The sequence below is a fragment of the Miscanthus floridulus genome, chromosome 5 (assembly GCF_019320115.1).
Source record: "Miscanthus floridulus cultivar M001 chromosome 5, ASM1932011v1, whole genome shotgun sequence".
In the NCBI taxonomy this organism is placed as follows: Eukaryota; Viridiplantae; Streptophyta; class Magnoliopsida; order Poales; family Poaceae; genus Miscanthus; species Miscanthus floridulus.
The window spans coordinates 47,647,579-47,791,757 of record NC_089584.1 but is presented as its reverse complement, the minus strand read 5'-3'; the positions used below and the strand labels follow the sequence as shown (position 1 = coordinate 47,791,757).

General features: G+C 45.1%; 3 protein-coding genes, 5 long non-coding RNA genes and 3 pseudogenes across 14 annotated transcripts; 2 read left to right on the top strand and 9 right to left on the bottom strand.

Moving 5' to 3' along the window:
* Positions 1 to 31,613: 31,613 nt before the first annotated feature.
* On the bottom strand, positions 31,614 to 35,806 carry LOC136449932 (uncharacterized). Of its 2 annotated transcripts, none has more exons than XR_010758190.1 (3): positions 35,316 to 35,806; positions 31,998 to 32,070; positions 31,614 to 31,884 (listed from the first exon to the last, which is right to left on the bottom strand). It is a non-coding gene; the product is annotated as an uncharacterized lncRNA (long non-coding RNA). The 2 variants fall into 2 exon arrangements; XR_010758189.1 differs by lacking the exon at positions 35,316 to 35,806 and adding an exon at positions 32,178 to 32,455.
* Positions 35,807 to 36,554: 748 nt separating this feature from the next.
* Positions 36,555 to 38,841, bottom strand: LOC136449930 (uncharacterized). Of its 2 annotated transcripts, XR_010758183.1 has the most exons (5): positions 38,597 to 38,841; positions 38,368 to 38,475; positions 38,229 to 38,278; positions 37,067 to 37,140; positions 36,555 to 36,971 (listed from the first exon to the last, which is right to left on the bottom strand). It is a non-coding gene; the product is annotated as an uncharacterized lncRNA (long non-coding RNA). The 2 variants fall into 2 exon arrangements; XR_010758184.1 differs by lacking the exon at positions 38,229 to 38,278 and having other exon boundaries at positions 36,556 to 36,971.
* Positions 38,842 to 42,323: 3,482 nt separating this feature from the next.
* Positions 42,324 to 55,025, top strand: LOC136449931 (uncharacterized). Of its 4 annotated transcripts, none has more exons than XR_010758187.1 (4): positions 42,324 to 42,860; positions 44,088 to 44,161; positions 44,257 to 45,708; positions 54,896 to 55,025. It is a non-coding gene; the product is annotated as an uncharacterized lncRNA (long non-coding RNA). The 4 variants fall into 4 exon arrangements; XR_010758186.1 differs by having other exon boundaries at positions 54,916 to 55,013; XR_010758188.1 differs by lacking the exon at positions 54,896 to 55,025 and having other exon boundaries at positions 42,324 to 42,631; positions 42,753 to 42,860; positions 44,257 to 47,002.
* LOC136449929 (GDSL esterase/lipase At1g09390-like) lies at positions 53,466 to 56,744 on the bottom strand. The gene is made up of 5 exons (XM_066450158.1): positions 56,412 to 56,744; positions 54,945 to 55,130; positions 54,610 to 54,767; positions 54,106 to 54,376; positions 53,466 to 53,990 (listed from the first exon to the last, which is right to left on the bottom strand). The coding sequence occupies exons 1-5, from the start codon at positions 56,719 to 56,721 to the stop codon at positions 53,758 to 53,760; spliced, it is 1,158 nt and encodes a 385-aa protein (XP_066306255.1). The 5' UTR covers positions 56,722 to 56,744; the 3' UTR covers positions 53,466 to 53,757.
* Positions 56,745 to 87,737: 30,993 nt separating this feature from the next.
* LOC136449928 (GDSL esterase/lipase At1g09390-like) lies at positions 87,738 to 90,389 on the bottom strand. Its single transcript, XM_066450157.1, has 5 exons — positions 89,819 to 90,389; positions 89,104 to 89,289; positions 88,800 to 88,954; positions 88,267 to 88,537; positions 87,738 to 88,134 (listed from the first exon to the last, which is right to left on the bottom strand). The coding sequence occupies exons 1-5, from the start codon at positions 90,240 to 90,242 to the stop codon at positions 87,884 to 87,886; spliced, it is 1,287 nt and encodes a 428-aa protein (XP_066306254.1). The 5' UTR covers positions 90,243 to 90,389; the 3' UTR covers positions 87,738 to 87,883.
* A 9,437-nt stretch (positions 90,390 to 99,826) lies between these two features.
* LOC136449927 (uncharacterized) lies at positions 99,827 to 104,676 on the top strand. The gene is made up of 6 exons (XM_066450156.1): positions 99,827 to 100,161; positions 101,358 to 101,739; positions 102,687 to 102,883; positions 102,980 to 103,121; positions 104,002 to 104,161; positions 104,252 to 104,676. Exons 1-6 carry the CDS (start codon positions 100,082 to 100,084, stop codon positions 104,275 to 104,277), a joined length of 987 nt encoding a protein of 328 aa, XP_066306253.1. The 5' UTR covers positions 99,827 to 100,081; the 3' UTR covers positions 104,278 to 104,676.
* A 236-nt stretch (positions 104,677 to 104,912) lies between these two features.
* On the bottom strand, positions 104,913 to 107,086 carry LOC136449926 (polygalacturonase At1g48100-like; annotated as a pseudogene).
* A 2,477-nt stretch (positions 107,087 to 109,563) lies between these two features.
* On the bottom strand, positions 109,564 to 134,391 carry LOC136454602 (polygalacturonase At1g48100-like; annotated as a pseudogene).
* On the bottom strand, positions 110,742 to 114,649 carry LOC136452128 (uncharacterized). Of its 2 annotated transcripts, XR_010758753.1 has the most exons (8): positions 114,557 to 114,649; positions 114,359 to 114,459; positions 113,454 to 114,221; positions 111,995 to 112,091; positions 111,627 to 111,903; positions 111,483 to 111,527; positions 111,168 to 111,234; positions 110,742 to 111,087 (listed from the first exon to the last, which is right to left on the bottom strand). It is a non-coding gene; the product is annotated as an uncharacterized lncRNA (long non-coding RNA). The 2 variants fall into 2 exon arrangements; XR_010758752.1 differs by lacking the exons at positions 110,742 to 111,087; positions 111,168 to 111,234; positions 111,483 to 111,527; positions 111,627 to 111,903; positions 111,995 to 112,091 and having other exon boundaries at positions 113,174 to 114,221.
* On the bottom strand, positions 115,321 to 116,331 carry LOC136452129 (uncharacterized). Its single transcript, XR_010758754.1, has 3 exons — positions 116,245 to 116,331; positions 115,759 to 115,948; positions 115,321 to 115,406 (listed from the first exon to the last, which is right to left on the bottom strand). It is a non-coding gene; the product is annotated as an uncharacterized lncRNA (long non-coding RNA).
* Positions 134,392 to 141,523: 7,132 nt separating the features above from the next.
* Positions 141,524 to 142,277, bottom strand: LOC136454601 (gibberellin-regulated protein 14-like; annotated as a pseudogene).
* Positions 142,278 to 144,179: the final 1,902 nt, after the last annotated feature.

Genomic DNA, 144,179 nt, shown 5'->3' with positions numbered 1-144,179 from the left:
ATAGCAGGTTGAGTCTAAGGAGTCCATAGGTTTGTTTATGTGACATAATTGATTGTTCACATGTTGTAGTCCTTTTCACTTGAATCGGCTATTTTAGCTAATTCATTCGAGCCTTCACGTATAGCATATCTTTCGGAAAGCCTGTCGAAGTACGGATGTTTTTGCGGATTCTTCCATTTTGGTTTGTAACTATCATCATAGCTGCCATCAATCCGGTTGAACCTCACTGTTGGTGGTAATAGATTAGATTCAGAGCGTTTGTAGATCCGTTCATATCAGACAATCGATTCGTTCATGTGCTATATCTTTTTTCTGATTAGATTCATCGTCTTAATGCTTTACACTAGTAATATCCACCTAGCTGATGTTCTCATTTACATATATGTGTATTGTACCTGTCAACTTAAAATCAATCGCTATTCATAAGCTTTACAGTCCGTAACAACCGATTTCTATGTGGATCGGCTATTTAGTCGCTCTTCCCGTATGGCTGCTCCCGAATTGGCACACTTGAAACTTTATGGGCACAGACCAGCATGTTTCACCTTAAATTACTGATAAACTTTCTCTCCTTGTTAATTGCCGAGTCAAATTAACTGGCATGTCTCGGGAGAAATACGTAGGATCGACCATCTCTGTGTTGAAGTCAAGCGGATCTCCAGCTCCATCGAGCAGACCCTTCCAGCTTGCTCATGTGTCTGGCATGAGATGAATTTTCATGCCGACACGCGTCCTGGCAGGCTCGGTGGGACCCCATAATCGTCATGGCTACTTACAACAACAATGGCATCCTTATGGTACCTCATGAAGACCTACCGGATGGAGATAAAGATGTCATCGGCAAAGCTATAGAAGAATTTCAGAACAAGTGTTTGTTGTCCTACACCAAGACACGTGACAATATAATTGTTCAGAAATATCCACTACCAAGAGTTCTGTTGCATGGGCAGACAGATGTAGATGAAGCTAAAGACAGGTGTTTCTTCACGAAAGCTGTAAACAAATCTATTCATGATGCCATATCGAACCATAATGAAGTTTTCTTGAACACATTCCACAACACCATGAAAGAGGTGTTTCATGGGTTTCTAGTTGATCAGGTTGGGCTGGCTTATTACAATATTCCACATCCATCGACTCAAGGGACTAATCAAACTGGTACTAGCCATCAAGAAGCAGCACCATCTAGTAATGATGATGTCTAGGTAGTTCAGAGTTTATCTGAGCCAGCTCAAGGTGCTACTATGAATAAGATACAGTATAATCCTGGATCATCAGTGCAGCATGTGCAATAGCTGGCGGGGCAAGGTCAAAACTAGATGATTATTTTTGACACATCAGGCCACATACCATCGTCGGCTCAAAACATAGCACCATCAATTCAAAGGATCCATAGAGATATAGATCCTAACATCTATAACCAGAGACTTCAAGCAACAAACCAGCAAAGGACCCAGCAGACAGAGATTCTATAGGGATATCATTATGGCACAGATTATAACACCCTTCATATGATTCCGAATCTAGGGTATCAAGGTACATGGGATTTCAATCCACATATGGGTCAACAGGTGCAGAGAAAACCAAATTCAAATGTTGATGATTTGTTGCTGAGAGTGACCGAGATGATGAAGAATCAGTTTGGTTTGAAGCTAAAAGGGCAGACCTTCTCGTACAAACACCCATATCTAGAATGGTATGATTTGGTCACTCTTCCTACAAATTATAGGCTCCCAGAGTTTGCTAAGTTCACTGGCCAAGACAGCACAAGCATAATAGAATATGTCAGTCGGTTCTTACACAATTGGGTGAAGCGTCCATTGAAGAAGCCCATCGAGTTCATTTCTTCTCCTTGTCACTGTCAGGGCCAGCCTTCACTTGGTTTTCATCACTACCAGTTAATTCCATTCCCAGTTGGGCTGACCTAGAGAAGAAGTTTTATACATATTTTTATACTGGGATAGGAGAAAAGAAGATTACTGATTTGATAACTATAAGGCAGAGAACTAATGAATCAGGCACCGAGTTTCTTTAGAGGTTCTGAGAGACTAGAAAATTATGCTTCTCATTGAACTTGGCTGCTGATCAACTGACTGCTTTGGCCACTCAAGGAATGCTGTCAACATGGAGAGAGAAGCTATTGGGACAAGAGTTTGATAACTTGGATCAATTCGCTCAACGAGTGACAGCGCTCAATAGCCAATTCAGAGCATGCGCAGAGATACCCAATTCCATAAAAGTACCACAATGGCTGAAGCCTATAATCCATATTCAGTCAAAGATGGCTATGAAGACAATGAAGAAGAGGTTGCCATGATTGAATAGAATTGGGGTAAAAAGACAGTAATGGTGTTGAATCCTTGGAGAAGAGGGGCCGAAGAGAGCTATGACTTTGACGTCACAAAATCGGACAAGCTCTTCAATTTTTTGCTTGAGAAAGGACATATCAAGTTGCCCGATAATCAAGTTATGTTGCCCCTTGATCAGTTGAAGAATAAGAAGTTTTATAAGTTTCATAACGCTACATCCCATTCTACTAATGAATGCAAAGTTTTCCGGTAGCATATACAGAGGGCTATTCAGCAAGGAAGGCTTAAATTCGATACACCTCGAAAAATAAAAGTTGATGATAATCCTTTCCTAGGAGATCAGAACATGGTCGATGCGAGGCTACTCAAAGGGAAGACTAAGGTCCTAACATCAACCAGATCAAGAGAAACTAGAACAGTTGATCCCAAGATGCAAATATCGGCTAATGAATACAGAGAAATTAGAAGATGTCGCGATAAGCAAAAGAGCCGATATGAGCAGAGGGAAACGTCAAAAGATGGGGCGACAAAGCCACGTGTTACATCTTGAATTTTGTTGAATAAATGGCAATGGCGGAGGGAAAAGGATTATCAGCATTGGTTAGAGGAGCAAGAATACCAGCGTCAATAGGAAAAAGAGATGTACGAAAGGAAGCAAGCTAAATCGCAATGGAATTGTCCTTTCTTTAGACATTGCTGGAATGAAGGTTTGAAGTTGCCTACTAGAAATAACTGTCCAGAATGCAGCGAACAATATTGGGAGTTTAGGCAACCTCAAGCCAACCACCGGTCTATCCATGCTCAAGATATGTATCATCATAATAATATGGATCGGCGTTTAAAAAATAAAAGTGTTCATGATCGGCTAGGAAAGCGAGTTGTTGATCAAAACTGGGCTGATTATGAAGAAGAGAGCAATGAGAGAGTATGTTTGGCAAGAAGGCCAATGGTGTCCAAGAGATCTAACAAGAAGCCAGAAATGAAGAGTGCAATGCCTAGGGAATAGAGAGCAAGAACAGGCTCAGGTGTCTGATAAACCTCAAGTATGGCATGCTAAACAAATAGCCGATAGAAGGCAACCATCAGCTAATATTCAAATGGTCTTTCTGTTGCCATCAGAATTTAGAGCTCCAACGGATCTAAAGGTTTACTCAGATTTTGATGAATCGAAGTATGAGGAGATAGTTGCCAAGTTGACAATTATACAACAAGCTATATTCGCTAAACAAGTCAAGCATCGACACTTAAAGGCTTTATATGTAATTGTTGATGGGAAGCCGATGAACAAAATGTTGGTGGATGGGGGTGCTTCTGTCAATCTTATGCCCTACACCACTTTTTGTAAACTTGGCAAGGGACCAGGAGATCTGATTGAGACCGACATGATGCTTAAGGACTTTGGGGTAATGCGTCTGAGACCCAGGGGGGCAATGAACGTTGAACTGACAATCGAGAGTAAGACTCTGCTCACCACGTTCTTCGTCATCGATGGAAAAGGGTCATACAGTTTACTCCTTGGTCATGATTGGATTCATGCAAACTATTGTGTGCCATCAACCATGCATCAGTGTTTAATTCAATGGCATGGAGATGATGTCGAGCTGCTTCACGCTGATGAGTTCATAAGTATCGCAACAATCGATCCAGTGTATTAGGAGCTAGAAGACTTTGAGTGTTTTTCTAGCAAGTTGTGGGAAGGAGGCTTTATTAAGATCATTAATGAAGGCCAACAATCGATCCAAGCAATCAGCTCTGAGAGTTTGTTTTAATGAATAATCATGGCTTCGCGTCGGCCGTTGATTAAGGGAAGTAAGCATTGGTCCTAAAGATAGGCTTAGGCCGACGTATGTGAGTGCTAAGTCAAATCCTGAGTGCAAGTCAGATTTGATAAATCTATTAAAGGAAGTTTTGTTTTACTTAACGAGATTCTTGGCCCGGATCGATCGATCGTTTAACCTTTTGGTCTAAAAAGTTCTGGTGCAACCTATCAATAGCGATCGGTGGAAAAATAATTGAAGGGATATTATCCTAGCATTTGGTCAACACTTGATAGCCAATTTGTTTAGTCATTGGCTCTAATAGCTAGTACCAGAAGGGTATCACCTCTAGTTCAAAAAATAAAAAATCTTTGAAGATGCAAAAGTCGATACGATATGTATCACCCCTAGAGCAAAAAGCAAAAACAAAAACAATCATGACATCTACAAGGACATTGCACTGAGACACAGTCATGGAAGAGCAAGAGATTTCATTCATTAGTTTGCCCTAGATACAAACTAATCGAAGACCTTGTTCACCACATCTTGAGCGGATGTGATGTCCACAATGACCTCCTGCTGCGATGACAAACTCTTCGAGCAGATCCTCATGCTCCTCGAGGCCATCGTCCATTAGGAAGCCAGCCTCCATGGCATGGAGCTCATACCCGGTCTGGACTTGCACCGTGATCAGCGCCACCGATGTGCCATGACGAATGTCATGGAGGGCGATCTCCTAGATGCAGGGCTAGAATGTCGGGGAGGCAAGCATTGATCAGGGGACCCTGAGCATTGACGGCATCCTCGACCGCATTCGCCGCTAGTTGGAGGGATTCCAACTACACCGTTGTAACACCCGGTTTCAAGGACAAAGCTGAATGCACACCATATGTGAGCCCTGGAAATCAAATCTCACATATAGCTACAAATGAAGGGGCAGTATCAATTCATAATGCTTAGTATATAGCGAACTTAGCAAAAGAGATAACCTTAGAAAGCAATCAACGGATAGACAACTCTGATCTCCGGGTGCAGACTTCACTCCACTAGGATCCAACTGACTGGTTGATCACAAGCCTAACTCCTTCAGACTCTAGTAAACTGATATCCAGCCTGAGGTGGGGGGGAAATTGCAAGGGTGAGTCCATGTCGAACTCAGCAAATATAACATGGGGTTATGAGGTTCAAATAGCTGACACTGGTTGAACTGCAAGTAGCTTTTAAGTGTATGATCAAGTTTTAGCATTTATTAGCAACAAGGTAGCACCATAGTTCCCATAACACATGATCATTATACAAGAACAATAAACAACTCAAAGATAGCTTAGTTAAGCATAATAATTACACAAGTGCTCATCTTTGGCATAAGAATCCCTTGGCCGCTCGTGACTGTGAGCACGGCTAATATATCAGTTTATTAGACTCTGCGCAGAGGTGTACACTTTCACTGTGAGTCATGATTCTCAAATGCCCGGGTTAGCCAGGCCCAAAACACAGAGAACCATATAAAGCCACTCAAAAGTTCGTCTAATCGGGAAGGGCCGCAGGGTCATCGGATATAGGAACTCCCCTTCCAAAAATAAAAGGTTGCTTCCATAGCTAGGCTCAATAGGACAGAGGCTATCCTATACCCAACTCGTGGTATCCTCTAAGCCGGCTAGAAAAGGTCTTCTAAGCAACTAGAGCTAGAGCCATGTAGCCCTCACAGATGTACTGTAAGTCCCGGATGATCACTTACAAATGAGTCCTCATGGAGAGGGAATTTAACCCTCCTGTTGTTGCTAACAAGTCATCTTTTATAGTTTATAGCTCAATTATTAATCAAGTATCAAGATCATGGTCAATGTTAAGCGCTAGCAAAAGTAATACCCAAATGCATAGATCCCGAGGTTTCAAGGTATTCAGTAAACAATTTCTAGGGAATCCTATAAAGGGTATCAAGGTGGACACATGCATATGAAATTTAGTGATTAAAGTGAATAGGACATCAAGCACGAACCCATGCTATACTTGCCTTAAACACCGATCCTTCGGTAAGCTTTAATCTTTAATGTTTTTCTTCTTCTTCTTGATCACCACGTATACCTCACCGACTGGACGTAATCATAAAGCACCACACAAGCATCTATACAAACATACATAGCAAACATAGTAAATTTAGAACAATACACCAATCAATAAAAAGGTTTGAAAACTAATCTACGCATTGCTACGAACACACAGGCGCGAAAAGCACTCTAATCGGAGCTACGGTTGAAAAGATACAACTACCGAAAGATCTACTCATAAAACTATTAGCTTCATGTGTCTTAATGGTATAAAAACATATATAAGATATTTTATAGAGATTATAATTTAATTCAAATTTAGATTTGATTTATAAAACTAAAGTGAAACAAATCATATTCTATTTATAAGATCCAGTTGCATAATTGTTATTTAAGATATGATTCAAACCATGAAATTCTAGTATTAGTGACATGATAAACACTGTTACAAACACGTATATCTTGACGCTATAAATCTAACGCAACTTGAATGGACAAAAATGGATCTAAGACGTAGAAGATATGATTTAAACAAGATTTCTTTTTAGTTGAATATTAGATTAAATCTAATCACGAATTTTAAAAGTTAAAAACATACTGAATAGTAGTATGAACACGTAGATTATGAAATTACGAACCTAACGCAAGTTGAACGGATCAAATAGGATTTAAAACGGAAAAGTTATGGCCAAAACAAAATCAGTGGTAAATCTATAAATAAGTAAAAACGTATTTTGGATCTAAACCGACGAAACTACGCTTTCCAAATAGGAAAATAGATTCTGAAAAAAGTGCTATGGGCTGCGGGTTTGAAAATAGAAAACTGGAGGGGCTCTTTTAAAACAAACCAGCGACGGCGGCGACGGCGACGGCGACGGCAACGGCGACGGCGACGACGACGGCAACGGCAACGACGACGGCGACGGCGACGGCAATGGCGAGAGAAAGAGGAGAAAAATATAATTTACTACATGAGAGATTTCTCAAACTAAGGGCTCCCCTTACGGTAGTTTTGGTGTACTTTGCCCAAGGGGTGGTTGATATATATAGGAAGAAAACTCCACACATCTACATCAACTAGCAATATGGTACTAATTGATGTTGCACCCTCCACCTTTACTAATAGGCCTAATTAATTATTAAAGCCTATTAGTAAATAAAGACATGGGCCTTTGGGCATGAGGAAATCTGAGATATTTTATTATTTTCGAAATTAATTAATTTCATAGATAAAATAATTCTAGAAAAGTCCAGAATTGAATTTTAAGCCATGAAAAATACTCCGAAGGCTTCGAAAATTCTAGGAGAATTCTCGAAGACACTTTTGAACATAATGAACCCAAATAAATTTTTTAGAGCTCACGAAAATATTGTTGCAAAGATCAAGGAAAAATATTAAGCCCAAGGAAAAAGGAATTTAATTCCAGAAAAGGTCAGAAAAGTTTCCGGAGAGAAAGAAACATCACTCTATCATATTTCAAAACCATTTGCACTCATAAACACCAAATGCAACCAGCATGAATGCACAATCCCGCATGTTGCTACTCCTATGATGAATTTTAATTTAAAAATATATTACTTTTCCTATATTTCATGAGCACAAAAACCGATAACCATTATTTTAACTCTATTTTCAAAAGTGCAAAATTTTAGGGTGTTACAATTCTACCCCCCTTAAGATGAATCTCAGTCCTCGAGATTCAGAAGATGATTGATCAAGACACTAGAATGCACACTGCCATTGGATCTTCTCCACTTTCTCGAGTAGTCCGACCATCTTGACAAAGATTCCTCTTGACTTTGCACACCTGTTAACTTTTACACCAAATAGCATACTCGTTGATCCCAAGATGTTGATAGGCCCTCTAATTATCTCTCGAGTATCCCCAAACCAACTCTCTGGTACTCTTCCAATTGTTAGGCCTCTTCTCTTTTCCTTTTTAGCAACCTCAATGAACTATCGCAGCTGGGTGCTAGCTTATTCTTCACACTGACACTCCATATGCTTCTCACAAAGACCACTTTGGAATCCATTGGGTGACAAACTCTTGTCCTCACTAATTCCAAAATGTAACATAATACTTCTCAACATGTCTTGCTAGATTTTTTTTAGTCCAAGATATCAAATCGACTACTTCATACATCCATATTCCAATTGATCCTCATGTATTACTCTCTCTTGGTCCAAAATAGATTCCAACTTCAAAACACTATTAACTATATATATACTCAGGTTGAGTTGTGACTCTTAAACACAAAACTTAATCCATGGTGTCGTCCAATCTTCTTAGCATAGCTCTTCCAATTTGCTAACGGCATTGGCAACGACTTTTATTTCTTCTAAAGATAACACATACTTCTAAACCAAAAACATTTGGTTAATTGAACCCACACTGATATCACAATCTCAAACCAACTTACTGAAAATGTCCCTTAGATTCTTATGATTCACGTTGATATCACTCTTCATGTCCAAGTAGATATTACCACTATGCTCCACAATGGATAACTCCAGATCTCATATGTCAAATAGTCCATCTCAAGCCTCCATAGTTATCTTGATGCACAATTCACTGCTTTTCTTACATAGAGCACATCCATATCCTTGCCAACCGCTTTATAAAAGAAACTCTTGTGTTCAACACTATAATACCTCTAATGAATGTGTGATAGAATCTTACCATTCCGAGGAACTCTGAATCACTCTTGCATACTTAAGCGGGTTCCAGCTCGACACATCTCTCTTGAGCGATTGTCCGTATGATTCTATCATTAGAGACATCCCACAACCGAAAAGAGAACTCCATCCAAACTAAACTCACTTAAGTTGCCAAAGAACCAACTATAGAGGAGTCCAATCATCATATTTTCGTATGCCATCAGTGCCAACTTGTCTTGAGTTGAAGATTGAACTCCCAAGTGATGATAGCATGAAGCAAAGACCAATCCTGACAAAATATTTGAGCTCCTTGTAGATGATCCAACCTGTTAACAATCTTGAACAAAGATCCTTGTGTCTGATAGTGATTCCTCAACCGTAGGAATAACCGATACTTCCAAGTGAAGCTCTAGATTGTATGAGACCTTCATCTTGCGATTCCTTTATGCCTTGGCTACCCCCCTTAAGAACACATCAACTAGGGGCACCAAAGAATAGCTTTCATCTTCTTCTAAATGAGATAGTTATCATGATGTCGTCCTATTATCCCAAAGTGACTCATGTGCATTGGCAAAAACCAGAACCTGCAGTTCCTCGCGAGCATAAAAACAGCAGCGTAGTAAAACTAGTATAACTTCTGTTATGTAAATCCAATGAAGTTGTAGCTTTATACCGTTGGAAAGCTTATGAAATCTTCTACAACTTTATTTTAGAACACTTTTCCAGATTCGGCAGTTCAGTTGGTCAACCACAGCACACAACAGAAACTGTCCCAGATTACAGACTGCACAGAAACTTCGGCTTGTGATGTTTATATCTCCCAAAATATATTAGCTATGATAGTTATTCCAGAGGCATATGAAAGATACAGAGGTCTAGTTGTATCCAGAAAAATTCCACAAACTTTGCACCAACCAAAATTGCATTATGACTAGAATACCACAGACTGCTCCAGATTTCTAACAGCACAGATACATCCTCTTATGATTTTCATAACTTCATAACCATAATAGCTATCAGGGTGATTCTTGAGGTCAGAGAGACATGTTGAAGTCTAGTATTCTCTAAAAGTTTACCATGATTTTTGATAGCCCGAAAACAGAGATATAAACCAAAGATGACAGGTTGCTCTAGAAAGATAGGATAGGAAAACAGGAGAAAACCAAAACCCAACTATCTATTCATTAATCCTTATGTCTTATGCCTATAAACTAAATGAATTTGTGGAAAATCTCACAAAATCATTGCACTCATTACAAAGATTCAAAACAAAACATAACCATAATGACAAGCCAACAAGCAATTAAGGTGCACAGTTCAATCATTGACTTACACTTGCGATACTATCGTCTTCTTCATATTATGGGTGAAGATCCTATAGCTTAACTTCAAATTGTGCGAGAAGGTGGTAAGACAAGATTCTAAAAGCATATCAAAGCAAGGAGTAGATGGGAACAAAAAGCTTTTAAAGAAGCATCAAGGAGGGGACGAATATCAAGGGTAAGAATGTAGTAGAGAAGAAAATATCAAGATTTATAGAACAAGGATTTTTTATGTAACTTGTAAACCTTAGAACGACCAGTTTCTACTAGGCTTGCGTCCTACAGTCAGCATTGCTCTGATACAACTTGTAACACCTGGTTTCAAGGACAAAGCCGAATGCACACCATATGTGAGCCCTGGAAATCAAATCTCACATATAGCTACAAATGAAGGGGCAATATCAATTCATAATGCTTAGTATATAGCGAACTTAGCAAAAGAGATAACCTTAGAAAGCAATCAACGGATAGACAACTCTGATCTCCGGGTGCAGACTTCACTCCACTGGATCCAACTGACTGGTTGATCACAAGCCTAACTCCTTCAGACTCTAGTAAACTGATATCCAGCCTGAGGTGGGGGGGAAATTGCAAGGGTGAGTCCATGTCGAACTCAGCAAATATAACATGGGGTTATGAGGTTCAAATAGCTGACACTGGTTGAACTGCAAGTAGCTTTTAAGTGTATGATCAAGTTTTAGCATTTATTAGCAACAAGGTAGCACCATAGTTCCCATAACACATGATCATTATACAAGAACAATAAACAGCTCAAAGACAACTTAGTTAAGCATAATAATTACACAAGTGCTCATCTTTGGCATAAGAATCCCTTGGCCGCTCGTGACCATGAGCACGGTTGATATATCAGTTTATTAGACTATGCGTAGAGGTGTACACTTTCACTATGAGTCATGATTCTCAAATGACCGGGTTAGCCAGGCCCAAAACACAAAGAACCATATAAAGCCACTCAAAAGTTCGTCTAACCAGGAAGGGCCGCAGGGTCATCGGATATAGGAACCCCCCTTCCAAAAATAAAAGGTTGCTTCCATAGCTAGGCTCAACAGGATAGAGGCTATCCTATACCCAACTCGCAGTATCCTCTAAGCCGGCTAGAAAAGGTCTTCTAAGCAACTAGAGCCAGAGCCATGTAGCCCTCACAGATGTACTGTAAGTCCCGGATGATCACTTACAAATGAGTCCTCATGGAGAGGGAATTTAACCCTCCTATTGTTGCTAACAAGTCATCTTTTATAGTTTATAGCTCAATTATTAATCAAGTATCAAGATCATGGTCAATGTTAAGCGCTAGCAAAAGTAATACCCAAATGCATAGATCTCGAGGTTTCAAGGTATTCAGTAAACAATTTCTAGGGAATCCTATAAAGGGTATCAAGGTGGACACATGCATATGAAATTTAGTGATTAAAGTGAATAGGACATCAAGGATGAACCCATGCTATACTTGCCTTAAACACCGATCCTTCGGTAAGCTTTAATCTTTAATGTTTTTCTTCTTCTTCTTGATCACCACGTATACCTCACCGACTGGACGTAATCATAAAGCACCATACAAGCATCTATACAAACATACATAGCAAACATAGTAAATTTATAACAATACACCAATCAATAAAAAGGTTTGAAAACTAATCTACGCATTGCTACGAACACACAGGCGCAAAAAGCACTCTAATCAGAGCTACGGTTGAAAAGATACAACTACCGAAAGATCTACTCATAAAACTATTAGCTTCATGTGTCTTAATGGTATAAAAACATATATAAGATATTTTATAGAGATTATAATTTAAGTCAAATTTAGATTTGATTTATAAAACTAAAGTGAAATAAATCATATTCTATTTATAAGATCCAGTTGCATAATTGTTATTTAAGATATGATTCAAACCATGAAATTCTAGTATTAGTGACATGATAAACACTGTTACAAATGCGTATATCTTGACGCTATGAATCTAACGCAACTTGAATGGACTAAAACGGATCTAAGACGTAGAAGATATGATTTAAACAAGATTTCTTTTTAGTTCAATATTAGATTAAATCTAATCATGAATTTTAAAAGTTAAAAACATACTTAATAGTAGTATGAACACGTAGATTATGAAATTACGAACCTAATGCAAGTTGAACGGATTAAATCGGAGTTAAAACGGAAAAGTTATGGCCAAAACAAAATCAGTGGTAAATCTGTAAATAAGTGAAAACGTATTTTGGATCTAAACCGATGAAACTACGCTTTCCAAATAGGAAAACAGATTCTGAAAAAGTGCTATGGGATGCGGGTTTGAAATTAGAAAACTGGAGGGGCTCTTTTAAAACAAACCAGCGACTGGCAGCGATGGCGACGGCGACGGCAACGGCGACGGAGACGGCGACGTCGAGAGAAAGAGGAGAAAAATATAATTTACTACACGAGGGATTTCCCAAACTAAGGGCTCCCTTTATGGTAGTTTTGGTGTGCTTTGCCCAAGGGGTTGGTTGATATATATAGGAAGAAAACTCCACGCATCTACATCAACTAGCAATATGGTACTAATTGATGTTGCACCCTCCACCTTTACTAATAGGCCTAATTAATTATTAAAGCCCATTAGTAAATAAAGACATGGGCCTTTGGGCATGAGGAAACCTGAGATATTTTATTATTTTCGAAATTAATTAATTTCATGGATAAAATAATTCTAGAAAAGTCCAGAATTGAATTTTAAGCCACGAAAAATACTCCGAAGGCTTCGAAAATTCTAGGAAAATTCTCGAAGACACTTTTGAACATAATGAACCCAAATAAAGTTTTTAGAGCTACATGAAAATATTGTTGCAAAGATCAAGGAAAAATATTAAGCCCAAGGAAAAAGTAATTTAATTCCAGAAAAAGTCGGAAAATTTTCTGAAGAGAAAGAAACATCACTCTATCATATTTCAAAACCATTTGCACTCATAAACACCAAATGCAACCAGCATGAATGCACAATCCCGCATGTTGCTACTCCTATGATGAATTTTAATTTTAAAAAAATATTACTTTTCCTATATTTCATGAGCACAAAAACCGATAACCATTATTTTAACTCTATTTTCAAAAGTGCAAAATTTTAGGGTGTTACAACCGTCAAGGCATGACGATTACAGAAATAGGAGAGCAATCAATATAGAGGCAATGGAAATTAGAATGGAGGCATTCCTATAATTCATCTTACCCGCCATCGTGGCATCAGATTCAGGTGAGCCGCGCACTGGCCTCTTCTTCGGCGGCATGAAGGGCAGCTTGAGAGACCCAAGACAGGATCTTAAGTTAGCCATTCTCCCGAGTCACCTTAGAATAATGGTTTTGGGCCGCCCTCCACTCTCGGAGGAAATGCCGAGCATCGTCGCTATCGTAAGGAGTCGGAAAATCTAACTGACGAGGCCGGCGCGGAGGATGCAGCATCAGAGGGCTCACCAGGCCCTGAGAAGAGGACAAAGACTAGTCATTCACAACGAACCTATAGACAAGTCACAATAGTCCATCATCATGAACAGAAGATGTTGATCTCACCTCATGCTGTCGAAGGCGCTGGTTCAACTGGCTTGTTCTTCTCCGGGATCTCCTCCACCGCATGCCTTGTCGTGGTTGTCCTCGTCCGGCCATGAAATTGATTGGATCTACAAGAGGAGAAGAAGGCCACTACAGAGGTTATGAGGGCAAAGAGGTGCAAAAGAACAGGAGTAGTTGCAAGTGTAGATGTGTTCGAGGCCTGAGCCCTCAGCTAGTATTTGAAGCCACGGAGCGAAGAGGTGGATGCCTCGGGACTGTGCAAAAGGCAACCACAAAATATAGTAGGCAAAGCACCACCTCACTAATACCAAAGAGAATACAGCACTGGATGACTAAGGACAGAAGATCGAGGGTTCTCTTAATAAAGGCCATATTTTCAGACTTAATTGGATTAAGATTGGAGGTCTAGAATCGGCTATTTTCGAATCGGCTCTTTAGCCAAAAACAAGAAGTACAATTAGGCTGACAGAAAGTATGGTTACCATTGATTCTACACAAGACATATGATACACAAATTATAAGTCTAAAACATCATGGATTGCTTTCAACACTTCTAGCCAGGATAGCATCAACTTCTATGATTTGTTGCTTATCTTCTTCGGTTGATCTAGGAATGTTCTCGAGGCTACTTCGGATGGCTCTAGCCTTCTCTGACTTTGGCCAGCAATTCCTATTTCTTCTATTTTATGGCATCAGGTATTTGAGCTAGGGTGGACTTATGACGATCAATGGCAGCCTTCATATTTTCTAGCTCCTTCTCAAGTTCTACACGCTTGACCTCCAGTTGAGACAACTCTGGGTTGATACTGAGGGAGGAGTTCTTCAAATGATCAATCAGCCATGTCAGCTCTTTGGCCTCTTGCCTAGTTGGAGTTCCCCTTAGCCAATAAAGTTTCACAGGTCAAATAGATTCCTCTAAGCCTTTTTCACCTTTAGGGCCTGATCCTCAAAAATAGATAAAGGTGACAAGACTCTGGAGAGAACTAGGGATGGATTACCCTTAATAGCCAAGAAGACTCTCTGCATTGAATCAGTGTCTTGGACCAAATCGACTATATCATTCTCAAACATTGGCAATATGTCTCATAGCTGATTTCTGGTCTCTTCTGACAAAGCTTCCTTAGAGGAGGTGACTGACGAGCTGATTTCATCTTCATTAAGATACTCCTCAAGATTGAAAGAGTAGCTCAGGGCTAGAAGATTGAGTGCTTGTATATAAGAAAATCTTGGTTAGGAGGTTTGAATCAGTTTATAACAAAATAGATGGTGAAGATGATATAGTACCTTTTCTGTAGTAGCCTCTATCTGAAGAGGAGGAACATCTAATGATGCACTAGTAATATCTGGTTGAATTAGCTCTGAGCTCTCAACATTGACATCTGCAAACATTAGGAAGAATTTTTAGTTCATGTTTGTTGTAGAAAAAATAAATTTAACATATAGCTTCCTTACCATCAGTTGTATGCCTGAACTAGGGAATCGACAGTCTGAGTGTCGACGGCAATAGGATCACCCTCAACGCCGACAGGATCATTAAGTGGACTGTCAGGCTCCAGCTCTTGCATAAGTGTGTCCTCAAGAAGTATCTAGCATGGTAAGAAGTCAAATGAAGGATGAAAACTAAGTAAATCGAGAAGTTAAAGAAAATACTCTGACAAGCATCAAGGATAAAACTCACATTTTCTATTGTTGTGGAAGCATCGGTTATTTCAACCAAAATCAGGCACCTTTTGAGGATCAGTCGATAGGGGTTCAGCTGGTGCTGAATCAAACGCTTGGGATAGTAGTTCAGCTCCAAGAGCAGATTGAGACGCAATATTCGATAACTATGAAGGAACAAGATTAGAAGTTGAATATCAGTTCAAGAAGAATATGGATTGTTTACCTGAGCAGCTAATGGTCTCGTCCTATGGAGTCTTTTTCTAGTAACAGTTTTCTGGGTTACCCCTTGAACCACCTTGCGCTTTGAAGATTGATAAGTCACAATCAGAGGGACAGCATGAGTTTTCATCAATTTCTTCAATGAAGGTGCGGTTGATCCTATTCTTGGAACTAGGCATGGTGGCTGGCAATCTATAGGATGCCCTTTCCTATCTAAGCTTGGAGGATTGAATTTAGTATCCTAAAAGGGTCGGTAAGAATAGTTGGTAGAGGAATCCATCAAGTAATTTCTCTAAAAAGGGGATGAAAAGTTACCTCATTGTCAGAAGCGAATTCCCCATCTAGAGCTATGCACAAAGGGTGGACTAACTCACAGAAGAGATGGGAGCGCCATTCTTGCCACTAGGAGTCAAAAATAGTGGAAGAGAAGCTGACCCAGATCCAGTCATGCAAGCAAAGGGAAGGAAGGTCTGATCCCAACTGAAAGACTCTAGAAGCTTCCATTACCTCACGGATATCTTCTCTTAGCTTCAATATGTTTTTGAAGAACAATTGAGGGGGAAGTTGACCAAAACCAAACTAATGAGCTATGAAGGACGGATGATAGACCTCATAAGTTGGAAGGTTGCATGGAAGGAAGGAGCTTGTAGCCATTTTGCCACGACCATGGCAAAATCCGGCTAGAAGAACGTAGGGCTTCATTATCGACAAAAGATACTCAGTGGTCCTCCGAGAGGTATCCCACAAAGGTAGATTGATCGGTGGAGGTGCGTGTAATCAAGAACCGGATGGTGACACACGGCGTAGAGACAGCAATTTAGATAGGTCTGGGCCATCTGATCGACGTAATACCCTACATCCTGTGTCTTTGGTGTATTGTATTGAATATAAGATGTATGTCCCTTGTCGACTAGGGGACCCCTGCCCCTCCTTATATACTCTAGAGGGGTAGGGTTACAAGGAAAGTATCCAATTAGGTTCTATACAATATCTTACGATGCATGTCGACCAGTGCCATGCACACCTTGATCTTGTGGGCTGGACCACCTCTGAGGGTGCGGCCCATGTCTTGTCTTGTGGATACCGGGGGCCATACCCCCATAGCTTGTCCCTGAGCCTAACAGTAAGTGACGTAGTCACAGTGGTGTCAGGGCCAGAAAGTAGAAGAAAGGCATAAGACTAGCCGAGCAGGCAACCAATCCACGGATGGAGCCCTAAATTGAAAAGCAGCACATTCACCACAAGGTGAAGTGTGCCCACTTAGTGCTCAAGCCTGCTAGAAGATGAAGAATGAATTTTGTAGCAGGGTCAACGAAAAAGAAGTCTGAAAGCTTGCCGACAGTCATCTGACATGCGCGTATCAAGACCCCAGACATGCTACCCAAGATCAGCACCCTGATCTGAACAGCATGGAGCAGCTTGATAGCACACCGATGAGACATAGCAAGATCCGACCATCAAGGGAGTCCCCGACGTAGCCGGTGACGTCCGAGCACCGAGGAGTCCTTGGCGTAGCTGGCGATGTCCGAGCACCGAGGAGTCCCCGACGTAGCTAGTGATGTCCAAGCACCGAGGAGTCCCTGGCGTAGCTGGCAACATCTGACCATCAAGGGAGTCCCCGATGTAGCTGGCGACGTCCGAGCACCGAGGAGTCCCCGGTGTAGCTGGCGATGTCCGAGCACCGAGGAGTCCCCGACGTAGCTGGCGATGTCCAAGCACCGAGGAGTCTCTGGCGTAGCTGGCGATGTCCAAGCACCAAGGAGCCCCTAATGTAGCTAGCGATGTCCGAGCACCAAGGAGTCTCCGGCGTAGCTGGTGATGTCCGAGCATCGAGGAGCCCCCGGCGTAGCTGGCGATGTTCGAGCACCGAGGAGTTCCCAGCGTAGCTAGTGATGTCCGAACACCGAGGAGCCCCTAGCATAGCTAGCAATGTCCATAAGGTTAAGTGTGCCTAGGTAGTCCTCGAGCACAAAGAATCCAAGTGTCGAGGAGTCCCCGACGTAGCTGGCGATGAAGCACGAGCAACGAACAGTCTGGTCAACTGGTCAGGTGGTGAAGTGAGCATTGAGTAGAAATGACTAGGCGAACAGTCTAATCAACTAGGTCGGTGATGAAATCCTTGAACCTTGTGGTCTGACCAGTTGATCGGTGGAGAAGTCCAAGCTCTAGGTGGTCCAATCACTTGGATGATGATCCTATAATACAAATATGTAGAACAGGGTAGTACATGATGTAAAAATATATGAACTCCAGAGAAAAAGGAGCAATGGCGATGAAATAGCATATGCAGGCGGCGATGAGTTGGTGTGAAGATGTATTTATATTTAATACCAACCGCTCGAACAATTAGTATGTAGCTGAGTCTCTAGCCCTAGCTAGCCCGTTAACCATAACGCGGAGCGTGGAGCCCATGTGCGTGTAGGAAGAACAAAGCATCGCTAAGGAGCCGCTACCGACCACCCATAACGTAGAGGGTAGATGCTCGTGCACGTGTAGGGAGGAGCCAGAGATAGGGCCATCTCTGGGGACATCCGAGCATCAACATGACTCTTTGAAGGTTCAGAAAATCGTTTGGAGAGCAAACATGGAGAAAACAGCTCAGAGAAACATTATGGCGATATACGAAGATTGGAGAATATTTAGAAAAATATTAAAGCATGACTTAGCTTTAGACAGAACGTCTGGTCAGCGGCGTACGGCGTTATCTAGTTGGCGTTGATGAAATTGCCCAGCCCTCGAGCTTTTCGAACTGTCATCATGGCGGCGGTCGCGGTTGTCACGGCGACGTTCTTCACGACGATCATCATTGCGACGCGACAGGTGGTTGGAGTAAGTAGTCTGGGCGATGACGTTCTTATACTAGTGGTTGGCAATGCGGGCAGCTCGCTTAGCGGCTTGGACGGTTTGTTTGATAGCTCGGACGGGTACGTGAAGTCACAGGTGAAAGAGCGTAGTCAATCACTGTGGCTGAGTAGTCGAAACTGCCTACCGGTAGATTCTCGATCAAGCTGAGCAGTTGTTGAGTAGTTCTTGGTTGTGTTCTAGGTTGCCGCCATGCATCTTGCTTGTATACGCGCATGCAAGCCTCAATAATTGATTAGCTTGAACGGAGTTAGCTTGCATTGCATGGCACTATAGACATGGCCTTTGCTTGCTCATGATCATCTCGCATAGATGTGCACATGTGGAGTTGATGTAAGGGCATGAAAATCACCTCCAATGGTGACGTGTCATGACTTGATGGCAGCGTCGCTTGCGTGTAGTCTTGTTGAGATCCATTAGACGAAGACTCTGAGATTGGCCCCTATGATGAGAAGCAAGTAACATGTGGATGTCCTAAATTCCATGGAGAGCCACAGCACCGGCTTCAGATTGGAAAACGCATCTGAATCTTGTGTAAGGCGTCGACGTAGCAAATTGCTGCCGATCTCGATCTGGCCGCGATAGGGCATGAAGTCATCCTATCCAACGAGGTGTTGTTTCTGACTCTGGACACCATCATGTGTCACCACCGTGTTGCCTCAGGGCTCATCACAGGTGTTCATGAAGGTCGTCGTGGAGTTGCCATGAACAACGTAGATCTTGAGGTACGTCATCTGGTTCGCCATGGGATCAGCACGCACAGCCCCTACCTGGCGCGCCAACTGTCGATAAAAGATGCTCGGCAAGGGGTATTCCACGAAGGTAGATTGATCGGTGGAGGTGCGCGTAATCAAGAATCGAATGGTGACATAAGACGCAGAGACAGCGATTTAGATAGGTTTGCCATCTGATCGATGTAATACCCTACATCCTGTGTCTTTGGTGTATTGTATTAAATATGAGATGTATGTCCCTATCGAATAGAGGACCCCTGCCTCTCCTTATATACTCTGGAGGGGTAGGGTTACAAGGAAAGCATCCTATTTGGTTCTATACAATATCTTGCGGTACACGTCGACCAGTGCCGTGCACGCCTTGATCTTGTGAGCTGGGCCACCTCTGATGGTGCAACCCATGTCTTATCTTGTGGATACCCTCACATTAATGAAGGAGTTAAAGATTGCAGTCGTTGTCTCGTCCGAACAGCCTGATTCAAATCAAAATTTGAATGGGAAGATCAGCTCATCGTTCTCATCCTCATTGTATGGTAGCCAAGTCAGGATGTCTACATCAAACCCTCTATAAAACTTTTTGAAGAGATGGTCAATATCGATATCAATTGTTATGGCCGATGCAGCCTCACCATAGCTCATTCATTGATGGGTTCTTCCTTCTTCGCCTCTATATTCCTCATCAAAGTTGGAAGAAGGGAAACTCAGGCTTCTAAGATTAGGCCTTACAATCTTGTGCATATATAGGTTGAGCCAGAGTTGTATCAACCACCGAGGGCCACTGATAGTATGCACTGGTTCATTCTTCAGTAATTGGGTAGCTACCTGGTGCATCAGACGGTAAGCAGCTCCTAACAGATACTTTCCAAGGGGGATATCCTTACCCACTACCAGATGTTCTACCATAAGTTTGTGATTGTAAGTTGGATCACAAGATGACCCACAAAAGATGAATCTTTCTAGCCACATATTCAGAAAGGCCACATATTCTCTCTCGCTAACAGCTGATTCGTCTCCGATGTGGTTCAGAATGTAGCTTGCCCATCCTATGTAGTCTGATATCTTGGTTAATTTCTTAGAACCAGCACTCAAGTACTCATAAGGCTGCATTGATTCAGTAATTCTAGGGCCGGTCAACATGAAAACATCGGATAGAGTGATGGTCATTGGACCATGACCAAAAACAAAGGCGTTCAGGGCATTGGACCAAAAATAAGATGCGGAAATCAAGAGTGAATCGTTCCTCTCCATCCTGGATAGCGAGAGTGTCAAACATTGATTCAAATCATAAACCTCCCAATCTCCGTCCTTTTTCTCGGATACCCTACGAAACCAATCTCTCCATCCCTTAGGCATTTTAGGCCAGTTTCTGAAGGGGATTTTGATATTCCAGGAGGACAAATCTACTATAGATTATTTGAAGGGGATTTGGTTGGTTTCTTGATGGATAAAATTAGATGGGTCAGGGTCACCCATGGGCCCAAGAAAATAGACATTGGAAGCAACAGCTGATGGAATCAGGATTTCATTCCTCATTTCCTAGAAATCGGATGAAATAAATTTGAGAAGGGAAGAAATATAGGATAGTGACCGATACTTAGAGAATGGAAACTTGGAAGCATACCTCAGGGACGTGGTCGTTGGTCACCATTGAAGTCACAGTAGATTTGAGTCTGACGAAGATCACTTGAATAACTGCTTGATAGAACAGAGGATTTGCTAGGGTTTGAGGCCTTGGCGATGACGGCGTCAGATGTTAAGATTGGCTCAAGGGAGGAAGGAAAAGCAAACAGGCCGAGTGAGTTGGAAGAGATACTATTGGGATATTATATAAAACTCAGGCCAGAAGTCAGGAGTCATGCGCATATCTCGGCATAGAATGGTTAGCGGCGTGGTAAATGGATAAATAGACATTTTGGAATAAAATCATTTTATCCCAAAATTGGGAGGCATGTGTTTACACCAAAATTTGGGAGAAGAACGCGGGAACTCAAAGGCTTCCTAAGATTGTGTCAATCAAGGAATCGATTGCATAAGGATCGATGTCAGCTAATTCAAACGCGACACTGGAATCGGCTCTCTTTGAATGACGTCGGCAAATAACGATGATGAGCTACGGTTGGCGTCGGGGAACTACATATCGGACTCTACAAAAAGAGAAAGATTAGGGTCCAAGTTATCTTAAGATAGGAACGTTTTCTTCTATACCAAAGATTGTAATGAGTCGTACTCGAATAGGATTCATGTTTAGGCTCTGGGTATAAATATTAGACCCTGGCTATTGTAAAACACACAATCAATCAAATACAAGTCATTTAGTTTTTTTCGGCTCCGGTCACCCCTTAGGAGTAGGAGTAGAGTAGATCTCGGCGAGTTCTTCAGCGAGCAGGGCAGCATCGGTCCGACCGACCTCCGGCTTGTCTGTAAGAACCGTCATGGCTTATACTTCTGTTCGTACGGCTGCATCGATCCGATTGGCCTCCACTGCGACTCTAGTATAAGCTAGTTATCGACTCTTGTCTAGTTCAAGTACGGCTGCATCGATCCGGTCGACCTCCACTGCTCGAACTAGATTAAGGTCAAGTTATCGGCTCTATCTGAGGATGGCGTCCTTTGGGTAGATTCATTAAGTTACCGATCTTGCTGATGTTTCTATCATTATTAGTTTACAGCAACATCAATTCGCCTAGTCGAGATCGAATTAGATCGGCCTTATATCCTTTCGGTCTGTCGTTCGCTTTACCACAACACGATGTTTCTTACTCTAAGCGACGGATTATGCTTCATCGGCTGTTTTTACTTCGATCTTGATCATGCATAGTACGCGGTTAAGACATGAATAGTCTTGAAGAGATTTGCTGTCTAGTTGAATCTGGTTTATGGTTCACCATTATGGCTGTAATGATCCGGTCGATCCCCACTAATGGCACTGTACATTGGAAGACACTAGTTAGTAGATTTATTCCTAGTTAGACGTGATCTTAGCTGTTTACTATGCCTGCATCGGCTAAATAGCTGATCGTCTGTGCGTTAACGCCTACGGTGTGTGTTCATGATTCTGTTAATCATGAATAAATCTGTGTACTTTAAGGGTTTGATTCATTGTCTTTTTCACGGCTGCATCGATCCGGTCGAACCCCGTTGTTTATGTGAAATAGTCGATTGTTCACACGCTATAGTCCTTTTTACCTAAATCGGTTATTTTAGCTGATTCGTTCGTGTCTTCACGTATAGCATGTCTTTCGAAAAGCCTGTCGAAGTATGGATGTTTTTGTGGATTCTTCGATTTTGGTTTGTTACTATCATCATAGCTGCCATCGATCCGGTCGAACCTCACTGTTGGTGGTAATAGATTAGATTCGGAGCGTTTATAGATCCGTTCGTATCAAAGAGTCGATTCGTTCGTGTGCTATATCTTTTTTTCTGATTAGATTCATCGACTTAATGTTTTACACTGGTAATATCCGCCTAGCTGATGTTCTCATTTACATATACGTGTATTGTACCTGTCAACTTAAAATCAATCGTTATTCATAAGCTTTACAGTCCGTAACAACCGATTTCTGTGCGGATTGGCTATTTAGTCGCTCTTCCCGTATGGCTGCTCCCGAAGCGGCACACTTTGAACTGTCTGGGCACAGACCGGCATGTTCCACCTTAAATTACTGATAAACTTTCTCTTCTTGTCAATTGCAGGGTCAAATTGACTGGCACGTCTCGGGAGGAGGACACTGGGATCGATCATCACTGTGTTGAAGCCAGACGGATCTCCAGCTCCATCGAGCATACCCTTCCGGCTTGCTCATGTGCCCGGCACGAGACAAATTTTCATGTCGACACAAGTTTCCAACTCTAAGTTCAAATATTCTTTATTCATATTCTCTTGATGAATGATATCTAGGCGACACAAATTCCCTTGGAATCATCAGCTATCAGTACTAGCTACTCGATGCTCATTTTGGTTGGAAAACTACATACGTTTTGTCTGGATATGATTCAAATGGAGCTCTATTCGTGCCACTCCACCCGCTGCCGTGCTCAAACTTGTTTAACTTCCTATTATCCTTAATTTCATGAATTAAATGTCCTAAAGAGCATGAGATTCCATTGTACCCTTTTGAAGTGTACAGAGTAGTATATGCATTTCTATTGCACGGAATGCAGCTGCCAGTTGCAACACCTGTGTACAATGCCAGTGTGCTACACTGTGACAATGATTGCCGTGTCGTGTCCTGGCACTATCTTCGTACACTCGCAGACGACTTGATCTGTAATTATAGATCTAGCAATAGAACATATTCAGTTTGACCTCTACTTACATGAAGCCCTTCTATCATCCTTTGCTTTACAATATCTTTAAGAAAGACAAAGTTAGCTATATAAGAGATCTATTAGGAGTGGCCCCCTATTAAAATTCACCAAGATTATTTCTGAAGGTTCACAGATCAAATGATGCTGGTACAAGGTCCATGCAAATTCGATCATTTATGACTTTTCTTTGCTTTTTAGTAGTCAATCTTGCAATTGCTAAAACTGTGCCAACTAAGTAGGAACTACATAAGTGAATATTCAGCGGCCAACATTATCGGCTCGCAACTGTTGTTACATATTTTAACACATCGCTATATCAGCATGCACATATTTAATTACTTGTTGTTCCTATATGTCAAAAACTTTAGAGCTCATGTCCTCAAGTCCGGATCGATTTACAAGCCACATCAAAGGAGGACTCAAAATATGTCTTGGCCGGCTGGCTGCTCTAGCATGGTCCTGGCAAAGTGATGCCTGGTTTTCTAGTAACATATTGCATTTTCATTAACAAAAAAAAATGCAGATAGTGTTGGTTAAACTTAAAAAGGTAAAATACATTGTCTCTTTACTGGCAGCACACCTTTATTTGATGCTCTGCTCAATTTGATGATTTGGGTTTCATCATTCACGAGGTTGGGGATCTGATACCTTACTTGAAGGAGTTGCTTTTATACTCTGATAGCTTGCAGGGAAGGGCGACCAAGCAGCTGCTCCAGACCAGAAACATTACTCTTTATTGATTGTTGTTGCCTGCTCCCATCCAATTTTGGGCATAGATTTCAGAAAATGCCAGTAGTCTGATTGAGCGGAGAACAGAAGCAACAAACAAGAATGGCACAGGCAGCCACGGGGGCTGCGGCGGCACCAGCAACAGATCCAAGGAGAACAATACTCGAAGTTGAAGTCTTCGTGGCAGGAGCAGCCACCCTGGTGGTATTGCAGCTTGTCTTTGGGCTGTCCAGGCGGCGGTCAAGCAGCATATGGATCCAAGGAGCTGTGTGGCTGGCTTACACACTCTCCTCCCCTCTCGTCACCTACACATTCGGCCTGATGCAGTCGTCTCCGGCAAAGAGCCAGCTGTACCCTGTGTGGGCAATGTCCTTGTTCCTAGTCGCTGGGTGCAGCAACTCCGTCACGGCCTATGATCTTGACGAGAACAAGCAGTGGAAGAAGCAACTCTTCGAGCTGGGCCAGCAGTACGTCTACTCTGGCCTCATCTTCCTGCTGCTGTATCCTAGCCACCTGTCTGTCCTCAGTGAGTTCATGTGGACTCCCCAAAAGCTGGATCCTATTCTAGAGTTCTGCTACTTCCTGCTCACCATCATCACCTTCACTAATCTGTTCAGAGTCATTGCCTGCTGGATGGCAACCTTCTCTGATCCCAGCAAAGTAGTCGCTGACTACATGAGGGATCTGGTCAGTTCGGGAGGCGCTCATCAGCCGCTGCAGAGGTCTGAGGGCAACTCCGAGTCTGACCCTATCAGGATGCAAGGCGGTAGGTACCTTGTTCGGTGGTATGGCTACTTCCTCAACACTCATAGTGCCAAAGCCCACAGTTACAGGACTAAGCTAGCCGATGAGGATATTGTTACCGTCAACATGATCTGGGAGAACTGCAGTGATAGGCTGTTCAACGATCCAAGCGGTGGCTTGCAGTCAAAAGATGTGTGCCTTTCATTTGTCTTGTTTCACCTGCTGAAGCGCCGCTACTTCGGGATCAACTGCTACGAGGCCGGTCGCCAGGAAACACGTGATTTTGTACTGAGAGGTCTCCTGGCGTCAGAGGAGTGAAATTTTCGTATTTTAGTCTCTTTTGAAAATAATTTTTAGAAAAATACCAACGCCAAAACAATTTCTAAAAATAGACCATTTTTAGGCGTCTTGCACATGACGCCGAGATATGAGGCTCGGCGTCGTGTCACTCCACGCCGAGGTACTGCCACGTCACGGGAGACCGGGGTCGTCGTCGACACGTTGGCGCGTGGGTCCGAGACGTCGGCGTCGTGTCAGCCGACGCCAAGTGCCCAACATCGGCGCGGTCGGACTGAGCGCCGAGCTCTGGCCCCATCCGGAGCGCGGCCCAGGCGGCCCAACAAAGAACGGTGGCCCAGAAGCTCGGCGTTGGGTCACTTAACGCCGAGACTTCAGACCTCGGCGCGGCCCGACTCAACGCCGAGGTCTGCACCCTTTAGGCCACGCCGAGGCCCCTTCTTCTTCTTCCCTCCCCACCTCCATTCCCCCATGGCTCCCAAATCCCCCACGGCCCCCACGAAACTCTAACCTCCAAAATCGACCCCCGGTGCCCAGATCTCGTCTCCCGAAGCTTCCTCGAGGTAATGGTCCCTCCCCTCCTCCATTCTATCCGCGTAGATGTGCTTACATTGTCCCTAATCATTTGGAATCATGGTTGTTTGGTGATTTGGTATATTTGTGTTTGCATTTGCAAAATGTATGGCTTAGGATGATTGAGTGCATTGTTGTTTAACTGTTATATGTGATGAACATGTTAGGTTAGTTTGGTTTCTAGTTATTTTGGTCATTAGGGTTATTTGTTTATTGTAGGTGTCATTAGGGTTAGTTATTTGTTGGTCATTAGGGTTACTATGTATTTTATTAATTTGTTGGTCATTACATTTCAATTTGTTATGACCAAGGCGTTTTCTTCGTAATGTTAGGATGCCAAGGCGTGGTAAAGCTCGTATTCCAAGGTAATCCCAATGTTTATTCATTATCTGTGCAACAAATAGAAAACCCTAGGTTTAGGTTTGGTTCTCCGTTAATATGACTAAATTCTTTCAATTGTAGCTATGGTCGCCAGAGGGCAAATCCGTACGACCTAAAGCCTCTCCCTGAAGGTGTTCCTCGACCAATGTGCTTTTGTGGTGATCCTTGCAAGGTAGACATCTCTGAAGATGAGGAAACATATAGGCAGAGGTACTGGATGTGTCCCAATTATGCATGGGAACCTACAAAGCAACAACGTCGTGCATCGTTTGTGAGGAATTTTTATTTTGTTAATTAATTTTCTTGTGATATTAAGTATTGCTTATTTATTTGTTTTGTAACAATTTGTTTTTCTTGCAGACCGTTCCACCACTGTGTGACTTTGAGCAGTGGATTGACACTGAGATCAAGGAGTCGGACAAGCAGCGTCTAGAAGGCCTGAAGGAGTGGGATGCGGAGGTTAAGGAGAGGTTTGAGCAGAGACGCAGACTGGAGGCTATAGAAAAGGAGCATAAGGAAGAGGAGGAAAGGAGGCGTGTTGCTACGTACCGGGCGGAGAGGGAGAAGAAGATTGAGCGTGTGCGCCGAGCAAAGGCAGCGATGGAGGAGAATCCCGATGCCGAGAGGAAGGGAAAGTGGCCTCGTTGCACTCAGTAGGTATTTGGTTCATTCACGAGCGATGTCGTGTAGCCCTGGACTTTTTTTACTATGTTGTAATGCACTCTGCTTTTATTTCAGATGAACTTATTCCCTGGACTTTTTTTATTATGTTGTAATGCACTATGATTTTATTTTAGATGGTCTTATGCCATGTACTTCGTTAACTATCCGAAGACTGTAGTGGTACTGTTTGTATCACTGAAAAGACTACTTGTGTTGTTGCAGTCACTGAAAGGGCTACAAGTACTGTTGCAGTCACTAAAAGGGCTACTAGTCTATTTGAAAACTCACTGAAAAGCCTAGATTCATTTACTGTTGTATCTGTATACGCAATGAATTAATATCAGAGTGATGTACTGCATTTAGATGAAGTGATAAAACACAGGTGTAGCCTTTTCAGATGAAATGACCAGTCATGGTTGTAGGCTTTTCAGATGAAGCATCTAGCCTTTTCAGATTCAATAAATGAGTATGCACACATGTTTTTTGTCACGTAGCATTCATGGTGAACCTACCTTCATCTCTATATATAGTGCTCCATGTCTTGCTCCACATCCACACAACTTGTTTTCTGGTTTAGTTTTAGCAAATGTCGAGCGGAGGTTCCTCGAGTGGAAAGGGTTTAGGTGGAGGGAGAGGAAAGGGGGTGAGGAAGGGACCTCCGATTGTGTGGGAGGGTTCTCTAGGTCCTGATTCTTTTGAAGAAGCAATAGAGGAATTTCCTTTGGAGAGGAAGAGTGACTTCACCCGTGAGAGACCTCTTAGATCATACGATAAGCGCATTGAAGATTGGCCAAAATGCCGCCACGGTTTGGATTGCGTTGTGCAGATGTACAACGACTGTGACGGTGGAGGCCGTCGTTTCTTCAGATGCCCGCGAGGATTTGTATTGCCTTTGAACTCTCTCCTTTTTTAGATTTGCATGTAGTTTCTAGTAGTACTTATTGGTAGATGGGTTTTCAGGATTCAAGCTGTCCAGATAACTGTGGCTTCACTAGATGGGTCGACCCTCCTCCTATCTATCCCCATCAACAGTACATCACATATCTACAGGGATTCATCTTTGACCTAGAGTATGGCCCTGGAAGTGGTAACAGGGACAAGTCGGACGACGACAACAGCAATGATGCAGAGGAGGCACTATACAATAATCCGTACTGCGAGTGCACGAACCATAAGAAGGACGGACCTCCTTCTCCACCGCCACCGCCACCGCCACCACCACCGCCTCCGTCAACTGGAGGATACTATGGGGAAGGCGCAACTCAGTTCAATATGTGGGAGCATTATTAGGACCAACATTTGTTAGTCAATCCGAATGTGGAATGCTTGTATGAGTTGTTCTTTTCAATCTTGTAAGGCATGCTAGGTTTAGTTTGCAACATGCCATTGTTAGTTTTTATGTGAGTGTGTTCCCTTTGTAATGTCTGTATCACTTGTTTCTTTCAATCCCCTAAGGCATGCTAGGTTTAGTTTGCGACATGCCATTGTTACTTTTGATGTGAGTGTAATCGTTGTGCCTCCGCTATTTCATAAATTGCAGTTTACCTACCTCTAAGTTTCATGTACTATGGTTGATTCCCAAACTGAAAAAAAGATTTGAGTCTCTCTAAAAATAGGGGATTGAAATCGAACCAACAATCGGTTTTTCCTGCAGGAACAAATATACAAACATAAATATAACTTGTCTACTCTTATTAGTATAACTCGTGTTAGTCGAAGAGGAATCGTTGAGAAAGATTTTTCATTTGAATCATGCAAATAGGATCGCAACATATACCAAATGGTTTGGGTCGGCGTTTACGTGTTGAGCTGAGGCTCGGCGTTGAGTCGGCCCACGCCGACCCTAGGGTTTGGGGTGTGTGAGGTGGGCTGAGGCTCGGCGTTGAGTCGGCCCACGCCGACCCTAGGGTTTGGCGGCCGTGTGTGAGGTGGGCTGAGGCTCGGCGTTGAGTCAGCCCACGCCGACCCTAGGGTTTGGCGGCCGTGTGGTGGGCTGAGGCTCGGCGTTGAGTCGTCCCACGCCGACCCTAGGGTTTGGCTCGGCCTTTTGCGAGTTGGGCTGAGGCTAGGCGTCGAGGCGGCCCACGCCAACCCTAGGGTTTGGCAATGGCCGTGGCCCGATTTGGGCCAAACCTCGGCGCTTAGTCGTAACACGCCGAGCTTGGGCACCTCGGCGCTTCGATGCAAGGGTTTCCAGTAAGTACCAGGGGTCGGCGTGAAATGACTAAACGCCGAGCTTGGGCACCTCGACGCTTCGATGAAATGCTTTCCAGTACGTACCAGGGGTCGGCGTCAAATGACTAAACGCCGAGCCCCTGGGTTCACCAATATATCATCTCTTCTTTGCGTGCTTCGTCCCCTTCGCTAGCTCCCCGACTCTCCTAACATGTCACCGTGGATCCAACAGAGGTTGATCGTAACATGGAGGATGGGGATGATGACACCCCTTCTTCCTTGTGAGTTGCGACGGAGGCCCTTAATAGCTGGAAACATGAAACATGGCGACGTTCCACACATTCACATAACACATGACCACACCGACAGACACATTCATTCAACATCCGTACATACAAAAGGTCCAACACATTAAGCATCCAACATAGTCCAACACATTCAACATCCAACATAGTCCATACATATGCTTCATCAATCAACAAACATAGTCCAAACATAGTACAAGGTCCAATGCATACATAGTCCATGCACAAAATAAAGCATATGAAGTCTTTGGATCTTTTATCGCTCCTTGTACCTTAACGTGGACGGCGAGCGTAACGCTTTCCCCTCCCAAACGGATAGGTACCTGGAGTGTACCTGTCCACTGGTCTGAGCGTCCTATGTGGACGTCCAGAACCGGAGGGGCCTTGAGTTCCTTGGGGTGCATCTCCAAGCTAGGACATGCCAATCTCATCATACTCATGATCATACTCTCCCTGTCCTTCATCAACTTCATCATCATAATGACCATGTCCTTGACCACCCTCTGCAGTAGTTGCTGCACCATGTGAAGAAGAAGTCCTGCCACCATGTGAAGATGAAGTCCCTCCAACATGTGCAGTAGAAGGTCCAGCACCAAGCTGTTGTGGGACTGCCACATCCGGGGAACGTCTACATCCAAGGCGTGCAGCTACCTTTCGTAGGCGATGCATGGCACGCTGCATTTTGAAAGCATTATTAGTAAGTGGGGTTGGTCGCAAAACTATATAAAGATGTAACATCAACTGAATGAGAGAAGACTACCTGAATGTGCTGTCGTAACATGGAGGCCTCATCAGGATCGCCCACAGGAATCATCAATGCCCTTCCTTGGTCGGCCACTGTCCTCATTATCTCCATGCTCTATGCAACAAAAACAATAATTTAAGTCTCTATCACAGTAAAGACCTCAGAGATTGAAATAGTTGTATCACTTACAGCTCTGGCTAACGCAGGGGCGATCTCAACTTGCCTACCTTCTCGGGTAGCTTGGTCATATGGGTTGTTGCCCTCATCCTCGCTCGCAATGTCAGCAATGTCTTGCTCCGTCCAAGCGGGCCTCAATTGAAGCCTTGTTCGTTGACCAAACCAAACAAGGTAATCATGGAATGCCTTGTCACGATGGATGGCGTGGATGCCCATGTTGTTCTGCTCCATCAACATCCACTCATCAATGTAGCGCTGGTGCTCCAGCTGCCAGTTGGTGATCTTCTTATTTTTTTGTCTGTTGAACCTACAAATTTTACACCAAATCGGCAATATGAAGGCCTACTCAATGATTCTTTCATGTGAAATGAACAAAATATTGTATGTTACGTACTTGTGGAGCTGCCAACCGGTGGAGAAATCATCGGGCGGAGAAGGCTGCAGCCTACCAAACTGCCGTGCTACACGGTGAGGGAGATGGTACTCAACTACATAGAAACAAATAAGGGGGGTCCTCATCGTCTAGACGTCCTCGTCTGCCATGCACAAGGCGCTCAAGTTGAGATCCGTTACTTGCCTCTGCCGATATGGGCTCCATTAAACCTGTACACAACGTCGTCATCAACTAGTCGACGCTCAATTTGTGCACATATCTTCGATTAGGGCAAAAGGGTGGGAAACTTACATGCTGTGGCAAAAGGGTGTCTAGCTCGTTGGTGAAGCTGATGTACGCGTGGCGTGACACGTGGTATGTTCCGTGGGCTCGCTCGTAGAGGTGTGCCACGGTAGGGGCGACAACTGCGTCTCCTTGAGGAAACCAAGGTTGTGGGGGATCAAGCTGATGCGGCCTCCCAACTGGAAGCCTCTCCCACATCCAAATCTGCAAAAAAAGAGTGGAAACATGAATGTTAATCACTTTTGTTAAGAAAAAAACATTGAATTGTAGTGGTAACTTATACAACTTTGCTTTATTACCTGCAACAGTGTGATGCAGCCTGACATTGTAGCGTGCGCGCCTCCAGGACGGCGGCAAGCCTCGCAAAGCTGACGGTACAGGAAGGCAAGTATAGCCGAGCCCCAACTCCTATTGTCGACATCCTCCCAGTTCAAAAGGCACAGGATGTACATCCAGGACGCCGTGTCTCCAGTGCCGTTAGGGAAGAGAACCGTACCTAACATGTGGAGGACGTAGGCCCGACAGTAGTATGTCACGGTCTCGGTGTCTACGTTGGGTGGGCACTCCCGAAACTGCTGACGAAGCCACCTCAGGGACACCCCACTGCTGCGCCGTTTCTTGCCAGCCTCAACTACCGCTTGGGGCCGTCCCAAGAAGTGCTCAACCCGCTGCTGCCATCCTTCAGACTCCATGTCTCCTGTCACTAGGAATCCTCGGATTTTGACTCCAAGGATCATGGCAACGTCCTCGAGAGTGACCGTCATCTCCCCGCATGGTAGGTGAAAGCTGTGTGTCTCCGGACGCCACCGATCTATCAACGCCGTCAGCGCCGCTGGGTTGAAAGGTGGCGTGCCTCGACGACAAACATGAGCAACGGTAGCAAGGTTCGCCAGCTTCAGGAGGGGCGTGTACCTCTCGTCGTAGACCATGGTCGTAGAGGCCTCATGTGTCATTGGCCTCAGCACATTCAAAACCTGCCAAAAAAACAAGCATGAAAAAGTATTAGTTCATGTCACTTTATAAAGAGCATGGACTATAGAGCAAAACATGAACAATGCAGTGTTTTCATACGAATTGTTGAATATACCTCTCCGTTCTTGATCCTCCGAGCCCGGTGGTGCTCATCGAACCTTGGATCAAGAAGGGGGAACCGATCCATCCTGCAACATAAGCAATGCCAAACCATTAGTAACATAAAAATAAAAAAACAAAAGTAAACCAATGTACCATTACACAAAGCAATTCTAGTAGCTAGCTTGATGGATACCTGTTGTCTAAGTAGTTCAGGACATTTTCTCTTATTGTGGCCCGGCTTATGGCAACCAGAGCAACGGCTCTTTTGGGTGTCCTCTACAAAATGTCTCCCAACCTTACTCGTGGTTGATCTACCTTTCGTGGCTCGGTCCATGTCCATCCTGAACCGCTTCCGCCGCCTAGGTCCTCTACTCTTCCAGAGTAAACCAAGATCAGCCACATACTTGGGGCCATCATAAGTAGGCCATTGACTCTCGTCAAGAAATGGCTCGAACTGAGGATTCCAGGTGCTCATTAGGTTCCTCAAAGAGAACTTCGCGGCCATACGGGGAGGGACCTTAGGGTCAACACGTCTAAGGCGACAGGCTGTAATCATGTGGGAGCAAGGCCTATGGTATATGATCGGTTTTCCACACGTACACTTGTTCTCATTGATCACTACTTTATGTTTTCAAGCACCCCGGTCTTCACCACCAATGTTAGTTCCGCCACCCTCTAGAATCTCATATCCATGGTTGATCGGATCAAAACATGAACCCGTCTGTCGTTTAGACTTTTTCTTTGAGAAAGCTAGTTCCTGAGATGCTAAAAGTGGCCAAGCTTTGCCTGCTATCCATAGAGACCTCGCATGCTTCTTCCTCGAAACGAACCAAGAATTCAACTTGTAGAAGGTGAATGAGGCAATAGCAGTCACAGGCAGACCACGACAACCTCTTAGAAGGCTGTTGAACATCTCTGCCATGTTACTAGTCATGAAGCCCCATCTCCAACCACCCGTGTCATATGCAAGTGACCACTTATCCTTCGACGCCATCAACTCGCTCAAGAATTGCCTGCCATCAACATTTGTGGCTAACTTCAGGGCATCTAACTTGTCTTTGAATAATTGAACCTCTTGCTGCCTGCAAACCTCCTCAAATAATTTGAAGTTGTCCTTTGTGTGATCACGCCTTATAAGATTCTGAGCAAGGTGTCTGGTGCACCACCGGTGATGTATTTGGCCGTAACCAGGAATCTCTTGTTCTATGGCATTCAGAATGCCAGCATGCCTATCGGATATCACACAAACATCACGTCCCAGACCAATTACCACTTGTCTTACTAGCCTGAGAAACCAACACCAACTATCCGTGTCCTCCTTCCGAACAATCGCAAAGGCCAATGGCACAAGCTGGTCCTCTGCATCTGTCCCAATACAAATAAGCATTGTGCCTTCAAATTTCCCTATAAGAAAGGTCCCGTCAATTGAGACGATGGGCCTGCAATGCTTGAATGCTTCGATGCTCTGCCCGAACGCCCAAAACGCCCTTCCAAATACCTGGCTACCATTCCTTGTTTCACCCTCCTTAGGTAAATACTCGAAGTGCATCCTAGGATTTACGGCCCTCATTGCGTTCAACATTACAGGGAGGCGCTCATAAGCTTCTTCCCAATTTCCAAATATTATTTCCAGTGCACGCTGCTTTGCCCTCCATGCTTTCCCATACTTGACATAGTAATTATACCGTTGGAAGATGATCTCAACCAACACAGACACCGTAATGGTTGGCATATGCTTCACCACGGGGCATAATTGCCTTGCAATGAACCTAGAATTGAGCTGCAGATGGTTCTCTTCTGCCTCAGCAGTGGCACAAACATGTGGTTGCTTCACTGAGGTAATCTTCCATTTGCCTGCCTTCGTCTTCCTAGCACATACTCTCCAACCACACTGTTGTTCTTCACAAGCAACAGTGTACCTCTTCTCCTTGAATGAATTGATGACCCTAAAAGGTCGGTTGTGTACAATGGAGTACTCTTGCAACCATGATTTCAACTCATCCATGGTAGCAAACAATATGCCCTTCCGTATGATGAGGCAACCGCTAACATCAGGCACAGTTGTATCACTTGGCCCACCATCAGCTACTGCCCTATGACCATGGCTAAGGTCTTTGAAATCACCAACTAGTGGATCTCTCCAAGGCAAGACCCTAGACAATATCTCTATTTCCCTTAAATTCAGACGACCAACAGGGCGATCGTCATCAGAGTCTTCGGCTATCTCCTCTATGAAGGACTCATCATCTCCAGCTATCTCCATGTCAAAACGGTTCGTAGCCCTAGCATCACCAAAGTCTTCTTCACTACTAAGATCATCTTCGTCGCTAAGCTCATCCTCAATAGAAAAGTCTCCGCTAGCGTCGTCCAAACCTTCTTCTACATCAACAATTACATAATCATCATCCTCTTCATCACTATCATGATTGCCCTCACCATCGGCAACCGGATTCTCTTCCTCATCTCCACCGTAGCCTAGTTGTGTGACAAGTATTTCTTCTTCAGGCAAAGGACCATAACCTATGTGAGCGGGGGAAGATGGCCATGCTTCGAAGTTATCATTTCCTAAGCCGGACTCCTTACTTACTACTAAATCCAAAGATCGCACTTCTGAGGCCAATACAACTGCCTTGTAATCATTCCATTCAGACTCGTTTGTAATTTTGAGCAACCGCTTGATCCGAGGACCCTTGGACGACCCAACATCTATGACACCTTCAAACTGAACATGCACGTCTCCTTCATTCTAGCCTAACTTAACCTTCACTCGCTCCACTAACTGGGTCAAAGATGGTGTTTCAGAAAAAATCAACAACTCCTCACACATGTCCAGAAATTCCAAACTATCATCTCTTGTCCTAACAATACGGCCTCCATGATGCAACCTCACTAATTTATCCATCTACAGCCATCACACAACAAGTAGTGTAACATATGAATATATTTCAATCCAATAAGTAGAAACTAAAATATATCATTTCATCGTTTTTCAACCCCAACAACATAATCATTTCTAGTCATAACAAATTGAAATGTAATGACCAACAAATTAATAAAATACATAGTAACCCTAATGACCAACAAATAACTAACCCTAATGACACCTACAATAAACAAATAACCCTAATGACCAAAATAACTAAACCAAACTAACCTAACATGTTCATCACATATAACAGTTAAACAACAATGCACTCAATCATCCTAAGCCATACATTTTGCAAATGCAAACACAAATATACCAAATCACCAAACAACCATGATTCCAAATGATTAGGGACAATGTAAGCACATCTACGCGGATAGAATGGAGGAGGGGAGGGACCATTACCTCGAGGAACCTTCGGGAGCCGAGATCGTGGCACCGGGGGTCGATTTTGGGGGTTAGGGTTTGGTGGCGGCGCGGGGGAGAAGAGAAAGAGAGGGAGGCCGGCGGTTTCAGAATGAAGGGAGGAAGAAGAAGGGGCCTCGGCGTGGCCTAAAGGGTCCAGGCCTCGGCGTTGAGTCGGGTCACGCCGAGGTCTGGAGGCTCGGCGTTAAGTGACCCAACGCCGAGCTTCTGGGCCACCGTTCTTTGTTGGGCCGCCTGGGCCGCGCTCCGGATGGGGCCAGAGCTCGGCGCTCAGTCCGACCGCGCCGATGTTGGGTACTTGGCGTCGGCTGACACGACGCCGACGTCTCGGACCCACGCGCCAACGTGTCGACGACGACCCCGGTCTCCCGTGACGTGGTAGTACCTCGGCGTGGAGTGACACGACGCCGAGCCTCATATCTCGGCGTCATGTGCTAAGACGCCTAAAAATGGTCTATTTTTAGAAATTGTTTTGGCGTTGGTATTTTTCTAAAAATTGTTTTCAAAAGAGACTAAAATACGAAAATTTCAAAGGCGGTAGGTACCTTGTTCGGTGGTATGGCTACTTCCTCAACACTCATAGTGCCAAAGCCCACAGTTACAGGACTAAGCTAGCCGATGAGGATATTGTTACCGTCAACATGATCTGGGAGAACTGCAGTGATAGGCTGTTCAACGATCCAAGCGGTGGCTTGTAGTCAAAAGATGTGTGCCTTTCATTTGTCTTGTTTCACCTGCTGAAGCGCCGCTACTTCGGGATCAACTGCTACGAGGCCGGTCGCCAGGAAACACGTGATTTTGTACTGAGAGGTCTCCTGGCGTCAGAGGATGGCAAAAGAGCATTTCGGATCATTGAGGTAGAGCTGGCCTTCCTGTACGATTTCTTCTTCACCAAGTATCCATCCATCTACGAGAATAAGATTTTCTTCTTTGTCATGTTCATCTTGAAGACCGTACTCATTGTCATCCTCGGAGTATTTGTGCACCGGTACTTCCTAAGTCTCAAGACACAGAGCCCTATCATTCCAGTTAAAACTTCAGAAACTGATACATTGATCACACTTGCAATCATGGGGGCACTACTCGTTGTGGAGATACCGCAAACCATGCTCTATCTGGTATCAGACTGGGCCTTGGTATCCCTGGCATGCTATCTCTACTATAAGGGACTAATCCAAATTATTTAGGTACACCAAACAATACGTTCCTCCGCTGAGGAAGCCAATCATTATGCACCAATGAAATTGCACCCAAGATTTTAACATCATTAGTTGAGATGCACGTGTGGCACGCACGTGTCTAAAAAATCTTTCATAGTAGAAGAATAATAATCAAAATTATAAATCCAATTGTTTGTTGGATGGGCGCTTGTTGCACTGCTAGGTTTGATGAAGGTCCTGTAGCTGCTTCCTGTTCTCCCTTCGCAGATGAAGCTGCTGCTGGTGTTGTTCCTAGTTCTAGTTCTCATAGGTGCCACCTTGTGGGAACCTATTAGCTCTCAGTGGGCTATGGTTCACATCCTTGTCGCATGGTGAAGGTGATGAGGTCGAATTCTTTCTTGCCTCAACTTCACTGGGAAATAAGAGCTGAATGGTGTTCCAGATTACAATGTTGATGGTGCACGATCTTCAGCTGCTGCAGAGTGGCAATCATTTAGTCAAAGCCTTTAGAGTTTATATTGATCAAACCCATGTGTTGTCGAGATTGCACAGCTTTGAAGAAAGACTTACCTGATTAATTGCCTGCATTTTGGACACCGTTTTCCGCACTTGGCTGCAGTATGTCTTAAGCATTTATGCAGAAGCTGTTTAAAAGAGTAGCAGTAATATGAGTTTCAGAAAAGTTTTCAGATCAGAGCAATGATGAAACTGATTAAAATATTCAATAACATAATTACATCAAAGAATGTTCAATTCAAAAAAGTTACAGGTAACACCATAATGAGCAAAACATTAGGTTGGTGGACAATGTACAGATAACCACCACTTGGTTGAGATTGAGAAAAGGTTAATTTGAAATGATAAACCTCAGGATTAAAAAAAAACCTTTAGTACAATAATAATTTATTTCCACTCTAGCCTAACAATATTTGTGAACTAAACACCATATTTGCCGTGGAACTGACAGACTAATCTTTGTTTGAATCAAGAATGTATGCTGGTCAGCAAGAATGTACACTTCAAATAGTTGGAGCAATCGTCTATTGGCATTCCTTAGCAGAATAGCAGACAGCAACCAAAATGAACTAAATATGTTGAGAAAGCAACTGCATTGTATGGTTAAAGCAACTAAACTGGACTATACAGTGATTCTTGCTACGTTCCCCGCCGGATGCAAACTTTCTGAATCCAAGTAACCTTTTTTACTTGAAGCACAACCAAAGTAATGATGAAAATCATAGTACTCCAGTCTTGTATATATAAACAAAATCATGAAAGAAAAAGAAATTGGAAATGCGCTAGAACAGCGGCAAGTACATTGCAGACAAGCTTTTGTGGTCCATTTGCCTGGGGATAATTAGCAGGTTTCTCTGACACTAACCAACAAAATTTTACCAAAATCCAGGATCATTCGTTAAACTTCACTTTCGCTAGAAGTGCACAAGTACATGGCAAACAAGTTTTCGTGGTCCATTTGCCTGGGGATAATTAGCAGCCTTCTCCCACACTAACCAACAAAATGTTACCAAAATCCAGCATCATTCATTAAACTGCACTTTCGATAGTTGTCAGCATAGAAAATGAATTATGCACGTCACTGGAAGCAACTGACATTGCGGTTGCACACAGTACTAACAAAATGAGCCATGGAAAGTTTTCAATTTCTTCTCTTTTGCATATAGATTTTCAGAATACAAGCAACTACTTCTCCAAAAACACAGCTAGAAATTACATGTGCCCACAAGGCATGGTGCTCGGCTCAAAGCAGATGTCCAGGCAAAACTGCAGAATATGCAACTCCCAAATCAATCACCAATACCATCTACTATGAAATCAGAAATGTAACTCATATACAAAAGAAGCATCCTTACCGCTCAAGAGATCTCCTCCCGGAGGCGACCCATACACGGCAGCGTTCCCGCCAGGATCCGTACACCTCCTTGTCGCCCACAACGACAACCTTCTCTTCCTCCTTAGTCCTTCGCTTCCGATTTGCCATCCAGGGGATTTCCAAATCAACGCCAGATAGAGAACGCACAAGAAGATTGTACTCCTACTACGAATTTACCCAAGAAAATCAAATCAATCTGAGGAACACACCTGTGGCAGTGTCCGTCTTGTCGTCTTCGTCGTCGAGAGCGAGAACCACCGGCAGGATCTTGGCCATCGGCGGTGCGGCAGAAGTGGGAGGAATCAGGAATGGCGTCGGCCTCGGTGGAGCACGAAAGGGTCGCAAACGGATCGTGAGGGAGGTGCAGCGCGGATCGGGATTGCCAGAGGAGTGGAGACGGATGGCCGACGCGGGAGATGCGGGCGTGATCGTGATTGACGGGATTTTTTTTTGGTTTTTTTTATTGCTGCCATTATAATTTAGCAAGTTTGGATACAGTCATTATTATTTGTCTATTTAAAAACATGTCATTACAATTCTTCTTCACCTTGAATCGTGCCATTTTCTACACATTCGATAGCGTCAGGGCCCACGTACAGGTGACTAAAGGTCCATGTATTCTCGTATGTCCCTAAAATACCCTTGCTTCTTCTCTCTCCCTCCACTCGCTGACGTGTAGGCCCCACATGTCAGCTCTTCCTTCAACCTCCAGCTAGAGCATGGTCTAAGTCCAACTCTGCTTCACGACCGAGCTCAACACGGGAGGCTGCCGGACGTCGGCGGCCGCTCCTCCCTAAGGCACCCCTGCTGCCTCCTGCTCGCCCAAGGCCGCGTCGCCCGTAGGCCAGGGCATGCTAGTGGTAGATCTGGTCATCAGCGCCATGGCGACGGTGGTCCCATGCGGCCATGGCGGACGGAGGTCCCGCACGGGCGGTCAGGGCAGTCGTCATGTCGGTGAGATGTCGTGCGGCGTGGCACGTGCTGCTGCCCCCGATCATCACGAGCGCCATGGCGAAGAAGAGAGACGAGGCAGCGGGTCCGGAAAGCCATGGCTACTAGCTAGCAGAAGTGCGTGCTCAGGAACCTAGCTAGCTAGAAACTGAAGGCGCTTGGTTGCAATGGAGATGCAAAGACATGGGTCCTTGCCGGGCGCTCCCTCACCCTCTCCGCTGCTGCGCATTAGTGCCATGGTCGCGAGATCGAAGCCGACCTTGTCACCATTGTTCTTGGCTACCCCCACCGCCGCTACGAGCACTACCAACGCCCCTAGGCCTGCCCTATCTTCTTCTCTTCCGTACGCGTGCTCGCATGAGCTTTTGCCGCCTGGAGACAACCCGTCGTCGCCGTCTTTGTGACTCCCTCACCGCCGCACCATAAGCGACGCACACACGAGGTCCGGCTCCCAGTGCTTGGGCCACCGCTGGCTGGGCACTGCAGGTCCTGGGGCCATAGGCCTAGTGAATCCCGCGCGACCTGCCCTGCTCGCCACTGCTAGGCGCTCGAGACGGAGCCGTAGAGCAAGCGCACGTTGTCGAGCTCACCGCCCACGACCGCCTTTGTGACGCCTGTGGCTCTGAGATGGTTGGTGATGCGGCGCGGCGCGGCCGTGCACGTGAGTTGGAGGGGCGTGAGCGCGAGGCGTGGCCGCGGTTGCTCGTCAGCTCGTCCATTGGCGGTAGTTGCTGCTCAGCAAGGAAGATGAGGAGAGGAGGAGGAAGAAGATGACATTTGGGGCCTGCGTGTCAGTGAGAAGAGGGAGAGAGAAACTGCAGGGGTATTTTGGGACATACGAGAATACATTGAACTTTAGTCACCTGCACGTGGGCCCAATGCTGTCGAATACGTAGAAAATGGCACGATTCAAGGTGAAGAAGAATTGTAATGGCAGGTTTTAAAATAGGCGAATAGCAATGACGTTTTTCCAAACTTGCAAAATTGTAATTGCAGCAATCCAAAAACCCCTTTTTTCCTGCTCGTGCGTTATTTCGGGGAGGGGTTGCGGCCTTGCAGGGGAGGGGAGCGGAGACGCGTGCGAGGGTGATTTTGTTTTCCACCTGACTGTGCGTTGAAGGCTAGAGGGTGGGAGAGATCCAAATAACGTTTGTCATCGGATCGAGTTGAAGCCTATGAGAGAGGATTATGAGCCATAGATTTTAATATCTACTATAAGGGACCAATCCAAACTATTTTATATACACCAAACAATACGTCCCCCGCTGAGAAAGCCAATCATTATGCACCAATGAAATTGCACCTAAGATTTTAACATCATTAAAATCTATGGCTTATAATCCTCTCTCACATATTTCAACTCGATCCGATGACAAACGTTATTTATGCCTTGTTTAAATTGAGGTTAGGAATCAGTATTTGGCACTGTAGCACTTTCGTTTGTATTTGACAATTATTGTCCAATCATGGCATAACTAGGCTCAAAAGATTCGTCTCGTAATTTACAATCAAACTATGTAATTAGTTATTTTTTTATCTATATTTAATACTCCATGCATGTGTCCAAAGATTTGATGTGACGAAGAGAGAGTGGAAAAACTTGCAATCTAAACAAGGCCTTATGGGCGCGTTTGCGACCCTGTACCTAGCCGGCCTGGCCTGCCCAACTTGTCCAGGCCTGAGCTGGCCTGCTCCGGATGGATGCAACTGCTCATGTTTGCGCTCTTGTACCAAATGAGCCCGGCCCGAGCGAGATTGTGTTTGCTTCCAGCCCAAATGGAGATATGGCTACTCTACACTAACATTTTGGTAGGCTTACCACCACACCGTCAACTTTCCATCCTTATCGGCATTTCATCGAGCACCTGGCCTGCTCTACCGCGGCCATGGCCGCCGGCAAGCTCGAGGCCATCGCGCGCGCTCGGCCAGGCCTCAGCACCACCTCGACGTCGTCCCACCTCGACTTGCTCCGCCTCCAGTCTCGGTGCCGCGACAAAGGCATGCCTCGCCATCCTCCCGCCGTGGTGCCAAGACGCAGACCGCGGTAGCACCACAAGCGGCACGGGAAGCGAGCACCTCAAGCGCGCGCGTGCGCGCACTGCGCGGCAGGCCGCCACCTGCTGCCCGCCATTGGCGAGCCCCGCGATTGACGACGTAGCGGAGCGCGGCTCGGCGAGGGAGAGCGAGGTGGTGCGCATGGCGTTGCCCATGGCGTCCTCGGCGGACACGATGAGCTTGAGGATGGCGCACCGCTCCATCCCCGACCGGCGGCGCGCGGCCTCGTCCTTCCCCGACTTGCGATGACGCGGCCCTGTGTCTTCCCAGACCAGGCGGGTAGATCTCCCCGGGTCGTAGCGGATCCATGGAGGCGCTCTCCCTATGGTGGTGGACCTCACACGGACGAGGCTCCGGTGGCGGCACATCAGGCCCCACGCGGCGCGGCGCCGGCCTGGCATTGCCGGAGTTGACGATGGCCGCACTGCGGGGGCTGTCTCGCCCTCGCACCTGCCCGCGGTGCTCGCCAGGTCTAGCTCTGCCACGATCGCCGCCGACTCCACAAGGTCCAGTTGACCAGCTCCGGGGACGGATGGTCGGGACTCGGGACGGGGGGCTTGTGCAAACGACGTCCACGCGTTCGTGCATCAGTGATGAGGAAGAACGGCGACCTAGCCACAGCCACATGAGGTGAGCAGTCGTACACGCTCGGGAGGTGATTCCATCCTCGCGTGAGCGCTGCAGCGAGCCACGGGAGCGCTGCCACCAGCCCGGCCGTGGAGAAATGGCCATTTTCTTCGCTTCCCCAGAGCTAGGAGAGAGAAGACTTTTTACATCAGATGGGCCAGGCTCACTTGGGGACGAAGGGCAGCTAACACGGGAAGTTGCAGCTGGAGGGTGCAGCCGGGCCGTTCGGTCACCCTCGCAAACGCGCCCTATATGTCTCCACCCTCGAGCCTTTAACGCACAGTCAGGTGGAAAACAAAATCACCGTCGCACGCGTGTCCGCTCCCTCCCCAAGGCCGCAACCCCTCCCCGAAATAACGCACGAGCGGAAAAAAAAATCCCGTCAATCACGATCACGCCCGCATCTCCCGCGTCGGCCATCCGTCTCCACTCCTCTGACAATCCCGATCCGCGCTGCACCTCCCTCACGATCCGTTTGCGACCCTTTCGTGCTCCACCGAGGCCGACGCCATTCCTGATTCCTCCCACTTCTGCCGCACCGCCGATGGCCAAGATCCTGCCGGTGGTTCTCGCTCTCGACGACGAAGACGACAAGACGGACACTGCCACAGGTGTGTTCCTCAGATTGATTTGATTTTCTTGGGTAAATTCGTAGTAGGAGTACAATCTTCTTGTGCGTTCTCTATCTGGCGTTGATTTGGAAATCCCCTGGATGGCAAATCGGAAGCGAAGGACTAAGGAGGAAGAGAAGGTTGTCGTTGTGGGCGACAAGGAGGTGTACGGATCCTGGCGAGAACGCTGCCGTGTATGGGTCGCCTCCGGGAGGAGATCTCTTGAGCGGTAAGGATGCTTCTTTTGTATATGAGTTACATTTCTGATTTCATAGTAGATGGTATTGGTGATTGATTTGGGAGTTGCATATTCTTCAGTTTTGCCTGGACATCTGCTTTGAGCCGAGCACCATGCCTTGTGGGCACATGTAATTTCTAGCTGTGTTTTTGGAGAAGTAGTTGCTTGTATTCTGAAAATCTATATGCAAAAGAGAAGAAATTGAAAACTTTCCATGGCTCATTTTGTTAGTACTGTGTGCAACCGCAATGTCAGTTGCTTCCAGTGACGTGCATAATTCATTTTCTATGCTGACAACTATCGAAAGTGCAGTTTAATGAATGATGCTGGATTTTGGTAACATTTTGTTGGATAGTGTGGGAGAAGGCTGCTAATTATCCCCAGGCAAATGGACCACGAAAACTTGTTTGCCATGTACTTGTGCACTTCTAGCGAAAGTGAAGTTTAACGAATGATCCTGGATTTTGGTAAAATTTTGTTGGTTAGTGTCAGAGAAACCTGCTAATTATCCCCAGGCAAATGGACCACAAAAGCTTGTCTGCAATGTACTCGCGCTGTTCTAGCGCATTTCCAATTCCTTTTTCTTTCATGATTTTGTTTATATATACAAGACTGGAGTACTATGATTTTCATCATTACTTTGGTTGTGCTTCAAGTAAAAAAGGTTACTTGAATTCAGAAAGTTTGCATCCGGCAGGGAACATAGCAAGAATCACTGTATAGTCCAGTTTAGTTGCTTTAACCATACAATGCAGTTGCTTTCTCAACATATTTAGTTCATTTTGGTTGCTGTCTGCTATTCTGCTAAGGAATGCCAATAGACGATTGCTCCAACTATTTGAAGTGTACATTCTTGCTGACCAGCATACATTCTTGATTCAAACAAAGATTAGTCTGTTAGTTCCACGGCAAATATGGTGTTTAGTTCACAAATATTGTTAGGCTAGAGTGGAAATAAATTATTATTGTACTAAAGGTTTTTTTTTAATCCTGAGGTTTATCATTTCAAATTAACCTTTTCTCAATCTCAACCAAGTGGTGGTTATCTGTACATTGTCCACCAACCTAATGTTTTGCTCATTATGGTGTTACCTGTAACTTTTTTGAATTGAACATTCTTTGATGTAATTATGTTATTGAATATTTTAAATCAGTTTCATCATTGCTCTGATCTGAAAACTTTTCTGAAACTCATATTACTGCTACTCTTTTAAACAGCTTCTGCATAAATGCTTAAGACATACTGCAGCCAAGTGCGGAAAACGGTGTCCAAAATGCAGGCAATTAATCAGGTAAGTCTTTCTTCAAAGCTGTGCAATCTCGACAACACATGGGTTTGATCAATATAAACTCTAAAGGCTTTGACTAAATGATTGCCACTCTGCAGCAGCTGAAGATCGTGCACCATCAACATTGTAATCTGGAACACCATTCAGCTCTTATTTCCCAATGAAGTTGAGGCAAGAAAGAATTCGACCTCATCACCTTCACCATGCGACAAGGATGTGGAACCATAGCCCACTGAGAGCTAATAGGTTCTCACAAGGTGGCACCTATGAGAACTAGAACTAGGAACAACACCAGCAGCAGCTTCATCTGCGAAGGGAGAACAGGAAGCAGCTACAGGACCTTCATCAAACCTGGCAGTGCAACAAGCGCCCATCCAACAAACAATTGGATTTATAATTTTGATTATTATTCTTCTACTATGAAAGATTTTTTTAGACACGTGCGTGCCGCACGTGCATCTCAACTAGTTATGTGAGGAAAGGACCATCCAGAGGCTTCATGTACTCCCTTCTTAGTAAGTTTATCCATGTCCTTAGAAGAAACCCAAGCTTATTCAAGTATTGGCAGAACAAGATAGGCCAGTACTCGGTAATTGAAGGCAGCCGTTGGTATAAAGCTTCTGCGCAAGTGAAGCAACCGAGAGCAAATGTGCTTTTCATGTTCATTGTTGCCAAAATTCTGATGCTAGTCAATGAAACTACATGGAAGATTTGGACATGCTGGTACTGCCGTAGCATTGTGCACGAAGTGAGGCTGCCAGATGCCGTGAAGCGTGAGATTGCTTCATCCCTCAAGTCCACTGCTGCTGAGGGTGGTCATCTAACCAACGGAGAAGCATCGCTGCGGCGGAATGGAGTGTTCATTAGCCAGTTTAAGTACACACTGAAAAGGGAGGACTGGGACCTGACAGACACCATGCTGATATGGCACATCGCGACCAACTACCGTGAGATTGTGGAGACGAGTCAGGACTACTCTGGCCACGATAATGAAACACTCAAGCAGTAGTTTGAGGTTGCCACCAGCTTATCCAGGCACTCTGCATACCTGATGGCCTCTGTCCCGGGACTGCTCCCCGGCAACCCTGCAGATACCATCTTCACATTTGACAAGGTGATGCAAGAAGCAACAGTGGCGCTGTACCAGGATCAGGAGGATGATGTTCGCGAGCGCGCAAGAGCAGACAGACACGCCCTGGAGAAGGCTTTGACAGAGCTCTCAGAATCATCAGACCAGGAGAATGATAATAATGACACCATCTTCTTCAAAGGGTTGAAGCTTGGGAAGGAGCTGGAGGAGTGCATAGGAGACGGAGAGCTCCGTTGGAAGGTCTTGGCCGAGTTCTGGGCGGAGATTATCCTCTACGTCGCACCATCCGACAATGTCAGAGGGCACCTCGAGCAGCTCGCTAATGGCGGAGAGTTCATAACCCACATCTGGGCTCTCCTTTCTCATGCCGGCATCTTGACCCGGCATCCCAGGCAGCAGGAATCATCTCACACATGACGCATTGACTAATTAACGGCCAGCTGAAGCTGCTTTCTTCATGGTAAGTAGAAGAGAGTGCCATTAGGACACCCCCTCAGTTTGTGTGTTCAATGTTGTGTGGTGTGTGTGTGCGCTTGCAGTTTGGTATCGCCGCAGTAGCAGGGATTGTATCTTCTCAGTACTGATAACTCGTTCAGTGATTTGCTTTTGATTCTTCACATGGACTTGTCTGAATAGTAAGAGTGGTGTTTTACTCTACTTGTTATTTTTTCCTTTGGAGTGAAAATTTCTTCTTGTGCCTTAAAAAAAGTCAATATGGTGTAGTTGGATTTCATGTATCTATCATCTTAATTAACATCACAGTCATCCACGTTTGCCAGAAGGTCAAGAAGTTATTAATATGTTAATTAGAAAATATTAATGATTATCAGTGTAAATTGGCTAAGTTCGAAATTAGAAAAATCAGAGTCCAAAGGAATTGATAATCAAAATGCTTAAATAAGTCAGAGATACGGTTATAAACAGAAAATTTGGAACAAAATTGGTTCTACCAGGATTGCAAAGCAAAAATAGCTAAACATAGAGCCATGCAACGATAGCACCAATTAGCTAGCTTTTTATTATTATAATATTTATGTATTTTTACGTGAAACTAAATTTTTGCATATAACTTTTTATTTATTTTATTGTAATTGTTCTTTATGAATTTGACTCCAATTTTTTAGCTTATAACTATTGTCATCTCTCTCTTCTTTTCCTTTCATTTTTACCACTGTTATCTCATGGTTGTGCATCTTCTATCAAGATCTAAGAATGGTAGCCTTAGGTTTCCTATTGATGAGCTAACTCCATTCTCAATAAAATCGTTATCCAGATCTTTTACAAACCTTCTCTTGTGGAATAAGTAATTTTTTTGTTCTAAGATAGTCGGATTTTTCATAATGTTGTTTATATTTACTACAGCCACTGTTGCCTCAAGTAGCTAGCCAGCTATACTAGCGAGTCCCATCATTACACCAGCATCTGTCGATGTCTTAAGCCTTTCCAAATAAACCGTAGAACTATTATTTACATAAGGAGTTGCTAATCTCATACCTGTTACTCATGCCGTCCTATCATACTCTTGTTCGACATGTTGTGCTCACATTTGTTTCCACTTGTGCATAAGTGCAATTTTTTCTATAGACATTCTCTATAGTTTTCTTGTTTTTGTTACACGAAAAATTTAGCTGTATACCTCATCGAATTCTACAATATTATTTTTATATATTAGTTCTCTATAAATTTGATTTTTTTTCTGTATCTTCTAATAGAGACATCACATCTTGACCTACATAATCAATATGGTAGTTTTTGTTTCGCCCTTAGATGTGAAAGACATGATTTTTCAAACTTTACTTATAGCACTAGGTATGGAAACCGAACTATTAGTTTCTTATTTCAACTTATAGTACATGTATGGAAGTTTTGATTATCTTTTCACTTATAGTACTATGTATGCATGGTAGTTTCCATTTAGTTATTATTTACAAAATTTGTATGGACAATTTGTGTAGCTATTTTTCTTCCTTTGGAGGCCAAGATATTAGTTTTTTTATAGTTTGTATTCACATTTTGCCTTTACTAAGGCCTCATTTTGGTATAGCTTTGTTTCGTGGTAGAGTAATTTTTTGGCTTCGGCTCCATGAACAGCTCTATTGGTGGAGTTAAAACTGTTTTCATAAAACATTCGATGAAAATCTTTTCATAGTATATATGGGAAACGGAGCTAAGACAAACTACTATTTTCAGTTTCATCTGGCTTTCCACCCCGTGTGAGACCGGGTTTTGAGTTCTACTTGAGGAGTTGTTTCATTTTAACCCGTTTGATAAAAACAACTATTGAAAATATTGTAGAAGCTATACCAAATGAGACTTAAGTATATATTTGCATGGGCATTTTATTTAGGTGAAGCTGGGCTATAGCCCCTTGCTCTGGGTCCTCCTCGCATCCATTGATATCCTCCCAGCCATATGCTTTCCTTGCGCTGTAAAAAAAGTTAGAGATGATGAATAGTATCAAACTACTAATTGGCTCCCCCTGATTTATCTGCAAGCTCCGCCACTGGAAGCCGTTCAATCATCAAAAAATTCAACTCGACGGACGTTGGTACGGCGATGAACCTTGGAGCGTAGAAAATATGGAGGAGAGGGAAAGGTTCGAGGTTTGGAGTCTCGGCGTCGAGAGGGCGGCGCCATGGTGGGTTCTGCGAAGAAGAACAGGAAGAGGCGACACAGATGACGGGAAACAGGGGGCTGGGCGCCCAAGGGAGGCAATAGTCTCAATCCCAGGCTAATCCCCCTTCATCTCACGGTTTAGAGCCTTATAGGCCAGATTACAATCCATAACCAATCTCTCCTAATTCTCCTCCTTAAACTACTGCAAATATCTAACAGACTCCCTGGACTTAGCCACTATTACGACTCCTCCTCTCATAGGTCCTACCGACCATAACATCTCTCCCCTCCTTCGAAAAGAGCTCGTCCTCGAGCTGAAATGACGGATGAGCTGCGCGGAAATCATCAACTGGTTCCCATGTTGCTTCTGAAGCTGGCATATCAGCCCACTGGACCAACACGTGCCAGGTTCCGCGACGAAGACTGGAACGGAGCACACGATCAGGCCGAAGCAGAGGACGACCGTGCCGAAGAGGAGGCAGCGATGGCACCGTCGACGGAGGAGGCCCTCGGAAAGGCTTGAGCACGCCAACATGGAAGACATCATGAATGCGCGCGCCTTGCGGAAGTTGGAGCCGGTATGCCACTTCCCCCACGCGCTCCAGCACTTGGTACGGCCCAGCGTACTTGGGAGCAAGCTTTCCACGCCTGCCCGGAGCGAGGGACTGAGTAGGGCGGTTAAGAAGACGAAGCCACACCCAGTCCCCCACTTGGAACTCCAGCCGGCGATGATTGGCGTCGTAGTACTTGCGGGCATGCTCCTGGGCCTGCAGAAGGCGAGCACGAACCTCGGCAATAAACTCATCGCGGTCGGAGAGGATAGAGTCCACGACATCAGTTTGGGCGCGACCAGGAGCATACGGCAGCAGCTCTGGAGGGGCGCGGCCATACACCACGACGAACGGCGATGTGCGGAGAGCTGAGTGGTAGGCGGTGTTGTAGCAAAACTCCGCCCACGGCAGCCAGTCCAGCCAATCCCTGGGCCGATCTCCAGTAAGACACCTCAGATACATGGCGATGGTCTTGTTCACCGCCTCGGACTGCCCATCCGTCTGGGGGTGGAAGGCAGTACTCATGCGCAGCTGGACGCCCGCCTGGCGAAACAGATCCCGCCAAACTTGGCCGGTGAACACGGGGTCGCGATCGCTCACGATGGAATCCGGGAACCCGTGCAGGCGGACGATGTCGTGGAAGAAAGCGCGGGCGACGGACGTCGCGGTGTACGGGTGCCCCAGCGGGATGAAATGGGCGTACTTGGAGAACCTGTCAACCACGGTTAGAATAACACTCTTGCCGTGTACCTTGGGAAGAGCCTCGATGAAATCCATGGCTATGTCCGCCCAAACACGAGACGGCACCGGCAGCGGCTGGAGGAGCCCCGCCGGGTGCAAGGTCTCTGTTTTGTTGCGCTGGCAGACGACACAGGTGGAGACGAAATCCCGAACGACACGGCGGTCGTGCTCGATGAAGAACTCAGTTCGGAGTCGCTGCAGCGTCTTCTGGATGCCCTCATGGGCGCCTGTATGTGCCTGCTGCAGCACGTCCTCCAGGACAGCAGAGGCCGAGGGAACGAAGACACGGCCCTTGTGGATGAGGAGGCCGTCCTTCACGCACCAATCAGCTGCCCTGTGCGCCAGCCGCGACCGCGTCCCGGCGGTCACGGAGCTCCTGCGACGACTCCAGCTCTTGGCGAAGAACATCGAAGAGATGGAAGGTGGGCACCGACACCATGGCGAGGGCTGGAGCTGGAGCCGGAAGCGCAGCCAGCAGCGGAGCATCACCATCGCGTCGTGACAGGGCGTCGGCGACCACGTTGAACCGTCCCGGGCGGTACTCGACGCGGAAGTCATATCCGAACAGCTTACTTATCCATTGGTGTTGCGGGATCGTGGACAGCCGTTGGTCGAGCATGAACTTCAGGGCATAATGATCTGTGCGGACGACGAAAGCACGGCCCCATAGGTACGGGCGCCAATGCCGCACCGCCTGGACGAGTCCGATCAGCTCGCGTTCGTATGCAGCCACTTTGAGATGGCGAGCTGCGAAGGGGCGGCTGAAGAACGCAATAGGGCCGGCGCCTTGGTGCAGCACTGCACCGAACCCGGAGCCCGACGCATCACAATCGACCGTGAACTCGCTGCTGAAATCCGGCAAGTGAAGCACCGGCGCGGAGGACAGGGCCTCCTTGAGCGCCGAGAAGGCCTTTGCTACGTCGTCGGACCAGCTGAAGCCTTCCTTGCGCAGCAGGCTGGTGAGTGGCGCAGCGAGGATGCCGTAGTCTTTGACGAAGCGCCGGTAGTAGCCCGCTAGACCGAGAAACCCACGCAGGCCACGGGCTGACCGCGGCTGCGGCCAGGACTGGACTGCTGCAACCTTGGAAGCGTCCATGGCCACGCCATCCGGTGATATGACATGCCCCAGGTAGTGTACTGATGCAGCAGCGAAGGAGCATTTGGAACGCTTCAGATGTAGCTGGTGCTCACGAAGGATGTCGAGGACGGCGCGCAGATGCTGTAGGTGCTCCGTCCATGTGGCGCTGTAAATCAGGATATCATCAAAGAACACCAGGACACAGCGACGGAGGAACGGCTTGAGAACGAAATTCATGAGGGCTTGGAATGTTGATGGCGCATTTGACAACCCAAAGGGCATGACTAGGAACTCGAAATGGCCCTGGTGCGTGCGGAATGCCGTCTTGGCAACATCAGCGGGGTGCACCCGCACCTGGTGATAACCGGAGCATAGGTCGAGCTTCGAGAAGAATTTGGACCCATGCAGCTCGTCCAGCAGCTCCTCCACCACGGGTATAGGGAACTTATCCTTAATCGTCGCTGCGTTCAGGGCGCGGTAATCGACACAGAGCCTCCAGGAGCCGTCATGCTTCTTGACAAGCAGGACTGGTGCTGAGAACGGGGAGGTGCTGGCCCTGATGGTCCCCTGCCGAAGCATCTCATCACATTGCTTCTCCAACTCATCTTTCTGAAGCTGTGGGTAACGGTAGGGCCGAACAGCAACAGGATCAACAGCCGGCTTGAGATGGATGCGGTGGTCACAAGGTCGAGCAGGAGGGAGACCGATCGGGGCTGCGAACACATCTGCATAAGAATCGAGCAGACGCTCCAGCAGCATGGGTTCCGTCCCCTTGGCCGGGAAGAGCTGACCGGCGTGCAGACGGCCTGTCGGAGGAATGTCAGAGCGCGTCGACCCAATGCCTTTCCATAGGACGCGGCGCCCCTGGTGAGTGAACGCCATGCAAAGGTCATCGAAGTCCCAGAGTATGGGTCCAAGGGTGCGAAGCCACGTGATCCCGAGGACCATGTCATAGCAGTCCAGCGGAATGGCAAAGCAATCCACTGAGAAGAACTCCTCGCCGATCTTGATGGCGACGTCGCGCGCCAGGCCACGGCAAGCCACGCGGTCGCCATTGGCAACCACTACGTGGGCGCCACCGCTGTCGTGGAAGTGGAGCCCGACGCGGCGCGCAGCGTTCATGCTGACGAAGTTGTGCGTGGAACCGGAGTCGAGTAATGTTGTGAGCTCGTGGTCGCCAACCTGGACACGCAGCTGCATCGTGTCCGCCGTGCGTATGCCGGTGATCGCGGACAGGGAGATCAAAGGGGCATCCGGATCGAACGGAGGGTGCCCCTGGTCCTGGATGGCCGGAGCAGCAGGATCATCTTCAGCCGGCTCCTCCTCAATGAAGTCTGCAACTTCAAGGTAGAATAGGCGGGCGCACTTATGGCCGCGAACATAAGGCTCATCACAGTTATAGCAGAGCCCTTGCTTGCGCCGCTCCGCCATGGCCTCCGGGGACAAGCGTTTGAAAGTGCGAGTCGGCTGGAGAGGCGAAGACGATGACGTTGAAGCTGATTGCGGAGTCGGAGCCGACGCGGTCTGATTGCCCGCAAACCGGCGCGGCGCGCGTGGGGGGGGGCGCCGGGAGAGCCAGCAGGGCTGACGAGTTGCGCCGCTCATATGCGCGTGCGAGACGCACAGCGCGCTGGAGATCTTGGGGCTCTTGGAGTTCGACATCAGCGCGGATTTGCTCTGGGAGGCCACCGGTGAACAGCTGCGCTTTCTGCAGCGGTGTGAGAGCACCAGCGTGCGATTGCCCAGGCCTGGAACAGCTCCGCGTAGGCCTCCACCGTGGAGGTGAAGGGGAGGCGCGCCAGCTCGGCCAGGTGGTTGGTGCTGAAGGGAGGGCCGAACCGCTGCTGACAGAGCTGTTTGAACGGCTCCCACTCCGGGCGTCCCGAATCACGTTCCAAGTCCAGGTACCACTGCCTGGCCGTCCCCTTGAGGTGGTAAGACGCAAATCAGACACGATCTGACGGCCGAGTTTGATATCCATGGAAGAATTGTTCGCAGGTCGTCAGCCAGCCGAGAGGATCCTCGGTACCTTCATAGATGGGTAGGGACAGCTTGGGAAACCGGGGAGTGAATGCGGTGTCATGGCCAGCCGGCGTGTGGAAAAGGTACGGGGCTGATTGGATGGGGACGGTGGTGGACGGTGAAGCCCTCGATCCGTTGATGATGGACGAGAGGGATGGGACAGGTGATGGGGAGTGCGGGAAGCTGATTTGGGTGATGGGAACGCCTGTGGATGGGGGTGGGCGCGGTGGCGGCAATTGGGGTTGCGAGCGCTGCGGCTGGAACGGGATGTGATATGGCGAAGTGGTGCCGAGCTCGGAGATGACCGGCTCGGTTGCCGGCGGAGCCGGGATGCCACCGTATCCAGGCATGCCGTACAGCGGCAAGGGCAGCGAGGGGGCGGGACTGCGATCCTCCAGCGCAGTCACGCGCAGTGCCAGGGCCCCTAGTTGATGCTGCATCCCATAGATGGCGGCCGTAAGTTGATTGAAGGCCTCCTGCGGCGTTTGCGGTGGCGGCGGCGGCTGGGAGTAAGCCAGCGGGAGGGTGGGGATGATCGGCTGTGGGGTGGTGGTGACGGCGAGCGGCTGTGTGGTGGTGGCTATGTCGGCGGTGGTGGTGGGCGGTGGTGCTGTAGTAGATGCGATGGCGGCGGCTGCAGTGGTGGTGGGCAGAGAGGGTGGCTGTGAGGAAGAAGACATGGTCTCTGATACCAGGTTGGTACGGCGACGAACCTTGGAGCGTAGAAAATATGGAGGAGAGGGAAAGGTTCGAGGTTTGGAGTCTCGGCGTCGAGAGGGCGGCGCCGTGGTGGGTTCTGCGAAGGAGAACAGGAAGGGCGACACAGATGACGGGAAACAGGGGGCTGGGCGCCCAAGGGAGGCAATAGTCTCAATCCCAGGCTAATCCCCCTTCATCTCACGGTTTAGAGCCTTATAGGCCAGATTACAATCCATAACCAATCTCTCCTAATTCTCCTCCTTAAACTACTGCAAATATCTAACAGACTCCCTGGACTTAGCCACTATTACGACTCCTCCTCTCATAGGTCCTACCGACCATAACAGACGTACTATGAGAGGGAACTTGTATAATTTCAAAGGGAATAAGTACTCCCAGAAATGCTTGTATGAAGAACTCAAATTGAGAAAATGTTCAGTTTGAGAGTTCATGAACCTAATGAGAATGCCGGAAAAGTTAAAAAATCTATGGTGCATTTCACTCTTTGATAAAAGATATCGGATAGGACATGTAGTTTGAAGGGACATGTGGCCCACAATATTTGAAGTTTTACAAAGTTATGGGCTATGGCTGACAGATGGGTCAAACAGTTAACTCGTTTCAGGTGCCATGCTGCGCTGGGGAAACCAGATAATATTGCATTGTCTGTCACATTCCCTGACGGGTAAACAAGTTACTCAATTTATCAGAAGCGGATCCACCCATTTAGACTTTGAAGTGCCAAGTTCTGTTCAGTAAATTTGCCTAAACTAAAAGCCACTGTATCAGATATGAACAAGTATCAGACTCTGCAGAACTGATCAAACTTGAGACTGGGCTTGGAGTATTTTGAGCTCAGTATCGCTTTGGCCACAGCCGCATTGGCTGCCTCCGTTAGGTGCACGCCATCCCAGCTGACGAACTTTGAGCCGTCATCGCAGGCCGTCACATCCTTAGACTGGCAACCCTTGTTGAAATCGTAGTTGTAGGGAGGCCCTCCATACCCACAGCATGTCATCAGCGGCTTGTCAAAGCCTGAATGAAGAACACAAATGTTAAACGAGTGACCAAGGGGCTTCCCGGATGGTCTGATTGTGTGTGTTTTGTACTATACGATATGGGCGGAAACTAACGTGTTTTGTTTGCTCACCATATTTAGTGTGGTTGGCAACAAGATCATACTTGATGGGGAACATATCTGTGTATACAATCGTTGCGTCTTTCATCTGCGCACTCAGCTCATCACAGAGGCTTCCCAGCGCTGTGTTGAATGCAACTGCAGCTCTGTTATAGGTCTTGAGACAGCCATACTGATCAAGATCACTGTCGTTTTTCCTTGGTATGGCAAGCTTCTGTGGAAGGCAACCGAGAGCACCCGTCCCATGTATCCAAAAGTTTTTGCTACCATTGCTATATAGAGTCTGGGGTTTGACAAAAAAAAAGAATACAGAGATTAGTGGGGTGCAACCGTTCTCGTAAGTTAAGCAGGTACAAGGAATTACTAATAAAATCATCTCTTTTATGCATGTAGCAAGTTTGTACATTCGACATCAGAAAAGCATGTGCAATGAGGATTGCTGCTTGTGGTATCCAAAAAGAAAGTAAATTGTCAAATCGTACAAATAAGGGAAAAAATAAAAAATAGAAGGTTTACCTGGACAGCATCCTTAATCTCAGCAAGAATTGGTGGGAACTTGGCAATAACTTGATCATAGGGCAAGTTGGACAGAAGAGCGTTTACATCATTCTGGCCTATGTCTATCATATAGAGAGCATTTTGGAATCCTTGTGCATCAATTGGACCACTCAGTCCTGCATTTAACAAATATGGAAGCCAGTAAATTTACAGTCAACTGTTCAAATAGAGCTCTCACTCACTGTACATATAAATGGTTCTCATCTTCGGTTCATTTGTACTAATTGATTTTGTTTTTTTTGAGGAATTATATATTGATTGAAGGGAGAAGGCATGATCAGAATTCAACAAACCTTGATCGATGAGTTCCAAGGATCTATCTCTGAAGTACAAGAACTCCTGGACTTGTATGTGCAACGCAAATGGAACATCTCGTGGTAGTGTTGCTGCACCAGCAATGGCAAAATTTGCACCGTTGCTGTAACTGGAACCCAATGCCTTCAAAAATGGGCTCAAGTAGCTGATGTTCAAGCTTTCACCTGGATGCAATTTGGGCCAAACTAAACTTTAGCAGGAGAACAACCATTTCTAGCATCAATTAGTGATTCGAAGTACATGGAAGAGAGACATGATCATATTACAATGTGAAGAACAGAGCTACCCAAAATAAAAATCAGCTATTTGGGATTATTGAAGTCTCTGATGAGCTTAAATCAGTACAGAAGAACAACTTGCGCAGATTACAAGGTGAACCTATCTCAATTCACATTTGGCAAGGCTTGACGATCAACGCATGCCAAAACTAGTGCTCAGATTTGCTTAAAGAAAACGAAGTTTCGTGAAAGTATTACTACCTTTTTATTTTCTCTGTGAAAAAAAGGACTTAAACAGATACTCCCTCCGTTCCAAATTATAAGTCGCTTTAACTTTTTTTATGCATCCATTTTACTATGCATCTAGATATAATAATATGTCTAGATACATAGCAAAATGTATGAACCAAAAAAAGTCAAAGTGACTTATAATTTGGAACGGAGGGAGTAGTATATTTCATATCACCTTTATTGAGATGTGCATGCTAAGCCCTCCACAGCAAAGTGGAAAATGTAATATGTACATCACAATATTATAAAACTGTTATCATAACAATTGTAACCATACAACTCTATATATTTATCGAGATATTGATATATTAAATGATCACTTTCTATACTCTACTCTCTTTTTTTTGAAAAAAAAAAGAAAGAAAAGATAATCTCAAAGTCAAAAAGTGTGTTACAGCGAGTGCAGCTAAGGGATCATGTGTAGCAGCCGCACTGAAGGTGTGAATGAATGAATGCCGCCATTCATGGATGCAGGCTGCCCCATTCAAAAGGAAAGCACATTAGTATTGAATGCTCATTGCAAAAAGGGGTTGATGCATATGGAAAAGCATATTATCTCTGCCCATCCTTGCAAAGTTTGGGCATTTCAATTCTCATCACGCGCGCACCGGCCTACAAATGCAGAAGATAGAGAGAACAGGGCAGAGACAGATTCTCTCTCTCTCCTGTGTCAAGGAAACAAGGGAGCTGGGGCAGAGTCTGCTGCGACCATGAATGATCACAAGGACAGGAGACTAAATGAGATTAGACAGGGGCAAGGACAGCGACCAACCAAGCTAGTAATACGAGTTACGAGTAGAGCGCTTCACGTGCTAGTCCTAAATTCAAGGTAGACTGGATCAAGAACAGATCAGAGCAGAATCCTCTGCAGAGTGCTGCTCTTTTGGGGATAGGAATGAGGACAGAAATGGAAGGGTGGCGGCAGACTGGACTCACAGAGGAAGTCGATGGTGAGGCGGCCGTCGCAGAACCGGCCGGTGGGGCGCGGGAAGAAGGCGCGGCCCTCGGGGCGCGTGAGGTGCCACCCCTTAGCCGCCGCCATGCCGCCCGTGTCGGAGTTGGAGTCCCCGAAGTTGAAGAGCACCGGCCGGGAGCCAGGACGGCAGCTGAACCCGCTCGCCGCCGCCGTCGCTGGCAGCACGAGCGCCGACACTGCTGCTGCTGCCAGCGCCAGAGCCAGCAGCAGCGGTGCCGCCGCCGCGGGCAGCGAGAACGAGAAGGCGCGGCTGCTGCCCGCCGCCGACATTGGCGACCGATCACGCTTGACCCCTGTCCGTGGCACGTGACGTTCTGCTGCTCGGGAGAAGAGATAGATAGATGTGGTCGCCTCTCCCTGTCTGTGTCGGGCACTGGATTCTGTGCCTGGGAATGGGATCGGGATCATGGGGTGGCGGCACCGGCATGGCTGCCTGGCACTGGCACTGCCACTGGCATATATGCTGCGTGCGTGCTGGTGTGGTATGCAGTGGTGGGGTGGGGACGGATGGAGCTATCCATTTACGACACGGCTGCGGGAGTAACGCGCACTACAATCATGCCAACGTGAGTGCCGTCGTCGTTTTCGTTGCCGTGGGGAGCGACAGACGGTGCTGCCTTACTCCACGTAATACAAGCTTTTGCAAAGAGAATTATCTAGCGTTTCCCCCCTTTTTTTCAATCATCCATCACCTAGAACTGTTTCGTATAAGGGTGCGATTGGTTGGAGGACGAAGTTGGATGGGATACGGTGATCCACGGATATTGGGGTAAGAATATACACGATACATGTTTGGTCGGATAGATGAGACGAGTCATTTTTTTTTGTTTGGTTGGACGAATGAAGGTGGATAGAACGAGAATAGTTGACTAATTATATCTATTATTTAAAAATAATAACAACTAATTAGACAATAATAAATATGCACTAATATTAATTTTGTCATGATAATCACTAATTTTAAATAAGATATGTTAATTAGCACCACTAATATCCTAATTAGCACACTAAACATGCATTAATCAATTTATTGTCACTTATCAAAATTAATCCCACTATCATAATTACTAAGTAATAATATAACATACTAATAATCCTTTATTTATTTATTAATGACAAAGATTAGAAGACGTATAAGTTAGTCCGCCAAATTTTTTCGGACCAAGAAATCTAGCATCTGGAGATATATTCCCTATCCATGAATTTGCTTATCCCAGTGATCCACCCAACCAAACGCTGCATATCTATAGATGGCCCCATCCCATCCATGGATATCAAGCAACCAAACACACCTAAGTGGATCAGAAATACTGCGATCGTCGGTCGAAAAGAAGGGTCACTAGTAACCTGTAACCTCTCAAGGTCCAAGCCATAGATCGCTAGGTTTGATCAGCACAGTCACCACCTTGCCCTGTACCAATGGCGAATCTAGGATTTTAGCTTAGGGTATGTCGTACAAAAATTTTCATACACAATTCGATAAATTTATTTTAGCAATTCGGTAATAATTGTAAATTTTGTAATATGATTTGGTAAATTCAAGGATTAAGTTGAAATAATCCACTAAATACATCATAAATAGTTCAAATATAGGCATAAAAGAGTACAAGAGACTTACAATGTTATTTTTCTGACTGTTTTATTTTACGCTTTCGAAGAGACATGAATGTCTTAAGTATATCATCTTTATCAACTTCAAAGAAAATATGTCTTGAGTTAGAAGGATTGAAGGCCGACATACGAGACAACAACTCCATATTACTCTGCCAAGAGTCTGCTCTTCCACCACAGGCTCAACCGGATCAAGGGAACATTTAAAAGTAGCAGCAGCAGCCACCACCACCTTCTTTGTTTCATGCTTCTGAAAAAGAGATGCCATATCCGAATTTCTCTTCATAAGAGCACAAATATTAAAAACAATACTAAATAACTAAACAATTTATTATTTGTGATGTTTGCAAATTAATTTTCTAAAAAATAGAATAGCACAAGACACCGAATAACAAATTTTGGATTTCATCTAAACAAAATAACGAATCAAGAATCATGACGAGTAGATGACGAACCTCCATGAGACTGTGACTATCTGGTAATCTAATTAGTGCGACCGTTCAGGCGGCACGTCATGAGGCGGCGTGTTCGATCACTTTCCGTCCTCTCTCTCCGACGCCTCCGATTGAGATTAGATTAGGCCATTAGGGATAGATTAGGGATATTGGGAAAGTCTCCCGTACTCATGTGGGCAGTGGCATTGCGTAACTGCGTATGCACGGCGACACCAGGTGGCCAGGCCATCAGAGCGTTTCGTGGTCCTTTGGTGGACTTACCGCGTGGGCCGGCTCACGTGGGCCTTTCTTGGTGGCGTGATCCAGGATTCCACCAGGTAAGTCATTTTCTTTTCTTTTCTTTTACAATACAGATGCTTATACATTATTAGATATACCTATATACTATAATACTATGCTTGCCGGTGCTGCTGCATACCTGGCTCCGCCACTTCCCTGCCCTGCCCAAGAAAGAAACAAACAAATCTCTAATTTGTCGATTGCAATGTTTTCTCCTTATACTCCTATACTAGTGCTTCGAGGGCACGAGATGTCGAGATCTTGCCTCTTGTGGCATGCATGCATCTTGATCTTGTGCCAACACGTGAACCTTCGTTCTACGAAAACAATACACGTGACCTGCTGAACACCACAATCTATATTTGTTGCTTAATTATAGTATTATTATGCCCCGTTAGTCACGGCTCCAAATGACCTAGTCATTACAGTCCATGAATTAATCCATTGTGGTTTTACGGGCTCCTAGTTCATTTTGAGAAGAGGGATAAAAAAAGGCTCCTTTCTACGGTGTCAGGAGAAATCAGAGCTGGCCGGAATACAACCAAACATGATCTCAGTTTTTTATCCACATTGGCCTCTATAGCACCACCTAAGATATGCAATGTGTGTGCAAAGGTGAATTTATATTGTGTGCTGCAGGTGGAGCCGTGCCCATGTCCAAACCAAAAATCAATTATCCCACTCAAATTTCCCACCACATACTTTTGCTAATAGCTATAGTTATATAGTGTCACACCTCTCTCTATTTTTGCTCTAGCTCCACCCATGTATGTGTGTTTGGTTACCCTAAAGATACAAACTACAAGTAAGATTTGCCTGGACTGTGTTCTATCTAGTGAGTGTTAGGTCTTAATCATAATCAGGGTCTTAGTTAGCCTAATCAAGATCACATGAACATCCAATCCATACTTAGCATTTAATCGCACTTAATTAGCACTAACCTTTAGACGAAGATATCCAAAGGGCTGCTAATGTCCATGTACCTGCTCGGGTAGCAGGCATATGCCGCTATTGGTGTAGAGGTGGAAGACGCCATCACTAGTAGAGGGGTGGCGGCTAGTCTGTGGCCTTCAACACCACTCCCCAGCAACCATGATCGGTAGGTCTTAGGTTTTTCACATCATTTCTAATCACAAAGATGGCTCTATCTTATAGCTCGGTGTGGCCAGGGACCAGACCCATTAATTAGAGTTGTTAGGCTCCTCAAGTCTCGGTCAAGTTATTGATCAACTAATATCAATTCTAACAGTGAACTCTATGTTTTATTAGAAGTGGAGGAGGTGAGGAATGTATGTTTTTTTTATCCCAATTAACTTGTGCAAGCATAATTTCGTAATACAACCAAATCTTGGATAACATTAACAAGAATAGCAGTTACAACTTGCATTTTGCCATCAATACAAACAAAACAAAGTGGTTTCACAACCATGGCAATTCAGGATTACATATAATTAGGGGTGTAGGGGGATGATTAGCGTCCAACTGGTCAGCAGCAGTTGCCGACCACCCTCCTTTTTCTCTTGTTTGGAATGAAGGAATAGAAAACAGAGGAAAATGAAAAACAAAAGAATAGGATAGAAGAGTATTAGCAAAACAGTGGAACGAAAAAAGACATGAAATTTCATAAATTGGTGTTTGGAATGGAGGAATCAAGAGCGCAGGAAATTGATTTTACGTGGGACCCTATGGTGTAGATCAGGTTTAGTCTCACAGGAACTGCTTGTTCTTTACCCCTATGGTGCAGATCAGGTTTAGTCTCCCAAGAATTGCTTGTTCTTTACCCTCTTTTTAGTACTCTTTGCCTCATGCTTCAGCGAAGGAAGAGAAAACCACATATCAAAGTGGGTTTTCTCATTCCTGTGAAATGGCTAGCTAGCTATAGGATTCTAGAGGAAAGGGAGAGGCGATTCATCCGTTCCAAACGCACATTTCAAATTCCTTTCCCCAATTTCCAATTCCAACAAATTCCTTTCATCAGTTTCCAATTCCTACAATTTCATTTCCCCAGTTTCCGATTCCCACAAATTCCTTTGATATTCCTTCAATCCAAACATAACCTTAAATTGTATTTCGTGGGACTTAAGATTTAATAACCAATATTTGGTTTGGTGATTTTTTAGACTATTTCTTTGGTCTGTTTCACAAAGATTTAAATTAACATAAAGTTTGTTCAAGTGAAACAAATGTTTGTGCACCTAGAACAGATCATCATACTTTCTAAACAAAAGTTTGTAGCTTGAGGTTTAACAAGAATTTTTAGATTAGAACAAAAGTTTATTCAAGTGGAACAATTTTGTATAGCATGAAAAAAACATATATCACCTAGAAAAACTCATGCTAACTCATCGATGGGAAAGGAATTTTTCTTTTTTTTTTTTTGCAAAATCGCATTACAGACATAGACAAATCTTAGAATAAATCAAAAAAAAAAACACGAACATAAACGTTAAGTCGAGGACTAAGTAAGCATGTTCTACCACAAGAAACCTACCTGGCTAAGCTATGCAGTTACGTCTTAAACAAAAAATAATGGACATGTTCTAATGTTAGAACAATAATATTAGTATAAATTAACTTGAATTTAAATATAGACATGCAAAAAAAATATTTGCACAATTAGAACATGAGTTTGTTCATGTAGAACAATATTTTTTTTCACAAATTTAAATAAAGCATGGAACAATAATTGCAACAAATATCTTATAAGAATTTGAAATTTGTAAAATGATTGAATAATATAGTAGGACAAGAAGTTACAAACAGAAAAAAAAACATATAACGAAATTAAATCTAAAAGAAGAAAGAAAAATTAATGTTAACCCAACTTAAACAATACTAGGCCGAACATATTCTGTTATATGGCCAATATGGGCCCATCGAACAAGCATGGGGAAGACGTTGAGTTGTCGACCCAATGAGGAACAAGAACTCTCAACCACCTGCCCATCCGAAAGCCAAAGTTAATGGCCCAAATGTTTAGTTCTCAGTCCTCATCTCTCGCTCAGTCTATCTCAACTACTAGGAGATGCTTGTTGTGGTTGGGCGACCGAGAATCCGACTAATCAGGGCCTTAGAGGGTAATTTTGAATTATCTTTTATTTTATAATGAAAGGGATGGATAATTAGATGTAAATTTAGAGAGTTATTTTGTATTATCTATCATAATGGCAAAGGTTGGTAATTTAGATGTAAATTTAGGGGTTACTTGAATTATCTTCATAATGGCAGGATTGTGTAATTTAGATACAATTTTAGGCCGTTACTTTATGAATTTTTCATAATGGCAGTGGGCAATTTAAAAAAATAGAAAAAATATCCAATGGCTATTATCGGAGATGATGATTAGAGTCTATCAAATTAAAGTTCAGATATTTTCTGAGTATTATGAGAATTTTTAGAATTTATCTTCTTTTAGCGTGTCTATTGAAAATTGACGTAGAGCCTTCATTGAAACCTCTAATTAGTAGTAGTAAGATAAGATAAGATATGCTTTGAACTATATCTAAATAACTTTTTTTTTAAAAAAACAAATGGTCAACATGGTTATGTTTTGTGATAATATAAGTTTTTTGAACGAATTGTGATAATATAAGTTAAATATATAAAGAGGGAATGCGATGCATGGCCTCCACCAATTTGATCGAAATTCCCAAAATGGTACTTAAAAAACAACTATACATCTTACAGACATATAGGCCTTTCAATGTTACGTAAATGATATATGTCAAATGTCGATGCATTCCCTCCAGGCTTCCAATTTGATCGAATTTCCCTTGGGTGTGTTTGACAACTACATAAAAGAAAGAGTATGAAATTAGTGGTGAGAGTTGACCGAATGGATTAAGTGGAAATTTGACCTTTTCTATAGGGAAATAAGAGAGGGAGTTAGAGGAGGGAATTCTTCATATCACCTACTTGGTGTGGAGGTTTTAAGTGAGAAATGATACGGCAAGTCATGAGGGACGGTAAGTATATATCTTTTTTTTTTCATTAAAAGCACAATTTCCACCCCTCTCCTAGGGAATTGATAAGTGGAAGTTGACTCTCTAAACTCCCATTCCCCTTCCCACCTAAACTCCCACTCTCAAAAAACAAACAAAAGATTTCTAAACTCCTACCTCTAATTTTTCATACCCTTCTTTTAATTACCTCAAACCAAACGTATCGAAAATGTTTTTTTGAAGGAATTGTAAACGTTACACAAATATATGCATGCATTGCATGTCACGTACATGACAGATGTATGTAAAAGCCTCAAAGGCCCATCCATCCCCACGAAAGCACTCAGTTGATCCAGCCCTTTCTTCTTTTTACTAGTAACGACTATAGTCAATAATGAAATCAATTGTGTCACTCGGTGCCATGTAATTGCTCGTTCGAACTCGATCCTGATGACAGCGGTGTGATAGATTTGTAGGAACTCTAGGTGCAGATCAGTAGAAAAATTCTTAACTTCGATAAGTAGACTTGACAATGTACCTCGTCGAGTACAGTCGCGGCCGTGCTGCCGCCAACAAGGTGGCCACGATGTGTCGGTGTAGGGAAAACCATGCAGACGCCCGCTAGGTTGTCGACGGTAGCAGCAGCGTAGGCGCGGACCAGTGGCGATGGTGAAGGCGGTGTGGACTTTCCGTAGCTTACAACGGGACCTTCTAGATCGGACTAGGGCTAGGAACCTCGGTGGGGCGCTGGCAGCTACGTTGAACCTCGTACCTTGCGCCCCGGCCCCACCTTCCTCTTCATAGCCCTGCGCGATGGGGGGCCATCAGCCAGGAGAATGGCTGGGCGCCCCCGATCAGGGCGCAGATCAAGGGCCATTTGGCCGTTGTGCCAACTGGTGGAGATCAATTTAACATTCTCCCATTGATCTCACCTTATGACTTAAACTTAACTTTATATTTTTCCCATTCAATCGCAGATCAGTGCATAGAGCGTGCCTCATCGTCACGGTCAGTTGCCATTAGATTAAACAGCTACAATGCACCTCTCTGTTTTGAAACAGATTCTCAACTAGGCCCTTAGTATACAGAAATCATAGGCTTTCCCGTAAACCCATGTCGACTTTATATTCTCTAAACGCACTGGGTGGTTAGCCTTTGATAAACGGATCCACAAGTACTTGCTTAGTACTTATATGCTCAATGCTTTCAAAATGATTCTGTATTTTCTCCTTGACCACATATAACTTAATGTCAATGTGTTTGATAGCACACTTGACCTATTGTCTTAGGAGTTAACTACTTTAAATGGTTATTGTTGTTGACTACCATTATTAAATTCGGGTACATATTCCCTTAACCACTTTTGCATGTTCTTGAGGTCTAATGACAAGCTATACTATGGTATGCATCATTAATGACACCACAACTGTTTTATTGGAGCTTTTTCACAATAATATTCTAACTTCGAGTGTTAGCAACTACTGTGGATTTCACTACACATCTCGTCAAAACTTAATATTTGTACCCATAACTATTTGAGAGTACTTGTTCTTTCTTACTCAACATAAGGCCTATAATACTTTGCAAAAATGCAAGACATTCTTAACTCCATTCCAGTGATCTATATCTGGATTGGACTTCTGCCAAAATATCACGGATACGTAAGCTACGTTAGGGTAAGTTCTTACTTGTACATTCATTAAGCTTTCAACAGCTGAAGCATATGGAACCATGTTCATTTGATCGATCTCATATCGGTTCCTGGAACACTAAAAGTTCCCAAATCTATTACCCTTGACTATAGGAGCAGGCGTAGGTTTACTCGCATGCATACTTTATTTTTTAGAATCTTTTCTAAGTATGCATTTGCGATAGCCCTAATACCCCTTTTCATCTATCTCGGTGAGTTTTAATTCCTAGAACCAATGAGGCTTCACCAAGATCATTCACATTGAAACTTGAGGACAAAGACTTTCTCTTATCCAATGGCAGATTAACATTACTACTAGTGAGTAGGATGTCATTGTGGCAGAACCTCCTAAATTATAGGGCCCACATGCACCTGTCACTGTCCAATGACCTCTGACGACTATGCATATGTTCCTGGTAACTTAAGAAGAATGTCAGGTGTCCTCGAAGAACCCCGAATCATCCACAATTTTTTCGAGCAGGATCCATTACAGAGTCATTGCAGTATTACATCAGTTTATTCATTAATATACATCAGAGTGAAATAGCGGAAGTCTTACAATAACTTAGTTTACAAAATAGTTATTTCAAACCTTACAAACTAAGTACGATTATTATTACAAACCATAGTAGTGGAGTGGCATTAGTAACATAAACATAACACACAAAGAAAGTGCCCTGCCCAAGGGCCACACATTTACTTGTTATCATCAATATGAACAACCATCATGCAGCATGGTCCAAAGCAGACCTGCTTATGAGGCTCACCTGCAACAAGGGTTTAACAAACCCTAAGTACAAAAGTACTCAACAAGACTTAACCGAAGTAACAATAGATAAGACTCAGGAATGCAGGCTCAGGGATTCAAGGTAAGGCTTTAGCAATAAACAAGGTTCTTTTGCGTAAAAGCTCTTTAAAAAGATTCTTTCTTTCAACATTTAATCCTTATCAAAATCATATATGAATCTGCCATGATCCGTATTGAGATCATAACCTTCATATCAAACTTTTTCTCAAAACTTCCTCAAGTTTCATTTATTAACTACGATGATGAACAGTGAGTTGAGTCTCCATAACTGAGGAGCAATGACGATTCAAACCGATTATAACCCAGCTAGGGATTCCCAACCACACGACATATGTAGGTCTCTGACCTACATATACCAACCCACCCTCAGATCCTCTAAAACAAGAACAGGTCCGCGCCACCCGAGAGTACAATACTCCACCAATCCAGACCATTGCCACGTAGGTACATGCTACGCCCGCCATCTCTCCACTCCCAGTGCGCGAGTATCCATTCTCATAATAGAATAGCTGAGTTAAGGCTTACCAGAGCATGTGGCCAGTATTACAAAGTCTCACCTCATGCAATTCAACAACGGATGGTTCTTAATCGACACAGGTGGAAAGAACCCGCTCACAAGACCTCCATGTCTTGTGGCTCTCATACACTGAGTTCGCTCGGTCTAGATTTATTACTCCACATGCTCATATCTCATGATAACATAAATAACCAGTCGTATCCAAAAATCCATTTATACCTCACAGGTGACAGGTAATCACCCGACTTTTATTGGTCTAAGCATGACTAAGCATAACTAGGTATTCTCGAATTAAAACTAGTAACAAGGTTGATATGGAAAAACAAGGTTGGTAATGCACCAATTAGGTTTTTACTCGACTCCTAATCACTTAATGCAGTACTGAAAAGCAAAAGCGATATAAATTTATAAAACACAAGGTAGATTTAAATGCATCCGGGGCTTGCCTTGATTGTCGGAATAGTCAGGTTCCAGAGATGTTCCACAGATATCAAACTTGACCTCAACAGGTAGGTTAACTTCCTCAACAACTTGGTTGACTACCACGTTCTCACTTTCGTTCACTACACGTAGTAACAATGCCATGTTTAATATGATGCGTGATATAAAATGTGGCAGAACTGCCTAATCTAATGCCTCATAGGAGTGCTTGTCTTCCATTAGACACTAAGCACCCAGGGGAGAACACTAGATTACTCGGTTCCGTCGGGCACACCCCAGGGGAGAACCCGAAAATCCACATTTTTGCCATCAGGATCACAAATGAGAGAATAAAACTTACATCATTCTTAACCATTTCTTACATCACTTTACATGTATATCAGAGTATAACATTTATTTTATAACAGCGGAATGTAATCATATTATCAGAGTTATAAATAATTTAATGTACAGCGGAATAGAAACATGTGAACAGAGTTACAGCAGAAATAAACATCTATTAATGACATGATGAAGTATTGATATCTAGACTACGATAACAGATTATGAAACTTTCATTTATAAAAGTATTTGGTGAGAGTTATAAATAACAACTACGATCGCAGCGTAAAGGAAATTCTCTCTGAGCCCACCAGGAGGAATCCACACACAAAGGTCAGCTCAAGCCTCCACCTGTTACCTGCAACAGGGGGAATAAAACCCTGAGTACTCAATTGTACTCAGCAAGACTTACCCGACAGGAGAAAAGAAAAGACTCCAAGGATATGCAAGGCTATCTGGCTTGTGGGTTTATTGCATTTGCAGGAAGCATTACTAATCGTGTGTCCTTATATTGGATTTTTTATTAATAGCCGTATTGGTTCATTAACTAACCATTCTATGTAAGCACCTATGCTACTTTCAAGCAGGTGGTAAGCAATCAGACTTCCTTTTTCCATCTTCCATCTTTCAGCTTTCAGTTCTTACTACGATGCTAAACCGCAGACAAGCCGTACCGGATAGCCCGGTGATTCGCGAATCAATGCCCCCAGCTGGGTACCCCAAAAACACACGCCCCGCTTGTACCCCAAGCACAAGCAGGACCAACCCATCACTCTCCTGTCCTGGGTGTCCAGGTCCTCGTCCAAACTGGGACTCCAAGCCCCCGCCCCTGAGTCTCAAACATCAGTGCGGCGCAAGGACCTCCTCCACCAAAAACAAACCCTAACAGTCGGTCCGGAAAGAGCCAGATCCGCGACAAGAGAGCAACAAGTCTTCTAAGCGCCCATACACAAGTATGTGCTCGAGATAATAAGTCTGTGACCTGCCTAGAGTCATATGCAACGTTCGGTCCTTAACCGACCAGACAGGAAAAAAATGGTGTAACCAAGCTATGACCCGCCTCCGCAGCGACACAACTTCTTACACCCACCAATACCCAAACCATATCCCTGCCCGGTCACCATTTTCCTTTCCACCATTTATATTTCAAGTGATGATCATACAGTAACATATTTCCTATATCTCGCGAGTGACAGGCAATCACTCGACTTCTACCGGAGTCCTGTAGCATAGCAATCTACATGATCCTGTCATACTAGTAAAACTCATGGGATGAAGATATATATATATATATATATATATATATATATATATATATATATGCAGGTGGGTTTCATTCATCTCCTTAAAACTTAATGCACAAATATAATTTAAACTGCAGAAAAGTAGGAGGTTATGCACTGGGGCTTGCCTGGGAAAAATATAATCAGAAGTTAGCTTTCCATCATGACGACATGATCTCCAAAAGCACCATTCCTCCAGCAACTCCCGATGACTCCGTGATCCATCGACGTCCCTATTATGATATGCAATGTAATGCCATGCAAAGATATAATTAATTGACTGCAATCATGACTCGTATAAATACGCTTTATGCCGCTCATGTTAACAAGCTAGATCTAACGACGACCGTACTTAGGCTACATATCCGTGTTGTCGAACAAGGCATTATTTCTCAACAATTCTTTTAGTTATATAAACCAACGGTGTTTCTCTATTCGCAATAGGACATTATTATTTATCTAGCAACTAATTATTCTAGAGCTACAAAATTATGGTGAGCGGCTAATATTGCTAGGAACCTACTGTAATGATTTCAGATCTAATACTATTACTAATTTGTCACGAAAGTTTCTACAAGTTTATATTTTGCAATATTCAATATCTTAGATTAATTATATGGCTTCCAAAAATATCATCGAACTATGTGAACAACATATACTAATAAGTAGGTCCTGATTTTATGAACTCAACAAAACTGATTTGGCATTTTTATGATTTTTCTATATTTTATTATCAATTTCGGAGTATTCAGACACTTGCTGAAATTAACAAAACACCGAAAAAGAAGGAAATAGGTCCTTGGGCCCAAAGCGGTCCGGCCAGCCAGCACGGCCTGGACCAACGGCCAGGACGGCCCAGGCGGACGGCGTGCGGTGGCCTAGACAGCGTCAGGCTGCCCAGCAAGGCGCTGGCACCAGGCCCAGGGGCAGGCGAGCACTGCCCAGCAGGCTGGCCCACGCGCGGCGCAGGCACGACCCAGGCACTGCGGCAGGCCGGCCCAGCACGGCGGGTGGCATGGCATATTTGTGAAACAGCCCTTGAGTTATCCTCAAATCAACCCGCAGTACGATGACACTATTTCGGTGAGTCACGTATTTCGCAAATAGAACCTCGTATAAATTTTTGCCTTGGACTTTCACCCATCTCACCTTCCTTTCGTCTCCTTCATCCAGAGAAGCAGAGGAGCGCCGGCCGGCACCGCAAGATAGCCCGACGGTGGTGGCCGAGGAGCGGGGAGGGGAAACGGTGTTGCTGGCATGGGCAGCGAGGACGCGGCCGCGTTCGGCATGGGCGCGCAGGGACTTGGCGCGGGACGGCGTGGCAAGGATGATGCGGAGCAGAGCTCCACGGCGGCGGATGCGCCGGCACGCAGGCACTGGGAAGCCGCGGGGGAGCCGCCACTGGTGATGTCCAGCTGGCGTGGGACGTGATGGCGGGCAGGCGCTGTGGCCGTCACGGCCGCAGTTGCGGGCTGATTCGGCGATGGGCGCACCACCGGCCACGAGCAGCATGCGGACCGTGCGGATGACGGCGAGCGGAGAACAGAGGAGCCGCGGCGTGCTCGGGCACGCTGCGCCCATAGAGGCAGCAAGGGGAGCCGGGCGCAGCTGACAGCGGAGCGCTATGGCCCAGGTGCGGAGCTAGAATGGCGGGCAGCGCGGGGCCAAGGGCGCGTAGGTGCGGCAAAGAGCAGCGAGGTCGTCGCGGCTCAGCTCGGTGGCTTTGCAAGGACAGTGGCACGGTGCACGGAAGGGCAATGGCCCGGAGCAGGCCGTGGAAGTGGTGTGTCGGACTCGGCCGAGGGAGATGGCCAGCCACGACGCGGCATGGATGAACTAGCGAACAGGAGGCGCGGGAAGGAAGGCGCGGGAGCTGGGGAGGAAGAGCAGGAACATGGGGCTACGTCCAGCGCGGTGGCAAGCGAGGGAAAGGAGTCTGCTGCTGCCTGGACTCTTAATGATGCAGCAGGGTACTTGCTTGACTGCGCTCGCCTAAAATTTACGAACGCGACGCAAGAGAGACAAGAGCAGAGCCGGTGAGGAAACAGGCGCACATGGGCGGCCAGCCAAGGCTATACGCACGGCAGTGCCAGCGAGGGCAGGGACGGAGGCCGGCAAGGATTTGACCTCACAACAGGAAAGCAAGGACCTTCGTCGTATTTGAACCGTGCTTGGAGTTCTGCTATGCCGGCCACGGAGACAGCAGGAGCAGCGCGACGTGGTTGCATGTATATATATATATATATATATATATATATATATATATATATATGTGTGTGTGTGTGTGTGTGTGTGTGTGTGTGTGTGTGTGTGTGCGCGCGCGCGCGCGCGCAGGGCTCTGTCCCAAACTGCCTGGTGTTGTCTTATATAGTTTTCAATTATTGTTGGAATTATTTCTTTTGATTAATTACTTACTAAATGCTAAACTTTCTCCCGTTTGCATAGAACTCCAGTGCTAGAAGTATTTCTTTTAGAGGTTTGCTATATAAAACATTTTTTTAAGAAAAAGAGTACATTTTAGCATATGCATTATTGTCATTCTATTTTTCTAAATCGGATAGGGCCTATTTTATATTTTAGAACAAGGCCCTAATTGCGGTGCTAAATAAGATCATAACACCGGGGTGTTACAATCAATCCCCCTTAAAAAGAATCTCGTCCCGAGATTCGAAACTAGAACCAGAAGGGGAAAACGTGATTACATTTCGTAGATTGGGGATTACATGAAAGATTACACGACTTCGAATACTACCACACGGGGATCTAGGGATACATGGTTAAGAGCAACCTGGTACAACTAAGACTTAATCCAAAAGTCAAGATAGACGAGGGCAATGGAGAAATAATAGGATAATGAGTATCCAAAACATGGCGTAGCACCAACAGATCCAGAAACAGTCGACTGAGAAGTAAAACATTGTGAACCCTAAGATTGACTACCCAAAAGGGAACTTGAACTTCTTCGACGAACCGGATCCTTTCTTCTTCTTCGATCACACCATCACCTCAGACAGACGAACCTAGCTTCACAACATCGACTGGATTTCGTAGTTCTGCTCCAAAGGAGAGGGGAAATGGGAATGAAGGAGAAAAGCAAGGACCAAGGGGTTACTTATAGTGGAGAATGGAGGTGGGGAGCAACACACCGGAAGCGGATGTGGCGGGGATGGGATACACAGACGGTGCATGCTGTGGAGATAAGGTTAGAAACATGGTGTGCTTCCTGCGCGAGCGGCGGAGGGGGAAATAAAAGGAGGGGAGGGGTCTGCTCGACGAGGCAGGCGTGCGGGCGGTCGTGTCACCAAAGAAGAAAGAAAGGGAAGGGGAAATGGGGGGTCCGGTACGGGGACGAGGCGCGAGAGTCGGAAGCCAACCGGATGCTAGAAAAGGAGCAACACACAGTGCATAAAGACGGCGAGCACTGCACGATGCCACGGCCACGCAAAAACGGGGAGCTAAAGACCCGATACAGACAACGTTCATAGGGCACGCAGCGAAATGACCCAGCATGCGAAGCACGGCAACTAAAAACAGGGTTGGAACATGACGTCCACTCTGACTTTTCTATTACTCCCAGCTATCCACTGTTAACCTTCCTTACTACTCTTCTTTTTCTTTCCTTTACTCGACCACATCTGTCTTTCAAGTGGACTGGGACCATGTCACACTTTCTTCCTCCAAAACCATCTCCTCTTGGTTACTAGAGAGAACACCTCTGCATCAACCTATTGTGGATTTCCCGTTTAAACACCTAAATATTTCCAAGGAGAAAATTTTTAAAACAAATGGTATGGCGGTGTAACTCAGCAAAGGTACTTGGTCAACAACCTCGATACCAGCGCATGCCGAGCAGCATCACCATGTGGCAGCTGTTCCACAGGGAGCCCTCGATTTCATCGTGGCACCGTAAGCTTTTAACCAGGCAACTATTACCAACTTACACGCCATAAAGGCGGTGGGGTCATAGACCACAGAGTAAGGGGGTATCGCAAGGGAAAAATTCAATAGCAAAGGTTTCCCTCCACAACAAGGGACAAGGAATTCAAATTCAACGACGGATTTGTTTTAAAAAGATTCAAGTGTTCTGTTGGGACACCCAGAATTAGTCGATACAGTGTCCAATATTATCCAATCACGGCTGATCTGTTGGTATCTAAATGGCAACTTCTCTTGTAACTCACTTAACATCGCCCTTGAAAACTTGGAGCATGTCTAACGAGACTTAAAGTAAAGGAACACAATAAACACAATGAAATAATTAAAATGCCTATTCCAACGATCTTATACGGGTATAGCATACCGACATTTAGGCTCCATTCATGACATAGCATTCACCTACGGTCAGATGATCTCAACACTACGGACGAACAATAATGACAAGAATACAATACCGGAGGACAGCGACGAAAAACACTACTACTATGGTACAACATCCCAAGGCAACTAATCTACATCCCCTTGTGGCAACGGCTGAGCAAGAGGAATCGAGGGTTCTTCTTCTGACACTTCCGAGGGTGGAGGTGCAGGCGGTGCTACAACACTAGTTCTTCTTCTTTCTGGCGGGTGGATAGGGATCCCTTCCAAGATCGGGGCATCCTGCCTTCTAGTAGCCAACATCCTCTGTTCGGCCTTGGTGACAAGATAGGCCACCCGCAGCTGATGAACATGCCAATCTTTGGCCTCCTTCAGAGCTTCCGACATGGCAGTCTCCTGGCTCTCAGCAGCTACAGCGCTGGCATGCGCTTCGGCGAGCTGCACCTGGAGCATCCGATTGAAGACCTTGGCTTCCTCGGTGCGCCAAAGGCACGCCCTCAGCTCCAAGGCTTGACGGTCGTACTGCTCATCCAAAGCAAGCAGGTACGTGGTCAAGTGCACCACGGTGGGACTGTCCTCTTGCACATCCCTTCCTTGCAAAGCCTCCATGCGGGCCCTCCATGCCCGCCGATTCTTGTCCAAAGGAGGAAAGAACTGCATGGGGGTACGGGCAATGGGTTCCTCATAGATCTGGCAGAGGTACCGCAAGGCTTTGCAGGCCACAACCTAGTAGGTGTCGACAAAGTGAAACCCGATTGTGGTCACACTCCAGGCTTTAGTAAGGTTAGGGAACTCCTCACTCTTCCCGATGTAGACGGTAACCTCACACCGCTCGGTGCCATGCTCCTCATACTCACGGCCCTCATACTCGAGGTGATCATTGACTCCGAGCTTTTGCAGGGTGGCATGCAGGATTCTAGGAAAACCCTCAACGTTCAGGCAGTAGGTACTAACCCAGGCTCCTGTCATCTTTGGCGGTGGTTGCAAGGAAGGCTGAGCGAAAAGCTGGCTCAAAGGAAAAGCTAAGCGAGCTAAAGTGCGTCGAGTGGTGGTACCAATGGCTAAGTCAGGCTCTACTTATAAAGGCGGAACGTTCAGTGGTCCTAGTACGGTTCACTAGGGTTCCCGCGCGAGATCACTACAGCGGATCGACCAAATTCCATGAGTTCAAGGTGAGCGACGTGCGATGCCATTACTGACTAGTACGACTATAGGGCAAGGGTCCGACAAGAGCGCAGAAAGGGGTACGGGTTGACGTGGGTCACGACCGGCATGAACCACGGGCGAACGTGGAGCACGAAGTCATAGTGCGGACCTAACTCTAGAACAGGAACAAGTCATTCATGCACAATATGACGCGCGTGACACCTATGGATGGCGTATCTGCAAGTAATACGAGTACTACAATGCATAGGCAGGATATGCATGAATGCACGTCCTATACGTCCTTCCACTGTTGCCAACATATAGGGCAACCGTTCTCAGATTTTTGGCACAGCATTCTCTCCTTGTAACTAGCCGATACTATCGAACTATGCTCAAGTCAGTATACCTACAGAAACTTGATTAACCCTATCTAAGTCAGCAGAGTGCTATCTGATCCTGGATACATAATCATAGTAATAGGGCTACTTATATAACTTCGCATATAAATGTCCTAACTTTTTGCAACAATGGACTGTCAAATTTTAGTTTAGAAAAGGTTTTCGAAGCTTTATTTTCTCATTTATCTCTGATACCACCTATGGCAGAACCGCCTAATCTAATGCCTTACAGAAGTGCTTGTCTTCCATTAGACACTAAGCACTCAGGGGAGAACACTAGATTACTCGGTTCCGTCGGGCACACCCCAGGGGAGAACCCGAAAATCCACATTTTTGCCGTCAGGATCACAAATGAGAGAATAAAACTTACATCATTCTTAACCATTTCTTACATCACTTTACATGTATATCAGAGTATAACATTTATTTTTATAACAGTAGAATGTAATCATATTATCAGAGTTATGAATAATTTAATGTACAGCGGAATAGAAACATGTGAACAAAGTTACAGTGGAAATAAACATCTATTAATGACATGATGAAGTATTGATATCTAGACTACAACAACAGATTATGAAACTTTCATTTATAAAAGTATTTGGTGAGAGTTATAAATAACAACTACGATCGCAGCGTAAAGGAAATCCTCTCCGAGCCCACCAGGAGAAATCCACACACAAAGGTTAGCTCAAGCCTCCACCTGTTACCTGCAACAGGGGGAATAAAACCCTGAGTACTCAATTGTACTCAGCAAGACTTACCCGATAGGAGAAAAGAAAAGACTCCAAGAATATGCAAGGCTATCTGGCTTGTAGGTTTATTGCATTTACAGGAAGCATTACTAATCGTGTGTCCTTATATTGGATTTTTATTAATAGCTGTATTGGTTCATTAACTAACCATTCTATGTAAGCACCTGTGCTACTTTCAAGTAGGTGGTAAGCAATTAGACTTCCTTTTTCCATCTTCCATCTTTCAGCTTTCAGTTCTTACTACGATGCTAAACTGTAGACAAGCCATACCGGATAGCCCTGCGATTCGCGAATCAATGCCCCCAGCTGGGTACCCCAAAAACATATGCCCCGCTTGTACCCCAGGCACAAGCAGGACCAACTCATCACTCTCCTATCCTAGATGTCCAGGTCCCCATCCAAACTAGGACTCCAAGCCCCCGCCCCTGAGTCCTGGACTCAGTGCGGCGCAAGGACCTCCTCCACCAAAAACAAACCCTAACAGTCGGTCCAGAAAGAGCCGGATCCATGACAAGAGAGCAACAAGTCTTCCAAGCGCCCATACACAAATATGTGCTCGGGATAATAAGTCTGTGACCTGCCTAGAGTCATATGCAACGATCGGTCCTTAACCGACCAGGCAGGAAAAAAAACGGTGTAACCAAGCTATGACCTGCCTCCACGGCGACACAACTTCTTACACCCACCAATACCCAAACCATATCCCTGCCCGGTCACCATTTTCCTTTCCACCATTTATATTTCAAGTGATGATCATACAGTAACATATTTCCTATATCTCGTGAGTGGCAGGCAATCACTCGACTTCTACCGGAGTCCTGTAGCATAGCAATCTACACGATCCTGTCATACTAGTAAGACTCATGGGATGAAGATATATATATATATATATATATATATATATATATATATATATATATATATATATGCAGGTGGGTTTCATTCAACTCCTTAAAACTTAATGCACAAATATAATTTAAACTGCAGAAAAGTAGGGGGTTATGCACCGGGGCTTGCCTGGGAAAAATATAATCAGAAGTTAGCTTTCCATCATGCGACATGATCTCCAAAAGCACCATTCCTCCAGCAACTCCCGACGACTCCGTGATCCACCGACGTCCCTATTATGATATACAATGTAATGCCATGCAAAGATATAATTAATTGACTGCAATCGTGACTCGTATAAATACGCTTTACGCCGCTCACATTAACAAGCTAGATCTAACGACGACCATACTTAGGCTACATATCCGTGTTGTCGAACAAGGCATTATTTCTCAACAATTCTTTTAGTTATATAAACCAACGGTGTTTCTCTATTCGCAATAGGACATTATTATTTATCTAGCAACTAATTATTCTAGAGCTACAAAATTATGGTGAGCGGCTAATATTGCTATGAACCTACTGTAAAGATTTTAGATCTAATACTATTACCAATTTGTCACGAAAGTTTCTACAAGTTTATATTTTGCAATATTCAATATCTTAGATTAAATATATGGCTTCCAAAAATATCATCGAACTATGTGAACAAAATATACTAATAAGTAGGTCCTGATTTTATGAACTCAACAAAACTGATTTGGCGTTTTTATGATTTTTCTACATTTTATTATCAATTTTGGAGTATTCAGACGCTTGCTGAAATTAACAAAACACCGAAAAAGAAGGAAACAGGTCCTTGGGCCCAAAGCGGCCCGGCCAGCCAGCACGGCCTGGACCAACGGCCAGGACGGCCTAGGCGGACGGCGTGCGGTGGTCCAGCCTCAGGCCAGCCCAGCAAGGCGCAGGCACGGCCCAGGCGCGGCGGCAGGCCAGCCCAGCAGGTGGGTGGCGTGGCATATTTGTGAAACGGCCCTTGAGTTATCCTCAAATCAACCCACAGTATGACGACACTATTTCGGTGAGTCACGTATTTCGCAAATAGAACCTCGTATAAATTTTTGCCTTGGACTTTCACCCATCTCACCTTCCTTTCGTCTCCTTCATCCAGAGAAGCAGAGGAGTGCCGGCCGGCACCGTATGATAGCCCGACGGTGGTGGCCAAGGAGCGGGGAGGGGAAACGGTGTTGCTAGCACGGGCAGCGAGGACGTGGCCACGTTCGGCATGGGCGCGCAGGGACTTGGCGCGGGACGGCGTGGCAAGGATGATGCAGAGCGGAGCTCTACGGCGGCGGATGCGCCGGCACGCGGGCACTGGGAAGCCGCGGGGGAGCCGCCACCGGTGATGTCTAGCCGACGTGGGATGTGATGGCGGGCAGGCGCTGTGGCCGTCATAGCCACAGTTGCGGGCTGATGCGGCGATGGGCGCACCACCGGCCACGAGCAGCATGCGGACCGTGCGGATGACGACGAGCGGAGAACAGAGGAGCCACGGCGTGCTCGGGCGCGCTGCGCCCACAGAGGCAGCAAGGGGAGCCAGGCGCAGCCGACGGCGGAGCGCTACGGCCCGGGCGCGGAGCTGGAATGGCGGGCAGCGTGGGGCTAAGGGCGCGTAGGTGCGGCAAAGAGCAGCAAGGTCGTCACGGCTCAGCTCGGTGGCTTTGCGAGGACAGGGGCGCGGCGCACGGAAGGCAATGGCCCGGAGCGGACCGTGGAAGTGGCGTGTTGGACTCGGCCGAGGGAGATGGCCGACCACGACGCGGCATGGATGAACTGGCGAATAGGAGGCGTGGGAAGGAAGGCGCGGGAGCTGGGGAGGAAGAGCAGGAACACGGGGCTACGTCCAGTGCGGTGGCAAGCGAGGGAAAGAAGACAGAGTCTGCTGCTGCCTGGACACTTAATGATGCAGCAGGGTACTTGCTTGACTGCGCTCGCCTAAAATTTACGGACGCAACGCAAGAGAGACAAGAGCAGAGCTGGTGAGGAAATAGGCGCACGTGGGCGCCCGGCCAAGGCTGTACGCACGGCAGTGCCAGCGAGGGCAGGGATGGAGGCCGGCAAGGATTTGACCTCACAACAGGAAAGCAAGGACCTTCATCGTATTCGAACCGTGCTTGGAGTTCTGCTATGCCGGCCATGGAGACAGCAGGAGCAGCGCGACGTGGTTGCATGTGCGTAGGCACTGCGTGCCTGTGGAGTGCACATGCATCCTGTGCGGTACTGCTGCCGGTAAGCGCTGCTGACACCCGTTGTTCGCTCGGCAGAGAAATGGAGAGCGGACAGAGGAAAGGAAAAGTAGTACGCGGCCAGGAAGTGATCGGCAGATGCAGTACGTGTGTGTGCAATATATATATATATATATATATATATATATATATATATATATATATGTGTGTGTGTGTGTGTGTGTGTGTGTGTGCAGGGCCGTGTCCCAAACTGCCTGGTGTTGTCTTATATAGTTTTCAATTATTGTTGGAATTATTTCTTTTGATTAATTACTTACTAAATGCTAAACTTTCTCCCGTTTGCATAGAACTCCAGTGCTAGAAGTATTTCGTTTAGAGGTTTGCTATATAAAACATTTTTTTAAGAAAAAGAGTACATTTTAGCATATGCATTATTGTCATTCTATTTTTTTAAATCGGATAGGGCCTATTTTATATTTTAGAACATGGCCCTAATCGCGGTGCTAAATAAGATCGTAACACCGGGGTGTTACATAAAACATGATGTGTGACGATGGATGCAAAAGTTAGTAACTTGAATACAACTTTCCTTCGCGGTATAGTTGCAAACCAACAACTGAATAAACCTTTTTCATAAACTCAAACACTTACTTTAATTGCCAAGGATCATTATATGCTAATGACCCAAGGTCATCACTCAATCCCAAATTCAAACAAAACATAAATCATTAGGGTTTACTATTTGTTTTTATTAATTAATAACTAATTAAAATTATGAAATAAATAAACTTTCTTCAAATGAGCTCAAAATTTTTGTGAAGACTTATCACATGATAACTAAGTGGCAAAACAATTTTTATAATTTTTGGATAATTATTTAAGCCTAGAAAAGTCATGGAAACCCATTTATTAATTAATTTGAGCAATTTTTATCACATTCAAAATATAATAAAAAATAACATTTAATATTTTTATTAAATAGTTTACATCTCAGAGAGGTCACACAAAACTTTTCATAATTTTTGGAGCTCTATTTCATTCTACACAAAATAAACAAATCACAGCACTATTTAAACAATTCTGCAAAATAGAAAAATTCATTTTCAAATACACAGTCACTGACATCAGGGTCCCACTCGTCAGTCTGCGCTGACCATGGCAGTGAGGCCTCTGACCGGCGATTTCTCACCGACGGTGTGGTCTCCGATGATAGCTAGGGTACCAACGTGATCACCGTGGAAAGGCGCACCTATTGGTGGCACTAATTGCACCCGTCACTGCTCAAACCGAGCTCGACGCCGGCCATAGCGGACACGGCGGTGTGGCTACACTACGCCAGCTAAGTGAGGCCGGTATCCGTTAAACAAAATGCTTGGGAAGACTCAGTAGCTCACCCCAAACACGCTCGAGCTGATGGCTAAACCGAAGGAGCAATAGAAAGGCTTGACAACGATCAAGGGAGACACAGCGGAGCAAGCTGTCATCGATGGCGGTGTTCCGGCGGCTGCAGTGGATGAAAAGGTCATCCAACAAGACACAGAGCATCACAACAACATTGTGAAGCTGGAGCTATGCTTAGTAAGGGCAGAGATGCACCGTAGAGTGCTGGCAACAGTGAAGCGAACTCGACGGCGATACTGCCGGCCGCGAGGAAGAAGGGCGACGCGCAGCGTATCTCGGCGAAGTCAGGCTGCTAGAACTAGTTGGCTAGGTTTGCAATGAGCTGGCGGAGCTGTGGCATGCTTTTCTAAGACTAGGAGAGGTCTACGGCGACGACACAAGCTCGATGGAGCTAAGCGGCGACGTCGGAAAAAACAGAGGAGAGGAAACGGAGAAGAACGGCGACGATGCAGGCTTTATAGCGCGGCCAAGAAGCAAGGAGAAGCCATGCAGCAGCCTTCCCATGCCAGCACGAAGCCAAAGATGGCCACAGGCACGATTGGAAGACGTCGGAAGCTCGCCGTCGGTAAGGTGTCGCCCGCTGGCACTGTTCACTATATTTACCGAATTGCCACTCAATCCATTTTTCAAATTACTCTCAAATTTGTATGGTAACTCAAAAATCTCCAAAACTAAAAGTTGTTCCAATTTCAAAGTTCTACAACTTTGCTTTAATAACCATACCCAAATTATGTCTATATTTTGAAATGCAAGTTTAAAATCAAAAGGGGACACTTTAAGAACTTATCGCCTTTTCAAATTACTTCAAATTTTATATAACAACTTTGAAAACTCCAAAAACCAACTTTGTACAAATTGACAAACTCTACACTTTTTATTTTAGGCTCAACCCCAAAATGTGCTTAGATTTTGAATTAGGTTTTCTAGGGTAAAATTAACTGCTGGAAATTAGGGTTTTCGGAATTCCAATTCAATACAAAGGTTTTGAAATTGATTTATCCATACAAGTCAACACATATCATCATAAAAATAAACTTGTTTTAGTGAATGCATATCAAAATTTTCACTAACACAAAAATGATGTGCAATGCATATAATGACATGGCATATTTTAGGGTTTAAAACACCAGAGGTGTTACAGTCATCTATACACAAGATGTGGAAAATGAATTTTCCATTATAGAACTTTGCATAAATGCTATTGTCCTTCTCATTTTCTTTAAACCCAAACTTTTTTATTGTTTCATTAACTTTAAATATTATTGTCTAGAGACTTGTTTTAACCTACAAATGGATTTCTACAGGCGGCATCTCATACATTCTTTTTCTTCCACGATAAAACCTTTGGGTTGTGCCATGTAAACGTTTTCATACAAATCCCCATTGAGAAATGTTGTCTTTACATCCATCTTATATAACTCTAAATCATAATGTACCAATAACACCATTATGATTCTAAAAGAATCCTTGCATGAGACTGGAGAGAAAACTCTCATCGTAATCTATTCATTCTCTTTGTGTAAAGACTTTTGCTATAAGTCATGCTTTATATCTTTCTGCATTCTCTTTGGAGTCACATTTTGTCTTGTAGACTCTTTCACAGCCTATTATTTTGGCTCTATTAGAAATTTCTTCTAAGTCCCAAACATCGTTGGTATTCATCGAATTCATTTTAACTTCCATAGATTCTTGCCATTCAAATGAGTAAACGCTTCTCATGGCTTCTTCAAATGAGGTGAGATTACTCTCCATTTGAATTTCTTTACTAACATAGACTTCATAGCCATCAAAAAACTGGTTTACTAATTCTTTGAGACCTTCTAGGGCCTCGGTTACTGGCAATTTCATGTGGGGCTGTTGTTGCTCTTCATTACCAAGAGATAATTGATTCTATAGGCTCCTGTATTACAAGATCCTTGTTTATATTATTTATCTTCTTTGAAGAGCCAACAACAGGTGTTGTATAAGTCATACAACATCAATAGGTATCGAGAAATTCGTTGTTTTGAATCACTAAAGTGGGCACGTAGTCCCGCTTCTCTTCAAGTCATAGGTCTCTACATACTGTGCTCCCCTAGATCGTCCCATCTTTTATAAAGATAGTGTATTTTCCAATTTCTTATTTGGATTCAATCTGTTCAAACCTTATATGGCGCTTTATGCACCGCTTTAATATCTTTGATGGTGACTACGCTATCTTGCTCTCGGAACTTTAAAAAATCTAGGAATTTAGTTATTTCTCTGCTTAGGGGTATCATTGTTATGACCAATGGTAACATTCATCAAAATCTTTATCTCACTCAGTTTCTTACGAAATCTGTATCTCACTCTTAATAAAGAGTAGTTTCTTAATTGATCTTAATTCTTACTCTTAATTCATCTCACAATTCTCCCCCTCGAAATATGGCATGAACTATACTGCCATAATTTCGAGAAGTATTCCGAAAACTATGAACGAGGAGACACTTATGACTTACTTCATTCACATGATTATGCCATACAAATAAAGTTATTTCTTGATCCATATAGGAGTACACTTTGCTCATTCCACTTCAAGAACTCGATAAGATCTTTTATTAACTGTACTTTTGCAAGTCACGCTTGCATCTTTTTCTTGTCCTTTGATTAGTATTGACCATGACGGTGCATTTCTATTGTGTCATGGTCAATACTAGAATAGCATAAGAGCTACCCAAACTTCTCTCGCGATACGGGATACAAAAACACATAAGTCATCACAAAACTTCTCCCATCATGCAAGATTGACTAGCATAAGTACTATGCCAAACTTCTCCCCATACGGGATAAATCTATATACAAATTACCATAACAAAAAATTTAGTCATGATAACTAAAACATTCACTTATACTTCATTTTCTAATTAAATTCTCCTGTTGGTTCTAATTTAATCAGAAAATTAGTAAACTAATAAAAAATTATCCTGAACTAGCTTGACTCAAGCCTTTTTATTCACATACTCTAGCATTATAGCACATTGGCATGCAGCCGAGTGATCTCGTCGGTTAAAAAATAAAACTTACAAGATGCTTTTGCATCAAATCTACATCACCGTTGGACAGAAAATAGAATTAATGTATAAAACTCATAAATTAACTTGAAAGATATATAACTAACCTTAAAAATTAAATTCTCCCGTTGGTTCGAATTTAATTAGAAGATAATCAACATCATTACAGCGAAACACGATAATAAAATACATTCTATTAGTTCAGGAGCATTTCTTGGTCTTTATCTACTCTATGAAAAATTGACCATGTTGATGTAAAATTTATCAGAGATTTAAACTTTAACCTTAAACTCATTATAATATTGTTATTATCAACGTTGGTCAGAAAATAACAATACCATAATTTAACATAAACAAATCAGACTATTTCTCTAATTTAAATTTTTCCATTGGTTCTAATTTAATTAGAGCATAAACACAATCATAATTTACTAAAAGTAACTGCTCTTAAAATTAAATTCCTCCGTTGGTTTGAATTTGATTAGAAAATAATCAGCATTAAACTTTACAGCGGAAACATGAAAAAATAATTTATCTACTTTTCAGAAGCATTTTACTGTGTACTTATCTACTCTCTAAAAAAATTATTTTGTTGATTCAAAATTTGACAGAGATTTAAACTAGACAAAAATAATCAAAAAATTTACTTCTAAAAATGATAAAACAATTCGCAAACTTAACTGTGTATTTTGGGCCGAAACACACTCATGTGTTGTGCGCTGTCGTGGCTCAGCAGCAAAATCCAGCCCATGGCGGCCACTCATGCCACGCTCCCCTACGCCTAGGCCACAACCTAGGCCTGGGCAGGGATTTCCCTCACCCGCCTAGGCCGAATCTAGCCCGAGCGCCCGGAGCCGTTTATCGTGATCGGATGGTCAGGTGACGATCTCGACGGGATAACTCCCCCCTCACCACGCCGGTCATCCAAACCCTAGTTTCATTTGTTCCCTGCCTTCTCTCTCTTCGCCGCACATGAAAAGAAAAGAGCAGCGGAGCGGCGACGCCGCCGGTCCCCTCACCGGCGCGCGCGCTCGCCCTGGGCTGAGTGCGCCGTTGAAAGCTCTAGTTTGGTTTTAGTGAATTGATGAAACGCTAGGTGCTAACCTAGTTTATCAAAGTGATTATGAGATAGGTAGCACTACTCCAAGTGGTGAAGCAAATGAAGATTATGATATGACAATGGTGTTGCCATGGTGATGATCAAGTGCTTGGACTTGGAAAAGAAGAAAGAAAAATAAAAGGCTCAAGACAAAGGTATAAATGGTAGGAGCCATTTTGTTTTAGTGATCAAGATACTTAGTGAGTGTGATCACATTTAGGTTTGATAGTCGTACTATTAAGAGGGGTGAAACTCGTATCAAAATGCGGTTATCAAACTGCCACTAGATGCTTTAACTCATTGCATATGCATTTAGGATCTAGTGGAGTGCTAACACCCTTGAAAACATTTGTGAAAAATATGCTAACACGCATGCACAAAGGTGATACACATTGTGTTTAGCACTTGGGAGCAAGGGTAAGAAACTTCACCAGTGGAGTGTCCGCCCATAGAGTGCGGACAGTCCGATGGTGCCGCCGACGCACTATACAGAAAAGATAGGGTTTCATAGAGTGCATCGGACGCTGGCCACAACTGGACCAGTGTGTCTGGTCATTGGAAGCAGTGAAGACGCTGGTGTTAGTCTTCGACTAGATGCTGGGTCACTTCATGACCGGACGCTGGCAGGGTGCATCTGATCCTGTTGACGTGGTAGCGCATAGAGGAGATAGTGAGTGACCGGACGCTGGGTGAGTCTGGTCAGGCATAACCAGACGCGTCCGGTCACGAGTGGAGGCTTACTGGAAGTGACCGGACGCTGGGGTCCTGCGTCCGATCGTGATTAAACTGACGCGTCCGGTAGTAGCTAGAACCTTACTGGAAGTGACCGGACGCTGGGGTCCAGCGTCCGGTCGTGGCACTGTGCTGTGTCCCATCATCACTTGACCATTAGGATCGGGAGCTCAGTATTTGAAGAGAGGGATGGCATGGTAGCCATCCGTTGATTAGACGTTGATAGGGTGCGTCCGGTCGATCTGACCGGAGCATCCGGTCACCCCGAGTAGTGCTCAGTGAAGAGGTACAATGACTCTATTTCGTGGGGGCTTCTATTTAAGCCCCATGGTCGGCTCTAGCTCACTCTCTTGGTCATTTGCATTGACATAGCAACCTTGTGAGCTTAGCCAAAGCCCTCACACTCATCTCCATCATTGATTCATCATCTTTGTGAGATTGGGAGTGAATCTAAGTGCATTGCTTGAGTGTTTGCATCTAGAGGCACTTGGTGTTCGTTTTTCGCTGTAGGATTCACTTGTTACTCTTAGTGGTTGCTGCCACCTAGATGGCTTGGAGCAGCAACGATCATTGAGCAGAGGTTGGTGATTGTCTCCGGCTCCGATCATGGTGATTGTGAGGGGTTCTTGACCTTTCCCTGGTGGAGAGCCAAAAGGTACTCTAGTGAATTGCTCATAGCTTGTGTGATCCTTATCTTATGTTGGTTGTGCAGCACCCTCTTGAGGGTTTGGCGTGTGATGCCAATTAGCGTGTGAACCTCTAAGTGAGTGAATCGTAACAATAAGGACTAGCTTGCCGGCAAGCAAGTGAACCTTAGTAAAAAATCATTGTGTCATCATTTGATTCTGAGGTGATTGGTCTTCATTGATATTGATTCTTGTGATTGATTGGTTTATTCCTCAACACGGCGGTATAACCATCTTACTCTCTCTCTATACATTTTCGCAAACTAGTTATCAAGCTCTTAAGTGTAGCTAGTTGTGAGCGCTTGTTAGTTTGGTTAGTATGGCTCTTTAGTTAGTCTTTGAGAGCACATTAACTTAGTATAGTGACATAGCCATTATGTGAAAAGAAACTATAGAAACTATAATTGTGGTGGTGGCTTGTATTTTTAGTAGGCTAGCGTAACACTTGTTTCGCCTCATAATTGTCTAACCGATTTGTTAAGTGTTGTTATAGAAAATTTTTAATAGGCTGTTCACCCTCCTTTAGCCATTAGGACCTTTCAACCGCCGTCAAGCAGTCTAGGCAACGGTGCCCTAGTCCCCCACACGCACTACGGTGGGGCTCGCCCTAAACCCTAGCTCCTCCCTCTTTCTCCTTTGTCGGCCCTCAGTGTAGCAGATGTCAAAGAAGAAGTATGGCGCCACCGTGGATCCCCTCGTCGGAGCGCGCGCTCCCTAGTAGGTGAGCACGCCGTCGTCGAGCGGTCCTATGATGGTGCCCTCGGCCGAGGCTCGCGCGCACGGCGACGAGCGTGGCTCGGCTATCTCCCCACATGTCGGCGAGGCAGCGGGGGGGGGGGCTGCTTCCCGCGTGATGGCGGCAAGAAAACCAGGTAGGTCCCTCCCCTCTATGTCCATTCTTCTAGGGTTAGGGTTAGGGTTAGGGTTGGAGTACGATCTGATTTGAATCACCTCCTTCTCAATTTTTTGTTCTGATCTACCCCGAAGGCTAGATCTATGCCTAGTAAGGCTCTGATACCATTGATAGACTTGTAGGACCTCTAGGTGCAGATCAGTGGGAAAATTCTTAACTTAGATAAGCAGACTTGGTAATGTACATCGTCGAGTGCAGTTGTGGCCATGGCGCCGCCAACAAGGTGGTCACGACGTGTCGGTGTAGGGGAAGCCGTGCAGGCGCCCGCTAGGTCGTTGACGGTGGCAGCAGCGTAGGCGCGGACCAGTGGCGATGGTGAAGGCCGGTGTGGATTTCCTATCTCTTACAGCGCACCCTAATAGATCGGACTAGGGCTAGGAACCTCGATGGGGCACTGACGGCTATGGTGAACCTCATACCTTGCGCCCCGGCCCCCATCTTCCTCTTTATAGCGCTGCGCGATGGGGGCCCATCAGCTAGGAGAATGGCTGGGCGCCCTGAAAGCTATAGTTTGATTTTGGTGAATTGATGAAATCCTAAGTGCTAACCTGGTTTATCAAGTGATCATGAGATATGTAGCACATTTCAAGTGATGAAGCAAATGAAAATCATGACATGATGGTGGTGTTGCCATGGTGATGATCAAGTGCTTGGACTTGAAAAGAAGAAAGAGAAAAATAAAAGGCTCAAGGCAAAGATATAAATGATAGGAGCCATTTTGTTTTGGTGATCGAGATACTTAGTGAGTGTGATCACCTTTAGGATCGATAGCCGTACTATTAATAGGGGTGAAACTCGTATCGAAATACAGTTATTAAAGTACCACTAGATGCTCTAACTCATTGCATATGCATTTAGGATCTAGTGGAGTGCTAACACCTTTGAAAATATTTATGAAAATATGCTAACACATGTGCACAAGATGATACACTTGGTGGTTGGCACATTTGAGCAATGGTTAGGTGCTTCACCGGCGCTCCATACCGAAAAGACGGAGGTTACTGTAAGTGATCGGACGCTGGTCTCGGTAGGACCGACGCGTCCGGTCAGTGGATACGTGAAGACGCTGGCGTCGGTACCTGATCAGACGCTGAAGGGGTGCGTCCGGTCCTGCTGACGTGGCAGCGCACAGAGGAGACGCCGAGTGACCGGACGCGTCCGATCGTGATTTCTCGCTTCTGGATGCTTACTGGAAATGACCGGACGCTGAGGTCCAGCGTCCGGTCACTTCGCAGCAGCACGTCCGGTCATCACTTGACCGTTGTGATCGAGCGCTCAGTATTTGAAGAGAGGGGATACGTGGCGTGCATCACGTGATCGGATGATGAGGTCTAGCGTCCGGTCAATCTGACCGGCGCGTTCGGTCGGTCCGTGTTCAGTGCAGTGAGGAGCCCAACGGCTCTATTCATGTGGGCTCTCTATTTAAGCCCTATGGCCGGCTCAAGCTCACTCTATTAGCCATTTGTATTGACATAGCAACCTTGTGAGCTTAGCTAAAGTCCTCCCACTTATCTATATAATTGATTCATCATCTTTGTGAGATTAGGAGAGATTTTAAGTGCATTGCTTGAGTGTTTGCATCTAGAGACACTTGGTGTTCGTGTTTCGCTATGGGATTCGCTTGTTACTTTTGGTGGTTGCCACCACCTAGACGGCTTAGAGCAGCGAGAATCGTCGAGCGGAGGTTGGTGATTGTCTCTGGCTCCAATCGTGGTGATTGTGATGGGTTCTTGATCTTTCCCTGGTGGAAAGCCAAAAGGTACTCTAGTAGATTGCTCGTGGCTTGTGTGATCCTCATCTTGTGTTGGTTGTGCGGCACCCTATTGAGGATTTGGCGTGTGATGTCAATTAGCGCGTGAACCTTCAAGTGAATGAATCGCCACAACGAAGATTAGCTTGCCGGCAAGCAAGTAAACCTCGATAAAAAATCATTGTGTTCATCATTTGATTTCGAGGTGATTGATCTTCATTGGTATTCATTCTTGTGATTGATTGGTTCACTCCTCGACATGTCGGTATAAACAAATTGCTCACTTTCTTTACATTACCGTAAACTAGTTGTCGCTCTTTAGTGTAGCTAGTTGTGAGAGCTTGTTAGTTTAGTTAGTGTGGCTTTTTAGTAAGCCTTTGAGAGCACACTAACTTAGTGTAGTGACATATCTATTGTGTGGATAGAAACTAGAAAAACTAGAATTATGATAGGTGGTTTACATTTTTAGTAGGCTAGCGCAACACTTACTTCGCCTTATAGTTGTCTAATCGGTTTATTAAGTATTGTTGTAGAAATTTTTTAATAGGTTATTCACCCCCCTCTAGCCATTAGGACCTTTCATATCCCCAATTAGAGCGTGAAAAATCTAATTAGTCGTTGGACCAACCGGTGGAGATCAATCTAACACGATAAACCAGCTCTTCACGAGTTCGATCGCTGCGCCATTTGGCCCACGTTACGAATCTATCAAGAGCTTCTAGATTTATATGATATGGATCGATCAAGCCTGCATGTATATTATCAGAATGTCGATCGAGCGCCGGGCAGCTAGTCGTCGTTGGGCGGCGTGGAGTTGACGAGTCTGGCGATGGTGACCCTGGGCTTGGAGTAGTCGCCGGTGAGCACCTTGGCGGCGACGATGGCATTGGCGGCCTCGGTGAGGTGCACGCCGTCCCAGCTGATGAATCGCGCGCCCACGTCGCAGAGCTGCATCTCCGCCGACATGCACGCCTTGAAGTGGTTGTAGTTGTAGGGCGGCCCGCCGTAGCCGCAGCACACCATAAGAGGTTTCTCAATCCCTGCATAATGCAACAAGTTCAGAAGTTCAGATCAAAGCGATTGATTTCCTTAATTTCAGGCTGCATAATTGCATTGCATTGGCTAATATATATATATATATATATATATATATATATATATGAGTTTATTACCGTGCATTGTGTGGTTTGCCACTAGGTCGTACTTGATGGTGTACATGTCGACGAAGACGAGGGCGGCGTCCACCATCCGTCGCCGGAGCTGGGCGCAGGCGTCGCTGAGCAGCGCGTTGAAGCGCTTGGCGGCGGCGTTGTAGGTGTTGAGGCAGCCGTGGGCGTCCAGGTCGGTGTCGTCGTCCCGCGGGAAGGCCAGCTTCTGCGGCAGGCAGCCCAGCGCGCCCGTGCCGTGGATCCAGAACTTGCGGGCCCCGTGCGAGTACAGCGTCTATGTAATGCATGTGTCATATCAAGGAGGTGTGGTGTCAATTACTCCTACATTGTTGCAAGCAAATGCCAAGGAAAAAATTGTCCAGTAATCAATCAATTGATGATTGATTTGTTTCTCTCTCTCTTTTTGTTCAGGTCTTCCTTCTTCAGAAGAAGTGTCCAAACTGGAATCATACCAGCATAGCATAATTCCTTCCTTTTCTATTAGTATTAATTAGTAGAGAAGAGAAAAAAAGAGGAGGAATTTATATTAGTTATACCTCGATGGTGTACTTGATCTGTGCAACAAAACCAGGGATCTTGGCAAGCACTTGATCGTAGGGCAGGTGCATGTAAGCAGAGATGTCATTCTGCCCGATGTCGATGGTGTAGATGGCCTTTCTGAATCCTTCGCGATCGATCGGTGGCCTCTGCCCTGCATCACATTAATCACATCGACCGGTCTCACACCCAGTTATTAACAAGATTCTCCTACTAGCTAGTTTTAATAACTGAGATATATAATTAGCTTAATTGCCATGGGTATGAGGGTTGTTCACTTCACATGGTTGACAGTTGACAGACCTAGGTTGATCATTTCCATGGACCTGGCCCTGAAGTAGAGCCACTGATGGAGCTGCACGTCCAGCGAGAAGGGAGAACCCCACGGCGTGGCCGTGGAGCCGCCGATGGCGAAGTTGACGCCGTTGCTAAAATCCGCGCCCAGCGCCTTGAGGTATGGGCTCAGGTAAGGCGTGTGCAGGCTCTCACCTGCAGGCGATTCAGGCGAAACCCGAACGTATATATCAGCTCCGAACAGATCCCTCCAAATAAACTAACATGGTAAAAATTCATTTCAAAAAAGAACAATTACCAAAAGAACTAAAGATCTACTTAAATGAGAGGGCAAAACTAAGTCAAGAACAACGCATCAGATCACCGACGCCTGACCGACGGCTTCATTGCAGCGTGGATCTCTCGGCCTGTGCCCTGTGGTCAGTGAATGATCGCTGCAACAATAACTTGCAGTGCGATTTTGCCCCACAGGTGTGCTGGGGGCACTTCATGTTGACTGCCGTGCAGAGATGTACCTTTGTGCCGACATAAATCTCCTTTCGTGATCCCATTATGGCGACGCTTGATATGTCAATATCTCCTTTTATTTATTACCACCTTTCTTCCACTTCCATCCCAAAAAGCCATTTGTTGAATTCCAAGCGTGGCGGGAAAGCACGTATGACGTGTCGATGGCGAAAGGCCGGGGGTGAGTGTGAGGGTGACGAACGAACTCAGAACTCACAGATGAAGTCGATGACGAGGCGGCCGTCGGAGATCCTCCCGGTGGGCCGGCGGAAGAAGGTGCGTCCCTCGGGCAGGTTTAGGTTCATCCCGTTGACCGCCGCCATGCCGCCCGTGTCGGAGTTGGAGTCCCCGAAGTTGAAGATGACCACCGACGACGGGCGCGCCGGACCAGGATCGTCCCGGGCGCCTGCAGCGTCAGCGTCGCCACCGTCGGCCGCGCGGGCGACAGTGGCGACCGTGGCGGCCTCTACCGGCGGCGCCACGGCCAGGAAGCCGTACCCCGCGGCGGCGTCCGGCGCGTACCTGAGGCAGGCGAGGACCACCGCGGCCGCCACACCGGCCATTACGAGGTAGTGGTGCAGCCGAAGCGGTACGGCGGCTTTGGTTGCCGTGGCCGCGGCGCCTGCACCACCGCTGGTCATCCTCGCTCTATGCTAGACGATAGATCTCCTTCTCCTTCTCCTTGTCCTCTCTATATCCCCGGCGGGAGAAAGCATATAAACGCAAACAGTCGTAGTGTGTCTCGGTTCTGCCTCTCCTCGCGTGCAATGCAGGGGCGTGACGTGAGTGACTCACTGTGTACCAGACCAGAGACCTGCGTATGTATAGGCAGGCAGCAGTTGAGATGTTTATGAATCGATCAGGACCCTCCCTATTTCTCTATGCTTGGAGTCAAGGGTGGTTTGGTGGTGATGATGATTTTTGTGATGTGATAATAAAGGTGGGACGACGGGAGGCGCGACGCGCGCGGGGGCGGAACGGCGACAGCGCATCGGTTTCGCTCGCTGCCTCGGGGACCGACGGCGCGGCATCATCAGGTAGGTGCCGGGGCGCGGCCACGGGCAGGACCACCACCCGCCCCCCGGCCCCGGGAGGGAGAAAAGGAAAGCCTGGCCGCGCACTACTTATTAATGGCGCAGGATACCGATTGATCAGTCGACTCCACTCTACTGATGTACTAGGAGTACAGCCGTACAGGAAGCTCCATGTATAGGTAGGCAAGTCCCCCCTGTGGCGGCAGCGGCAAGCAAAGCAACGCCATCGTGAGCACGACAGCGGCGGCCGCTCTGCTCGTGCGCGAATGGGGGCGGGTTGGGTAATAATCTGCAGAAAGTAGTAATCTGCTGCCATACCATCAGCGCTCGTCGTATGCGTTTCGGCCGTTCGCCGCACCTGCATTGCCACATCGTGCTCGAGAGCGACTACATATACGGAGTACAAAGATAACAAGAGTGAGCCCTACGATTTACGAACGTGTGCCGTTTCGCAGCGCCGAGTATCATATCCAGCATGACCGGAAGGCAGGTTTGTATTTGTCGTGGCATCCTTGGACGCAAATGCGTTCCTTCATTCCTTGGCAGGCAGAAAAGCGCGAGGTGTCAAGTAAAAATGCTCGTTCGTCCCCAACACAACACGCACGACGCCCCGGCGGCAGGTGCGATGTCATTTTGCAATCAACACGTACCCAGATGCAGTTTATTTCCGCCGGCCGGGTGGCATGGCAGAAGCTGGAAAGCTACCCGCCGGCGATCGACAGCCAGCTAGTGAGGGTTTCAACCGTCGGGTCGTCGGGAGGAGGAAGGTCCCCAACCGCTGCGCGAAGGCGCGTCGACGTCGCGTAGGGTGAGGCGCGCCTAGCAGCACCCAACAGCGCCAGGGGGCATGTGTGCTGTGTGCTCTGTGCAGGGAGTGTTGGTCCTTTGGACGTGTCCGAAATCGGGAAAGATCAGCGTCAGCCTTGAATGGCCGGCATCGTCGCAATGCAACCACACACGCTACTCGACTCCACCAATCAATCCGCGCTCCAGTCCCATCCAACTTGACAGTGTTAGCAAGTCACATTGCGAACAAAAACAAACCCCCACTCTACGAGATCTCACAGAGGCCCCGTTCGCGTGTCCTTAAATATTCATTTCTTTTTTCATCCGGAACTGTACTTTCCTCTCATAGATTTTTTCAGATTCATTCAAATTCCTCCAGATTCCTCCAAGTAAACGGAGCCAGAGTAAAAAAATTATACATGAAGCATTGTCGATCTGATTTCCGGGCAACGCCCGTAAGAACCATATACACACACCTGCCACAGCACAACGAAAACAAACAGAGAAGATTGAGCAAGGAAGAAATCACACACCGTCACTCCAGAAAACGCTCAAATCCTTCTCCTTTTCTTTTCTTAATGTGATTGAAAAACAGCACACCTTGTGTTGTCTCCTTTCTTTTCCAAAAGAAACCACCATCAGCATAGTGCTGCAAAAGTACCTTTCCTCCACCAGGAAACTAGAATCTAACATTATTTATCAAAAAAAAATCTAACTATTCATCTTTCCCCCTGTTTTGATGCCATGTCGAAGCTGGGAAACAACCAACCTAAGACTGACATTTTCTACCAAAAGAGAAAGGGAAATTAAAAACCTGGGACCAAACATAAACTCAGAAGGAAAAATTGTGAAACACAAACTAAAGCTCCCCTCTAGCCACTAGACCTCAGAACTGTCAACCCAGACCGGCATCAAGCCAACTGTCACCAGACCAACTGTGCTGTTCTGCCAGCCTCGGCCGTCTTGGAACTGATCTTGAGGACAATCAAGTTTTTTTTGTTGATCCTCTGTTCCTCGTCAGCCTTTGGAACTACGCTTGCAGAGCCATAAACTCTGTTTTGCTGTTCTTCCAGTACTGTTGTTTGCCGTCCACACCTGTCTTCAGACTTGAAGCTCGTGGCTGGTTAGTTTCAGTTTTTGCTGCATCCTCTTGACTCTGATTACCACTGCCATGGCTTTCCTGTAATCCATTCTCTTTCCCAGCCTCACTTGCTTGCTTTTCAGAGAGCTGTACACACGGTTCCTGAGGTTTGATCGCCTTGGGTTCAAGTGGCTTCTCTGGCGCACTTTGCATCTCAGATGTTCTGCAGCATGCTGCTGGATTTTGTCTGCTTAGTCTCAGATCCTTTGTACGCTGTGAGACAGGTACGAAATCTGGAGCACTATGACTCTGCTTGCACCTTCTGTGTGGCTTATTTTGTGCCTCATCTCCTTCATATCTCATAAAATCATAAAATCTTGCCTTGTAGAAGTTCGGGATGTGGGTACGGGTGGTTCATGGCTATGAATCCATCTGGAGGGGCCTCCATTACTACGGTGTTGGGTGTTGAGCCCAAGGTCTGCCAATACACTAGTGGGGTCCAACATTACGGAGGACTATTCTCATGGGTACTTGGTTCAAATAACAAAAGAGGGGTTAATACTTTTTGGAGAAGGCAGGAATAGTGGTCAATTAGCGAAATAGCTATATATGATACCTACGTGCACCCTTCGAGAGTCTATGGTGCCAACGGGCACCATAGGGGCCACTTATAACTCGTGGGTAAATTGTACAAACTCTGCAGAGTAATAATCCATTCGAATAGTCGTGCTTAGGGTTACAAGCACCTTAATGATTGAACATTGTTTAAGTAATTTGGGGAGTCTCGGGTCTTGCATTCGCATGCATAAGTCGTGAGTCAGTTGAAATGGTTTAGTTGGAGAATGTCATCCATACCCATGTGGTGATGGGTAATATATGACCTCAAGAATGTCAGACATATGGCATTGACTATGATGAAATGTTTGTACCAGTGGCAAAGATGAGTACAGTGAGAACTTTAGTTTCTTATGCGTCGAATTTTGGATGGCCCTTGCATCAATTGGACATCAATAATGCTTTCTTGCATGGTGATCCTCAAGAGGAAGTGTACATGGAGATTCGACCTGGTTTGTCTAATCTTGGGGTAATTGGGAAGGTGTGCAAATTAAAAAAAGTCCAGTCTCAAAAACGATCTCCACGAGCATGGTTTGATGGATTTAAGCATACACCGTGTGGCATGGGATACAAGCAGTGCAATAGAGATCATATAGTTTTCTATAGACATTCAGGGTGCAAGATTTTTGGTGGTGACTGTGTATGTGGATGATATTATCATTATTAGTGATGATGAAAGAGAGATCATACAACTCAAGTTGAACATAAGTAAGGAATTTGAGGTCAAGGACCTTGGACAACTCAGCTACTTTCTTGGTATTGAGATTGCATGGAATCCAGAGGGTATTGTTCTTTCATAAAGAAAGTATGTTCTAGACATGTTAAGTGAGACAGGCATGCTCGGATGTCGACCAATATCAACACCGATTGATTTAAATCACAAGTTGTGTGCCGAATCAGGTAATCTAGTAAATAAAGAAAGATACCAAAGGCTTGTTGGGCACCTTATCTATTTATGCAATACGAGGCCTGACATATCCTACCTAGTAAGTGTTGTGAGCCGATATATGCATGACCCAAGAAGTGATTATTTGGATTTGCACAAAGTTATATGCATGATCCCTGTGAAATATCAACATCTACCAAGTGTCCAGTTTTCTTGTTCTTATATGTGAGTGTTTATTTATTAAAAATTCTTTGTGCACAAAGTTCAACTATTGAATTTGCAATTGTGTTTATTATCAGGTCAATGGTAGTGGGCACTTCTATGCCATGGCTGAGATGGTTGGGCCTGTAAATTTTCACAAGGACATGGACTTCTAGTGTCTGGATAAATGGACCGGATGCTTTCCTGTGAGATGGCACATCGTTAAAGATCTACCAAATTATTATTTGCAGCATAACGAAAGCTAGCCCGTCACACAAAGCAGAGATACACAAGAAGTGTGCCATGTCCAGTTTTTCGTTGGAAATTGTATAGTACTGTTAAATTGTTCAACTTCAGGAAGTTTTATCTTAAGGATATTTATTTCTCGAGCATTTTCATAGTCACTTGGCATAATAACTTTGCTCTTTTATGAAGTCGAGGCCTCATGACATGATTTGCCATAGTATCTGATTTGCAGATACCATACATCCCTGGAATATCTGTGCTCAGGAGTCAGGATCTTCAAGGAAATCAAAATGTCCACCATAGCTCCGATTAGAGTGCTATTCGCGTTTATGTGTTCGTAGCAATGCGTAGATTAGTTTTATAAGTTTTTCAACATTTTATCCACTGTTGTTGTAATGTTCTAATTATAGTTCTTGTTGCTTCATGCATGATTGCCTGTGGATCATTGTATGTTGATGTGTAATCGAGTATAGACGGTAAGTAGTACTACGGTGATCAGGAGCAATACTTTGATGACCAGGACCAGCAGGGAAACCTTGAGCAAGGCAAGTATAGCATGGGATCATCCTTATTGACCTATTCACCTTAATAACATTTTAATTATATGCATGTGTCTACCTTGATACCCATATAAATTATCCTAGTTATTTGATATCCTGATTACTTGACACCTTGGGAAAATTTGCATATGGATAGCCCATACTAGTGCTCAATTAATTATGATCATGACTGTAGCTTGATTAATAGAATATGCAACGAAAAATAAAAGATACTTTTTAGCAACGCGAATTAAAGGGTGAGAGAATTTGGCTTTATACATGATGCTCTTGTCCTCCTAAGGACTTATCTATAAGTGATTACTCAGGACTTACAATACAACCATGAGTGTCATATGGCTCTAGCTTTAGTCAAGTATGAGAATCTTTTTCTAGCTTGTTAGTGGTTACCCGAAAGGGCGCAAAAGGGGCGTGACGAGATAGGTATAGGACAACCTCTGTTCTTATGAGTATATCCGAGAAGGAATTGTACCATTCGAAAGGGGGTTCCTACACCTGCTTGTCACGAAAACCTAGCGACCCTAACTTGTTAAATGGACCTTTGAAAGACTTCATAGTGAACTCTACCGACCTTCCTTGGTAGTGGGTCAAGATATTAGCTACCTCGGACGAAAGGGTAAATCACGGCTCATCGGGAAAGTGTACAACCTCTGCGGAGTGTTAAAAACTGGTATATCAGCCGTGCTCACAGACACGAGTGGCCTGGACTTCTTATGAAATAATGACAAATGATTGACGATGTTTTTAAATGCTATCTCATTATTCATGTTATCAGTTTCATGTGATTAATTGGGACACTGCTAAACTTGTGTCTTGACTTAAGACTTAAGAGAAAATCGTACAACACTCTTAAGTCAAGACACAAAGTACCGGTCCTTATGTGGCTAAGGAGGTTTCATGTTAATAACCACACATGAGACAAAAAGCTCATCCCCAATATATTTTCACGATCTAAACTTGCTGATGACCGACATACATCGGACCTACAAGCATTGACCATCCGATAGACAAATCCCATTCCCAGGAGAAATTTAAACATAACATATACATAATAATTTCTTAAACAATGCAACTTAATAAATTTTCTATTGCCAATGTTTTATGGTTTGCTTGCCTTGTTGTGGTTCTTGGAGAAACTCTTGCTGGCAGGGTCGTGCTCAGTTGGCCCTTGTTCAATTAGCGAATAGCCGTTAATTCGAATAGAAAATAACAGGGTCGTGCTCAGTTGGAGAAATTTTCACGATCTAAACTTGCTGATATTGCCTTGTTGTAGTTCGTCTTGTCTACGCGTTAATTCCAATAAATTCCAGATAAGCACTCGAATAAAATAAGCAAAGACAATGATACATGCATTATGCAATACGTCTCGTCCAAGGTGGAAATTGTAGAAAAAGATATGAAAGAGATATAGTATTAAATTAAATTTGTCATTTACTCTAAAGAATAGAAAACAACAGGGTTTCTTATATCCAGTTTATTTAGAAATTATTCCATGACAAAAAGGTTCTGAGAACTCACAAACATATCTCGTAGTGTTTCCGGTTATTAAGATATATATATATATATATATATATATATATATATATATATATATATATATATATATATATAATCTTCATACTACTGAAAGAGATGGACACTGATGAGTATACAGAGTACAACTGCTATTACGTGAAACTCATGTGACCATTTATTATTTTCTTAAAACATATATTATTACCACTAAAAGTTGTTACTCTGGCTAACAGCTTCAACTATATCAAAACTTGGTGCGTGATTTACGGCTTGGAGTACTGATTTAACAAGAGCTCAGATTTTAGTTGTCTGAATTTGTGCCCATCAGTGCAGACCAGTAATACAGAAACAGAGTCTTGCGGCTGCCGCAACACTCGCTCGCTGGCAGCGACTCATACTTTGATTAGGCCAAAGTAACAGGTAGTGTCCAATAGCAACAAGTTAATCAGCTCGTCGTCAGAGACGGTTGGACACCACGGCGCGTCTTCAGCTAAGTCAAGTAGCTTCTGGAATACAAGGAAGTGAAGCCTTCCTTATCGAAAAGAAAAAAAAGGAAGTGAAGCCTTGCTTTAGTTTCAGGTATGCAAAAGCATGCAGCTACGGCATAGAGTAGTAGCAGTAAAACAATCTAGCAGCAGCTCAAGGCGGTGGCAAAAGCAGCACCAAAACCGAAGCCTCATCGTTGCTAGAGTGGAACACATAACTAGAAGTCTACGCTGAAGCTCACTAGGGGCTCGTGAATGTAGCTGAAACAGTGACGGTCAGGCAACAGAAAACCACAGTGGAGCAGAGCAGCTACGGAGGAAGGATTTTCCATAACGTGAAGCTGCACAACTGAACATCAAGAACTCGATTAGTACATGGCCGGTGATTGAGATGCAAGAAATCGAAGTGCAGCTCACCGGAGAGGGAGTTTACAATGGCGATGGAAGCAGGGAAGATGGAGATCTCTCCCTGACTAACCCATATCTCTGCTGACAGGAATGGGTCTCTGGAAGGTGCAATGGCTAAAATTTGGCTCGTGCTGGTGCTTATGCTGATTTGTTGTGAGAGAAAAATACTGTTCGCTCGTTGAAAAATACTGTTGAAGTAGTTCTGGTCCACCGGCAGTCACCCAAGAGATGAAGATTGAGACTGTAGCGAGGATTGCTCCCGAAGGAATAGAATGGATAATTCATCAAATTTTAAAGCTGGAAAGAAATAACTTTACCAAGGTGATAAGCATTGCATGGTAACTTGAGGCAGTGAATGTATCAGCTGCACTGCTACTCTATACGTAGCTCTGGATAATGTGGTATGCAAGAAATAGGGCCAGGTACAGCTGACAGTGTAAGAAAGAAATGGAACACGTGGTCGGAGGCAGACTGTGCAGCATGGCAACAGCGTTGAAATATCAACGAACAGTGAGCAAACATGCAGGAGGTCGAAGACGAGGATAACCATGTTGGACTAGTCCTGAGTAGGCTTAAACGAGAAGAAATTATTTCAGCCATGAATGGAAAAGAAGCAAAAACAGATCGGCCGAAATTCCAAACGTTTCAGTCCATAATGAATGGAGTCGTTCTTCCCCTTTTCTAAATAATAGGAAGCCAAAGAGGTGTACACGTGCATTCGAAATGGTGATCAGTAAACAAGGAACACTTTGGGCTTTATGGAAATACTACTACTAAGAGTTTTGAGAACTTTTACCTTAATGAAAATTTCCTTGTACGTTTGCATATGAACTGGATATGGCATGCATGATTGAAAAAAAAACTTAGCAAGATGCTGAAATGCATTAGAAATATAATCAAGCACCATTAATATCTTAATTACCTTATTCGCAAAAAAAAATCTTAATTACCTTACTTAGGCCTCTAATATTTGGAGGAGTTGCCACACCTCTCGCAATATGAATGAGAGGACGAGTGCGACAGCATCATTGAGGTGACCCGAATGGAAAGAAAAACAAAGAGCCCGATTTAGGAAAATCCGGGGCGGGCCATATTTATATTGAGTGTCTATATTAGTTTGGAGATTCAATTTAGAAATCTAAATTTCTATATGCTCTTGTGTTCTGAGGTTAATTTTCTGAAATCTGAAAGTGACAAATTAATCCAGAATTAAAGGGACTTTTCCTTTTGAGAAGGACAGCTAGTACAAATAAAATGATCACAAGACCACTAAATAGAGTCTGTAGCGTCCGCTATAGCGGCTACAATAGCGGTAGCAGCCCCTTATCGCTACCGCTATAACGTAGGGGCTTGGAGGTAGCGGGTTAGAACTTAGGGCCCGCTATTTGGCACAACAAACCGCTATAGCAGCCATTATTTGACGTAGCAGTCCGCTATAGCGGACAGACTCTAGAACGTAACTAGTTCATCATTAATTTATGATATATTTGATCAAGAATCAACTGTTCAAATATAATTATATCTATTTACACTATTTAAGTTATATATTTATTAGTTTATTGTTAATTTGTATTTAATAGTTTTGTTAATACCTAAGAAAGTTATTATTTAAGATATACATATATCTAAATTATACAAGATTTTTAGATAATATTATTAAAACTTAGCGTCCGTTATAACGCCCGCTATCCGCAATAGATGTCAATCCGCTACAGACTTGGATCCGAACTCAAGAGAATTCGAGAAATCAAATGGGAGCTTAGAAGAACGATTGTTCATGCGGAGGCACGCGCCATTGATTCAGCGCGCCACGCGACGCGGGGTTGCGGAAACAACAGAAACGAAAAGAAGGTCGCCCACCTGCCTTTTTTGACCCACGTGGCCAGGTTGACAGCAAGGCTCAATATGCGCATGACACGTGCACCCCTTCCGCCTCGCTGGTGCAGCTTTCCTCTATTCCCAGTCCGAGGCTCTCGTCCCCACGACTCCCCGAGAGCAGTCTGAGGGATGTTTAGTTGCCAAATTTTTTTTTACGGTACTTGTTATATTGAATTTTGGGTATATATGTGTAGTGCTAAATGTAGATAAAAAAATTAATTACATAGTTGGGTGAGAAATTACGAGACGAAACTTTTAACTCTAATTAATCTATAATTAGACACTAATTACTAATCAAAAATCCAATTTTTTTTTATCTAAACGGGGCCTGAGCAGGAAAGCGAGAAACACCCACCACACGCTCCGCCCGGCCCCACTCAAGGGCCCGACTCCCCGGTCCCACTACGATCCGGGCCCAATCCCGGCCCCGCAGGTCAGTGAGGCGAGGCCGGAAGAATGGCAAGTTCGGCAGCGCGCTCCGCGGGGCGCCGACCCGACCCGACCCTGCTGGAAACTTCCAACAACCAAAACCCCTACTGCCTCGAGGTGGCGGCGTGGCGCACCCAAACAAACTGGCTCCGTCCGCCTCCTTCCTCCCCCGCCTCCGGCCTCCGCCGCTGCCTGCTTTTACCCGTGCGCAAATTCGCTCGCAGCGGCGCCGACATCACTTCAGCCGCACCGGAAACACGCACGGAAGTGAGGAGCAGCACCAATCGCCGCGCCGCCGCTTCTCCTCTATTTGTTCCTCCCGCGGAGGCGCCTCCTGTGCGTAGGCCTGTGGCGAGTCCATGGCGGCGGCGGCGGCGGATACCTCGGAGGCGTCCGCGGCCGGGATCGCGCTCGCGGAGGCCAACATCAACTGGGAGAGGTACGCGCCAGGGACGGGTCCCCTTTTTCAGTTACATTAGAGAGTTATAAGAATCAAAAGAGGAATCTTTTCATCCTGGCGCGCGGGGTGGACGTTTGCGGCCTCGCATCTTTTGGTCCGTCTCCGGATCGGCAGCGTGCTTTTAGTTTGGTTGGGCTCTCAGCCCGCCGCTTGTTCCCGTGCTCGGCACGGGGCAAGGATGAGGAATGGGCAGCCAGGGAGCGTGGGTTACAGGAAGGTGATTCACGGGCGCATTGCGTCTTTTCCCCAACCTTCTGGTGGCCTGGGGCGCGGGGGAGGGCCACGAGATCAGTGCCGCAGATGTGGACGCAAAACGGAACTTGGGTCTTCTGGAAAGCTGTAAATTTAATTGGCAAAACTTGACGTGTTAGAGAGGGATCGATTGTATTTCCCCAATTCCAGCAGCGGCTGCTATGTTCAGGCTGGTCGTTAATATACTTCTATAATCTGCTTCAAACTCGTGCGATTAACATGTAGACATGTTTGTTCATCTTTGTAAGGAAATTTGACACTGAGTTGAGTAAGGAAATCCAAATTTTTAGCTTTTATATATGACGTATTATTTTGCTAGACATCAATGCAGTTTCAGATTCTAAGTGTACTTCTAAAGTCCTTAATTCAAGCCATAGCTTGGATTTTTTTTTCTGAGATCTTGTGTACTTGTTCTACATTGTGTCATATAAATTTTCAACTTTCAAGTCAATTTCTATTAGACGGGCAATCGCTGATGCACAGTACTGAGTTTTGCCTTTAAAAGAATGGGAGATTCATTTGTGAATCTAGGTCAACACCCATCAAAATTTCATGAACTTCTACGCATCAAAAAGTTCTTCAAAATTTGTACATGTAGAAATATTTGGAGAATTGTTTTAAGTGAAGAAAGAAGTTCAGCTACCCCTAATGGTTGCAGATCACTCTAGGGCCCATAAAATTCCTTTAAAATCACATTTTGGAACAATTGCGTCTTTTGTCATCAGTGATGTGATGAACAGTAATTTTGGTTTTCATGTCACCTGTATTCAAAGGCCTGTAGAGTTGCGTGCTATTTTGGAAATCTCATGCTGGCAACATGGCAATTTGCATAAATTATGGACTTCAAACCTATAAAGAAAATATCAATTTACATTTACATATTCCTGTAACTGATGTAGCTATCTTTTTGTATCACGCTGAAGGTTGGACAAGACGAGGTTTCATGTGATTGGAGCTATCCTGTTTACGGCCCAGCAAGGTGCTCTGCACCCGACAGCTGTTGTGAAGACTAGGATGCAGGTTGCTGAAGGGGGACTTGCACATATGTCTGGGTTTACTGTTTTTAGGAGGATATTGAGAAGCGATGGCATCCCTGGCATTTTCAGAGGATTTGGCACCTCTGCTGTTGGAGCCCTACCTGGGCGAGTGCTAGCTCTAACATCACTGGAGATCTCTAAAGAAATGACGTTTAAGTATTGTGAACATTTTGATATGTCAGAGGCCTCACGAATTGCTGTAGCAAATGGCGTTGCAGGCCTGATGTCGAGTATCTGTTCATGCTCATATTTTGTTCCTCTAGATGTGGTGAGCATTCTTTCACACTAGCTCCATATTGTTTTAAGTCCAACTTTTGTGCTTAACAACTATTAGTCAAACCACCAACATCATGTTAACAAATTTGTTGAATATAGAGTTAAGTGCATGGGCGGCCCCCGAACTTTTCAAGAGGTGCCACTTAGGTTCATGAACTTTGAAAACATATTTATGGGTTCCTAAACTTGTTAAGTGGTGCACCCACATGGTCGGTATGGTCCAGAAATGGACCTGTAGTGCACCATTTAATAAGTTTAGGACCTGTGCACCCACGTTTCTGTAAGTTAGGTCCATTGGAGGACATAATAGCATAAATCTGAATATCTGATACATGACAAATGAAGCAATCAACACAGAAACATTCATTAAAGGGGCGTACCCAGTGCAGAGAGCTCCCGCTCTGTGCGGGGTCTGGGGAAGGGTGTCAGTGGCAAGCCTTACCCTCGCTTGTGCAATGCGAGGAGACCGCGACTCAATCCCGGGACCTTCCGATCACAGGCGGTAAGACTCTAGCGCTTGCACCAGGCCCGCCCTTCAACACAGAAACCTTCATTGATGGATAATTTTCCTTTTTGGGTGATACTTCTATAGTGAAGCTATCATGTTGCAATTGCTTGGAAATTGAAACCCTATCAACTCTTATACACTCTTTACATTTCTTTGTAAGTTTAAGCATTATGTCGCTTTATGATGTATAGCTAGGTACATGTCACATCGTGATTGTTGTACTGTTCCATGAAGTTCCTATATAAATATATCTATCTTTCTGTACAGAGCAAGGGCTGACTGCTTTAGGAATAATTTCTTCATATAAATCCATTCCATTACACAATATTATAGTTCTTCACAACAAATGTAATTAAAAGCATTTTTCTGTATGACATCCTTATTTTGTTATCTAATTTACATGATACTCTTCCATATTTCTGAACTGACAGATTTGCCAAAGGCTCATGGTTCAAGGATTGCCAGGGATGGCAACATACAGGGGCCCATTTGATGTGATAAATAAGGTTGTCAGAACAGAAGGGATCCGGGGGCTTTACCGAGGTTTTGGAATCACTATGTTGACTCAGTCGCCAGCTTCAGCCCTTTGGTGGAGTGCATATGGTGGTGCTCAACATGCTATTTGGAGGTGTGTGTGTATTTTTTTATTTATCACTTATTGTTCATTGTGTCTACAAAGATATTAGTGCCATGCTTGATTAATATTCTTGCTATCCTAAAATAGGAGTTTGGGTTATGGAAAAGACTCGCCAACAAAACCATCTCAATCAGAACTTGTTGCTGTCCAAGCGACAGCAGGAACAATTGCTGGTGCTTGCTCATCGATTATCACAACTCCAATAGATACCATCAAGACTCGGCTTCAGGTAAGTTTAATTGTTTTTCTGAACGTGTGCTTATGTATCTTTGCAGACTCTAGTTTCCCATGGCATTCGTCATGTTATTTTGCTAGCACGTTATTTTTCTGGTATAAGAAACCTAGCATCCCAGCTATCTGTTACTATCTTATTTATCAGACAAGGTTTTTGGACTAGGAAGTTGATCCATTTTCTGAGTGTCAGAAGATCACAGGGGTCTTCCTTCGGTGGTTCTTCCTGTAGTTTAGAAGTTGACATGCCATTGAAAGTAGTAATATTATTGCTTTCGACCCCTTTTATTACTATAAATGATTGTGCAACAGAGGATGTACATGTTGGTCGTAGCCAGAAGGTGCAGGATAGATTTGGAAGGGCTTGTGGGCCTAGGTTATACTTTCTGCCTTGTGAAATATGGGTAGCTTTAATATACAGGATTTCAACTGGACCTGAAGCTCCTCAATATTACGATGGAGAGGACAGAATGTCCATTATTCTAGGTAGCTTGTGAGATCATGTTTTAGCTCTTAACCTGGGTGACACAGGTCTGGTCTTAAGCTTATTGTTCCTCTGTGTCAGTGCTTCAGTTTCGCAACTGCACCTATTATTCAATTTCAATATGACATTTCAAGGCTGGCACTGCAACATTTTAGTTGTTGCCTGTGCTAGCGAATGATGTCTACAATACTGTGATGATCATGTTATACCTTAGGTATGCAGATTATCTTTGAGTTAGCTGTTTAACGTACCACCTTTGCTACATAGGATATGTACCCGAACTTAAAGTTGGCACAGCTAAGTAGCTAACTACTGTCATAGAAGGAACTATTATCATGCATGATACTTGTGAGAATTCTATCATCAGGTGTTCATTATTTGCATGTGATTTCAGGTTATGGACAACTATGGTAAGGGTAGGCCTTCTGTCATGAAAACTACCAGGCTGCTGCTTGATGAAGATGGCTGGAGGGGGTTTTATAGAGGTTTTGGGCCGAGGTTTCTTAACATGTCTCTCTGGGGCACATCAATGATCGTGACATATGAGCTCATAAGTAGGACATTTTTCAGTAAGTCTATTACCGATATTTTTCAGTCTGGAAGGTCCATTAACTTTTTTCTTCTTTCGGATTCCGAACCTGCAGAGAGGCTATCCGTGAAGTCTGAATGACACATTTTGGCGAATTCTCAACTGAGGTGATTTACTGTTCAAGATCATCTATACCAATACAGGCAATCAAGTTTGGCAAATTCTGATTTACTGTTCAAGATCATCTATACCAATACAGGCAATCAAGTTAGTTTGCCTCACGAAAAGTATAGGCGATTATTATGATCGGTTAGGATGCAGAATTATGGTTTAGTTGCATAACATGACATGCTTCTGTATGAGACTTGCGTTGTATATATTTGTGCTAAAGGCCCTCCTTTCAGGATGTTGTAGCCAGCTTCTTTAGGATGTAACAGATGGAGGCCAAGATGCTTGTTCTGTCTAATGAGGCACATTATAGCTGTACCTGTTCGTGGTCCAGCAAAATTTTGGCAAAGATTTCTGCATCTTTTTCGTCCAGTGACCAGCTCTCCGGTTGTTGGTGTTGTCCTGCTTGCATTTTTCTTAGAATCTACCGAGACTGTTCGTCATTGTGTATCTTACTGCTGGCGTCTTTTTACTTGGATCACCAAGAATATCGAATCTATTTAAGTTTTTGAGGACTCGACTGCGTATTTCACCCTCTTGAATTCAATTGCAGCTCAGATTTCATTAGCTGTGAGCATGCCATTCAAGAAATTCACACTGTTTGCCTATTTGTAATTTGTAATATATTGAATATCGAGTGTATGAGCATTTACTGTCACAGGACACAAAGCTTTGTTAGTGAGGAAAACAATTGTCATCTCAGCAACTCGTGAGCGGATCCTGGAGAGACTCCGGGCTGCCTTCTAGCAAGCAGTACACTGGTGGCAGCGTGAGCGTCTCCATGACTCCGTACGCGTTCCAGCAGTAGGGGTCCGCGAGCAGCGCACCCTCGTCTCCGCCGGCCGGCAGCAGCTCGACGCCGGACATGGTGATGTCCGTGCAGGCGACGGCGTCGCTGCACGCGAGGCGGATGGGCGCGCCGGCCTGCGGGTTGTACGTGCCGCGGATGTCCCGGTACGTGACGCCGGCCACGCGCACCGCGGAGGTCTGGTTGGCGCACCCGTGGCCGAGGCAGTAGTACTGGTCGATGACGATGCAGCTCTTCACGTTCTGCATCTGCACGCCGGCGAACTCGACCGCCGACACGGCGCCGGTGCCGCCCTGCCACGTCTTGATCCGGAGGCCGTTGTCGGAGTCGAGGATCCGAGCGTTCCGGACCGTGATGTTGGACACGCAGGCGTGCGTGTTGTGGACACCCAGGCTGCCGATGCTGCGAGGATGACAACAGCTTGCCGCGTCAGGCTCACTACGAATGGTTCCGCCATGGAAGCACGTTGTTGAGTGACTGACAGGTACCTGATGCCATGGCCGTGGCCGCATGTTATGTTCTCGATGTGGACATCGGAGCATCCGGCGCCGATGGAGACGCAGTCGTCGCCTGCATTGACAGGTGGTGCTCAGAGTTTGATGGAAACTTGATACAGAGTTGATTCAATCTTGAGTATGCGTGTCCAGTCACTGTTTCAGCTTACCGTTGTAGATCCTGGAGTTGAGGATCTGGACGGACGTGGTGTTCTCGACGTGGACGCCGTCCGTGTTGGGGCTGGACGCCGGCGAGCTGACGAAGAGGCCGTCGACGCGCACGCGCTCGCAGTCGTCGAACCTGAGGTGGAACTGCGGGCTGTTCTCGATCCGCAGGCCGCACACCGTCACGTCGTTGCTCAAGAAGAATCGTATGAGCTGCAGATACCACACGATTTCCACGAACAGGTCGTCAAGGATTCGACAAAATCACAACAGGATCGGAAGAAATCCAAGTGGCCGGCCGGCGAGGTTTACCGCAGGGCTGTCACATGGTCCGGGCAGCGTCGATCCGTTTGGACCCTGGACATGCACGGACACAGACCCAAACGTCACGCATGTTTCTTCGGGGTAAACTCAACTCCGTGACACATTGATTTCGGTAATTGGCATGGCACGAGGAGGAGAGGACTGACTGACTAATGCACCGCGGAAGAGAAGAGTAGGAGTACCCTGTGAGGTTTGCACGGGAGATCCCACCACTCCTCACCGTTGCCTTCGATGGTGGCCTTCCCCCGCCAGCGTCAGGCGGTCGGCCTTGTAGAAGACGATCCACTGTTTACGGCTGTCGGTCGCCGGCCCGTCCGGCGGCATCAGCACGCCTTCGATCTGGTGCACAGTCACGGCAGCGAGCTGAAAATTGGGCCTTGCTGGCTGGGGTCGATGATTAATTTTGCGAGGAGGCAAGGCAATGCAGCTCGAAGCTTACTTGGAAGGTGAGCTCGGGCTTGCACGGCCCGGAGAAGATGGTGGAGCTGATGGTGAACACGCCGTCCGGACGGCACCAGCAGCGTGGCCGTGGCGGAGTCGGAGGAGCACGCCGCCTTCCACGCCGCGCGGAACGCGAGCGTGTCGTCGCTGCACGAGCCGTCCGTCGCTGCCCGACGCGCCGAACGCCCTCACGTCGAACACACGTCCGCCGCAGTCGTCGGTCCTCGGCAGGCGGTGGGAGCGGCGGCGGCGGCACATCGCCAGCTTCCGGAGGCAAACCCGGCGCCTCGGGCGGGGAATCGCCGTCGACGTCCGGAGGGAGCGAGACGTGGCTCTTCTTGTTCTCCCTCGCACGGTGGTGCTGCCTCCGGTGCTCGTCCCGGCTGTAGTGCAGCGCTCTGCTGGCATCCGCGGCGACAGGGAGGCACAGTAGCGAGATGAGCGCTACGGACACGGCCACCGTCACAAATGGCACTGGACGAGGACGACGACGACGCAGCTGCGGCCGCGTGCTTGTCTCCTGCGGCGGCCTCATCGACGACAAGTGGCGGAGGAGCTGTGCAGGTGGCAATGCTCCAGTCATGAAAGCAATGGGAATCGCGATGTATGTGTATGTAGAATTATATATATATAATTTAGAAGTATATATGTTAGTGTCGATTCGCCCCGTCTACAGAATTGCTGGTAAGTACCGAACTTTGGTTTTGAATACGACAACGAGACTAAGTACTGGTACTGCAATGGAACAACCAAAGAAGGCTACGTACACTACATTGCAGCAATGTCTGTCGCTCTGTGCTGATTTGGTTACTGTATCTTGCTGCACGCCCTAAAGTTGATTTTGTCGACTTACGCACACACGGCCCCCATTGGAGAATTGGAACCAACGAGCAGGCACAAGAAAGAGTGAATCAACCACTACAGGAGGCCTAGGGCTTCTCCGGTGTTCTTTTGAAACCGACTCATTGCCCGACGTATAAATTTGTAAACAGACTCAAACCACTGTAGAAATCGTCGTGGTTAAAATATTTGCATGCATGCCGAGTGCTCTGCCTTCATCGAAAGAAAGCAATCTTTTACTAGGCTATAAATCCCACAGAGCTACAAAACAGAGTCTGGATGAGCTTTCGTCCAATTTTTCTAATTTAAAATGTGGGTCCCACGCTTCTTTTTGCCGTGGCACTCTCCTTCTGCAATGAATCGACCCACCACTGCTGATGCTCGTTGCTCTGAGAGTGGACTCTTGGTGAATCAAAACATAGATTTGCACCTGCTCGTTGCTGCTGACATGTCGATTCGAAGGTGGAGGCAGACCCACTCCGGCACGACGACGGAGACAACAGTACGGCGATCATCAGCATGTTCGCTTATTGATTTTAGTCAGGGCTTATCAGTCAGCCAATAATGTTTTTTCTCTCACAACAAACCAGCATCGGTCGGACTTATTAGCTCATAAACTAACCAGCAAACATGCGTAGGCCGTGGAGGTGTCGGTGGTGGCTGAGGGTGGGGCCATAGCGCCCACAGAGCTCGGTGGCCGAGGTGGTGGTGATGGCCATGGAGATGGCGGTGACAACCAATGGCAGGCCCAGGGCGGCGCGAACCTCGGCGTGGCACGTGATGGCCATGGAAGCAACAAGAAACTCCAGGGACGTTTGGTTGCTGGGCTAGGATTGACTAGCCTCGCTTGCTCAAGCTAGCCTCACCTTGCAAGATGAGGAGAGACAGAACTAGTCTCCACGCAAAGTAAGGGAAAAGCTACCTTGCAAGTTGAGGAGAGCCAAAACTAGTCTCCGAGCAGGGAAAAGCTTGTATCCAAGTACTACTTAGGTCTGTTTGGTTGAGCTATGGTTTTAGAAAAGCTCCTGTAATCTATGGGCCGTGGAAAAAGCAGAAGTCCATTTTGTTAGGGGTACTGTTTATATGCAAATTGCTTGTAAAAAACTAATATGTTCACTAATTCGCATGTAAATGACTATTTTAGAAAGGAAAAAAAATATTTTCTAAGTTTTTCATCAATCAAAGTGATATGTCACAATTGTGCCTTTCTGAAATTAAATAAAAAAATTAGCAAGGCACACCATAACAAAGAATGGGAAAAAATATATTTACAATGACAATATAGTTCTTACAGCAAGGTGTTCATGCCACCATTCTTGCGAGCAGTCAACAATTTGTTTTGCCTCATCCCATCCAAGCCCAGTGACATAGTTCTTGAACTCCATAAACATTGAATATTCCTTTTTCAAAACATCTAACTTGTTCTTCAGTTGTTGTTTTTTTCTGCTTGTCACCGGATTTTTATGCAAACTTGGATACAACATTCTTTTAACCGGTAACAGTGAAAATTCCCATCGGCAGCTTCTATCTCTTCTTTGCAAGCATCAATCAAATGCCGTAAAAAAAGCATCACCCCAATTTGCATTGTCACCCATTCTTGAACCAAACAAAAATATTATTAAGGCAACCCAGCAACCAATCTGCCTTGTCACCCATTCATGTTACTGTTTGTGTTCCTATGTTTTAGTATATTTGTCATCATCATTGCAACTGTGAGTAGGTCACACAAGCACATGTATGATGTTTCAAATCTTTTGTTAATTTCTTGGATTAAATTGTGCGTAAATATCTAACAAGCTAAAACCTGATAATATAAGCATTTCTCGGTCATTGGTTTTGCTGCTTCTGTTAAGACAAACATGTTTGATATCATGAAAGGCAAAATACCGATAGTATCTGCTTGACCTTTTCTAAGCTATGACAGAATAAAACGATCATAATAAAGATGTTTACTATCTACTCTTAATTACAAGCGGTAGCGTGTTAAGATGGTCCTGTAGTTAAAAATCCGAATAATATGTAACTCCTGAAGAGGAGAAAATATTTGAGGCTGTCGAGTCGATAAACAGATCAGATGTACCCGTGGAGCATCATGGCGGTCAAAGAATTTATGCATTTTCTTTTTCTAATCGAGTGTACGTGTTGAAACGTTATAATTTGTATGTATAAAAGAAAAAACGTGTCATCTCAGCAACTGGTGATCTGATCTTGCAGAGACTCCGGGCGGCCTTCCTGCAAGCAGTACACAGGAGGCAGCGTGAGCCACTCCGTACGCGTTCCAGCAGTAGGGGTCCGCAAGCAGCGCCCCTGCGCCTCCTCCACCTCCTCCTCTGGCCGGCAGCAGCTCGACGCCGGACATGGTGATGTCCGTGCAGGCGACGGCGTCGCTGCACGCGAGGCGGATGGGCGCGCCGGCCTGCGGGTTGTACGTGCCGCGGATGTCCCGGTACGTGACGCCGGCGACGCGCACCGCGGAGGTCTGGTTGGCGCACCCGCGGCCGAGGCAGTAGTACTGGTCGATGACGATGCAGTTCTTCACGTTCTGCATCTGCACGCCGGCGAACTCCACCGCCGACACCGCGCTTGTGCCGCCCTGCCAGGTCTTGATCCGGACGCCGTTGTCGGAGTCGAGTATCCGCGTGTTCCGGACCGTGATGTTGGACACGCAGGCGTGCGTGTTGTGCACGCCCAGGCTGCTGATGCTGCGTGGACGCCATCACGAGCTCGCCGCGTCAGCTGACACACCGGTACAGATGCACGCTGGCAAGTTTACCTTATGCCATGGCCGTGGCCGCATGTTGTGTTCTCGATGTGGACGTCGGAGCAGCCGGCGCCGATGGAGACACAGTCGTCGCCTGCATGCAGTGACAGATCGAGTTCAGAGGTCGATGAATGGGAACTTGCCGATGTGCGGCCACTCAGTGCTTCAGCATACCGTTGTAGATCCTGGGGTTGAGGATCTGGACAGACGTGGTGTTCTCGACGTGGACGCCGTCCGTGTTGGGGCTGAACGCCGGCGAGCTGACGAAGAGGCTGTCGACACGCACCCGCTCGCAGTCGTCGAACTTGAGGTGGAACTGCGGGCTGTTCTCGATTCGCAGGCCGCGCACCGTCACGTCGTTGCTCAAGAAGAATCATACCAGCTGCAGATACCACGGACAGAGTGAGGCCAAGGACATGGACAAAGAGCAGAGTGAAATCCATGAGGTCGGCGAGCTTACTGCAGGGCTGTCGCATGGCCCGGGCAGCGTTGATCCTTTGGGGCCCTGAACCGCGAACATAGATACGAACTAGTATGTTGCGCGCGCCATTGAGCGCGTCGGTTATCTAACCATAGATACAACGTAGGATTGAACAATCAACTAATCTTTAGCAACTGACATGACAACTTCTCATGGTCGTAGCATGAGGATGGTATGTACATATATTTTACATAGATGTGATAAGCGCGGTAATGGTCCCTTAGATGCACAGGTCAGGTCTGTAGAGCTAACATAACAGTTGACGACACTTGCAAGCTTTATACATTAGGGTTCATGCTAGGTAGCAACGGCAGTGCTGATATGAGGACACATAGTTTATACACACGGTGACAGGTTCAGGTAACTAAACATAGTAGGTCAAGCACTCGGTGATGACCTTGTTAGCATCTCGCTTCTCGGTCTCAGAGGTCACTATCCGTGGAGACAGAAGCTTCCTAGGTGGATGAATCTGTATGCAGATTTGCTTTTGTTAGCTCTCTGTGGTCTGTGAGGCATAAGGAGATTCAGTTTGACACTTCAGAAATTTACCAGGTCCTGGAGGCATGATGTGTGCATTGAGAAGGCAAGTAAAAGCAGTCTAAAAATAGGCAGTAACCTGACATGGCTGAAGAGGTTAACTCGAGCAGAAATAAATGCCATAGATGCATGAATTGAAATGTAAAGTAAAATGTTACAAAAGGCTCTCATCAAAACAACAGATCGTTTCGGAATCCTAGGTGATGACTGAATCGGTAGGAAATTACTACTTCATCGCTACACGGCAAGGCCAAAGAAATTAGTCTCTACTAACTGGACATGCATAATTTGGACAGCGGACTAAACAGAAGGAACATGAGAGCTTACCAAGTTAGCCGGCTGCATTGGCGTTCACTGTTGTACATGTGCAGGCTGAAAAGTAAACCCAACAAGAGGTTTAGTGCAATACAAAGCAAACACAGCTATAAGTAGGTCTATGAAGTAATGTGCAGTTGCAAGGAAATCGACAACCTCAAGCAGCAGGCGAACACCACTGATGCAGGCCAACATGTTAGTTTTATATATTACGTAGATAGATAACATGAGTAGCTGACTGATAAGGCCTCTGGTTTGTGGTCATTCTATTCATTGCGCTACATTGTAGGCAGCAATTATGTGTTTTACATGAGCACGCGCAGGTCATACATATGGTGTTTGGTTGCTGCTGATCTTCTCAGTAGCTTGGCTTGCGGTCCGAAAGTTGTGTCCATGGAGGCTAGACTTGTGTCTGAAGAATCTGCTTGCAAACCTAGCCATAACAATAAAAAAGTCGACTCTGAAGTCCTGTTTTTTATGAACATTCGAAATACACTGAAGGAAACTGGAGAGGGGAAAAGTACGTAGGCGGTATCACAAAGGAGACCTAGGTTTAGAAGGGGTGCATTCATGGGACTGCTTGATTCATAGCTGCAGGAGCCCCCTTGCCAATCTGGTGCACTGCAGAGGGATGTGAGCAACATCAGATGAAAAGTTTAGATATGGTAAGACAGACAAATTTTTTAGGCCCAAAAATTATAGAGGTGCTGTACACAGCCATGATCTAAAATGTAGTAGGTGTAGGCAAACTGAACACATAGTTGTCAATTGCAAGATACTATCATCAGTAAACTAAAGGTAACAATACGACATGGCTTTGTGAATGTCTTTTGCTGTGACTAAGCACACTCTAGTTAGTGTGAGGTTCCTGAACCCAAAAAATATGACATGATTTGTTCCAAATCAAGCCAAAGTGGAGTAGTTTCAAGATTTGGTCTATGAACTCCAAAAATTGACACTGATTATTGGCTCCAATCAATGTGAAGTGGGATAGCTTCAAGATTTTGCAATGGCACTGTTTCGAAGGTACCAGATGGTCAAACTGCAAGGAAAACTGATCAGGCCTATCATGTAACAATATAGTCACTAAGCTTAATAATGACATGAGACTGAAATTTCTGAACCTAGCTATCCGTACAATATGCAGTTGAAATGAAATCTTTTGTTATGGCATCTGTAGGTAATGCTTTTTCTTCAGTTTATATTTTTTAGCAAAGATGAAATCACAACATAATAGAAGCACTAATGTGGTGCACCAGTGACTGTCACAAGGTTAGAAAAACAAAACCTGGAAGGTGAAAATCATAGAATCCAGGGGGGGACTAAAACATAGAAAGAGAACACAACAAGATGCAAAAACTTTAAATCAGGACGATCTTTGGAGAAAAAATAACTGGTCAGACTTAACCTAAAGCTGTTAATATTTCGCTAGCGTGAGTAGCAACAGAGGGAAATTAGTTTAGCGAAGGGCATCATATTATACTTAGGCAGTGTGAATAAGCCGTAACAGGAGGTAAATGCTAGTAGTATATGTTGGATTGACTGATCAACCATAACTAAGAACTCAAGTAATCTAAGAACTCATGTTTTAAATATAGCCAAAGAAATTGCATGGTTGTATCTATTGTACCTACCTGAGGCAAGAACAGACACTATGCTATGAGAAACAAATTGCCATAAACAATTTGTAAATTAGAGGATGTTTTGGGGAGAAACTATAAGCTTAGCTTGGAATAATAGCATAACTACCAACACGTGTATGTATAAGATATTTAAGCCAGACTTTATTGGGGGGATAAGTGTGGGTGCAACGGCTCGACCGGGCCCCGTCGGTATTAGTCCTCCTAGAACACTTTTATCCATGAATATCTTTTGCTAGACTGAATAAACTTTTTAATCATTATTCAGTAAATAAGAAGTAAATAAGAAATAAAATAAAATGATAGTTGTACTATCTTTTACATGGGAATAGAGATGATTTACCGGTAGCAATCATAACTCCAACAAATGCTGAGATGACAGTAGCAGAAATGGCAAAGATAGCAACTAATACTGCTCCAACATACACTGCAACTGAGCAAGCAAAGAAGATAGCCAAGAATCCTCTGGCAGCGGCCAGGGACATCTGGACTGAGACGATGATGGCATTAGTAGTGGCAATTAGCAGGAGGAACATAAAGATCAGAAGGCCAGTCAATGCTATAAGCGTGATTGTCCCAACCTGCCAGATCAGAAATAGGTACAGCGAGCAAATTTTATTTACTGAGAAATTTAAAGAATTCCTGAAATGGATGCCACACCAAAGGCAAGGTATCATGTAATAAGAGGTTATTGGATCAAAACATCACGGCAAATTTTTGAATGGAAATGGATCCACATTGAGAAAATAAATTTGATTCGCTGTTTGCTTCATGACCCCATTCGTGTGGGTTTCTTAGTGTATCTCGTTTCGATAATGGTCGGTTGTAGTATGAAACAAAACCAATCATCAACAAAATGGGTGGAGAAAAAAAAGAAATAAGCAATGAGTCATTCCCCCATTACTGGAATCGATGAACTGAACACATGCAAAGATTGATAAATGTGGAGCTGAGGAACGGCTGAACCATGTGTCATGATACTTATCTGATACTCAGAGAAGGAGAAAAATGACCACTTATCTCCTAATAATTTCATTCCAAAAAAAACGCTCCTAATATTTTCTTTTAGTGTGCAACTACCACCAATCTTTATTTTAACGATATGCCAGTCCTGTAAGCAAAGCCAGAGAGCGTATTGTCATTATTGGCATTCTATAATAAGTAAAAAAAACTTGTTAATTTGTACCACACATCTGCTAGGTGGCTATGAATTAAAGAGAATGATGCAAACATTTGTTTCCTTCATACCTCAACTCACAACAATGAATTTGTGGATGTACTATTCCCATTAGTGACCTCAAGGTGCGGGGAATCTATCAAAATTCAAACACCTTTGCATAACAAAGCATCTGAATCTCATCATTCGACAGGACAGACATGGTGCATTATTAGTGGTACAGATCCAAATCAAAATGGATTTACATGATCTGAAGCAGCAGTACACACCTAGGGGCAGCAGCATCCTCAACGTCAAACCCAGCGCTCTACGGGAACAGCTTCATGGTCTCCTTCCTCCTCGTGGCCTCCTGGCCCTCCGCTCCAGGGAGCATGATAATTGTCAGTCACAGCATGTCAGTCACAAGGACTAAGAATAATTACAGAATGATTTAAAGAAGAAAAATGCAGGATGAGAATAGAGCTATCATTGTGAGCTATCATCTATTGTACATACAACTATTTTAGACTCTAGGTCTGTTAAGTACATACATACATGGAGCAAACAGTTGTGCAGACAAACAGTTGAACAGAAGATATATTAATAGATCCTTACATGACCATTAGCATCTAGTAAGATGTTCTCAGGCTTCTACAACAAAATCAAGTGATTTATAATCCATAGTCAAGGTGCTTACTGCATATAGAATATCGCCAACTGACTTGTCGCATTCCTTTATATAGCCTGTCGACAGACAAACAAGACCAGAAAAGGGTTAATGATCACCACCATATAAGACACCTACAATGTTATTAGCTCTATGAAACGTGATTACAGTATCTATAAGCACAAAATATGGCTTTAGTTAGAATGGAGGCCTGAAGACTGAAGTGCAACCTTGCTCCATTCAGACACTGAACTCAAGTGCAGAACCATTTTGAAACAAACACAGATTTTGCATCAAAAGTCTAGCGAGCCCCCGTCCCACCCGTCCAAACTCCCAACCAACATAAGAAAGAGCTTTACCCTTAAGAAACGGACATGGAATGCAAGTCGCCTATCAGGATCCTTTGCTTCTGCTAAGACCTTCTGGTGGACCAAGACAACAGCTGCTTTATCAACATTGATAGCCAGCTGAAGCTACAGCATGAGAAAACAAAAGAAGGAGCAATAGTAAATCCATTTATTAAACCAAATCACACGTCTTGGATCCTGAACAGTAGTGCACGCTAATAAGAACTCGAACATTTGTACTAATCCATATAGAAACTTGAACATTTGTCAGTGTTATCCTAAACGCTAAACGGTAAACAGTCGGTCACCTACCGTTTAGCCTATTATTCGGGCAAAACGGGTGTTTAAACGGGAAAAACGGCCGTTTAAACGGTCAAAACAACCGATTAAACGGAAACGGTGTACCACTGTGTAGCGTTTAAACGGTGTGTAAACGGGCTAAACGGCCGTTTAGGCGAACAGTGACATTTGTACTAACCCATACAGAAACTTGAACATTTCTTGTTCGATTGATAATGTGAAAACCATAGGAGCAAGGCACCTCCGGCGCCAGGCAGAGCCCCTCGGCGTTCGTTTTTCATCGCCAGGCAGAATGAAATGGTAACATTCTAATGCCCTTTAGCCTTCTTCAGTATTGGTGCTCGCTAAGTAGCAGCCCAAGATGTAACCTGCACACGGAAAGCTCAATTTCAATCGTTCTGTCTTATGCAATGACTAAGAAGGACATGGTTACACACATGTAATAATTGGAAGAAGACTATAGACTACTTTCGTAGTGTGTGGTTTACAAAGGTCATGAAAATTCGGTTGTTTATGTGAAAAAACAACCGAGGTAGTGACAAGGAAACATCACACTATACATTTTTTCAGCGGGTAGTGGATAAAATATGTCTTTCAAATACAAATGTTATATAGGCTATAACAATAAATTATTTCATTGCCATTCGGAGGCATAAACACAAACCATCGAAAAAATAGGCTGAAGGCTAACCTTTTTCATGCTGCTAGAATGTAGCAGGTAGCTTCCAATTTCTTTATTATCTTGCTGATCCTATGACCTAGAAAACCAAACCTGAAAAGTTGTCACCAAATTAGGAAACAGAACATTCTACATGCATATATATTTGAATAATTATGATTTATAGAAGGGGACAGTGCTCCTTTCCAATGCTTTATTTATTCCATCTTTGCAAAATATAAGTATTCATATTCAAGTAGGATCTGAAATAGCTGAACTCACCATCCAAACAAGAATTTTATTCCTTTTTTGCAAAATATAAGTATTCATATTCAGGAACAATAAATAGGATCTGAAATAGTTGAACTCACCATTTTGAAATAACAATCCACCACATTACCCTGCATTGTAATGATTTCAGATAGGTTAATTTTGTGAGACAGACAGAGCCTAAATTGCTATAGTACAGAAAAAGGCACCAAATAGACAGGTACCAGCAAAATACGTAGGCATTCCAATTGTCCTTCTTGTTGCTGTAGTGATAGAGCAGGCGGTAGATGATATCCATGAGAACAAAATCGATGTACAGATGCACAACTTCAACAGGAAAATTAATTCTAAACAAGGTGTGTGAATGGCAACGCAACTAGAGTGAACAGGTAGATGATCACTCTGTTGGTATTCGAAATCGACCCATCGATCGTAGGACCTAACCCTAGGACACGTGAAATCAGAAGAGACGTAGGCCTACCAGACGAGAATGAATGAGCGAGAGCTGACCTGAGCGGAACCAGCAGCTAGGGTTTCGTGTAGCAAAGGCAGGTAGGGTTTCCTGTAGCACTTGTAGCATATGAGCACACGCGGAGCAGACGGAGGAGCGGTGGGGGTAGGCAGGCCGACGGCCACCGGTGGGGCTAGCCTCGCCGTGCCATGGCCGGGGACAGGCACAGGCCGCGGCCGGGGCCGACGCCGGCGCTGCCCGGGGGCGTCATCGCCCAGCCAGTGCTTCGCGCGGGGAAGCGGCGGTGGTGGGGCTGGACCGGCACACCTCGACACCGGGAGAGAGAGAGGGAGGGAGGCAGAGGGAGAGAGAGGAAGGGAAGGCAGGGGCCAAGACAGTGGAGGCGGCGTTTTGCAGGAGGAGAAGCGTCGGGCTTGGAAGGGAGGGCGCGTGCGGGAGAGGAGAAGTCTCGAAAAGTGAAGCAGAACCTGTATATATATTTGACTTGCGCTGATTTTGAAGAGGAGCCGTTCTAGACAAAGGAACATGAGGAGGAGCCATAAGAAGCTACGAAGAAGAAGGAGAATTTGATTTAGTAAAATCTGACGGAACCAATCTCAGGCATCGGATGGGGAGATCAAACAGACAAGGAAATTCCGGTGACATGGACGGTGTCTCCTTCTTGGAGTCAATGCGGCCTTGTTTGGGTAAAAACGTCACACATGTTTGGTCTAGGCAAACGAGGCAAACGCCGATGACAAGTGACCCCGCGGGCACCGACGGAGCCATGTATTGGCCATAGAGGGCTCCAGGCCCCCCTTGCCTAGTAAAAAAAAGGATGTATGCTGCGGGATGGGATCAGAGCATGGACAAGCCTTTAAAGGGTAGTCAGACGTAGGATTCTAATAAACATAGACTAATAAACTTCCTAGTTATGCCTCGTGACTCAATGGCTTGCGTGACCTGGGCACAACTGAGTCCTTGCCATCAAGTTACTCTAGGAGACTCGTGGCGCATGTCTCGCCCCAAGGCTTAGTGTCCGTCCATTTAGTGCGCCTTGTTTCCTGTGACCTTTCGGGGATTTGAAATATGTGTCGTTATACCTCTAGCTAAGGTACGTACGTACCCTTACTCAGGTATTGGTCACTCCTCTTCCGTACAAAAAAATAGTTTAGCTTTTTGTGGTGTTTGCTACAGCTTCTCGTCACTTCTGCTACCGGAGCCATGTTAAATAGCCCGTTAGCCCACGGTTAGAAGCACGAACTGGAGCTATGTGGGGTCAAACTGGGTCCTAGCCTCTCTTGTTCCGGCTGTATCACTCTGGAGGTTTGCATGTCACTGCATGCACGTAATTAATTCATGCCTCTCTTGTACCATGCTTGATGTTGCTGATGAATGGATCACAGCTTACAAATATATAAATCCACACATTGTTCATTCTTCTCTAAAAGAATTTCAATTGTTCATTATAGTCTATATAGATAGAACTTGAAAAAACAAAGATTTTTCACAGAATTCCAATTGTCTATACTACTATTGGTAATTACTGTAGCAGCGTAGCTTTGAATTGGCCCCCTACACATTCATGCAAGCTCCACCATTGCTGGCCGCAGGGAGAGAAGCGAGCCATGTACGTGATAGATATAAGGATCATTGGAATAAACAGTGAGTCCTAAAATATCTACTATTATAGAATTAATAGATAGAGTGAGAGAGAGGAGTGAAGAAGGTACAAATCATCGGCCACCTTCGAAGAAGATGGACCGGCCATCGCAACGCTCAATGAAGACTTGGTAGAGACGCTGGTGGTGAAGGGCGGCAGGTGTAGTAGCGGCGTTGTCCGCTGGTCGTAGGTGTAGTCCAGTGGCGGCGGCGAACCTTGTGATGGTGTTTTCTATCACTGGCTGCGCACCCTCTCTTAGATCGGATTAGGATAATGTCAGGTGGGGCGGCTGTAGCTCGTTCAACCTCATGATGAGAGCCGCCGGCCTCCACCTCTATTTTTATAGTGTAGTGTGATGGGGCCACCAACCATGTAGGGTTGGGCACCCTCGATAAGGGCGCGGATCCAAAGGCCCAATTGGTTGTTGGGCCAATTGAAACATTTCCTCCTTGATATCACCTTATTACTTAAACTCAACTTACTTACTTTATCGTGTTCCTGTTCCATCACAGATCAGTGCATAGAGTGTGCCTCATTGTCACGGTCAGTTGCCATTAGATTAAACAGCTACAATGTACATCTCTGTTTTAAAATAGATTCTTAACTAGGCCATTATAGTCCAGGAATCATAGGCTTTCCCTTAAACCTATACCGGCTAAGTGTTCTCTGAACACGCTGGGTGGTAAGCCTTTTGTAAGCGGATCCGCGAGCATCTTTTCTATTCTTATATGCTCAAGACTAATTATATGATCCTGAACTTTATCTTTCACAACATTATACTTTATGTCAATGTGTTTGGCATCATCACTTGACTTATTGTTGTGAGCATAACATACTGATGAATTATTATCGCAGTATAACTTTAATGGCTTATGTATGTCGTCTACCACTTTCAACCCGGGCATGAATTTCTTCAGCCAATTTCACCTGCCCTGTGGCCTCATAACATGCTACAAACTCGGCATACATTGTGGATGATGTAGTGATTGTTTGCTTTGAGCTTTTCCATAATATAACTCCTTCTACGAGAGTGAATATGTATCCTAATGTGGACTTTCTTTTATCTCTAGCATAATTAGAATCTATATACCCCTCTATGTGCAGGGAATCAGATCTTCTGTAAGTTAGCATGAGACCCTTCGTACCTTGCAGGTAAAGCAAAACTTTCTTTACTAATTTCCAAGTGTTCTATTCTTGGATTACTCTGATATCTGCCAAGCAACCCAGTAACAAATGCTAAGTCAGGACGAGTACACACTTGAGCATACTGTAAACTTCTGACAGCTGAACTATATGGAACCACTTTCATTTGATCAATCTCATATTGGTTCCTAGGACATTGAAATTCTCCATATCTGACACCCTTGACAATGGGAGCAGGTGAAGACTTACAATTTTGTATACTATATTTTTTAGAACTTTTTCTAAGTATGTCTTTTGTGATAATCCTAAAACCCTCTTTTCTCTATCTCGATAAATCTATATTCCTAGGACGAACGAAGCTTTACCGAGATCCTTCATATCAAACTTTGAGGATAAGAACTTCTTTGTTTCTAGAAGTAGATTAACATCACTGCTAGCGTGCAAGATGTCATCCACATATAAGACTAGGGAAATGTATTTTTCATTCTTGAACTTTGCATAAACGCAATTGTCCTCTACATTTTCTTGAAACCCAAACTTTCTTATTGTACTATCAAACTTCAAATACCACTGTCTTGAAGCTTGTTTTAATCCGTAATAGATTTCTTCAGGCGGCATCCCATGTGTTCTTTTCCTTTCACGACAAAACCTTTCGATTGTGCCATGTAAACGTTTTTCTCCAAATCTCCATTTAGGAACACCATCTTTACATCCATCTAATGCAATTCTTAGTCGTAATGTGCTACAAGCGCCATTATGATTCTAAAAGAATCCTTATATGAGACTGGAGAAAATGTCTCATTGTAATCTATGCCTTCTCTTTGTGTGAAACCTTTTGCCACAAGTCACGCTTTAAACCTTTCTATATTCCCTTTGGAGTCATGTTTAGTTTTGTAGATCCATTTATAGCCTACTGTCTTGGCTCCTTTAGGAATTGTTTTTAAGTTCCAAACTTCGTTGGTTTTCATTGATTTTATTTCATCTTCCATGGCTTCAAGCCACTTGGATGAGTGAGGGCTTCTCATGGCTTCTTCAAATAAGGTGGGATCACCCTCCATTTGAAATTCCTCACATTCATAAACTTCATAATCATCAGGAATGGCTGATCTTCTGACTCTTTGAGACCTTCTAGGGGCCTCGTTTGATGACGCTTGTTCTACTTGAGACTATTGTTGCTCTCCCTCATGTGTGACAATGGGTTCTTGGGGATCCTGAAGTACATGTTCCTCATGTTCATTTATTATTGCCACAGGAGAACTAACAACAGGTGTTGTTACTACAGTGTCTTGCACTATTGGTACAGCAACAACAGGTAGCATGAAGAATGGCTCCTGAACCATGAGAGTGGGCACGTATACCCGTTTCTCTTCAAAACTAATTTTTCGCGCTACCATGCTCCCCCTAATCATATCTTCCTCCAAGAAGACAACATGTCTTGTTTCTACAAACTTCGTTTGTCTATCAGGACAATAGAAGTGATAACCTTTTAACTTTTCTGAATAGCCAATGAAATGGCAGCTGACTGTCTTGGAGTCCAGCTTCCCTATGTTTGGGTTAATTACTTTTGCCTCAGCTGGACAACCCCACACACATAAATAGTTTAGTGAGGGTTCCTTTCCTATCCACAACTCATACGGTGTTTTGGGCACCGACTTACTTGGCACTCGATTAAGAATATGAATGGCGATTTTTAACGCCTCCATCCATAAACTTATCGGTAAGGTAGAATAACTTATCATGCTTCGCACCATATTCATTAAGGTACGGTTGCATCTTTTAGCTACTCCATTCTGCTGAGGCTCACCCGGTGTAGAATACTGGGTTACTATACCATTTTCCTGTAAGGACCTTGCAAAGGGTCCAGAAACTTGGCCATATGGGGTGTGTCGACTGTAGTACTCTCCCTACGGTCGGACCTTACTATCTTAATCTTTAAGTTGTGCTGATTTTCTACTTCATCCTTAAATATCTTAGATTTATCCAATGCTTCCGATCTTTCTTTAATTGGATAAATATAGTCAAAACAAGAATAGTCATCTGTGAATGTTATAAATGAATCATAACCATCCGCACTCTTCACAGGAAAAGGACCACATATGTCTGTGTGAACTATTTCTAAAATTCTTGCGCTTCGTTTAACATCTTTCTTTATTTTCTTAACATACTTTCCTTTATGCAATCTATGCATCGTTCTAAATCTAAAATTCTAAAGGCAGAAGAATTGATTTCTTAATCAATCGCTCTATTCTCCCCCTCGAAATATGACCGAAACGACAGTGCCATAATTTCAAAGATACATCATGCACTCTCTTTCGCTTATTTATTGCATTCATAGATGAGGAAGCATTCTCATTCTCAGTACTTACATCATTCACATTCTCAGAAAATGATAATAAATAAAGCTTGTCTTGTTGGAAGGCAAGGCCAACACATTTATTATTATAAACAATCTGACATTTGCCATTACCAAAATGACAATCATATCCATCGTCATCTAACGTGAAACACTTATTAAGTTTCTTCACAAAGAGGGTACAAATAGAACATCTGAAAGCTTAAGTAGAAAACCATCAACTAATTCTAGAGAAAGATCTCCAATGGCTTCAACTTGAGCTTCAACTGCATTTGCTACTTTAATTCTTCTTTCTCCTCTTTGCAGGGTCATCCTCGTACGGAATCCCTATAATGAATTTGCAATATGAATAGTTGCACCTGAATCAATCCACAAAGTAGATTTTGCATAACTTAAATACAAGGATTCATCTATGAATGTAATGAAATCCTCACCTCTCTTCAGCAGGCTCTTCAGGAAATCTGGACAGTCCCTCTGGTAGTGTCCATGCTTCTTGCACCATTTACATTGATCCTTCTCAACTTGAGCATTGTTGTTCATTTGATTGTGCTCAGTTGAGGGGCTTTCCCTTGAGGTTTGACATTCTTATTGAAGTTCTTTTTCTTGTCCTTTACAAGGTTAGCAGAGTCAGCCTATAAAGATTTCAGCCTCTCCTCTTCTTGAACACACATTGCGATGAGCTTCTCTGTCCCACTTGTCAGGCTGCATGTTGTAGTTAACAACAAAGGTTTCATATTCCTTTGGCAAGGAAGCAAAAACTAAATGAATTAGGAACTCATCCTTGAGCCCCAAATCCGTTGGCTTTAGCTTCGAAGCCGTGTTGCTCATCTTCAATATGTGCTCTCTAATACCGCCACTAGTATATTTTTCATTGAACAATTTCTTGATCAATGTATTGGCATAAGCCTTTGAAGAGCTAGTGAACTGACTCTCCACCTTCTTAAGATACTCTATGGCGGTATCATAGTCTGGGATAGACCCCCTTATAGCATATGAAATTGTGGACTTAGCCACCATCAAGCACTTGCGGTTTGAAATATCCCATTTCTTGCATTCAAGATTGTGGCAGAACCGCCTAAAATAACGCACTTACAGAGGCACTCGTCTTTCACCAGACATTAAGCACCCCAAAAGCAAGTTACAGCGGGCGGGTTCCGTCGGGCACACCCCAAGGGAGAGCCCGAATAGTCCACATTTTTCACGAAGGATCCAATAATGAGAATGAGTTACAATACTTAGTCCATTTCATACATCCAGAGTTCTTAGAAATGCATTATTACATTACCAAATTTAGAGTGCGGAATATTAAACAGCAGAATGAAAATAAACCTCTATCGATAATGAACAAGGATCCGTCTATGCCCACCAGAAGAATCCTTCACATAATAGCTACTCCTCAAGTAGTACCTACAATAGGGGTAAATAAACCCTGAGTACACAATGTAGTCGCAAGACTTATCCGACTAGTGGGAATAATTTCCTGACTCCAAGGGATATGATAAGCTTTATGGTTTGCTAGGCTTCTTTTTGCAGAAAGCAATTCTAATAGTGAATCCTTATTTATATTATCATTAGCAGTCATGATAATTTTATTATCTAGCCATTCTATGTAAACACATGTTCTACTTGCAAGCAAGGGTTGAGCAATCAATTTTATTTCATCACCTTTCATCTTTTAGTTCTTACTACAGTGCTAGACTATAGACAAGCCATACCTGAATGCTGGCGATTCATAAATCAATGCCCCTAGCTGGGTACCCCGAAACACACTGCCCTGCTTGTACCCCAGGCACAATCAGGACCAACCCATCACGCTCCTGTCGTGGGGTCTAGGTCCCTGTCCAAACTTGGACTCCAAGCCCCCGCTCCTAAGTCCTAGACTTAGTGCAGTGCTTAGACCTCCACCATCCCTACCTCCAATCAGTTAGTCCAAAAAGAGCCGGAACCCACGACAAGAGAGCAACAAGCCTTCCCTGTGCCCATACCCAATTATGTGCTTGGGATAATAAGTCTATGACTTGCCTAGAACCCAATGCAATGGTCGATCCTTAACCGACACAGACAAGGAAAAAGTGTAACCAAGCTATGCCCTATTGACCGTAGGACACCACCTCTTACACTCACCAATACCCAAACCATATCCTAGCCCAGTCTCCATTTTTCCTTTCCACCATTTTATCATGAGTGATTATAATTATCACCTATTGTGAGTAACGATAGGTTACTCACACTATCGATACCCTGAGCATAGCAGTTACTTGACCTATGCTAGTAGGACTCATAGGTAGATATATCTATGCATGTAGTTTCTATAAAATGCCCGTAACTTAAATGCGCATCATATATATTCAATAATCATTCAAAATAGGGGTTATGGACCAGGGCTTGCCTTGGGCAGGTGGTGTGTCAACAAAGTCAGCAACGAACAGCTCTGGGGCTCCCTCCTATACGAGAACCTCCTCCTTGTACTCCTCAATAATCTCCTCATAGTCCTATTCATCCGTAGGCACAAACTCTACCAACTCGTGATCTACATGCATAAAATGATGATGCAACACTTAGTAATACGACAATAGCAACTCTTAAAATATGAGTACACCTGTCAAGCTACTAAGCTAGTTCTACCTGACTAAGGTGCTAAGTTACCTATTGTTACCATTAACAAGTATGAAACATGGCATGTATTAACTTAGCAACTAAAGGCATGCTTATTCTTAATGTAGTTTTACTCTAAATATGATAAAAGGAGGAGTACTAGCTACTCTATTTATCAACCTACTCTAGGGCTACAAAAATTATAAGTGAGCACATAATAATCTAATGAGCCTACTGTAAAAATTTCATGGCTAAGGCTATCACCAATTTGCCACAAAAATTCCTACAAATATTATGCTAAATAATACTAAGCTTTCCTAAATGAATTAATGAGTCTATCATTATCACATCTAACTATAAACTAACTACATCAACAGATAGATAGCATTTTTGTGAACTTAACAAATTTTGTTTCACAATTTTTGGACATCTATAGAATTTGCTATAATTTTACAAAGATCAGCTCAAAACTAATTCAAATAAATATTTATTAATTCACTGGAAAAAGGAAAGCTAAATCCACCACGTGGCCCACAAGCAAGCAGCGTGGCCCACTTCCGTGCATCACGTGCACGCTGCGACCCACCAGCGTGGCCCAACATGGGCACAACCCATCTACGCGACGACGACCCACTGACAGGGAAACCCGCGTGCGTCGATCATCTTGCTGAAAACACCCTCGGACTACCCGGTAATAGCATGAGCCCTAAGCACACTATTCCTTTAGTTGAGATTACGTTAAACGACCCCTATAACAACCTATCTTCACACCTGAGGAGGTCCTTGACCTAGCTGCGCACACTGGTGCAGTGGCCAGTGGCATCGATGGCCCTCGTCGGGCACCTAGGACCTTTCCCGCCCTATCTACAGAGCTGATACCTGCCTAGGCATGAATGCGAAGCACTGAGCGAAGAAAGTATGAGCTTGGGATACCACAGTTAAGCTAGACCACTGATGGCGGAGCTCCTGCAACAAGGCGGTGGCATTTCAGTGAGTCACAACAACGCTTGAGTAAATAGGGTAGCAAGTGAGCTCCAGGCACTCACCATAGACCCAGTTGAGGTGGTAGTTCAGATCAGAGGCGGCCTGAGCCGAGCTGGCCATGTGCAGCATGGACGATGCAGTGGTGCACCATAGTGGCAAGGCTACGTCAGGGGTGGCTAGAAGGTGGTAGCGACTTAGCAAGGGTGCACCGAGTGATGGGTAGGTGGAGGCAAAGCTGGCGGTGTAACGAAAACGAACACGAGCAACTTTGGAGTGGGGGCCTTGCCGTCGACACGTGCCGAGGCAGTCTTAATGAACCAGGAGAGAAGAAAGCTCCAAATTGGAGCATGGCACAACAAGGATCACAACACGATGGGGTTGGGTGGCTAGCTGACTACACCACGAAGCCGTGGACTGAGTTAATTTATACCAAGGCGACTCCACCAAGCCGAATTAAAGGTGTGGGTCTGGCAACCATGGCGACAGAGGAACAGGGGAAGGGCTAGCATGGCTTGGCTCGTCGCTGTCGTGGCAGGACGTGGCTGTCAACTCGGTCAACCATGTGCTACAGCATTGGGGAAACTACCAAACCTCAGGGACAGTTGGCCGCATTGCCATAACTCACAAACCGACAGCGGCTTGACCCTATGCAGTCGTACTGGTAGGCGTCGGTCTAGGGAGAGGCAGCAGCGTAGCATCACATCGAGCACGGATGTGATGGCAAAGATAGGCAGGGCAAGCCCATGCATGGCAAGGCAATGGTGCGGTAGGGCCATGTACTGGCCGTAGCAGACCAAGTGAGGCCACGCGCGCACGGTCCTGGGTAGGCGAGCATGAGGTGGTAGAGCGGCCAGGCGGACATGACAGTAGTGGCAGAGCGACTGAGGCGGATGTGACATAAGCAGTGCGAGCGCATGCGTGCAACTCAACACTCGTGGTTGTGGCTAGCAGCAGCATGGTGACATGACGCAATGCAGGTAGTGACACGATGAAGCAGGCGGCAATGCACTGGCCAGGGCAGCAGGCCCATGATGATGGTGGTGGTGGTAGAGCAGCTAGGCCCGCCGGGCATGGCGTGTGCGTGCATGAGTCGCGTGCTAGGGCACGACAATGGTGGTGTGGGTGCGCGCACTTGGGCAAGCCAGTGCTGCGGCGCCTGAGCCAAACTGAGGCATGGTGACCAGTGTCCAGATGCTGAAGCCGGCCAGGAACGTGCCTTGCACACTTTTTAAAGCGCTCCAAAAATCTAACTCGATGCTTCAATTACTAAACTACCTATTTTACACTCAAGATGGCATGTTAGGCTACTAAAACAAGCCCTAAGATCATACCACTACTTAACCCAATTCTTCTACCAAAAATCCCAAACTTAGCCTCGTCAACCCATTTTCTAACTTAAGAAACTTGACTACATCTTGATCGGTTTCACGTCGAATTCAATTTCCATGCTATTAAGTATGCTAGCTAGGGAATCCAGTTCTCGACCGCAAGTATTTCACCGCCACCTACGAAACTTGTACTACAAACTTTATTAAAGTTTTACATATGCATTCTATAGCATTTTCATTCAATAAAAATTCATTTAAAACCATAAGTGATATAACGCGACATGAAATATAACATTCGTTTCACGTTTCCGCTGAATATTTCGAGTCACAGAAATTGATTTACACACTATTTTACATACACCATCACATAAACATGATGCATATGCAGTGTTTTAGCAAAAGATTTACAGTGTAACACCGAGGGTGTTACAAATCTACCCCCCTAAAACAAAATCTCGACCCGAGATTTCATGTGCCTAGTGTGGGAAAGGAGATAGGAAGTACATTTCAACATAAAAAACTACCTATTTGAACCAGAGAGAAGGTGGGGGTAATGCTACAATATATAGCTCTCTTGTTCCCATGTGGCTTCATCCTCTGAGTGGTTTTGCCACAACACCTTGTAGAACTTCACCACATTGTTCCATGTCACTCTTTCATTTTTGTCTAGGATTTTGATAGGGTGCTCAATATAAGTCAAATCAGGTTGGAGGGGAAGCCCTTCAATTTCCACAGCTTCATCAGGGACCCATAAACATTTCTTCAACTATGATACATGAAACACATTATGTACCATGGACAAAATATCTGAGAGCTGGAGACGATAAGCAACTAGGCCACACTGTTCCAAAACCTTGTACGGACCCACATATCGAGGGGCTAGCTTGCCATGGACACCAAACTGATGCACCCCTCTCATAGGAGACACCTTGAGGTACACATAATCTCAAACTACAAACTGTAAGGGCCTTTTTCGCTTGTCCGTATAAGCTTTCTATTAGCTCTGAGCTGCCTTCAAGTGACTCTGAATAATGCTGACTTGCTCTCAAGCTTCATTGATGAAATCGGGCTCAAAATATCTGTGGTCTCCCACTTCAACCTAGTTAGTTGGTGTCCTACATTTCTTTTCGTATAGAGCTTCAAATTGTGCCATACGAATGCTTTCTTGATAGCTATTATTGTAAGAAAACTCAACTAACTTTAGGCATTCGTCCCACTTCTTAGGAAAAGAAATGGCACAAGCTCTCAACATGTCCTCAAGTACCTGGTTCACCCTTTTCATTTGGCCATCAATTTGTGGATGATAAGCTAAGCTTCTAAGGAGACGAGTACCAAGACATTGCTGCAGTTGGTCCTAGAAACAAGAGACAAAAACTGACCGTCTATCAGAGATGATAGTAAGGGGAACTCCATGCAAGGTCACAATTTGGTCAAAATATATCTAGGCAAACTTCCTAGCTACATATCTGGTGTCCACCAGGATAAAATAAGCAGACTTAGTGAGACAGTCCACAATGACCCAAATAGAATCATAGCCCTTGGATGTGCGGGGCAAACCCACCATAAAGTCCATAGAGATATCTTCCCATTTCCAAACAGGAATGGGCAAGGGCTGCAAATATCCCAGGGTACGCATATGATCTGCTTTAACTCTCTCACAAGTGTCACACTCCGAGACATACTTGGTGTAAGGTCGAGATGGCAAACTAGAGGGGGGTGAATAGTCGTTTCTAAAACTTAATCGCACCGGCTAACCGAAACAAGTGCGGAATTAAAACTATCGGTATAGCCAAGACTACACCCCTCTATCTATATTTTCTAGCACCTTGCAAAGATCCTAATTAAGCAACAAAGGTGCCAGGCTAGCTAGAGCTCACCTAACCAATTCTAGAAGCAAGGTCACACAAACCTATGCCACTAGTACTTTAACCAACGGGGAGCTCCTACACATGCTAGTAAGCAAAAGCACAAAGCCAACTAAGCTCACTAGCAATGCTCAATAACAAGGCAACCAATGCCAAATTAGAGAGCACAAATACTTAGCTACACAAACTAAGCAAAGTGACTAACAAGGTTATACAAACCAAATTAGTCACGCAAGGGAGCTACTTCTATGCTACATAAGCAAGAAGGTAACTAGTGAGCTATACAAGCAAACTAATTACCAGAGCAACTACACAAGCACAATGTATATGAAAGTAATTACAAGCTTGTGTAACGAGGATGCAAACCAACGAGAAGAATAAAGTTGACACGGTGATTTTTCTCCCGAGGTTCACTGTGCTTGCCAACATGCTAGTCCCCATTGTGTCGACCGCTCACTTGGTGGTTCGGTGGTTAATTGGCATCACCCACCAAGCCCACACGTTGGGCACCTGTAAGAACCTATCCCAAAAGTGAGGGTAGCTCAATGACACGCTTTACTAGAGTTGCACTTCAGCAGCTCCCACAGGGGCGAGCACTAATGCCCCTCACAAAGCTCTTCTCCTGGAGCACCTGCACAAGCTTCTTACGGGCTTCGATGCAGACCACCACCAAGGCAGTCTAGAAGGTGGCAACCTCCAAGAGTAACAAGCACCACCATCTTGCAACTCGAATCACCTAGTGCCACTCAATGCAACCTCACAATGCAATCGCACTAGAATCGCTCTCACACAATCGGATGATCACTATCAAGCATATGTGAGATGGAGGGCTCCCAAGCACTCTCAAGCATGGACACTAGTCCCCCGAGGTGCTTAGCACAAGCCATGGCAAAGGACCACCTTCTATTTATAGCCCCATGGGCTAAACTAGCCGTTACCCCTTCACTGGGAAAATATCAGGTTGCACCAGACTCGCCGGTCAGATCGACCAGACGTAGGACCTTAGCGTTCGGTCAATGGATGGTTGCCACATCATCCTTGGCTTCAAATACTGAGCGCCTGATCTCAATGGTTAAGTTGTGACCGAACGTAGCACAGTGTATGACCGGATGTAGGACCCTAGCGTTTGGTCACTTCCAGTAAGGTTCCACTCATGATCGGACGCGTCTGGTCGGTCATGATCGGACACAGCATCAGCATCCGGTACTTCTCCAACTTCTCTGCATCGCCTATGTCACTGTACGTCAGCCTGACCGGACGCACCTTGCCAACGTTCGGTCACTTTTAGGGCCAGTGTCCGGTCAAAGACCGAAGTGTGCGTGCTCTCTGCTGCCATTGACCGGACGTAGGACCCTAGCGTCTGGTCACCATGTGATCAGCGTCCAGTCCACTCTATGAAACCCTATCGTTTCTATATAGGGCGCCAGTGGCACCATTGGACTATCTACACTCTACGGGAGGACACTTCGCTGGTGGAGTTTCGAACCTTTCTCGCCTCTGTTCCATCGCCGAGTTGATCCACATCAACTCCAACTTCATCTCTTTTATAAATGTGCCAACACCACCAAGTGTACACCACCATGTGTATGTGTGTTAGCATTTTCACAATCATTTTCCAAAGGATTAGCCACTCACTGCACCACTCAATCCTAGTGATGATGCAAAGTTAGATCACTCGAGTGGCACTAGATGACCGATATGCAAACAAGTTTGCCCCTCTTGATAGTACGGCCATCTATCCTAAACTCGGTCATAAACTTCTCTACACACCTATGACCGGTGAAATGAAATGCCCTAGGTTATACCTTTGCCTTGCGCATTCCATTCCATCTCCTCCTAATGTCAATGCAACACATGCACCAACATGATCAACAATGATATGATCCACTTCATGTCATCATGTGTTCATATTGGTTCATCGATCTTGACTTCACTTGCTTTTCACCATTGCCTTCATCCATCGATGCCAAGTCTTGCTTAGCTTCACCGCCACTGCGGTCCATCGCTCCAAAGCCTCCAACTTGCCCTTCACACTTGCAACCGGTCCATCAAGCCAAGTCATGTCTTGATCTTCTCCACCTTGATCACATGACTCAATATCATGTCTTATTTGCAATGAGCTCCTTCATCATCACATGTGTGATCTTTACAACATCTCCAAGCCATTTTCACCTTCATGGCATATGTTGCTCACACACTATGTACTTGTAGACTAATCACCTATGTATCTCATATAAACACAATTAGTCCACCTAGGTTGTCACTCAATTACCAAAACCACACAAGGACCTTTCACTTGGTGATGTCCTGCTTTATGTTGGACCACCAATACAAGTGGCACAAATCATGGTACATCTTGTTGCTGCTAGGATGGATAGACAACTTGGAATGGTGAGCTTCATTCAAAATCCTCCTTCTCAGCTCCTCATTTGATGGGACCACCAATCTATCCTTGTATCTCACTACACCTTGCTCATCAATACTAAACTAGGGACCATGCCCTTCGGCAATCAATTTCTTGATGTGAGGAATTTCTAAGGTGTCTTGCCTTTGCTCCATAATAATCTGCTCAAGCAAATCAGAGACTAAGGCAATGTGAGCCAGCACCTCGGCATGGTTGAGGGACAAAGATATTTCCTCAACCTGATATGACTTTCGGCTCAAGGCATCAGCTACCACATTGGCCTTTCCGGGGTGATAATGCACCTCCAAGTTATAATCCTTGATCAATTCCAACCATCTCCTTTGCCTCATATTCAACTCAGACTGAGTGAAGATATATTTGAGGCTCTTGTGGTCTATAAAGATGTGTACTTTGTTTCCCAACAAATAATGCCTTCAAATTTTTAGAGCATGGACCACAACAGCCAGCTCTAAATCATGGGTGGGGTAATTCACTTTGTGCTTTTTTAGTTGGCACGAAGCATAAGCTATCACACACCCATCCTGCAAAAGCACACATCCCAAGCATGTCTTCAAGGCATCACAATATATATCAAAAGGTCTGTCAATATCTGGTTGGGCCAAGATAGGAGCAGTGGTAAGAAACTTCTTCAAAGCTTGGAAGGCTTCTTCACAAGCCGGTCTCCAATCAAACTTGGCATCTTTCTAGAGTAGCTTGGTCATTGGCTGAGCTATCTTGGAGAAATCCAGGATGAAGCGCCAATAATATCGAGCAAGACCAAGGAACTGACGAATCCGAGGCGCTGACTTTGGAGAATTCCAATTTAGCACATCTTGCACCTTGCAGGGGTCAACGGAGATACCATTAGGTGTCAAAACATGCCCCAAAAACTACACTCGATCTAACCAGAATTCACACTTGCTGAATTTAGCATATAGCTTGTATTCCCTCAATCGAGCCAGTACTATCCGAAGGTGTTGGGCATGCTCTTCCTTGTTCTTAGAATATATCAGGATATCATCAATGAATACCACTACAAACTTGTCCAACTCTGGCATGAAGACTGAGTTCATCAGGTACATGAAGAATGTAGGAGCATTGGTGAGACCAAAAGACATGACTAGGTATTCATACAGCCCATACCTAGTAGAAAAAACTATCTTTGGTATATCTTATGGTCTAATCTTGATCTGATGATAGTCCTGAACAAAGGTGCAATCTTGGAGAATACCTTGGCACCAGCTAGTTGATCGAATAAAGTATCAATACGAGGTAAAGGATACTTGTTCTTAATGGTTACCACATTGAGAGGGGCAGTAATCCACACACATCCGAAGAGTGTCATCTTTCTTCTTCACAAAAATGGCTAGACAACCCCAAGGTGAAGAGCTAGGATGGATGAATCCCTTTTCCAACAACTCTTCCAACTGCTTCTTCATTTCAGCCAATTCCTTCAGGGCCATGCTGTACGAGCATCAGGAAGATAGGAGCAGTACCAGGCTCTAACTCAATGGAGAATTCCACATCTTTGTTCCGGTGGCAACCCTAGGTAGATCTTTAGGAAAAACATCTAGGAACTCACATACCACAGGAATAGAGGTAAGATCAGGAGAAGCTTCAGCATGAGCAACAATAGGTAAGGTTGGATCTGAGGGTATAAGAAGAGACATCCTATCCTTAGAAGAAGGAAGCCATAACTCTACAACTCTTTGCTTCAGATCCAAGACTACCCCATATACCCACAACCAGTTCATTCCAAGAATTGCATCAATGCCTTGCCCAGGCAACACCATGAACTAGAGACGGTAAGTGTGAGTGGCTAATACTAAGCTCACTAGTGTCCGTCTAAGTGTTAACGCACATCTGCGTACCCAGGAGTACTGATTCTATAGGCAAAAGGTATAGCCATAAGAGGTATATTGTGCCAGGTGTGCAAATCCCATGCTCATGAATGAATGTGATGCACCAGAATCAAACAATGCATAAACTAGATGGGAATGAATGGTGAACATACCAGCCATCACCGGTTCATTTTGCAATATTTCCTTCAGCCTCTGTGAAATTAACCTATCCAGATTGGCTGACTAGCACTTTCTTCTTGATAACTGTCTGCTTGATTAGCCTGGAGTTAGCTGATGGCTGAGCAGACTAGGTTGGCTGGTTTTGTGGACACTCTCGGGCATAGTGGACTTCCTTGCCACATTTGAAACAAGCACCAGGCTTTTTCCCCAGTCCTTGACGAGATGGGACCTGTTGTCCCTTGAGGCTAGCTGATGTTGCACCTGCTAAGTAGGTGCACAATACTGATTGGAAGGAGCCTGAAAAGTCTACTAAGGCTATCGAAACTGAATGCCCACCCAAAGATTGATAGGGCACTCACCTGACAACCTATACTTTCTAGCACATGGGGGTGACTAGAGGACCCAGTAGCCACCTGCTTGTGCTTCCATTCTGCTTGGAAGTCATGCTACAAGCCCTCCATGGGGATAGCAGCATTCATTATTACCCCAAATGCCTGATAGTTCCCAGTATATAACTCCTTTTGTAGGCTGCAAGAGAGGCCATGATAGAAGCGATCCCTCTTTTTCTCATCTGTATCAACATGAGTCCCAACATACTATAAGAAGAGAGGCATCGGCCCCCACCTCTGTTTTTATAGCGTAGTGTGACAGGGTCCCACCAACCATGTAGGGTTGGGCGCTCCTGATTAGGGTGTGGATCAAGGGCCCAATTGGCCGTGAGATCATCTAATAGTACGTACTCGGTGAGGCTTGCACGGGAGGTCCCACCAGTCCTCCCCATTGCCTTCGATGGTGCCTTCCCCCTGCCAATGTCATGCCATCAGCCTTGTAGAAGATGATCCACTGCTTCCTGGCTATCCAACATTGGCCTAGCTCGACGGCCCATCTGGCAACATCAGCACGCCATCGATCTAGTTCACAGTCATGGCAGTGTAAAAATTGGGCCTTGGCTTGGGTCACTGAATTTTGAAGAGCCAGCTCACCAAACTTACTTGGAAGGTCAGAGCGGACTTGCACGGCCCGATGAAGATGGTGTCATTGCCTGAGACATTGCCTGATGCCTCGAACACCCTCATGTAGAACACATTGCCCTAGGTTGATGAGTTGTTCGTGGCTGCCGGTGGGAGCGACAGGGGGCGGCGGTGGAATTGGCTTTGACACGGTAGGAGGGTGTGTTAGCAGCCTGCTCCTGCCCATGCTCATGATAGGTGAAGACTGACACGCCTGGTGCTGAAGAGGAAGCTGCTCTAGCCGTCTGACCCAAGAGACTGCATCGGCCCAGTACAAGAATCATTGGCCCAATGTGGCAAGTCTGAGTCCATGTAATAAGTAGGAGCAAGGAGAGAGGAGTTGGTATGGATGATAGACAAGAAACTAAACTCTACTTTGAGTAATCCGGCCATCACGCTGTACGCTACCTTGTTCTTCTTGTTCTTCCTTTCCAAGTAATTTCTCCTTACAATTGGTATCAGATTTCTGTTGGAGTCCTGGCCTCGGATCCTCTCATACCCACTTTACCTGTCTACAACGCTCTTTGGGAGCCATGGAACCGAATCTCAAGTTGGTACTGGAGGAGATCTAGAAGTCGAAGGAGGAGTTTAGGCATCGTTTCGATGAGCACAATGAGTAGTGGGCGTGGCGATTTGCCAATCTCAAGCTTAGCCGCGCCGCCCACGATGCCAGCCGTCGACAAACGCCTAGACTCCATCGAGCTTGTAGGCGCCGACACTGGCGTACACCATCGGCAGGTGCGTTGCCAATTTGGAGGCCGTCCACATCGACCCCCTCCATGACAAGTGCGACGACCATGTCACCACCCTCGAGGTGGCCACCACGGACCATGGTACTTGGCGCCTAGAGATGGAGGCGCTCGACGATGACCTGCGAATTGAGATGAAGAAACTATCCTAAGGTCATGACTCTAAGGTGTTTGATGTTTTGCCTCAATGGCCCAACATCGTTGCCTCTTCATCTGCGCCCTAGTGGGCACGGCGATGCCTCGTCTCACCGGGATGGTGGGTTTAGGGACCGGGGCGGTCTGGACTCATGTCCTAGGTCATGGGTAAGCAATCTGACCCTCCTCCCCCTCCTCCTCCTCCTCCTCCCCTTCAGCTGCACTCGACACCACTGATTCCGCACCAACCACCAGCTCCACCGTACCCTTCTCCACACCCTCCTCTACACCCGCACCCTTCTCCGCATCTGAAAGGTCCTAATGGCTAGAGGAGGGGTGAATAGCCTATTAAAAATTTCTACAACAACACTTAACAAACCAATTAGACAATTATGAGGCGAAGCAAGTGTTGCGCTAGCCTACTAAAAATGCAAGCCACCTACCACAATTCTAGTTTATATAGTTTCTATCCACACAATAGCAATGACACTACACTAAGTTAGTGTGCTCTCAAAAGCTAACTAAAGAGCCACACTAACCAAACTAACAAGCTCTCACAACTAACTACACTAAAGAGCTTGACAACTAGTTTGTGGTAATGTAAAGAGAGTGAGCAATTTGTTTATGCCGGACGCAGTAGCTCAAAGTGATCGAACGCTAGACCTCAGCGTTTGGTCATTTCCAATAAGCATCCAGAAATGATTTTTTATGACTGGACATGTCCGGTCATGCTCGACTAGACACACCTAGTGTCTGGTCACTTGGCATTTCCCCTATGCATGACCATGTCAGTGTGACTGGGCACAGCCAGCCAACGTCTGGTCGTTTCAGCACCAGCGTCCGATCGATGACCGACGCTGCGCTTCTTCTGCTGCTACTGATCGGACGTGCTAGTCCTTCAAAGACCAGCGTCTAGTCACTTATAGTGACCACATTCACCTGAGTTTAGGGCACTGGTGGCACCATCAGACTGTCCGCACTCTACGGGCAGACACTCCACCGGTGAAGCTTCTAACCCTTGCTCAAATGTGCCAACCACCAAGTGTATCACCTTATGCACATGTGTAAGCATATTTTCACAAACATTTTTCAAGGGTGTTAGCTCTCCACTAGATCATAAATGCATATGCAATGAGTTAGAGCATCTAGTGGCACTTTGATAACCGCATTTCGATATGAGTTTCACCCCTCTTAATAGTATGGCTATCGAACCTAAATGTGATCACACTCACTAAGTATCTCAATCACCAAAACAAAATGGCTCCTACCATTTATACCTTTGCCTTAAGCCTTTTGTCTTTCTCTTTCTTCTTTTCAAGTCCAAGTGCTTGATCATCACCATGGCATCACCATCATCATGATCTTCACAATTGCTTTATCACTTGAAGTAGTGCTACCTATCTCATGATCACTTGATAAACTAGGTTAGCACTTAGGGTTCCATCAATTCACCAAAACCAAACTAGAGCTTTTAGCATCCACCGCCCCCCTCCGCTCTACATACCTCCTCATCCACCACTTTCAACTCCTTGCCACCCAACTCCTCATGACACCTATGAGCTCCAACATCAAACAGGATGCCTCCCTAAACTTCCATTCTCTAAATTCGATGGCAAAAACCCACGCCTCTGGCATTCTCGCTGTGAACGCTACTTCACCATGTACGCCATAGATCCCTCACTTTGGGTTAGCATCGCAACCATGTATGTGGAAGGCACCGCTGCCAGCTAGTATGAGTCCGTCAAAAACACCCCAGCCACTGCAAATTGGACATCCTTCTGTCAAGCCTTGCATGCTTTAATTTGTCAGTCATTCCACATCAAACAAACTTCTACAATGTCGGATTATGTCAAGCGTTTCTCAGTCTTAATTGATCGCCTCAAATCCTATTCTACTTCTACTGATCCACTGTTTTATATAATGTGATTTATCGATGGCCTTCGGCCCGACCTCAAAGCTATGATACTGGTTTCTAGACCACAAACACTCGATGCTTCTATTTGCATGGCTCTTGTGCAGGAAGGGGTGGCTGGCCAATTGGGCACCCAGTCTTTGTTCTATTCGTCGGCACCCGTTGAGTGGTCTCCTAAGCCCACACCATAGACCGCGCTGTCGCTACCACCATCTCTGCCTTGAGTCGAGAAGCCCATGGTGAAGCCTGCAGCCGCCAAGCCCATGGCAACATCTTCGACAACTGGTGCTCTGGCTGCTATCAAAGTGTACCATCGAGCATTGGGATTATGCTACAAGTGCAACGCCAAGTGGAGTAAGGATCACCGGTGTGCACTGGAATTCCTACATGTAGTCAAAGCTCTTTGGGAATCGCTGGACCCTGATGTTGTGCCAGCTGCAGAAACATCTGATGATCCACCAACAGAACAAGTGTTTTTGGCCATTTCAAAATCCGCCATGTCTGGGGTACCTACTGCTCATACTATCCGGTTGTTGGGATCGATGTCAGGTATTCTAGTGCATATTTTGGTGGATTCAGGGAGCTCCTCTTCATTTATTAGTAACACTATGGCTGCTAAGTTAGATCACCTAGATTCAGTCTCTATGTCTAGCTATGTGCAAGTTGCCGGTGGTGGTGTGTTATAGAGCTCCTTGCTGCTTCGCCAAGTTCAGTGGACAGTTGGCTCATGTTCCTTTCACACTGATTTTTGGGTGCTGCCTTTGGGTAACTTTGACGCCATTTTGGGCATGGATTGGTTAGAGGCCTATAGTCCTATGCAAGTTTATTGGGCCTTGAAGTGGTTGGCAATTCCATATGCTGGCAAGACTCAGGTGTTGCAAGGTTTACTGCCTGATGAACTAGAACAGTTACTGTTACACATTGAAGATTCAGTGCCTGCTCTCTCTTCACATCATGATGCCATCAATGTTCCAGCTCCCATCAGTCAGTTAATTGAGGAGTTTTCTAACTTATTCCAACCACAAACATCTCTACCACCTTCTTGTGCTTGTAACCATGAGATTCCTCTGTTGCCTGGTGCTCAACCTATCTTCATCCAGCCCTATAGATACCCACCCAAACTAAAAGATGAAATTGAAGCCTAGGTTTAGGAGATGTTGTCACAAGGACTAATCCAGTCAAGCTCTAGCTCTTTCTCCTCACCGGTACTGCTTGTCAAAAAGAAAGATGGCTCCTACCGGTTCTATGTTGACTTCAGACACCTCAATGCTCTGATAAAGAAATCTAAGTTTCCTGTGTCGGTGTTTGACCAGTTGATGGATGAGCTAGCGAACGCTAAGTGGTTCTCAACACTGGATCTTCGAGTGGGTTTTCACCAGATTCTATTCTAGCAGGGTGAAGAATTCAAGACCACTTTCCAGACTCACCTAGGTTAGTACGAGATCCGAGTGATGGCGTTCGGCCTTACTGGCGCGCTAGGCACATTTTAGGGTGCAATGAATGGTACTTTGGCTCTAGGTTTATGCTGCTTTGTGTTGGTTTTCTTCGATGATATTCTCATCTACAGCCCCACTTTTGAAGCCCATGTCGACCACCTATGGCAAGTTTTTCAGTTGTTACGCGCCGATCAGTGGAACTTCAAGCTCTCAAAATGTACCTTCGCTAGGGAGTCCATCTCCTACATGGGTCATATCATCAGCAGCCAAGACCTTTCCATGGACCTAGCAAAGGTGCAAGTAGTGCTCGAATGGCCCATTCCATCTTCAGTACAGGAGCTCCAAGGTTTTCTAGGCCTTGTCAGCTATTACTAGAAATTTATGCGTCATTTTAGCATCATTGCCAAGCCTCTAACAGATCTCCTGAAGAAAGATTAGTTGTTCATATGGACCTCAAACCATGAGTCTGCCTTCTCTGTGCTGAAACAAGCTCTCTGTACTGCCCCCATCTTGGCATTGCTGGATTTCAACTTGCCCTTCCACATTGAAACTAATGCTTCTAGGTTAGGAATTGGAGCAGTCTTACAGTAGAATGGGCACCCCATAGCATTCATCAGCAAAGCTTTAAGTCCTAGGAATCAAGGGTTGTCAGTCTACGAGAAGGAATATCTCGCTATATTGATGGCTATCGAACAGTGGCGTCACTACTTGCTTCAAGGCGAGTTCTTTATTCACACTGATCATCGTAGCTTAGTCCATCTAAATGAACAGCGGCTACATACTGCATGGCAATAGAAAGTATTCTCCAAATTGCTTGGGTTACAGTATAAGATTCTATACTAGAAAGGCTCTAAGAATGGTGCTGTAGACGCCCTTTCTCGCTGAGTGCACCCAACCATGAGCTATGCTATATCTTCAATCTCCCACAATTGGCTCGATGAAGTTGTCCAAGGATACTATTCTAACCAAGCTGCTATGGATCTGTTGTCTCAGCTGGCTACCAGCCCTGATAGCCGCCCTCCATTTTCTTTAATCTAAGGAGTCATCCGATACAAGAACCGTTTGTGGTTGGGTTCTAATAAGCCCATGCAACTTAAAATTATGACAGCACTGCATAGCAGTCCATTGGGTGGACACTCAGGAGCACCAGTGACATACAGTAAGATTAAAGCCTTGTTCTTCTAGCCTGGTATGAAGTCTGACATTTGGGCTTATGTTCAGTCATGTGTTGTGTGTTTGCAAGCCAAGCCGGACACATCCCGTTATCCAGGCCTCTTGCAGCCACTTCCAGTACCATCTTCTTCTTGGGAAGTTGTCTCAATGGATTTCATCGAAGGGTTGCCATGGTCTGGCTCATTCAATGCAATCTTAGTAGTGGTGGATAAGTTCTCCAAGTTTTCACACTTCATTCCACTGCACCATCCTTTTACAGCAGCCTCTGTTGCCAAGATTTTCATGGACCAAGTGTATCACTTTCACAGTCTTCCTCGAGCTATTGTCTCAGACCGCAACCGCATATTTACAAGCAACTTTTGGAAATCTCATTTCAAGGCAGTAGTCTCTGAGCTTCAGTTCAGCTTCGCCTACCATCCATAGATGGACGGTTAGACAAAGCATGTCAACCAGTGCATCGAGACATTTCTTCGCTGCTTTTTGCACACTTGCCTAGCTCAGTGGAGTCGTTGGCTGCCACTCGCTGAATTCTGGTATAATACATCCACACATTCAACGCTGGGCCATTCCTCCTTTGAGGTCTTATATGGTTTCCCTCCATGCTTGTTGTCGGTGAACTTGGATGAGGTGGCTCCAGTGCCTAAACTTCACAAATGGATGGCTGATTGAGAGCTCATGCATAATGTTGTCAAGCAACACTTGCTCCGTGCCTAGGCTCACATGAAACACCAAGCTAATAAAGGCCATTCTGAGCATCAATTCTCTATGGGCTGACATGGTGTTTTTGAAGCTCCAACCCTATATTTAGTCATCACTGTTCCACCACTCCAACAACAAATTATCTTTCAAGTTCTTTAGGCCATTTCAAGTCATTCAAAAGATTGGTCCAGTTGCATACAAGCTGTTACTTCCACCAGGTGTTGCTTGTCCATCCGGTCTTCCACGTCTCGCAGCTGCATTCTTCTCCTAGCAATCAGTGGGTACTCTACCTTCTGACCTGCAGCTGTTTCAATTTCTGCTTCGGGTGCTACAACGCCTGCTGGACATCCAGGGCTCGACCTGTGGCACAAGGCCTTATCTAGTGGTCTCATTCACCTCCAGAGCTATCTACTTGGGAGCCACTCGAGAAACTTTGCCAATAGTTCCTGCAAGCACTAGCATGGGGACATGCTGGTTCTCAAGATGGGGGGAATGTTAGCAGCCTACCCCTGCCTGTGCCCATGATAGGTGAAGACAACGTGCCTGGTGCTGAAGAGGAAGCTGCTCTGGCTATTCGGCCCAAGAGACTACGTTGGCCCAATACAAGAATCATTGGCCCAATGTGGTAAGTCTGAGTCCATGTAATAAGTAGGAGCAAGGAGAGTGGAGTTGGTATGGATGATAGACAAAAAAACTAAACTCTGCTTTGAGGAATTCGGCCATCATGCCGTACGCTACCTTGTTCTTCCTGTTCTTCCTTTCCAAGTAATTTCTCCTTATAGGGTGCAGTTGGTGGCGGCTTTGCTGACACCGTAGGAGCTACTAGCGGATTTGTGGTGGAACACCGCGGTGGCTAGGGCTGGTGACGGTGATGGTGCTAGAGGCTTGGCCAGGGCGAGTCATGGTGGCTTCATCATCAAAGCCATTGGTGGTTGTGGCTTGCCATGGGAGAAAGAGAAGCTCGGTGGACTGGCAGGAGCTGTCTTTGGCGGCTCGGCCGGTTGGCGTGCATGTGGACTTGCTGGGGAGACCTTCGGTGGATGGGCTAGCGATCGCATTGGTGGTTTTGCAAGGATGAGTCTTGGTGTCTAGGCCTACGATGGCTTAGCCAGAGTGCATGATGGCAGTTTGGCATGAGAGGGTGGCTTGGAATGGAAGAACAACGATGGTGCCGGTGCTCTTTTTGGCTGCTATGATGGTGGCCTAGCCACATATGACGACGGTGGCTTCATGTCTAGATGCGCGTGTGGCGGCGGCTTGCCATGAGAATGAGATGGTGCGATGACCGGTGCCGATGACGGTGGCTTGGCCAATGATGAAGCCGGTGGCTTGGATGAGGACAAGGCGGGACGAAGTGTGGGTGGCTGAATCAGGTGGAGCAATGGTGGATTGAGAGGAGGATGAGATGGTGCAGTGGCTGGCACTGGCGATGGCAGATTGGCCAAGGAGAAAGTGGGAGGCTTGGTGGCCTTGGCTGAAGCGGGCGTCGTACTTGGTGCGCCTGCCGGTGCCTTTGAAGGGCTACGCGGAAGCGAGCATGGCTTGTCATGGCAGGAGCTCGACGTTAGTGTGCTGCCAACATCTAGAGGCAAAGCCGGCAGTTCAGCTAGAGAATCGCCATCAATGTCAGGAGGTGGCATGATAGGGGGCATGGAGATGTGGCTGTAGTTTGTGCGGTGGTGCCCGTGGTGGTGCCTCTAGTGCTTCCGGTGGTAGTGCAGCGATCTGCTTGCGTCAGCAACGACAAGCAGAAAGCACACGAGTGATAAGAGCGCCATGAAAACTGACCGTCATCAGCGATGCCACTAGACGGCGCAACTGTGGTCACGTGCTTGTCACCAGCGGCATTGCATATAATGCAGCGTATATGAGGATCGCTCTGCTTGGGCTCTATAAGCTCTTGCCTAAGCTCCCAAGGGTCAAGGGAAACAAAGACGCTATATCACTACTACACAAATTTTAACCAAGGCGGGTATTTAAGCTTAACCGAGGCAGGCAAGCCAACTGCCTCAGCACAAAGATCACGATTGATCATGGCTTTAACCGAGATGGTTGGCCAACCTGCCTCGATTAATAGATTAACCATGACGGGCATCATAAGCTAACTACCTTGGTTAATACATATTAACCGAGGCGGTTGTCGTAACGCGTCCGCCTCACTTAAGATTTTAACCGAGGCGGTTGAATAAAGACGCCCGCCTCGATTAAGATTTTAACCGAGACAATTTTTATTACTTGGCCGCCTCGATTAATGATTTCCATATTTAAAAAATGCTTTTTCAAATTAGAATTTAAATTTGAATTTAAAATTTTGCTAATGAAAACATAGATAAAGCAGAAAATAGATGACAAACATATATTACATTCATTCTCATTCGACGAACCGACATTAAGTTGTTACATTAGTGATGTCTTCATCATTGTTTTACAAACACAAATCATTCATACATTACCAATCAAGGTCATTCATACATATCATTTTTTATCGGAAAAGAGGTCCGGCAGAATGTAATCCGAGATTCCTAACTTGGTGCTCTAGTTTCTGATCCAATCGAACTTCGGATCCCACGCCAAGTAATCCGAGATTCGTAACTTGGTGCTCTAGTTTATGATCCAATCGAACTTCAGATCCCGCACTAACTCACTTTCCCGGTTGAAGAATGTATTCCCTTCATGCGCGCTCTCTGTGACAAACTTACATATGTCTGCTACTATTTGTCTGAAGTCTTGGTCGACCTTCTTCCTTCGCCATCATCTTTGTGCTTTCTTGAGTTGCCGCCAGCTACTAGCTGAATCTGCTTCATGTCCTCAGGTACTCGCAAACATAAAATCCATATAGAACTGAGCCATAGAGTTGTTTAGCGCACTACATGATGTATAATACACAATAATCAGAGCATATATAATAAACAATCAGTAGGAGTAGTAGAACTAGTAGTAGTGAGTAGAGTAGAGTAGAGTAGAAGTACTAGTAGGAGTAGTAGTAGGAGTACTAGAGTAGAGTAGACTAGTAGGTGTAGTATTAGGAGAAGAGCAGTAGTAGTATTGGTACTTACCGGGAACTCACGCCTATGTTTCAGTTTCGTGCCATTCTTGATCTTCTCCTTCTCAAATCTCCGATCATAGCAGTTGGGATCTTTCACATACTTCTTATAAGCGCTATATGAAAAATCACTAATGTCAACGACATTTTCAACAAGTATGTTAAATGTAAATGAATAAGTTCTGTCACTTACTATCTCAAACAACTTTCAAATTGCTTGTACTCTGCTTTGTTTGTATCCTACAAAGAGTCAAATATACATGCCCTTCCGTCCTGAGGATTTATTATAAATGCAATCCAGTGGCCCATGATGCCCTGGTTGCACCATTCACACAATATAGATTAGAAATGTTCAAATATGAGATGTCATGATCCCAGTACCTATATATATATATATATATATATATATATATATATATATATATATATATATATATATATATGTATATGTATAGAACTACTACCCTATAGCTGGCTACAAAATAACTTATTCTGTAGCCACTTTAAGTTACGATAATTATAGTAACTTCTTACTAAGTGGTTTACTGTAACATTATGGTAAATATCCCCATGTGTTATAGTAACCCAACTATCATAAATATGTATTGACATTATCGTAAATTAGTATATAAAATTATCGTAAATGGAGGTGGCTACAGAATAACTTATTTTGTAGCTGGCTACTGAATATACTCTCCCTATATATA

What these genes read in the sequence shown, in the direction of transcription:
- LOC136449929 (XM_066450158.1), bottom strand. Translation starts at nt 56,721, where the DNA reads ATGTCGGCGGCGGGCAGCAGCCGCGCCTTCTCGTTCTCGCTGCCCGCG. An exon ending in AGATTAAGGATGCTGTCCAG is followed by an intron (nt 54,377 to 54,609) that starts GTAAACCTTCTA and finishes GTCAAACCCCAG; the next exon opens with ACTCTATATAGCAATGGTAG. An exon ending in TGCCAACCACACTAAATATG is followed by an intron (nt 53,991 to 54,105) that starts GTGAGCAAACAA and finishes TTCTTCATTCAG; the next exon opens with GCTTTGACAAGCCGCTGATG.
- LOC136449928 (XM_066450157.1), bottom strand. Translation starts at nt 90,242, where the DNA reads ATGACCAGCGGTGGTGCAGGCGCCGCGGCCACGGCAACCAAAGCCGCC. An exon ending in AGATCAAGTACACCATCGAG is followed by an intron (nt 88,538 to 88,799) that starts GTATAACTAATA and finishes TGCATTACATAG; the next exon opens with ACGCTGTACTCGCACGGGGC. An exon ending in GGCAAACCACACAATGCACG is followed by an intron (nt 88,135 to 88,266) that starts GTAATAAACTCA and finishes TGCATTATGCAG; the next exon opens with GGATTGAGAAACCTCTTATG.
- LOC136449927 (XM_066450156.1), top strand. Translation starts at nt 100,082, where the DNA reads ATGGCGGCGGCGGCGGCGGATACCTCGGAGGCGTCCGCGGCCGGGATC. An exon ending in GCTCAACATGCTATTTGGAG is followed by an intron (nt 102,884 to 102,979) that starts GTGTGTGTGTAT and finishes ATCCTAAAATAG; the next exon opens with GAGTTTGGGTTATGGAAAAG. An exon ending in CCATCAAGACTCGGCTTCAG is followed by an intron (nt 103,122 to 104,001) that starts GTAAGTTTAATT and finishes ATGTGATTTCAG; the next exon opens with GTTATGGACAACTATGGTAA.